General features: G+C 39.6%; 1 protein-coding gene across 9 annotated transcripts; it reads right to left on the reverse strand.

Moving 5' to 3' along the window:
- Positions 1–11465: 11465 nt before the first annotated feature.
- On the reverse strand, positions 11466–121314 carry TNRC6C (trinucleotide repeat containing adaptor 6C). Of its 9 annotated transcripts, none has more exons than XM_052808893.1 (24): positions 121076–121314; positions 100895–100994; positions 99939–99960; positions 70395–70721; positions 50988–53582; positions 43093–43299; positions 41676–41842; positions 40902–41006; positions 40371–40451; positions 39660–39717; positions 39303–39448; positions 32504–32677; positions 31133–31279; positions 30556–30678; positions 28574–28657; positions 27992–28223; positions 26103–26270; positions 24717–24908; positions 24426–24569; positions 21437–21553; positions 18856–19050; positions 17398–17468; positions 16506–16645; positions 11466–13370 (listed from the first exon to the last, which is right to left on the reverse strand). In XM_052808893.1, exons 2-24 carry the CDS (start codon positions 100955–100957, stop codon positions 13010–13012), a joined length of 5919 nt encoding a protein of 1972 aa, XP_052664853.1. In that variant the 5' UTR covers positions 100958–100994; positions 121076–121314; the 3' UTR covers positions 11466–13009. The 9 variants fall into 9 exon arrangements, with proteins under 9 accessions (XP_052664853.1, XP_052664854.1, XP_052664852.1 ...); XM_052808894.1 differs by having other exon boundaries at positions 32504–32653; positions 43093–43302; XM_052808892.1 differs by having other exon boundaries at positions 43093–43302.
- Between the last annotated feature and the right edge of the window lie 582 nt (positions 121315–121896).

A 121896-nucleotide genomic window follows, 5' to 3' on the forward strand; every position in this document is an offset into this window, starting at 1 on the left:
CCTGGTTGCTGCAGCGGGTCCTGCCTCGATGACCCGACCTCTCACTAATTAGCCAGCCCCACGGGAGTTTCACAACTTGCAGAGAGGTTTTTTTTTTTGGTTTAGAGCAGGGTTATGGTAGAATCGGGAGCACCAGGCCTTTTGGTTTACAGTATTATGCTAAAAGCAGAAGAAAACCTCTTTGCAATGTAAAATTAGGAAGCTGGGACAAGCGAGGCTGCCTGCCAGCCCCCTCCTGCGCAGCACACCCTGTGTGTTTTGATCCGTGATATGGACTGGAAACAGCTCCTTACATCTGGGGTGTCCCAGCAGCCTCCCCAGGCTCAGGCTGACGGAACCCCCCGAGCCGCCGTGGGCAGCGGCTCCCCTGTTCCCCGCCGCTGGCCTCCCTGGGCAGACCAATAACCCCCGGGTGCTTCAGGACCCCCACTCCCAGCCAGCCCCGGCCCAAGACCTGTGGGTCACAGCAGCCACTGGTGCAGAGATGCTGAGCTAGATGCTGGAGCTACAACAGATGCAGAGACTGAGCTGCCGGAGGTGCAGAAGACGCAGAAACTGAGATGCTGGAGCTGCAGGAGCTGCAGAAGCTGCAGACCAAGTTGCTGAAGCTGCAGACCGAGCTGGTGGAGCTGCAGATCAAGATGCTAGAGCTGCTGGAGATGCAGACTGAGATGCTGGAGATGCAGACCGAGATGCTGGAGCTGCAGACTGAGTTGCTGGAGCTGCAGACTGGGATGCTGGAGCTGCAGACCGAGTTGCTGGAGCTGCAGGAGCTGCAGACCAAGTTGCTGGAGCTGCAGAAGCTGCAGACTGAGCTGCTGGAGCTGCAGACCAAGATGCTGGAGCTGCTGGAGATGCAGACCGAGATGCTGGAGATGCAGACCAAGTTGCTGGAGCTGCAGGGCCTCTCTCGACGGGCCCACCTCCAGGTGCCCCTGCAGTCCTGGGCTCCAGCAATGAGTGGAGCCATTGGAGGAGCTCAGCCAGCAGCACATGCCACACACCCAATGCCTGGCTGTGTTATACAGCCCCTCCCGCTGGCTCCCGGCTCTCCCAGCAGGCGGGGTCCCGTCCCCATCCCCCTGTCCCCCCGTCCCCGGCCAGCCAGGGGACTCGGGGGTGGCGGGTAGGGATGCTCTTGGGTTGGGGGGCAGCGCTCCCCAGCCCTTCTGCCCCTCACCTGCAGAACCCCGCTCTGCGGCATTGCGGGTTTGGGGGTTTTTTTGCAACGCTCCCGTGAAATCTTGTTGCACAGGGCTGCTTAGCTGGGGTTACAAAGAGCTGCCTCGCTCAGACCTTGGGGTTAGCAAGCTTTGGCCATGCAGGGACTCTGGCAGGACAAGAGGCTTTTAGATGTCTTCTTGCCGTGGCTCTGTGCAGGATGCAGGGCAAGGGAGAGCAGGCAGTAGCCTCAGCCTGTGCCAACCTGCAAGGCACCATGCTTTGCTGCAGGAAGGTTGTAGAATAGCTGTAATATAAAAATGCATATAAAGCAGTGTGGTAAGAACCCCTGGTGTCTGTCCCAGAGGAGCGATTTGTGCAGACACAGCGTTGGCCTCCGAGGCGGTGTGAGCCCTACCCCGGTTTCTGCCTGTGCACATCGGTGTGCTGGGGCTTGAGCAGTGCTTCTCTTGCAACCGAGCAGGGCAAGAAGCGACCCCACTGCAAATGTGCCGAGTGAGGTTAAAAATAGGCAGGTCCTATATCTCACAGCCTGAGATGTGTGTGCGCAACCTGTCTTCAGCCTTTGTTTTAGCAGAAAAATGTAGTTAAAAGGGCACTCTCAGGGCAGCTGGGTCACACAGGCGTGGTAAAGCCCTACTGAGGGCTAGAGCTGGTTTTGGTACCTAGGTGTGTCTCTGTACAATGTGATGTGGTGAAGAACTGAACACCTGCAGCTCATTTCCTTTCAACAAGTGGCAACAGGTGAAATGGCTTTTCTTTCCCAGACACCAGTCACAGCTACTGAACACAGCATATCTGCAGCATGGGAAGCCGAGACCATGGGAACGGCAGGCGAGGGCAGACGGACCGTGTGATAGACCAAGCTGTGCACACAGAGGTTGGCTAGAGCTGTCCCTGCAAACATCCCGCAGGCACACGCCTAATGACAGGAGCAAAATTTGCCCTTCCTTCTGCTTCCCCTCCCAGGAGGAGAGGGCAGCTGGGGCAGACACTTTGTGCCAGGGCTTCAGGAGAAAGCCTGGGGAGAGCAGGGTCCTTCCAAACATCTCTCCGGGTCCCCCCCGGCTCAGCTCTGCCCTGAAGCCCATCTCTGGGACTGGAGAGGTTTCATCATGCTGGTCCTCTTGGTTAATTAGCTGTGGTTTAAGTTTTTTCATAGGTGGGCTATGAAACATTACGTCCACATGTAGAGGGGCCCTGGTGCTGGGGAAGGGAGATGTTCTGCTGGGCATGACAGTGGGACAAGGATGTGGGCGTCCCTGTGGGATGACCGTGGGCAAGTCGCTCTGCCTTCACGGGGCTTCTCTGTAAATCATGACCCCTCAGAAGCAGTGAGGTCTGTGCCAGGACACACACCGCTTCTCAGTGCCTCCCTGGCTGGTGCTGAGGTCTCTAGTGCCGCTTTTCTACAAAAAACATTGCGGCGAACGTTCACGTGCCGAACCAAGGGCTGCTCTTTCCATCCCCAAAATACCAGAAAGATCCTAAACGTTTTTCCATCGCAACTCTTTTCTTTCCCTTCCCTCTGCCTCCCCCTCCCCCCAGCTGGACCATTTTACTCCAGCCTCGCCTCCAGAGCAGCCGCCAGCCCTGTCCCCGCGCTCGCCCACGTCACCCCCCCAGGAGAAGAGCTCCGTGTGATCCCTCCTGTTCTGTTCCACATCATGTAGCACATCCCATCAAACCGCCGCGAGATGCTCCCGCTTAATTTGTGTACACAAACAATCAGGGAGAATCAAGATGCCGCCTGCGAGAGCTGCACACCAGTGACAGCCGCGCTGGCCCGCGGGGGGGGGATCAGCTGCGAGACCGTGATGTGCCTAATTGGTGCTGGCTGCTGCAGTTTGCTCAGGTCTTGATTGATGTAAAGCTGCGGCACAAACACTTAAACCAAGGACACCGAACGAGAGAGCAAAACATTTTAAAACGAAAAGCGGCACTTACTCGTTGAGGATATAATTAGCCGTATTTGTCTTTAGGGCCTTTCGCTAAGCGAGGCTCAGCACCGGGGAAAACAAGCCGACCTGCTAAGTGCTCTGGAAAGAGCAAACCTGCCGCCCTCGCGTCACACGAGCCCCATTAGGGCTCTCCCAGCCCCGTCCCGCAGCGGGGCCGGTTGCGGCAACGCGGCTGGGCTTCGGCTGGCGCCGCGCTGGGGGGCGGCTGGCGGGGGCTGCACCAACATCCTCAGCGTTGCACCCTGGAAGAGCAGCACCCTCCCGCGGTTTTCGGCCTAATAAATGCATATGAAGGACAGGGTGCCTGCCTTCCTCCCTCACCTACGCTTGCGATGAAACCCGTTCCGTCCAGCGTAGACCCTCGCAAACACGACTTGCTCTATGGGTTTGCGCTCGCTACGGCCTAACAGCATTCCAGCCGTGCGGAAAACCTCTTTCACCGGCGCGTAACCCCAACTTAACCTGAAATTGCTTCCAAGCGAGGAACTTTTTAAAATACATGGCTCAATTCAAGCCGGTTTTGGGAGGAGAGCCTCCCCTCGCACACGAGCGTGACCCCACGGTCCCGGGGCACCCACCGAGTCCCTGAGGCGAACAAGGGTGTCCGGGGACGGGGACGGGGACGGGGCTGCTCCCTCTCCCCCCCCCCACCCCGGGGCCGGTGCGTGCTCAGAGCAATTCCCTGCCACCATCTGGTGGGAGAGAGGGGGAATTACAGCCGAGGACATTTTGTAAAAGGAAAGGGCTTTCTCCCATTTCCTACCGCCAGGAAGGCTGTAAACCTTGAAAAGCGATTTAAGCCCCCCCCCCCCCTTTTTTTTTTACGAGGTGGGAAGGGACAGACAGGACGAGCGTTGCTTCTGCTCCTGCCCAAGTAATGCTCTTTATTTTGACCCGATGCACAACACACACAGGGGAACGTGGGCCAGACCAGCTAATACTCATTTTGATTGCTACCCAAGGGACTAAGAATTCCTCATACAAGTGGTTCTGCAAAGAGGACTTGCCTGGGTCTTAGGCGGAATGTCCAGCTTTTTCTGAGAAGAAATTTCAATATATGGAACTGTGTAAATGAGAGAAAAATGTTAGTCTGCAACACTTGGAAAGCACAGCGTTGGTCAGCATCACTATTCCTCTTCCTATGAACTCTTCGGACTGCCCAGTGCTCGCTTGCACCCGGGTAACCACCGACCCACCCTGCAGAACATGCAGGTCTGACGCAGATTTCTTTCCTGGATAGAATAGATTGCAGGAGCTCAGAGATCTGCATGCTGCAGGACTTGAAGCCTTTGCAAAGAGGATTTACGGTACTTTGCCTTTTAATTGCCAGCTCAACAGACAGGGGACAAGCATGCAGAACTTTGCTTGATACAAAAGCTTTTCAAAATCAAAAGCCTCCATTTAGGAGCCTAAACTAGTCTGTAAACACCTAAGTTTGTGCCCTGCTTGTTTCCAGTGCTGAATATCCAGGCGGCCTTCAGGAAAGACAGCGTAAGCTCCGGAATGCTAATACCTTAATAAAACAGGGCTGCTTGTCCAGGTAGGCAAAGAGAGGAAAAGTGGGGTTTGTTCTCCTGACACAGTCATGCCACAAGCAGCGAAAGGGCAATGCCTCTCCCCCTCCGAGCCTCCGAAAAGCAGGCTGGCTTCTGCTGCCAAAGGTGCCGGGCAGAGGCTGGCTGCTGGGGCTAAGGCAGGGCCAGCAGCGTCTCCAGCAAAGCAGGAATCTCCGCTCTATGCAGCATCTTCCCCGCTTTTCATTACAGCTCTGCTCATCCCTGTTAAGGCCTTGGCCCTTAATCACAGGGCAGCAAAATCCAACATTGCCTGAGCTGCTAGAACCCCCGATGTCCCTTGTGTTACAACCTTGTAACCGGTGGGGCGAAGCTGAGAGGCTGATAAGCGATTTCCTTGGTTTGCAGACCATGAACTTCTGGCCTCTGCCATGATGCGCAGTAAAAAACTAGATAAATCCTTTAACTTGGTATTTCTTCTCTCTCAGGTCCCATATAGGACAGAAGTCAGACACACAACTGATGCCTCTGTGGTCCTACCACTGCCTATGAAACAGGAAAGCATTTCTAAGAATGTATCAATCACTTGTTATGCCAGGTGGAATACCGCAATTTAAATGCCCTGCATTGACAAGAATACAAAGAAGAATGCCATTTGGAAAAGGTGATATCTGGCCTCCTAGCCTTGGTGAAGCTCCAAGGGGAAAAGGAGACTTCTTCAACTATTCCCTCCAGGCTCGCTTCAGAAAAGTTCCCCTTTCTTCTCCGCTAGAGATGGTGTCCACAGTGGTAAATCTCCAATGTCTTAAAAATCCTGGATTCTACAAAACAGGTAAAATTGAACTATAAGGTGATAAAGATCACTATCTTCACGTGGAGGCATCTATACCAGAAGACATGATCTCTTACCTACATACTGGATCCCATTATTTTTTGGTACTTCCTCTTCCCTTCCCTCTTCCTCCTGCCCCAGCATCTAGGGACAAAAGCTAAACTTATTTACTTACACTGTGTCTTAAATTTCATATTATGAGGGTTTAGTGCTTTGTGCTTAATCTCCAGTAAATGGTGAACAAATAGTGTTCTGCTGCAGACAAGGCATTAAGCTTTATTCTGCATCAACCCCAGCTTTAGTCTCTAATGGTCTGTGCTTGAAAGCAACACCAAGGGGTGTCCGAGGCCCCGTGCTGGGCTGGAGTCACTGGTTTGCTTTGCTGGTCCCGAGTGCTCAACTTCACGTCTTGCAGCTGTGTTGCAGAAAAGCCCCAGGAAATGGTGTTTTTCAAAGATGCTGAAGCACCCTGGGGAAATAATTTTGAAACTGCTTCCAACTACATTCCCATCTGGGTTATTGTGTGACCCATAATTCACAAACCAAGAGGCAGCAAAAGCTTAAAAAACAGTTCAGGGAGACAGAACCAAAACATGTAGTAACCATGCTAATGAGGAAGAAATAAAGGCTATTAGACTAATACAGTAAGCTGGACATAGCTTTAGAACCACCTTACTACATGCTTATGTTTACATATTGATGCTATAAAGAAAACCATCACTGAGCCAGAGCTATCAGGGAAAACCAGTTTGTTGCCCCCCCCCCCCTTTTTTTTGGTAATCTGAGCAATTTCTAGCTATTTCAGAAATGAAACTCACCTACAAATCAACTAGATCCTTGTACGCTTCCCTCTAGCCCTCTCCCTGGGCCCTCTGCCCTCCTCACCAGCTTGCCTTTTCACCTCCTGCATCCTACCTTTGATGCTGCACGCTCAGACACATTGGGAAAGCGCAGCTCTCCCCATCCTGATAGGTTTTTGGAAACTATTCAGCAATAAAAGCATCCCAAGGTAATCAATCAGAGCTATTTGCCAATTACTGCTCTTCCTACAAGCTGTTCCTTCTGAATGCATGATCATCCCAGAGAAGAGGGAGGCGAGGGCTGCTTAGCTATGGGGACTAATGTCTGTCCCCTCGTATGTATTTCAGATATTTTATGCTTGTGCTGAATCTCCCACTGAGCACAGGGATTGTATTTCTAAGTAGGCAACCTATATACTTCACACTGGTAGGAGCTGCAATTCTTTACCTGCAGCATAATCATCTCCTCTGCCTTTATCGAAGTTTCCTGTCATCTGTAGGGAGAGAAGAGATGGGAAGGAGAGAGACAAGTGCCAAGAAAAGGCAGGAAAAGTGAGTCCCACTTGAAATCAGATAAAATAATGAAAAATCTGGTTTTTTTCCTGCTCCTGTGGGATACGGACAGTGAAACATAATTGTAAACCATGAATACTGTAGTCAAAACAAGGAGACCTACTGCAAAAATGGAGTCTGTTCCTTTCCAACACCACCAGTAACTCAGGTTTTTAGTCTGCTTGAATACATTTTTTCAGTGTAAATTAAGAATAAATTAAGCGGGCAAAGGATCCAGGAGATAAAACTACAGAGAAATTATAGAGGAATCTGCCACAGTTTTGAATATTATCAAGTCCACTCCCCTGAACAAAACAAACATTTAAAACAATGAACTATTTAATTAACTCAGGACAGACTACAGGCAGCTAGCAGATGGGGGGGAGATTTCTCATCAAGAGTCAGCAGCCTCACAGCTAGTTCAAGGCAAGCCACCTTTACTAATAATAATATTTATTGAAAGCAAAGCAATCTTCCAGCTTATTGTGTTTTATAACATTTTAATAACCCTGAAATCATGACTGCACTGGGACCACGTTTTCATCAGAGAAAATTTACAAGCAACTCGTTTCCAATGCATCTGACAGTAAAAAACAAACACCGGGGGCACACACAGGACAAAGTGTCATATTCATTTCTAATGAAACATTTTCATTAGAGAGAAGAAAACGGTGGGAGCGCGAGGGATTTAAAATGGTCAACTTGACTGTCTTTGCACAGGCTGGATTGGCCATTAGAGGATGGAGTCTGGCAACTTGCAGCAAGCAATAGTTAACCTGAGAGATTGGGTGTATCCGCTGGAGGAAGACACCTAGACCCCACTAGAACATGGGCACGTTAGTAGTCCGTCCTCCCTCAGGAAAGCTACAATGTGGATGAGAGTTGGCGGTGCCTCTCCCGAATTCCAAGAGCACACGTGTATTACTGGAAGAGACCCCTTGGGAACGAGGGGGAATGTGAGAGGACAAAAGTTAGGCTGCTCCCGTAGACGTTAAGGTTTCACGGGTACGTTACCGCCTTCGAAGCAACACAAGGACCTGGGTGAAACAGTCCAAGAGACCTGCAGGGAGCTAAAATCGTCCTGTGCGGTCCGTGGACGGGCCCGTGGTCTCCTTCGAATTCCCGCTAAAGATAACATTGTGAATCACAGACATTTCCAGGCATTTACGGAGCTGTCGTTTACCTTGGGGTTTCGCGGGGAACGCCAGGCATCCATACAGTTTACATACAGAGTTCGTTTGAGCTCAATATCCGATTTTTCAGAACTCCCCTTCCCTGAAACTGGCTACGCAGGACTTGAGCAGAGATTGTACATTCAGCATTAATACAGTGATACAATTAGTACACCTGTCATTTGTACAATGCGTGAACTCTAACAGAATTTAGCAGCAGTTCATATACAATGTTAGGAGATGATCCTACAGGTCACCATGGCAATCTTTGATCTGGTATCACAGGTATGCTCCACACTATAGCTGCCCATAACCCAAATCCTAAAGGGTTTTTCAATTCCATTTCCAGACTCTTCCAACTCCAATAATTCTTAACATATACAGATATCCATATACATTTTTTAATTAAAATGCTCCTTCACATACACAATCATATATTGAATTATCAAGAACAATAATATATTTCTGGAGCAGAATAGCAAAATGATCTGCTCTGCCAGTGCCACCCACAAACTAGACAAGTAACTAAGAAGAAGTTTGACAGTTTCAGACCACTTAGGAAACAGTTCTCTTGGCCTAAAGACAGGGGAGCCATGCAGTGAAAGTGCTATGGAGGATACAGTAAATGCAATATACAGAAAACCACAAATTGTTAAAAATGTTTTCTTGTAAAGATTCTGGAGCCATAAGGAGAATCCTTATCATCAGGAGCTATCTTTACCATTTCAGAAATACTGGATAGCATTAAAGCAGAAAAAGAGTATGACACTGAAAAAGAGCTACACAAACACTAGAAGACTGATTTTGGCCAAAAGCTACATTTCCTTTAATATACCAGGGTGGGATACTAAATTTTAAGAGCGCATCTGATTTACAAAAAGCCATCTCTGCCAACCTTATGGAAGACAAAAACTCGTTAGCTAAAACATCCGACTCCGTAACGGACTTTGATGTCTAGGCAAACAAAAGCCAGAGACACTGAAACTGAAAGCCCTCCTTACTAAGGAAAAAAAATGCAAACAAAACACAAACCAAATGAAAAACCAAGGAAGGAAAAGAAAAGAGAAGGCAAGTCTCTAAGAGTTTCGTTACAAACACCTGAAAGAGAAGAAAAAAAACAAAGATGGGAGAGGAAGCAGTTCACAGTAAAAAACAACCGTGGCAAACAGCTGTGCAACTTCAGGGTGGTATCAATAAAAAAATTAGCAGAACAGGCTTCAGACTGGGTACTTTAGCTATTTAGAGAACAGAATTCTGTTATCCCCAAATCTACATTTGATAATTTTTAACTGTATCACATCTGCTAGCAAACTGCAAACTCTCAAGAGTTGCTTGGGTCCCCCCCTGCCCCATGGGTCTGTCTTATTAAATGTACAGTTTATGGCAGATAATCCTAGTGACAGCAAAGATGGGCTACAGCCGCAGCGCAGGTAGTTGTTCAGGGCTGTGAACTGCTTTCCTATTAATCCAGTTCTTCACATTAGGTATTTTCCTTCTCAAATGGATTAGTGGAATGAGTTTTACTGTACAAACTCGTAACCACTGGAGACCTGGGGCCAGACCTGCCGTAAATCACGCTTTCAGTACGTATCACCTCAGTGCCACTAAGAAGTAAAGAACTGGTTTGATGGAGGTGGAAGGAGGACTTAAGCTCATCTTTTGACAAGGGAGATGGAGCAAGTTTGGGTCCCTCCATGAACCTTCTGCAGTTCACCTCCTATGCCTGATGTTAGCCACTGTAAGTATCTTCCTTAATTTCAAAACCTGAAAGGCCAAACATGAAAATATTTTGGCATTTCTACCCTATTTTATTTACGGGCTATTTGCCCACCTCAGAAAATTTAGTGGAACTGGCAATTTAGAGCTAGAGACATCCAGGTCCAGAAAACGGGAGGCTACGGGGTGACTGAGTGGTAGAGCTAGAGAGAAGCCTTCAGCCTCACAATATTCAGTGTTAACAGTTCATCTACTGCATTATATAAAGACACGAACAAATGAGAAAAACATAATTCTACAAAAAAATGATTACTGCTTTTTATGCAGCACTCTTTTGGATGTGATATGCAAAGCGTTCATGGTACAAGCTTATGAGAATGCCATCACCAACAAGCACAGATTCACAGTGTGTGACTACACTTACAGGAGTGATTTGCCTGGCTGTACACTTAATTCTCATTAATACTGAAAGAGTTAAACTTCTTCCATGAAATACCTTAACAGATTTAACTATATGGGTTTTTTTTTAGTATCCCCTGCATAAAAGAAAAATACACATTATTTGAACAGCCAAGAAAAAACTGCAATTTATTAAGTTTCAAAGAATCTTCGTACTCTTGAAAGCAACTTTCGGTGCATGTTCTTTAACAATCACATTCTATGAGGAGAATAAACATTAAAAGCCACAATTGTTTTTTTTTTTAATCTCAGAGTTACAGACATCTTTAATCCAAAAGGAAAGGCAAAAAAAAAAAAAAAAAAAAAGGCCCAAAACAAAAACCCACCCCCCCAACCTTTAAACAGAAATTTTCGTTCCCAATTTTAAAATATCAGGACTTTTTCTACAACTCAATGCTAAACTTCAGCATGGAAAATTGTATGTAAACACGCACATACACACATACATATTTTATATAACTCTGTGTGTGTATATATATATATAAAATATATACGTAGGAGGCGTGTAATGGCAATGAGATGTAATTACTCTGAGGAAAGGTTATTCAGCTAAATACACTACTAAAACTTGAGAAAAAAAACAAGTCTTGAACCCAGTTTGTGCATAGTTCATGATCCTCTATAAAACCAGCTTTTGTTAATTTGCAATCTTGCAGGACCCTTTAAATCTGATAAAACCATTAAAAAGCTAATCTTCAAAAAAAAAAAAAAAAAAAAGTGTAATGCACAAGTTTCCTGATCCAAGCAGGCAGGGAGCACAATGTTCATATAATTTTTAAAACATACTTGAAGTGTATGTTAATCCATTGTCTTTCTTCCTTTCAAAACAATCAAAAACATTGATCTTTTTTTAAACATAAAGCGATTTTTTAATATATAAAGCACTCTTCAAACATCTATTTCTTTTGAGTCCATTATTTGGTAAATATGTAACTGCTACACATTAGATTAGGTATTTTCTTCTTTCTTACTGTCTTTTTTTTATTTTATTTTGTTTTTTAATAATATCTTCAGTGCTAGGAGTTGGGTTTTAAAAATACATGAAATGGTGTGGAGTTGCTCCTCGGGAAACCCGGCTTTCCTGAGACATCTTCCACCATGTGCAAGATAGTGATCACAAAGTTTTCGCCACTTTGACGAAGAGGAGGAAAACAACAACAAAAATAGTACACAGCAATGGCCAAAGAAAAGAATAATACAACAACACTGTTCAATCCCAGAGCTCTGAAGTAGCATATCTTCATTCTGAAAATAGTTTTCTTTACGATGGAAGTCTCTTTTTTTTTTCTTTTTTTTTTTTTTTAATTCCTTTTTTATTTTAAAGTTTGAAGGAGAAAAAAAGGTCTGTAAACAGGTGGGAGCCAAAACTCCTGGCTCCTCCAAAAGCAGTCAAAACCTATGTCCAAGTGCTTGTTTCTGTTCCTGCTTGCAAGGGAACTATCAACTCTTTACAATTATCTATGGCCACAGTTCAACAAGAGTATTTTTTTTAAACTTTATATTCCGAATGGAAAAATGGTGCAATACTCCGGTAATAATTTTCTTGCATTAGTCCACAATAAAAAGCCGCTAAAGGTAGATATACATATTATTCTCCAGAGATACACACTGTAATTTTTAAAATGCGTAAGAGTCCTTGAGTAAACATTTACACGTGAATTGTCGCCGGCCCCTTCTATCAGTTTCTTTCTTTTTTTTCTTTTTTTTTTTTTCTTTTTCTTTTTAACATTATAGGATTAGCTACAAGAAGGGCTGCGGACACTCAGTGCAAAGTTAGAAGCTAATAACAATTAAACATTTGACCAATGAGCAAATAAAAAGCATATACTGAATAAAAGGAAAAAATTCACACTTTTAGCTAAACCACACATGGGCACACACATACACGCACACATACATACACACAAGCACACTCACACACATACATCTGTTCCAACAAAAACATATAGTCTGAACTTTAAAAAAAAAAAAATTCTTAGAGCCTGTTTTTTTGTGTACTGATGCTGACCTGGAAGTGTAATAATTAGACTTAGAAAGTGTTCACATTTTGTTATTGGCCTGCTGGATTCAAGTATTTGCATGTTGATATGTTTTTTTTTTTTGTGGGTTTTTTTGTTGTTTTTTGTTTATTTTTTTATTTTTTTGTTTTTTATTTTTTATATTTTTGGGATTAAAAAAATGACATGAAAAAGTAATGAAACAAGGGTAATGTGCATAGGCAGATCCATGGGAGTAGTGGACACAGAGATACCCCAACCCTGCCCTCCCTCCCCCCCGCTCAACCTGTACAGTCAATAGTTACCATTCAGATTCATTACTTTTCTGTACCAATGGTAAATATCACACTTCACCCTTTTCTGATTATTGGGTCCGCCTCTGGTAATGTGCATAATAGTCACAGGCTCATTTTAAATAGGCTTTCATTTCCCCCTTCCCCACCCCAGTTGATAAAATAACCCTTTCCAGCCCAAATTCTGAAAAGTGCCCTTCATGATAGACCTATTCTAAGCAGCTTTTATACTTTGTTTTGAAAATCACCATACAAACATAAAAAGACAACATAAAACAAAAAGCCATGAAAAAAAATAAAACCTGTCATTAGCATGTGACACTGACCAAAAGTAGCCCATACTGTTTCACGAACAGTTCACAAGGACTTCTGCAGTTTCATATTCGATATTGGACAGAGGTACTAAAAAGGGCTGCCAGTCTGATCTGTTAAAGCTGGATTCTTCATCAAGCCCGGGACTGGAAAGGGTTACAATTTTTATTTTTCCTTTAGTGCTGATGATTGTTATTTCCATTTTGTTTCTCTTGCTTCCTAGATGGACTCCCCACTGAGAAGATCACCCGGAAGAAGAGTATTCAAAGGTGTCGGGCTTCCGATCACTCTGCCGTCGTCGGTGCTCGGGGGTCCCCAAAGGCTGCTGGAGTACTGAGGCACCCCACCCCACAGCAGGTCGCTGCTCCCCTTGCCCCCCAGGCAGGGAGCGTTCCAGTGGCCGGCGTCGTTGCGCACCAAGCCGTGAGAGCTGCTGGAGGAGCCCAGGCGAGTCTGGTTGGTTCCAGTGTTGGACTGCCAGCTGGAGGTGGGCGGCAGTGGCTGGCCTTGTGCTAAGAAACGGTTGACTTCTTCTTCACCAGCAAACTCGGCCAGGATGGTAGTGTTTCCCAGGACACACCTGAGGACGAAAACAAAAGGTGCAGCAACATGAAACAAGGGGTGCAAAGGGTACCTCTGGAAGTATCCGAGATGGATATCAATCCATGTTCCCCCAAGTTGAAGTCGAGGTGAAGAGTTATGCCACATCTGCTCACTTTTAGCAATCCCAGGCTCTTAAACAAAGACTTCTCCGTCCTATTTTCTATCTACCTTTCTACATCCATAGGCAAATGCACAAAGCTGTATGTGTGGACACCACCTCATTTAACTAACATGCATCACAGGAGGCTGTACTCTAGGCATAAAGATACAAGCATACCAGCATTATCAGTAACAAATGATGCCAATAATGACAAATTTATTATAAAACATTTTCAAAAACTATTCTCTTCACATTAATTTCTCATCAAAGAATATATCCTGCAGCAGATTCAATCATTTGCTGCGTATTTTAAAATCAACTAACCAGGAAAAGAAGTCTCTCTTTTTTTCTTTTTTAAATCTGCCAGATATAGGAGCAGAATAAAACTCAGACACCTTCCACCTCAGGATGTCTACAGCCATCACACTCGATGGTAACTTTTTAGTTACAGCAAAGGCTGAAATGCTGTTTCTGAGGCCATGCTCAAGCACCTGATAACACTGCCTCCTTTCCCTACTTTTATTTTTGCATAAATGTTGTAGCTTTTATTAGTTCTGAGCACTGGGACCTGTAGTAATTACAGCATTTTGCTTTACTAAAAAGATAAGATAGAAAATACAGATCCAACAATGCATCATATAATGTAGCAAAGCAAGCTCCAGACCACAAGGTGTGTAATTGCTCCTCCTTTTTTAATATTCTCAGAAGACTTGGAGACTCAGAAAGATTAGAGAATCCTTCTTTTTTCACATGTAACGAACAAGTATGTTTTCATACCTTTAAAGGTCTTAACCCATCACAATGTTTGTAATTAACTCATCAATGTACAGTTCAACTCTTCCGTGTCTAGTGCTTATTCCTGCTTTTATTTAAAGATATACTTGAAACCCACTGGCTGTGTTGGGAACACATATTCAACATCTGTACTCTGACGTCCATCTGACAGACAGACCACTTGGTGAATAAAGAATTGGCTGGATGGTCACACTCAAAGAGTTGCAGTCAATGGCTCGATGTCCAAGTGGAGAGCAGTGACGAGTGGCGTTCCTCAGGGGTCGGTCTTGGGACCGACGCTGTTTAACATCTTTGTCGGCGACATGGGCAGCGGGATTGAGCGCACCCTCAGCAAGTCTGCCGACACAACCAAGCTGTGTGGTGCGGCCAACATGCTGGAGGGAAGGGATGCCATCTAGAGGGACCTTGGGAGGCTTGAGAGGTGGGCCTGTGTGAACCTCATGAAGTTTAACAAGGCCAAGTGCAAGGTCCTGCACATGGGTCGGGGCAATCCCAAGCACAAATACAGGCTGGGCGGAGAATGGATTGAGAGCAGGCCTGAGGGGAAGGACTTGGGGGTGTTGGCTGACGAGAAGCTCAACATGACCTGGCAACGTGCGTTTGCAGCCCAGAAAGCCAACTGTATTCTGGGCTGCATCAAAAGAAGCGTGACCAGCAGGTCGAGGGAGGTGATTCTCCCCCTCTACTCTGCTCTCTTGAGACCCCACCTACAGTACTGCATTCAGCTCTGGGGCCCCCAACATAAGGACATGGACCTGTTGGAGCAAGTCCAGAGGAGGGACACGATGATGATCAGAGGGCTAGAGGACCTCTCCTACGAAGACAGGCTGAGAGAGTTGGGGTTGTTCAGCCTGCAGGAGAGAAGGCTCCAGGGAGACCTTACAGCAGCCTTCCAGTACCTAAAGGGGGCATACAAGAAAGCTGGAGAGGAACTTTTTACAAGGGCATGTAGTGATAAGACAAGGGGTAATGGCTTTAAACTGAAAGGGGGTAGATTTAGATTAGAGGTAAGGAAGAAGTTCTTCACTGTGAGGGTGGTGAGGCACTGGAACAAGCTGCCTGGAGAGGCTGGGGATGCCCCATCCATGGCAGTGTTCAAGGCCAGGTTGGATGGGGCTTTGAGCAACCTGGTCTAGTGGAAGGTGTCCCTGCCCACGGCAGGGGGGTTGGAACTAGATGATCTTTAAGGTCGCTTCCAACCCAAACCATTCCATGATTCTATGATATTTAAAATAAGTGCTTATCTTTAAACTCACATATTAATTTTGCCTTTGGCATTATTTCTTTTACCTGATGCCCACATCTAAACCGATGTAACTAAGATGGGTCAATTTTTCATCTCCAATTGTTCTGAATGCTGCTTCATAATATTTAATTAAGGAGTGGTCAACAGTTAAAAAAGCAACATGGTCATTAATGTAATTATTACTATAATTCCTGTTAATCAGGTTCATAATGGGAAAGTAGTTGCAACTTTACATATGGAGTAACCATTGCTCCTAAATTTCTAAGTATAGGGAAGGTAATCAGGCTGGTAGTACAGCTAGTTCCAAACAATGTTTCTGCTATGATCAGTATTTTTCATTATACTCGCGCTATAACCTGTTGATAAAGAAAACTGCTTTCCAACTCTAAGCACCTAAGTATTCTTTTGAAACATCAGTCTCTATATTCTTAATCCTCCCTGATGTCACTGATTTTATCACTCAAATTCTCCAGCTCTTGCGTAGTATGCCAATTAGTCCCATGGATTTTAAAACACCTAAAAAGCACATTTTGTTGTCGCACATTTCTTTCAATTTCTTTCATAACTCCTTTACAACAGAAGACCACCATGAACACATTCTTTATTTATCATTGTTTTGTCCTTTCTGTTGTTTTCTAAAGCTAAAACCTTGTCTCATGCTCTCTCTGCGCTTCCTTTGGAATTCTTATCACATCTTACGAATTCTTTGCAGCCTTATATATGTGACAAATCCTTACTGAGCACATTATTAACAGTGAATATCTATTACCAAGTTTTGTAAAGACCTCTTATTTGGTAGTATATGAGTATCTAGCCCCCAATTATTTTTTCCCTCTCTCATTAGGTAATTTTCAAAATCAGATTAAACTAACTAGTGATCAGTTCCAAGTCCTAGCAAATAAATGCCTAAGAAAATGGTTTCTGAGATAAAACTGGCTTCATAACAAAGGAAAGAGAGAGCAGAAACGTACATATGCAGAGACTTTTGGGCCTTGGCTGCTTCTTCCTTGGAACTGTATCGGACCACAGCATTCCCTTGCGTCAGGTTCAAGTGGAATGTTATTAGAGGGCCATGTTGCAAACACAGTGTCCGCAGTGTGGAACCATCAATCTGTTAAGACGGAAAGGGGGGAAAAGGTTATCTGTATTTTTGTGATTATACTTTAAATGCTTGTTAACTAAACAAGTTTAAAACCTAAAGAGTAAATACGGGGGGGGGGGGGGGGGGGGCGAAGAAGAGTTTTTCTTCCATAAGAATTTAATTATAGACTTATCACTGTCTTCATTGAGTGAGACATCCTGTCTTTTTAAGATTTCCCTACAGTCCAATGCACAAAATTTCCCAATTTAGGTGATACAAATTATATATATCATAAGAAGTCCACAGAATTCCAGAAATAAGTCAAAGGAAAACCACATTTTTCATAAATATAACTAAATTTTCCCCAAGATTAATTTGGATGTCTACATTCAAGGCTTTGTGGCTTATGTCCTTCCTTGTGAATGACACTACGTGGAGGACTAGAGGATTTGACAGACTTAGGAGAAAACGCAAAACCAAACCCATAGGAAAAGCAGATTTTACATCTCTGTATCTGCTTTAAAACATCATTCACCTCCAAACTTACACATACATAAATGGTGCACACTGAATGACTAATTACAGCCTTAAAAGTTCATACTTGATTTGACAGCACTTTGAAAACTTAACAAATTCCCTGTAGAAAACAGACACTTGTAATAAATGCAGAATAATTATTTTTCCTTCAAATGAACCAAGTGACCAAGGTTGATAAATGTTCTTCTTATCTCTTAAATGTGAGAAGTCTCTTTTCATAACTAGTTATGTACAATTCTATTTACCTGGGGTGTGAGGTTTCGAAGAACCAGCCAGCTGCTTGTTCTCCCTGAGCTGTCAGTACTCCATGCAGAACCTACAATACAAATTCCACAACAAAACATTTTATCATGGTGTGGAGAGCATATTACAAGAAGAAAACTTATCTGGAATCACAACATACTAGCAAGCGTTACTGCTACTGAAAACAAATCCTACAGCAGTTTCCTCATATCTTGATTTATTGTTGTCTTTGGAATGAAGGTTGCTGAATGAAAACCTGTTTTTGTTACATTTAAAAGATCTGTGGCATTTTTCACATTCCCACAATAACTGTTAGAAAACTAGCGGATGCAGATATGACACTGCAACAAACTGTATCTTCAGGTTACATTAAAATTAATCTGGAAGACACATTTTAAAAGCAATTCAGACGTCGAAGCTCAGATTGCTGCTTGCTATTGAAGATTTTTATAGCACTGCAGCATTCTGCTATCTTACCAATGATAGATTAATGTATATGACTTATTCAAAACAGATATTTCTGCACCGACAATGTTCTGATTAAAGATACAAGGACATAACCAACAAAACCTGCTTTCCCAACTTCAGCCTGGTGTTTTACAATGAGAAACTGTACAAGCTTGGTATTCATGAGTGGCATTTGAGAAACCGCAGTACTTCTGTAGTCACATGCGTGACCACACTCAGACTCCAGAGAGAATCCTGGCATCAGCAATATCTGCCCACCAGGTGGGGTTTTGATGAAGAAAATAGATACAATATAAATGGCAAGAAGAGGGAAGAACATTTAACTCCCAACTTAGTGTAAGCAGATTAATTAAAATAGTCAGCTTTATATAAAATAGGTGTAATACTTTTGAAGCTGACAATACTTCACAAACAAACATGATAATATATATATATATATATATATTTATATAGCCAGATCCATGGTTTCTCATATTTGTATTTAGCACAACAACGACATCTAAAAAAAGAGCCTGCATGAAAAAAATTAAGACATTCCCTGAGGGCCCTGCAATGCCATCAGGTCCTAAATGCTTCACATCCATGCTCCAAAAATGTGTTCCATATTAAATTCCGTGGGCTGATTCATTCATCTTGAAGCCTTGTAGGCAGTCATAGATCATACCACAAAACAAGAAACATGTTTAAAAGATATTTTTAGAAATCAAGGAAATGGAAAAAAATCCTAGTTGGAGTTAAGTAATTCAGCAATTCCTATGTAAAATTACTAATATGACCACCTGAAAGATGACAGCTTCATTTACAACTTATCCTAACCAAAATAAACAGACACGAGCTTCATCCCCAAACCAGAAACACTCTACTTGTATTAAACCTCAAGTTTCTGGAGCCTAATACACAGCTATGGGGTGCCTCACTATTGTAACACAGAATAAAAGCAAACAATAAAAAGAAGGCACTGTGGTGTTATAAAACACAGAAGTCATGAGTACCAGAGGAGTAAGAGCTGGTCCAACCCAGGGGACTGGCACCCCATGTAGATGATGGCTTGGTGTTTGTTAAGCCTGGAGGTGGTCTCGTAGGAGCAGTAGTGTTTCTGGGTACCTTCCATAGTTCATGGGATAGAGAGGCTTGTGTGTGAGAGATTGGGCCAGAGGACCACGTAGACTTGATGTCTGACAGTTTACCTGCAATAGAAAAAAAATACACACATTTGTGTATTTTTAGTTAGCAACACCTGTTAAACCAAGTAGGATGGGTAATCATCAAGCTTCTGCACTGACTATATTCTTCCAGCTTTTCAGGAGAGAAAAGAATAGCATTCTGTACCATCCAGTGATGTAAATCCTATATCCTTTGAACGTACTTACACTAGTATTTACATTTTCGAAGAATTTTGTATTTAATGAATGTCCCACCACCTGCTACATATACAGTTCCCTTTTAAAATCTCCTACTATTTCACTTTCTCGTAAAAGACAATACATGAAAAAAAGACCAGAAAATGGACTTAAGTATTTGAAATCTAATTTAATCAAAATTATAATGAAACACTTCAAGATTGTCTCTCTCAAAGGTTTAATAGAACTTAACTACTTTTTCTTACACAACTCATTTTATCTAATATAAAGTAACCAGTATATATCCTTATGTTCTTCTGATATATTATTAAAATTCCAAAGATCAAAGACCAACAAAAACTGTATTTCTGAATATTCAAAGTAATAGCTATTCTTTTTCCCAAGTGTCTTTGAGAAAAATGAAGTCTTCAGAAGATTAGACCGTATCACAACCTGTCACTCTTTTTAACTTTTTACTGTTCATTTTGTTATTTCCCTAATCAGTTTTTAAACTATCTTACTACTGTTCCTGCCAAATCAGAGTTTTGTAAAATAATACAAAAAATAGGAACAACAAATACAGTTTAGCATTCAGAGTGGCAAACAAAACTGATTCAAATTATGGATACCAAAACAAAACCCTGTATTCACCTTTAGACTTACATATCTGTGCCTTTTTTTCCTTGTACCAACATATGTTGTGAAATTACAGTCCAATTTCCTTGTCATAGCACAGTCCCACCATTGCTATCGTTAGCAGCATGTGTTTGACTGGAGTGGACTGAAATGGTCATATCACTGTGTCTTCTGCCACAGCAAATGGTACTGTGATTTTGCTGCCTTAATGCTTTAATGTTGATTGCAGACAGTAAGAAAATACTTGGCCTGACAAAGTCCAAGATGGAAAGTGAATTTTTTCAAAACCAGATTTGAACTGGCAGATTAAGCTTATACTGAATCAATGCTTTGCATCAGGCAGCCACTGAGGCTTTTTTATTAGTCCTAAAGCCAAATTTACCAGTCACCAAATCACAGCCTCAGTTATATACACACACACTTCCCAAATTGCCTCAATTTATCTATATCATTTAACTCAATGATTTTATATGAATTATAACAATTTAAGTGAAAGGGCAACCACTCTCCCATCTTCTTGCAAACTGTAGCAACAAAAATCATTTGACAATGATGATGAAGACATTAACAAGGGTAAAATGGTGGAGAAAAAGGGAGAAGGTCTGAGTTTTAGAACTCAGAGCAGCTCAATCTGTGATGTAGCACATGATACATGCACATTACCACAGATTAGATGTTGCTATGTCACTACTTCTTATGGGGTTAACACAAAGATTAGATGACACTGCAAAAAAATAAAAAGCAAATAAAGCAGAAATGCATGGCAGATAAAAGAAAAGCAAGCCATTCCTTTCTTTTCCTTTCACTGGCGTAAAGCATTTCAAACAAGCCCTTTTTGTTGTGCATTCTGCAGTATGACCTAGAGGTTGCACCCTCCTTTATTCAAAGTGGAGAGTTTTCATTGATTAGATATGAAAATGCTAATACAATCCATACAACAGCCCCAACACATTTTTATAATGGGACAAACTGGATATTTAGGTAGCCAGTTTGCAACCAAAGTTTCCGTGATTTGCAGAGAGAGATGCTCCAGAATTTATAGCTCATTAAAAAGAATGGGGTAATTATTTAGACCATCCACAAGCTCAGCCATATAGGGGAGCATCAGGCTTTGGACTGACTATTAGAAGACATTTAAGAGCCCCAGACCCAACCCCTCCAGAGCCGTGCAGAGTACCTCCTTGAGGTACTAAACTTTTGCCTGAGCTGAAGATGGTTCACGTTTAACAGTGAATTTATTAAAAAAAAATTATCAGCTCTTACTGGAAGGGTCTAGCAGTGGCGTTTCTACTGAGGTCCTAGACAATATTCCTCCTCAAAGTTGCAATGGAAATAGCCATTAAGAGATCTCGATGCCAATACAGAGTGACAGCACATGGCACCAAGTGGAATAAATACATTTTTCCTTAGCACAATTCCAGGCATACCATCCGACGCTCACCACTGAAGAGCTGCCAGGATTGCTGCCTAGCTAACACAGGACAAAAAAACATGTTTCTCTCTATAGTAGCACTACTGTAATAACTGGGAAAGCACTTCCTAGGGCCTTTTCTCAGAATGCAGAAGGATGTGAAAGTAGAAAGGCCATTTTTCGTACCTGCAATGCTAGGTGCGGATGCAATGCTGCTGAAAGAGCTACTGTAGCCGGAGGCACTAAGCGGCCAGGCACTCGATGAAGGCAGCGTGGCATTCTGAGATGATGTTGGGGATGACCCTGCAGAACCAGCAGAGAAGCAACTAAGAAAGATGGCCATAATGATGTCTGGTGTGACATAAGCAAATCTGTTATGTGCAAATACAAACCATGCAAGGCATTTTCCTTAATCAGCCTGGTCTCTGAATTCTAGGAATGAAATGTTATAGAAAGCATGATAAAGTGAAGCAGAAGTCTTTAGTAGAAAAGAAGAGAAAGCTGGCACAGTAGCAGATGTACTCACGCCTATGCAGAAGATAAATTCTGCATTTCCTTTAAGATATGTGACTCTCAGAAAATCAGTGTTACAACTGTTTAGTCTCAAGGAACAGGCTTAATTTATAAAGGTGCTCTGCCAGCTGACTTAAGCAATGCCAACTGTAGATGAGCATATATGTATATGACAAACTAACCTCTTACCATGGGTGATTTGTCCTTAATTACTTGAGGTAAGCACTTCCCCTACATCCTAATGCCCACAAACATCTTTAGATTTTTGTAGACTTTCAGTAAAGCAAGGATGTATTTTAGCAATCTCTTCTCAAACTGATAACATTAAATGAAATAGCCTGAAACCATCTTGGTAAATCATTTACAATCTGAGGAGCTATCTAAGCATATACAGAATTTCCTTACTGGCAGCAAATGAAAGAAACAGAACGTAAAATAAAATCTCTTCATTATAAAAACCAGAAAGGCTGGAAGTATTCTCTCTAGTCACCAACAAAATTAAGTGTGTATATCCTAGGTGACTTATCATTCCTGACATACATAGACGGACTGTGAAACTGTAACATCTTTAACTGACTAATAAAAATCGGTGAGTTCTTTGGAAAAGAGTGCTGTCCTGAGGTAGAAGGGAGGAAGTAAAAGGACAATCTCATCCCTCACAGCTGAATAAAAAACACAGGCCACAATTTCAACTGGAACAGCAACCAACCAAACTTTACCTTATCCAGACTCACTGCCCTCCACAGGATACACCAATACAGACATCAGTCTCAAGCAAAATAATTCTAATCAAGGCCTTCTCTGGAAATAATCTATTCCCCAGGCAGGAGTGAGGGAATTATATCAGATTCAAAGGCCCATATGCCCACAGAGCTGAAACCATTCATTCCTGATTCCATGTGGCTAGGACTTTCAGCTCATAGCAGCTGACCCTGCAAAGCTTCATGAGCAAACAGGGTAAAACAAAAAATAAACCCAAAAGGTTAGGTTTTGTCTGCTTCTATGTATACAGTGCAAGGACAGTATACGCCACAGTCTAGATCTCTAAACAGAGATCAACTCTGTTAATACAATCCGTGTACTTGAAGCTGCATCATTCAAAGATAGTCTCTTCTTGGCAGCATGTCACAAAAGCCCTAATCTCATATGGAGGGGTACTGACAGTAACAGGTAATTTTACCTAGGAGCAAACACCTAGGTTATACGAGCATAAAGAAACAGATTCAGCAACTACATTTTTTATTACAATTGTAATATTAACAAGCTAAAAAGCTAATGAGGAAAGGAAGCATACATGGACCCCAACAGTCACTGCTTTTCAGAAGGTTTTGGCTCTTGAAGGCCTGTTTACTTCTGCAAAGATCATCTATTCTGACCCTCTCCAAGTAGTGTAATTATTTCTTCATTCCACAGGCAAATTATACACCAACAGAGCTAATGTATACTCTCCTTCTATAAAGGAGGAAGACCTGTAGTAGGTATCATCTGACTTACAGGTATAGCTCTGTAGGGCTAGGCTTTTGGCCTAAAGGGAGTATTTCTTGCATGCACCATATCTGAACTGTGACTGAATTATGTCTTTATACTTCTCATTTTATAACTTCAAACCATCCAGGTTGCCTGCCCCTTGAAGTACATTTGGATCATTAGAAATTAATACAATGTTACTCATGCACACAAATACTTCATGTTTCAGCTTAAATAAAGATTGCTTTCTGGTAAGAGACAACTAAAATCATTCAAGGCAATGAAAACTCCTGCCTCCTTTCCCTCACATTTCACATCCCTTCACCTGAGTTAACAAGCCCAGAGCTGGAAACCCATTTCAAGGATAGTTCTGATTTACAATCTACACAGATATCACAGATTAACTACTAGAAAATCCACATTTTTAATCCTGACAGGTCCTTCTCTACAACCTGGTTATACTATTCCTGTCCATATTAGAGTGCTCTAATAGAGTGCAGGTAACTTGCCTATTTCGGCATGTCAATCACAATTAAACCAAGCCACCCTTCCCTTGATCCACTTTCAGTACATGTAGTTAACAAGTAGCACAGTTCCAATGGTTTATTGTTTTAGAGAATATCCTTTTAATTCTGTAGTAAGCACTGCCAAGACAAAAGGAATGGAAATGGCACTGGGAAATACTAGTTTACTAGTCAATTCCCTATTTTTTCTTTTCTTTGATGGTTTTCGGGATAAAAGAGCTCTCATTTAGTTTGCGGATTGATCTTCTAACAAAGCTACAATTAATTAGTGTGACAGAAGCCTGCTGTCTCAGCAACGACTGTGGAACTTTTGTATTGTGTCTTTTGAGTATTTCACAAAGAGTGTGTAAGAGGTTGGTCAGTATGGAGAGCAAACTCTTGTTCAAAACAAAGTGTTACAGGTTACAAAAACTTCAGTGACCACAGAAGTTTGTATTACATCTCACAGCCTTTTCCAATGTAAAAATATTTACATTCCCATGGAAAACCAGAAACTTCTTAGTCCCATATTTAACTCAAGTATTTCTGGATTTTCAGTGAAAGTTCAGAGCAGAAGCATTATTAGATTAGGATTACATGCAAAAATATACTACATCCATAATATATGAAGTCAACGTTTTTGGAAAGAAAAAGAAAGCATACACAGATGTGAAAGTAATTTGTGTGTTTACCTCCACTCTTGAGAAGATAGCGATTAACATCCTGTATCGTGGTGTTTATGGTAGGCCCAGTTGGAACACTTCCAGGAGTAACGTCGGGGTCATTTTCAGGATCAATATTCTGCAGTCCTTTCCATGGCACTCCTGGATGAAACTCTGTTTCAAATATAATAAAAAGAAGAGTATATAAAGTCATAATTCTCCTAAGTTCCTGTGTATCAGAAGGCATGATGATTCAACAAATAAAACCAACGATAGATTTTAAGGACATCAGTTTAACACAAATGCTTTGTATTTTGTTACCTGGTGGCCAGTTTATGCTGGAGCCATTGGAAATTTTATCACTATCGGTTTTGGCACGTGACCAGCTGTGAGGAACAGCTACGGGTGGACTGGCAGGCGATTCACTGTTTTGAATCAGATCATACCGGCCATAAGAGTCATCAATGGAGGACTTTCCCGGAGGACCAATACTTAAACCTCCAGGTATAGCACCTGTAATGAATGAAATGGAAAGGCTTTGTTTAGGAGTGGGACTAATTTTGGGTGTGGAATTTCATCAGTCCCTGTATTTTTTTATTATTGTTATTGCTGTAATTCCTAGTAAGGCTTCAGAGGCTATTAAGCCTTGCTTGCTGCTTTGTTTATATTTTAGTTTTCTTTCTGTATTACAATGATAAAAAAGAAAATTAAAATATAGACACAGTAAGCAAGGCTAACAGTCTCTGAAGCCTTACTAGGAATTACAGCTGTGAGATACACCATTGGTACAATCTAGACACTCAAGTTAAAGAAATTTGCATTACATTACTGCCAAAAAGAGACTAAGTAATTCAAATCATTACACTGATGGTAAACAGGAATTCGCTAAGACAGCATACTAAGGAATATCACTGTATGCAAGCCCTCTTCTCAACCTTCTCTAGGTATTCGCTGCTGACAGGACAGTTGATTTGAAATGGCCATTCTCATGTTCCTACAAACTACCAAACTACAATTTGGCATAAGCAGTACAGCGACTTGCAGAATAAAAAAATATTGTAAAAGAAATAATTCATGCTGCTCATAGTAAAATCCAGGATACAATAAGTTAACAGAGCACCATTTTCTAACAGAATAAACTTGGTACAGGAAATAAAGGAATAAACGACTCAGGATACTGGAGGCGTTAGGGATAAAGGTGTTCAAACAGATTAGCAATCGCTTCTGGAAAAATACGAAGTTTGTGCTCCTAACTCCCAGGGTGGGTAACTATGTAATCCATCATGCCTTTGTACAGGACTGGCTGTAAAAGGTTGACGATATTGGAAAAACTGTGGGAGAAAGCCAATGTAAATTTTTTTTGGATTGAAGGTATGCAGACCTGGAGTAAGGGGAAGCTTGTGGGACTTGTTTTGCCAACACTAATGGCTTGTTTTACTTGAACTCCATGTTCTGAGCAACAAAATTCAGCAAATGAAGAAAACCACCATTCCTACATTGCATGTAGGAAGTGATAGCTGCAAGAACTTCAATGCATTGTTGAATGTGACTGCAGAAATCATCTTAAAAATATCAGTCTCAAAGGGCGCTCTGTACCAACCATTTATGAGCCCTTACCGAAAATAGTAACATGAGAAAAAAATTACAATTGCGATATGACTCAAGTCTCAAAAAGCCAGACTGACACAGACATTAAATGTGACATACCGTGCTTGCTGGAGTTCTGGTCAAGCGAAGAAGCAGCACTAGACAGATTATCCATTGAGTTGGGGTGTGTCCACTGAGGAAGGCGAGACTGGGACTGAGAAGTGTCCTTCACTGACAAACCACCAGTAATGTCCATGTTATTTACATTCATGTTCGGGTTCAGTCCAGCTAAGGGGAAATAGGTCATTAGATACCCATAATACACTGGAGGATTAAAAGACATGTTTAAAAATCCAGTTAAAAAAATTATTAAACATTGATTTTCAGACATCTGTACGTATGTGTAATAATTTACTATGCACATTTTCAACCTGCTGTCATGAACTTTTGCCTTTATGGGAACACCAATAGAACTCCCATGAATTCAGGAAATGTTAAAACTTTGCTAAAAGGAAAAAAGAAAAAAGATGTAGGGATAATATTTTAAAGCTGTTAGTATTTCTACTTGCAGTCTCCTCACTTGTCTCAGAAAAGGCATTCTGGAAGAATGCACTGGAATGCTACGTTTAAACCAGCGAAGAATTTGCAGCATTCCACTGCTACGCCAAAATATTCCTAATGTCTCACTAACACACCCCGATGATGCTTGCCATTTTATTTTGCTAACAACATTTAAAAAAATCCCAAACAAAGCAACTAATTAAAAGGTCATACGAAGAGCTGCTATTCATCATAGCAGGTATTGTACTATTTGGGCATATATTTTGCATAAGCAGAACAAAATCACTCAGAATACATTTAAGGAATAATTTTGACATGCTTCTGTGATGCGAATCTGGGTCCTTTTTGATTTATAATCCTGAACGTTAGCAGATCACAGGAAGCTGAGATATGATAAGAACTTCTTAGACTTAGGCCTTTAATTCATAAATTCTTTTGCCTTCTGATGCTCCCTGCTATAACAGCTCACCATTAGCAGTCAGAATTACCTTCTTAACTGCTGCATAGCAGATAAAGCTTGGCAATTCTATTGTACACAGCATAAAGAGAGTCACAAAGAGATTAAATTAATTCCTTTATGTCATAAATGAAGTCTGTAGCATACATCAAACAATCACAGAAAACAGGTCTGAAAGGTTGTTCTGTTCACCCTGTCTCAAGGCCGAATCGATTATTTTGACATCAATCATATTTGACAGATCTATGTCTAACCTACCACAAAATGACCTGTGAAGATTTCAAAAACTTCCCAGACAATTTATTCCAGTACTCTACTTTGCTTAAAGCAAATAAGCAATCCTTAACATTTAACTAGATCTCCTTCTATGCAACAGAAGTTTATTACTTCTTGCATTAACCACATGCAAGAAAACTTCTTCGAAGCTATCTTTTAAATTTTTGAAGATTCCTGCATGTCTCTTGAGTCTTCTCTTTAGACTAGAGTGCAGAGGATTTCATTTTTTTTTCTTAGCAGTCATGTTTTTGAACCATCTCATCATCTGCACACTTTCTGCATTCCTTCAAACTGATCCATATCTTTCTTGAAATAGATTGACCAAAATTGATGCCTTACCAGTGCTGATGACTTTGCATGACTTCCAGATGATATTCCTGTTTATCAATATGACATTTGTGTATTTTACAACATGACACTATTAATTTATATTTAGTTCATAAATAGCAACATACGTAGATAGTTAATTTAGCAAATCTTCTGTTCTGATATTTGTAGGTAGAGCACAGGAGAGCAAATACAGCCTACCTGAACAGCTACCAGATAGGCATGTAGTGCCATGATTTTGTTTTGGCATCTCACCATTATTTAATAAACATATCTTTTATATTTCTGTATTTGTTATACTATGGAGCAAAACATTTAGATGCTGAATTAATGAAATATACTCCCTCTGTCTTTTTGATGTGGAACTGCTTTAATGAAGGACACTTACCAAGAGGGTAAGGAGCAAAGGTGTTCGGTGAAGACTGTTGCTCTTTGGTCTGCAGGTCAGGTAGGCCGGGAGCCTGGGGATGGGGTGAAAAGCTATCCATGGCTGATTTGCCTGCAGAGGGGTGCAAAGATAGATGTGGAGGGGGAGGCTGCTGCTTCATAAGCAGGGCCTGGGCCAGCTGGCGCTGGTGCTGCTGGATCTGCTGCTGCATGTTATTGATTGTACGTGCAACCTGACAAGGGGAGGTGGGGGGTGGGGAAAAAAAAAAAAAAAAAAATCAATAAATGCTCAATTGAACAAAAAGACACTAGATTTCTTGTGCCTTTCTCTACAGTGAAATAACACAATAGATCTCTTTACAAATAAAAATTGACCGTATTAAGGGTTGAAGAGCTTTCCTCCAATAACTGAATGCTGTGAAATAGCTTTATTACTCTAGCATTTTCCTTTTCAATACTCAAGCCATGCACTATATCATTGTTTCTAAGGATGCTTTAGCTGCTCTGGTATAATGTAGTACAATCTCTTTAAGCTATTGAAACCAAACTGTAATGGAGAGATTGAACTGGCAGGCAAACCTACTTGCTGCTCCTGTTGTCTCATGGGTCCAGAAACATTACGCTGAGCCTGTAACATCTGCTGCTGGATTTGTAAACGTTGGTACGCCTACAAGACAGAAATGAGAGGTCAGAGGTCCTAACATATACAGTAAGCCAAACAAACTTGCTTGAACAGCTCTGGTACATTATAAATTAGAAAAGACAGAAACATTGGAGTTTTCTGAAAACAGTCAATGAAGCAAAAGTAGGAATCTTGTTACAAATGTATTTTATTATAGATATAAGTCCAGTGTTCGTTTTTTTTTTTTAAACTAAACATGTCAATAAACTGATGAGTAAGTTTGTGAGCAGTAAGTGATCATTAAACATAGGAACCTATTTTTTTTCTGAAAAGATTGTTACACAAAGCAGAAATTAAAATAGAAGTTTATAATATTACACAAATAGGATAAATACCAACAGTTATTTTTGTTTTGGCCTTTTTGAGTTCTGACACTTTGTATTTAATCAGTTGTGATGCTTTATTCTAGAAAAATTCCACCAATTTTAATGTGGTTAACTGAGTGTCCTGGTTTCAGCTGGGATAGAGTCAATTGTGTTCTGCGAAGAATGTTGATAACTGATGTTTTCAGTTGTTGCTAAGTAGTGTTTAGTCTAAAGTCAAGGATTTTTCAGCTTCTCAAGCCCAGCCAGCAAGAAAGCTGGAGGGGCACGAGAAGTTGGCACAGGACAGAGCCAGGGCAGCTGACCCAAACTGGCCAACGGGGCATTCCATACCATGTGATGTCACATCTAGCATATAAACTGGGGGGAGTGGGGGCGGGGAATCGCCGCTCGGGGACTAATTGGGTGTCGACCGGCGGGTGGTGAGCAATTGCACTGCGCATCATTTGTACATTCCAATCCTTTCATTATTGCTGTTGTCATTTTATTAGTGTTATCATTATCATTATTAGTTTCTTCCTTTCTGTTCTATTAAACCGTTCTTATCTCAACCCAGGAGTTTTACTTCTTTTCCCGATTTTCTCCCCCATCCCACTGTGGGGGGGGTGGGGGTGTGAGTGAGCGGCTGTGTGGTGCTTAGTTGCTGGCTGGGGTTAAACCACTACACTGGGCAGTAAATTTTTTTTTCCCCAAGGTATTTCTCTGAAACACGTGAATTTAAAATCCAATTCTGTACAGATACTTTTCAAGTAGCTGTGTACTGTTCAGTTATTACCATGGCATGAGATCAGCGCTATGCTCCTCAAAACTAGGAAACATAACCAGAAATGAATAATCATATCAAACACTGTTACTAATAAAAAAGTTTGACTAGCATGTTGAGATCAGCAACCAAGCTAGTTTGTCATCCTCAATTTTATGTTTAACCCTAGAAAATACTGACTTACTGTTAGCAGTATCTCTTTTCAAAATAGTCTTAAAATCCAATTAAATATTTTCATACACACACATATATATATATATACAAAATTTGCAAATATAGCAAAAGTCCACAACTTTTCAAAAACAAGTAGTTCTTATCACATGATGCATTAAATAGACACTCCACTAATAACAGGAACTTTACCCTACACTTTATTATTTAGTGAGGCAACTGAAGAAAGTTCTCCAGGTAACTCGGGTGACCAGCACTGCCGAGTTTTCTCTCTTGTTGCGACACAAATCTCCCAGCTGGTCCATCAGTTGCATACATTCACATGTAATACACAGATTAGTGCTGTTTCAGAATATACTATGTTATTCATACTAGTACAAAGACAACTGACTTTTCAGTTCTACTGATCAGCTGTAAAGGATAATTATTCCACAAATTGCTATTTATAAAGCCTGAAGCAAAAAACACGATTTTGTTTCTTTAAAAAGAAACTCTACCAAAAACATCAGCATCTGATTGTTTTAAAGATGTCACATCCATTTAAAAATTTAGTTAGCCATTCTCTTATTTTATCTTCATGCTTCCAATTCTGATTTAGAGCTTATTTGCCATGTCTTTTAACTTACCAGCTGCAGCTGATAGAGCTGGTTCAACATCGTCATATGCTGAGGATTATTAATTGGCGAGGTTAACTGTGCAGGGCTGAGACCAATGTTTTTTGCTGCAAACTGCAAAAGCTGTGCTTGAACCTAAGAAAAAGCAGTGTATTAAACATTGTACATTTACTTTTAACGCTGGCAACTGTGTAAGCCGTTAATAACAGTCACAAGACATCAGCTGGAAAATATTACAATTACCAGTGGTAGAACCATAAACTATCAAAAATTAACAAGAGGCTCTAATACAAATCTTAATAACCATACTCAAACATCCATTTATAGAAAAAGAGCTGAGAACAAACTCCTCAGCTCTCTAGAAACACGTACTTTTTGCAAAAATGAACACGAGAATGTGTCCACAAAGATAACGTATAGAATATACATGTGAGAACATCTTACCCATGTAACACACTTACTGGCTAGTAAATTAATCAACGCACAGCTGCAAAGCCTCAGGAACATGACAGAATGCATATGGAGAGGAGAGTGCATATGCAAGAGTTCCAGGGAAAGGGAAAACTCATGAGTGGAAGTGTCGTCTAACCTGAGGGGATAGAAACTGAGGCACTTGAGCACGAAGACTAGGCTGGGATGAATTAAGAGGTTGCACTGGCGGTTGCTGCGGCTGTTGCATGGTCCTGGCTTGTGCTGCTCCGCTATTGCCAAACATACCCAGATTGCCACTCGGTATCTACAGCAGGACAAGACAGACATTGGCATTTAAAGACATCACTCAACGTATAACCTGGAAGTTACTTATCTGTGCAGTCTTTATCCTCGGTGATTAATTATGACAGGTGCAGATAAAGAAACCAGTACATACAGACTGTATTGTCAATCAGGTATGGCAAAGATTGCCATGTACTCAACATCCCAAACCTCCAAAACTTTGTGCAGATGCCTGAACAAAAGGTAGCTGAAGTTGAAGATCACTTTTATAAGGATGCATAACCCTAGAGGGTCACAAGATGAACAAAGAAAAGTACTCGCCAGAAAAGTTTATTTGTGCAGCAAGGGACAGGAGAATGGAGTCATTAAACTCACAGCATCCTAATCCTTAAATTATCTAGGCAGTTTTTATACTTAGTCATTTTACAAAGCTACTGATAACTGACATGCTATTAGTGCAGTCTCCGCTTCTGAAAGATATGCTTAATGGGCTGTAAGTGCTGGACAAGTATTGCCTTTAGAAAACTAACTTTGAAAGAATATACATCATAAAAGCCACCATATAACAATACACAGTTTTTCTGTGTTGTTACTTCTTATCTTTGCTGGAACTTCAATTTATATGGCAAAAATAACCTTTTCATAATCAACAGTAGTTCATGGCCTCTCAGTCTTGTGGTGTTTATCAATCTTCCCCTCCATCTCCTTTCCTTTTCTTTCCCTTTCAGCATGTTCTACCCAGGGGCCAGAACATCCCTCTTGCCGCAATGCTCTATTTGACCAGAGGTGCTAGAAGCAGTTTCTTTCTTAGCACCTGTCAAACCTATGAGCTGCCTTGACACTTACAGCAGGAATAAAAAAAGCCCCCATCACTTCTGACCCATCTCATCACTGAATAATTATGCCAGCCAGGAAAAACGAATAAGAGCAATGTCTTTGCCTTAGAGTCTGTGACAATTAGCAACGCCTCAAAAAAAGAAACCTCACGTCATCAAGGCAGAGCTATACCAGGGTTCAATGGTATAAATCCGTAATACCACAGTCTCTTCTCAACGTATGTGTGTATTTAGCAGGCTAATGTGAAACGTTTACACAGCAGGTAGCTTCTCCACTGATACTTCACATGAACAAAGGCATTGCACACACTTTCAGTTTAAACCACAGTTTTCCCCAGGGAAGTGATGGGCATTAGCAGCAAATCCAAGAGAGCTGAAATTCAACTTGGGATCTCCCCCAACAGCCTTACCTGTCTAGAAGAATTCAAGTTTTGCATGCCCAGCCCTGAGGCAATCCCGCCCAGGGTCTGATTAGGGAGTGCACTGTTTGAAAGGGGGAGCTTCAGGCTTGGTGAAGGCAAAAATGGTGAAGTAGTGGGCTCTTCCACTAGGCCGCCATCCTGATTGGAGAAAGAAAGGGTGAGCTGTGTGCGGTGCCCAGGAGCAGACAGCGCACAAAATAGTGTCCCATGGAAATATAAAAGGGCATGGATGAATAAAAATATTTAAAATAAAAAAGGTATGAATAACAGGGAATGAAAAGTATGGAGTGAAGGGAGAAGAAAGAGAGAAATCGATTAAGGTACTGTTTTTCTTTACTTTGTTACACTTAATACCCAAATGCACAATCACCCTCACCCACCTCTCCAGAAGGAAAGGAGGGATTCTAGCAACTGATCGCGGAGCTATCATGCAGCTGTCTCCTCCTCCCCCCTTAGATTTTCTCCTCTCTTCTCCACCAGATTAAAAGGTGAAAAGGGAAGAGACCCCACACACTTCAGGGAAGTCTTCTGCTAGTTTGCTAAACTCTCAGCAGTGGAGCACAGACATAAAACATACTGCTTTTGCTAAGCCAAACTTGGGAAAGGCCAGATCGGCTTATTAGATATCAGTCTGCATTTGGTTCCACATCATAGCTCTGCTCTTAAAAAAGCATTTTTGCATTAATCCCCTTTCCTGAGACACACGAGCCTCTTAATATTCACATAGCACAGAGTTATTATTATCCACTATGAAACATTACACTCCAACACACCCAAGGAACACAAAAATACTTAAAAACAATAATGATAAACTTGTCTGCATAGCCTTCCTGGGAAAGCGATTAAGATACTGCCTGAACATCCCCCAGGAGGCAGCAGATTTTAGCAAGACATAAGGAGCCCCCTCTGATAACCAGGCTGTAAGGAACCAAGGTTGAACATGGATACGATGCACAGAAGGCAGTCCCCGCAGGGGGCAAACAGCAAGTCAGAAAATAAAATAAATCATATAATCCCCAATCAAACAGGTAGGTATCTAGCTAGTATTACAGTGGGGTACTGAGTTCTATCTCAAACTGTGCTTTGATGTCTGGGAAGCCTGCGGCAAGCATGATCAAATAACACTGTGTACAAAGTAGAGCTCCAAAAACAGGCAGAGTGAAAAATCTTTAATTTGCAGTGTGCTGGACTGGTGTTTTTCAGGCAATATATCCACTGCAAAGAAAGGCTTTTAAATAGGTGAGGACCTAGGTTATTTCAACCAGTAAATTCAATGCCCCAGAAGATTGAGAGATACTGATAAGCCTCCTTTGTTAAAAAAGCAGCCCAGTCCACTAACCAGATACCCAAACAAATGACCTAATGCAGCAAGCACGCTCTGTAAATTTTATGTTCTAAGTTAATCCTGAAAAATGCATTTTCAACAGCTCTCCTTTGATGCAAAGAAAAAGTTTCTTTACTATCAGGCAAAGTGACACTTGACATGCTATCTGACTATCCTGAGGGGGACACTGACATTTTCTAATGATATCCCCAAGGCCTTTCAGCTCAAGATATTTCACATTCTGCTGGACATCAGTCACACTCCACAAACAACTGCAGCTTGCATGACAGTAACAGGTTCAAGGATTTCTCCTTAGATCACAGACATATGTTTACAATCCTGCCCTTCCCCCTTTAAAGTGAAAATAATTTCAAGCTTCATGCGTGCTCTCTCCTTCAGATGCCATTGTTTCCTATGTGAACAGACCTATTGACCATGAAAGACCAATGCAATCCCCCCCTGCCCCCAAAATTTATTCAAGTCTTGTCTCATTGACATTATTTTTTCTCATTTTGGAAATAGGCAGTGCCAGGGACGCACTGGTGGTGCACAAGCCACGCAAGAGACCCAGGCATCTAATTTCCAGAACAGGCAGACTCTTGCTGCAAGGCCACCTTCACAAGTGTCTTCCTTGGCTGAACTGCAGCAAAAGTCTTTTGTAGCAAGTTTGTAACACATTTGCTTTGTTCTACTTTGTTAAATTTGAACTTGTCATAAGGTGCCAACTGTGCTGCACAAATCTGTGCTCTGTAAGTGGAACTGAAATCAATTCATTTAACAAAGTATTTTAGTCGGTCAACACAAAGTACTCATAAGTCATTCTCGACCTAGACTAGGTGATACCTTTACTGCTGACAATGGTTGGTGACCCATTATTTTTCAGGCTCCTTTATGTAATAATTGTTTCCTGAAGAGTAATCTTTTCTACCTAACCTTTCCTCTTCAGTGATTTTCTCACAAATTTATGTTACGTTTCTCTGTCAGGCTAATCAAACAAATCGCCTACATCTGAATTGCCAAAATTATGCTCAATCCAGCACTGCTTTTAACTTTTTTGAAGGGACTTGACACAACTGTAAAATCCTACCGGTAGTAGTATTTCCTTCTACAGTTATCCAACACAAAGCACCACACTGGTGCTCAACAATACATTACTTTTAGGACTTTGAAAGTCTCTCACAATAGTCTCATGTACCAAATATGACAATGCAAGTGGCGTTACTCCATGATTTTTTAGCCCTGTGAGATACGGACAATTTAGTAGACGATACCCGGACACTTTGGCAGTCACCTGCCAACAACTGCCACTTCGTGAATCAAAATGTCCCAACAGACAGGTGCAAGACGTACGAATTTGCCAGAGGTCTTTATACAAAGCCAGTTACAGAAGTAGTTAGTAGAAAATACACATTAATAACTTCTTAAAACAGAAAAATAACTTTTCCAAAAGAAGAAGTTAAAGTAATAAAATCTCACCCCAAAATAAGTTCTCTTCAAATCTGACAGGAGTTAGGTACAGGCAAAAGAAACTTGCAGGAAATGCGGTACTCAAAGAAGTACTCGTCATTGGTATTTTTAATTTTGAAAACATGGGAATATGAAAAAGGTTTCAAAATTTGCAAGTTCAATAAACAATCACTGGATCATAGGAAGCAGAGATGGACGAAAGAATAATTTAAAAGTCAACCTTAAAATTCTAATGATCATCATCTAATTGCAAGGCCTACAAAAGTGCTTCTGCATAATGATAAAACATCCCATTCATCTCCCAAAGACAAAAACCAGCCACACTCACCAGAGACAACTGGGATCAGAATGTGAAGGACAGGTTGAAAAAAAACCCAACAAGCAGTATGTTCCAATTAGAAATGGGGAAAAAGTGTAGTCAGAATGTTTCTGGAAGAACCTGATCGCAGCCAACAGGCATAAAGGCTTGTAGACCTGGATTTCTCAGTAGTAGAGAGAAAGAGCTGATCAGTGAATAAGACAGCAGTGAAAAGGAGACTTAATTTGCAAGGCGAGAATTTCTTGGTCTCCTATAGGCTCAAGAATTTGGGAGACAGTTTGGAAGCAGCATTGGGGCAAAAGAAGACAGGAGACTCTGCTGGCAGTATGGGAGAAAGCAAAAAAAACCAAACCAAAACAAAACAAAAAAACCCCAAAAAACAAAGATAGAGGAGAGCAGGAAGGAAAACGAGTCTGCCATGGACTAACAGAAGCCCCACAGAAGGCAAGCTTGAGCTAGTGCCAAAGCAGGCTGATGTTACTTCTCTTCAGAGAGCTGACCTGACTTTTGATCACATACATCTAATACTATGGTCCAGAGTTCAACACTTGCATCTGATTATGCTAAAAAATTGACATCTCTATATGGTTCAACATTTTTAATTATGGGGTGGTCAGTGCAGATCAGCAAACCACATTTTTCTTCTGAGCTTAGAAGAACACTTGATAGGTGCAGTGAGAATACACACCACACTTGAGTCCCGGTACTCAGGAGTGGTACCCAAGCCAAATTCCTACACTTTAAGAAAAGATCCTTTGAAGCACTTGGGGCTTATTTCCAATATTTTTAAGGATGCTTCCAGGAAAATCTTACATGCTTTTATTACAAATTTGATGGCTCCAGAAGACATCAGGTAATGTCTTCAAGCAAACCCGATACCTAAGTACAGCATGCTGACCACCAAGTGTAACATAACATGGTTGAGATCACGTATCAGGGTACTGCTAGGCTGGATCTTTATTTCCTCAAAGCCATTGGGTTTTGTCCCTCCTCCTTTTAGGGTGCTACAGGGCAAGATAACATCCTGAAAAATAATACAATTAACAAAGCACTGAGTGCCAGAGATTGACTCAGTGTGACACAGAATAAAGAGTATCTGCAGCAAGCATTGAGGAACAAGTAAGAGCAAACATTCAGAGGTGATGTTTAGTTGCACGGACCACTACTAATCCAGAGAGAACAGGGAGTTCAATAGGTCCAGAAGCAAATGTCGGGGCTGGAAATTCTCTCTCCTCAAATGCATAATGTTAAAAAAACAAAAGTAAGTGCTGGCTTTACCTGTCAGAGAAAATGCAGGAGAAAAGTCATGGAGTCTCAACTCAGGTGAGCTGAGAGAATCAGCTGAGAAAGAGTGGTCGCAATGAGCATACTAACCCAACTTACAATTTCATTACAAGAAACCTCGCATAACTTATTGTAGACTCAGCAAAGCCAAGCAAAAGGATAACGACTTGATAAGACAATAAGTAAAATAAGGAATGCTGGCTGGAGTGCTTTGTGCAGCTGTGTGGAGAGCTTGTTCACCAACCAAGGATGACCTGAGCAGGAAGCGAGACAGCTCCAGGCTCATGCTCTGAAATAGTACCTCAAAGGGCAAAAAGGTTTTGGAAAAGAGGAGTTGCTCTAGTAGCATGAGCTGTAAATCTGGAAAGAATTTCTTTGGAAAAAATATCTATTCTTAGAGTAGAAACTGTATTTGTTTAATTCACTTAGCAAGTTGCTCAACACTCCAATAGCTAACAAATACAGTTTGGGATTATTTCCTTTGTTATAGTAAAGTCACTGCGACAGATTATGCCTAGACTGACAGATTTTACTTGCTGTATGGATATTAATGATTCTAGTACTCCCTTCTCAATAGTTGTGTTTAACATATGTTTCCGTAATTACGCATCATGCTGCACATAATGCATCTCTCTGGCAATAATTTTACTGCTCAAGATATTGTTACCCTAGAAAAGAAAAGGTTAACTGGCATGCATGCATGAATTTTGTGACCTTCATCAGGAGAGAGAGATCTTTCAATTAACATATTCATTAAAGTTTGCCATAAGCAAACAGATTTGCCATAGTTAAGAATGAACTTTACATGGCAGGAAGAGAAAAAGAAGAAGAAGAGCCAGGTCGAGCTTTACGCTGTAGGAAATACACCATCAGTTTAGCCTGGTTTATGGAACAACAACATAATGGACAACACATCATTCCATAAGTAGGGAGCCCAGAAAGAACAATGTTGTTATTCCCCCAAAAGCAGAAAAGCAGTTTTCTAATATATAATCTTTGGGGGAAAACTGCCATGACACTAGATTACACAGAACTGTGGCAGCATTTAACTAGCACAAAAACTTTTGATATTTAAGGACCCTCTAAAGCAAGTTTTATATAGATGTTAATTTTTTCTTATTAATATAACTAACCTATAATTATGTACAATGCATGTGTTTAATCAAATTAAGTTGTTTACACTTTGCATCATACCAGCACTAAAACTAAGCAAACTGTTTAGACTGTGATGACAGCAGAAATAGTAACAGTCATCATTAAAAGGTCAGTATTTATCAGATGTCCTAGCATAGCGCCATGCTAATTTTCTTAGTGCAACACCTGGGAACCTGTCACAACACAAGCTATAACTTTAAGGATAACACTATAGTTAAGACTATAAAAAAACCACAAGGTGGAGGACTGGAAAGATAATAATTATTCAGGGTCAGTAAATTTTTTAATACAGCCTGTGTTAACAAGACTAGATACCATTACTGCCCCACATCCTGTAAACAGCTTATGTAAAATGAATTGGTTTCAGCACAGTTTGTGAAAAGCACTGATTTCTGCATTCAGAAACCACCACGACCCATCTTTATGAATACTTCAAATAACCTGTAAAATAAAGAATGGCACCAGAGATTGTTCTTTCCTTATTAATAATTTTCAGGGGGATTCTGAGGTGATTTGATGGGTCTCTTTGTAGGACTTTCTATCAGGTTGTAAATCTCATTTCCTATTGAAGATCTGTCTGCACTTTTCCCTACATCCTTTTCTTTAGTCACTTTGAATCTTGGACACCACAAACTTCTGTCTCCTCAGTCATTAAATGGTGCTGGAAAATTTGTCATACGTGATCACAGAAAAGGAAGCTCATCAGAGAAGCTATTTATGACTGTGCGTGTCTGCTCTTTCACTTAAAAATACCTCAGCTCCTCATTCTTATTTAAGTACTGAACTTTCACTGAAATCCATAAGGAGCTCAAAACTAAAACAGGAATTAGGAGCCTAGTTCTTGAAGATTTTGGCCTTGGTCCTGCCTGATCGTTAATTTGGGCAAGGGTCACTGACTCCCTGGACTCTTACAGAATGAAAGGCTTTCTGTGCTCCGTTTCTTCGTCTTTCCTATTTCCAGTTCCATTGCATTACTGATTCCTTAGTAAGTTTTCTTTTCAAGTGTAACACTGGGAATGACCATTGTTTATTTCTATGTGGGAATCAAATCATTGGTCCTTTCCGCAAGGACTAAATTCCCCACAAGATTAAATAAAGAGAAGAAAAAGAATAAAGCAATATGGAATTATCTATCACATTTCTCTCTACAGCTTTCTAAACAGACAGTAGAAATCATCAATATTTCTACACTGTGTACATTTCTGACTTGTATATCACATTCATATTTCTAAACTTACCTTGTCAAGGAAGGTGGGGCGGTCCATGGAAGACTCTTTGGAGATTGGTGGTGGGCGGCAGCCAAGGGGTTTGGTGACCATTCCATTATAGTCGGTCACTCCCATTCCACGCTTGTCCATTTCCACCTTCTTTTCCAGCAGAGCACCTTCAGAGAAAGGGGAAATATATTGAAAAAGGTGACACAAAGACAGTGAATTTGCCAACAGTAGTTCAGAGAAGCAGGTCTTGCTTACAAAAGCAAAAGCTAGAAAATAAATATTATCCAATTGATCTGGATAAGATCAAACTCTCAGAATCATGAATAGTTCCTGTGTTGCTTTAAAGAAAAAAAAAAATTTAGTTACACACATACTTACTCATGGCCTGATCGAGATTCATATTGTTGCTCTTCAAGGCCTCTTCTGCTGGCTCTCTCTGTCAAAAATACAGATTATGTTAAGAGAAAAAGTAAGCATGCTTATATGATTTCAAAGCAAACTGAGACAACAGATACGTCCCTTAAATACTGGATTTAATATTTACTCAGCAGCACAAAAAATGTCTATGCACATTTTTTTCCTGCTTTTAGCAAGTCCCACAACAGTTAGTTGTGTTTCAGTTAGTTTCAGTTTGTCAGGTAAGTACCAGTTCTACAAGGTCAAATCATACTGTTCTGTTTAAATTTCTTCCTGTTTTCTATGGACAACTTAAGTATCACTATGATATGCTTTTCTCTAAAAAATACAGATATACTCTAATTTCACCTGTTTTAATAAGAAAAGGGGAACAGGAGTGGAATTATGACTGAAATTCAAAGTAACACCTGTTGTTATAAAACTCTGAACTTCAAAAGATCTATAAATGTCATCACACAAAGTGTATCATCAAGTAATTTCAGAGAGCACTCTACTAGCTTATTGTAGATTTCTGAAATTAAAGTAAATGTCTAAATGCAGGTAACAGAACTACTTCCTGGCCTGAAGAAGAGGCTGAAGATCTTTTTGTAGCTATGCTCTGAAACATTGAAAGTCAGAACTACAAGCTACAAAAGCTGAGCCACAGATGTGCTAGCTATGAACACTACTCACAGGGAAGCCCATGTCTGTGAGCTGTTTTATCAGACGGTTCATGATCCAGGCCTCATCTTGCTTGCTAGATGTCTTCATGCCCTTGGTAAATAAATGGGAGAGATTCTATTAATGGTCTGGTTCCCATATTCATACTAGTGAGATGCACATAAAATATATGGTAAGTTTTTCTTATTAATAATACATGCTACTGAAAGATATATTAGTACATTAATTTAGAAAGTATTGAAGAACCCTCCGAACAACGTAACTACGATTCTCTTCCCCCACAAAGTGTACAAATTTTAACTCAGCTGAATAGGTGTTCAGTGTACTATTTAGTATTTGATTTGCTGACCACTGAATTAAAGCCACCTTTGAATTTACGTATTTCATTTTAATCCTTGGCAGAAAGACATAACGAAATAAAAGTTTCTGAAATAGTACAACACTTCCTGAAAAACATTCCCAAAAACAAGTTTGCAACCTTGAAGTTAAGAATGTTACTCAGTGTATTTTCTTAAAAACAAACAAGAGCATCTAGATAAACACCTTTAAAAGATCTCTGTGCAGCTTTTCTATCACAAAATCCTTAAGAAGTCTCTTCCTTTCAGTTCTCCAGAAAGTACCAAGGGACAAGCGTGGATTTGTTTTGGGCTGCGGACAGTACAAGAAACAACCATACTTGATCAAATCACCAGCCTAACTGTTGGCTAATGGAATAACAAACAAACTGGCTAAATGCATTCCCAATTCCTTTAAGTTACAGCCTGGCCTTGTCCTGAAATAAAGACTGTGCAATGGAAAACTTCCTAACATAATTGTCTATGTTCTTGGTTGAGTGCGGCATTAATACAAGTTTGCTTTGTTCTCATACCAGTACACACCTTACAATTATCTGTTTGTTCCTCACAAATAGGAAATAGGTATTTTTTTGTTGAACCACTTCATCACAAACTACTGTTTACTTTTCTACCACCATGAAAAGTGTCTGAAAGCCCCCTTAACACCTTTTATGTTTCTGTTCATACATTATAATTTCTTTAGAATACACGGAAGCTTATAAACTTAAGAGAAAACAAAAGCAACAACAACAAAACTCCCGAAGCATCTGACATGCTTAAAGTCAAAGATCTCCCATTTTCCCCTGGAAACAAGGTAGGCTGTACTTGAACCACTGTAGTGGCAAGCTGTGTCTGTGTTCAGGTGTCAGAGGTCTAATTTAAGAGTTCAGGTATAATGCAACAGAAAATTTGTGACAACTTAATCTAGAAATGTTATACTAATTCCACTCTTTTCTAGAGAGTATCTTTATTTTTGTCCTACCTTTTGAAGTCCTTTCTTTGGGGCATTCCCCCAGGAATTACAGGAGGAGCTGCTCTCTTGTGAAGCAGTATTATTCCACATATCTCCTTCTTCATCTTCCCACTGACTAGTACTGAGATTCACTTCATCCCCACCACTGCCCCAGCCTTCTTGCATAGATTTTGAAGCTGGAGGGAAAGGGAAGAGGGAGAAGAAAAATCTTAATTCAATTTTCTGCAAATTTTACAGAAATATCCTTTTATGCCATATCCAGTATGCTAACATTTGAGTATTTTCAAGAGATATAGAGGTTCATCAAGTAACTTAATTGGCATTAAATGATAAGGACGCCTTCTTTGAAGCTAGCAAAAAAAGAAAAGTCCTCTGAATACTTTATAGAAGAGAAAGTCCAGAAACAGCAAGTCTTGCTTTTTCCTGAACAAGATCTGTGGTCATGGTCATTCCAGTCTCCTAGGAACAAGGAACCAAAAGTATGACCACACACTTGTTAATTGCTATTTTGCTTTCAATGAATCTCACAATTTTAGCTGCTACATTCTCCAATGAACAAAACCAAATTTTGAGGTCATTAACGGTCAGAAACTCATTCCCATCTCATAAGAATGGAACCTGAAAGGAGCACGTGGGCTGCAGGGAACACTTCACATTCAGTGACGAGGTTGAGTCACCTCATTCAGTTTTATTCTGTTTAAAGCTGGGATTACTCATCTTAAAACCCTTCACTCCTCTTTTTAGGTTTTCTGGGCCTTCTATCTCTCTCTCAGTATAGTATTTTGCAGGAGTGAAACCTAAAGACTTCCACAGCTGAAACAAAACACAGTCTAAAACAAGCACTGTAGCCTTCAGGGCATTTAGAGATGGAGAATTTTTATCAAATAACATTAGTTAGGAATCGTGAAGCAGCAAGTAGTTCAGCATATTCCTGAACCTGTGAACAGTTTTAATAGCTGAAGAAGATATCCACTCCCTCAGTTTAACCGAATAGTGAGGTTATGACTAGTCATTCTCATGTGTTGCTTTTCCTACCAGAATCAATCCTATCTTGACTGAGCTCAGTTGCTTCTCATACCAATACAGGTTTCTTTTAGGCACCCAGGGATAAGTACTATTCACATTCTTCTGCAGTTTCAGCTTCCTGCATCTCTACTACACTGCTTTCAAAGTATACAAAAATACCCTAAGGAATACCTTTAAATTTACTGGATCGATGCACTGTATTCATATTTTTTTATGAATTTGGTATCTGGAATATCAATATTTTGAGACAGCTAATGTAGTTTGGGGAATGAAATTACTAAGACAGTCTCTGATTTATATGCACAGAAAACCAGAAGTGCTGTTTAAAAATACCAGCAGAAACAAACACACTTTGCCTTTTTTCCCCAGTCTCTTATGACAGTGACACTGACGCACGTACCTGGTTTGCACAGTGCTGGGGCAGCAGCTGGAGCATTTGTTCTTCCATATGTCCCTGCCGACTCGGCAGGATTATCTCCCCACCCTGTACCACTGCTGGGGGGTTTCCCCCATGCTGAAGTGCCATTATCAACTGCAGCAGAAGGGGATGACGGCTCTCCCCAAGAAGCTTCGGTCTTTGAGTGGACAGTAGGCATTTCTCCCCAGCCTGCTGAAGCAAGGGGAAAGAGAGAAGAACAGTGACGAGAGGAAAAGTTTCTTTTGTCAATAATTTCAAAGATGGACATTTTATTTAAGTGTTTTTCTGGAAAGAGCATGAACCAGTAAGTAGACACAGTGATTCTAATTAAGCATATTAAAAAAACCCCAAAGCCTTTGATTTGGTCTCAAAAGTTTTTTTCTTAATTGAATACTAATGCCTAGTTGTCAAGACAGAAAGAGTATTTTTTAACATAGCCAGAAGCAGCCAGGCTGCCACATGAGCACCAGATGTGGTCCCCAGGGAGCAGTTGCTTACAATGTGACTTCTCAGAGCAGACCAAACAGGGCTTGGGGAGCACACGCAGCAGTGGGAGCATTCAGGAGACCACAACCCAAATTTGAGTTGGGTCTTGCTTCACTGAAAGATTTTAAGCTATTTAAATTCCTTTTAACTATTTACAGATTATCAAATCTCTTTTCTGATGCCCTACGAGTAAGATGGTATTTGTTTGTTACCACTTTCAACGTAGATCATATATGTTGTATGCATTCCTTAAAGCTTTTATTACAGCTCGTGGTTGACTGTGTCCCTATATACCCCTTCATCACTGAGCCCCTACATTATAATAAGTAGGATTTTTAAGGAGAACTAGACAAGACTGCAATTAGAATCTATAGTCAAATCATGAGGAACAGCAGGTAGAAGTCATTGTTTTCCTACAGAGTATTATTTTAACTCATTGAAAGACGTAAGCTACCATAAAGAAACAGCCTTAGTCTGGCTTGGCTTGAAGGTAATGCGCTTAAATCCATATGACACCGATTTCAGCACTGAAGTTGAATGTGCCAGGAACAGCCATATAGCCTCTAGTCCTAAAGAGCAACACTGATCAACACAGCTAAAATGTAAATTGAATTTAAAACGACCATTACCGCTTAAAAAAAGTTTTTTCTGAAGAGACAGACTTGGATCATAGATGGAGTTCAAGGTACTTTTAAAAAATATACAGGAGAGACGGATACGTAACAGGCAAGAAAACAAAGTTTTTACATATACCTAATATTAACCTATTTTTCTACAATTATCACAAAAAGCATTCCATTGCATGACAACCGAGATCTCAACAAGTATTGCAGAATTCAGTCTGCTTAAAACTTCCACTGTTAATGAGGCTGCTAATTCAGAAACTCGTTCTCTTTTCATTGGAGATTAATATTATTAAGTCCAGGTATTTTATTTTGATCAACTACTGCCCTGCCAAATCTGTAACTTCTGGCAGCTCACAATATGGAACCGGATCTGGTAAGAAAGAAACTTGGGTTTTGCTACTACCCAGAAAAGAGTGTAGTTTCTGTTTTCAGCTGATTTTTATAATTAAAGGACTAGATGCCTACTTTGCTGCAGCACTATTCCTTTTATGCTCCCCAATGCTATCTGCAGAAATACTCTGGGAAGGTTTCAAAGAGCAGAAACATAACATTTTCTACACAAACTGACACCTAGAGTCGGTAGACAATGGCAAGGAAGTTGCCACAACAAGAAATTTATTTAAGAGTACCTTGAAATACAGTAAACTAACTAAGCAATAGTGTTTCACTGAACAACAAGTCTTTGCAGAACTTACTGATTTCAACAGAATTTCTGTTACTAGAAACTGCAGGCAACAACATACATTGCCAATAATAACTGAAACCCTGGCTAGCAGAGAAAAAAATTCCTTTCAAATAGATGGGCTCTTATCTGTCCACTGCTCCAGTGCTACCATATTACATATTTATTTTAGGCTCTATTTCTTAAAGCAACTACATTTCTCTCAGATACTAATAAAAGCGCATATGACATAAAACATATCCAAACTAAGCCTACATGTTCAGGAACACGTAGCTTAATGAAGCTCCTTCACTACCAGCAAGATTCATTGTGTTTTAAAACATACTCCTGAAACAACCCAAATTTTCATTGTTTCATTACATTGATTTCCATTTGAAACAAAAATACTGTGTTCTAAGCTCTATCAACATATCTTAAATTTCTGGTTATTTTAAAGTGTGTACAGAAGACAAACTCGCAAACACACACATGTATACAAATGAACCTCTACTTAACAAGACAACTTCCTTGGTGGTGCACCTAAAATACTTATTCAAGCTTTCTGCTTCTATCTTTAAGCCAACTTTATTTAGGGAACGCTTTATTTGAATTTCTGCCTCACTACTCAGGAGGCAACCTTGTCAGACAACTGCGTGTATTTAATCATATTGGCATCTGAAAAAGATTAACTGCAGGCAAATGAAACAGAAAACAAAACATCTCTAAAGCACCAACTAGAATACAAATACAAATAGAGGTGTGCAGAATACTAATATTTCCCTGAGTCTGTGCAACCTATACTGGAAACTCATAATTCAATTTATGAAATCAACCTTAAAACACAATTCATATATTGAAAAGGCAAAGTGTGCTAACATTGTATAATAAAACCTCAAAAGAACTGGTCCTTCAATGCTCCCTACTATAAATTCAACAACATTGATTAAAGACCACAGATGTGTAACGTCCAAGTTATTTTGAGTTAAGTGCTTTAAATGCGCTGAGCAGTAAATAATACGGGATTACAAATAATGAGGGAGCCAGTCTTTACTAAAAGAGAATACTTGCAAGTACATAAAAGCAAACAAAATGCATCAACTAAAAGTTTTCAAAACTATCTTAACAGATCAAATTAAGTGCAGGAAATTAGTAAATAAAACCTGAAGGCTGCTGGAGAAATAACTTGTGCACTGCAAAAATTAACCTGTATGTAAATTCCAGGGTACTTCTCAATCACAAACCTGTTTTCACCTCTGTGTTAAGTACCTGCTGTCTTAACGTTACTATCTCTCTGCTACCTTTTTATGACTTCATATGACTCTATTTTAGAAACTTAAAAAGGTGAATAAAGTTACATTTTTGAATGAATGATGCAAAATTCTACAGGTGGAAGAAGAAATTTACTTTGTATTCTCCAAAGGACTCTTTTTTAAACCAGCTTTTTCCTCAATTTTTAAAATAACCTAGTATGCTGGTGGACACAGGTGGAATATTAGTTCAAAGAGTTTATAGTCCCAACAGCTTGTCTCTGGCAGCGTGACTCTTTCCAGTACTATCATATACCTCGCAATAAACACAGCTCACAGTGGCATTACAGTGGGTTGAATGAACACAAGAAGTTAGTTTTACGTTCCTTTACACAGCTGTTTGGAAGGAAAATGCCTTCACAGTGGCCTCAAAATCTGAACCTGCCTAATGTTTTCAAAAATTCTGCTCCAAGAAAACTTGTTTTACTTTATGAAAATAATATGCATTTAGGCTTTCCTGAGAAAAAGCTCTATGCCTTAAAAACCACCCAGATCTGCATGAATGTTGTTTTGCAGTAGAATGAGCTCCATTAAGGGGTTCTTTGGCAAGAAAGTGAGGTTTTAATACTGAAGTTTTTAACCACTGTTAGAACTGCAAGAAACGAAAAGATCACAGTGAGTAATAAACATGGACACATTGGCAGAGCTTTGTTTTATAGAAATAAAAACATAATTAACATTGGGCCACAGCCAACAGGAAATCCTCAAGGGAAAGTGAAATGTTAACTAAGCTGTGGCAGGATGCAGTTGTTTTCCCTCAAAACAACCCTATAGCCATTTGGATGGCAGAAATTGTTTTCCTTGAAGTTGTTTGGTCTGTGATAAATACCAGAGCATATGACTACAATAGAGGCAAACCAAAATATTAGAACCTTATGTAGATGAAAAAGGAAGAAATTAGATAGAAAAGAGATTGTTTACTGAATAGTCGCTAGTTAGTCTGCTAATAATAGAAATGTTATCTGTGTGTAAAAGGGAGGTTTTTTTATATATATGAGTCACCTGTAACCCTTAACCTTTCCAAGTCTTCATTTTCTGAAAGGTATTCCAGTTCATGCAGTGGAGCTCCATGCCTCCTTATATCACTCAGCATTAGGGAAGCTCTTATTTCGCTTTCAGCAATGAGATCAACCTTGTGTGAAAATAGAGGGCAGGTTTCTCAGTACCACCTGGCTGTCCCCCAGAACTTGGCTGTTAGAGGGCTGAGCACCCACAACAGGATTTTATGTTTTCACATGAGCATCCTAAAGGAGCTCAATGCTGATCTGGTTTCACACCCATTCCGATGAAAGTTCAAAGGAAAACGTATCACTTGCATTCTCTGTTTCACATGAATTACACGCTATGAATGACACATAAGTTGCCACTGAGACAATGGCTCAGGATTATAAAAGGAACAGAGAGATGTTCAGAGATGTAAAAATTTAGACCTGGTTCAGTTTTTTAAGCCTTAAGCTCCTTGCTCTCTGGGAACCACAAAGACCTTAATTTTCAACCTAAAATCTCCATAGGGAAGCCTACATTATCTTTTGTTGTTTCTTTTCTCAGCTGGAGGACGGGTGGTTGGAACCCTGCCAGGCTCTACCTACCTAATGGGAACAGGAGAGCATCAAGCCCACTCCTCAGCATTTGGAGGAAGGATCTGGTGCCGTTTGGGATCCAAAAATCTCTTTTTTAATCATCCCTGTTTGCAAGCAAGACCTTTTCTCACTTCTTATTCCCCTTGTATCAAAGTTGCAAGTGCTAGTAAGAATTATACACATGTAATTTAGATAAAAATTGAATCTAAATCAAAGCCACTAGCTTTCTGCTTGTCTTTCTAAATAACTCACCAGTGGTTTGGGAGCAGGCTCCTATAACCAGAAAGGACTACATTTATCACATTATCTATACCCCCTGCCTTTTTTTTTTTCCTCCAATAGAAAAAGAAACTCCTTAGGGCATTATGCATTTTAATCCAGTGTGTACCAACATCTGCTTCCCATCAATAGCTTTTAAGTTCTGTATTCAAAGAATTTTGAGAACGTCTGGGGATGGGTGACAACTTGAATAACCAGACTATAACTTGGCCTCCATTTCTAAATTAATATAGTAAAAACTTAAAACCCAAAAGGGACGGCTACTCCTTTGTGAACAGCTAACTAGTGCTGTACAGCAAAATTAAAATCCACTTCCTTGCTTTCAGGATGTGTGACTGTGCCATCTTACAGCTACGCCACCCATCCCTACTTATACAGGAACAGAATCCATGATTCCTTATTCAGGATATTCCCGGAATAACAGGGAATCATAAAAATGATTGGCAAAGCACGTCAGGACCCATGCAGAAGACAAAATGCTAATGGTAACTACTTAGTTCAAGCGTTGTAAGATTTTAGATGAGCACTTAACCTTTACCCTTTGGCACAGCCTTTAATTACACAATCATGCTGTGCATGGAAATATTGTACACGGAAAAGAACTGTTGTTGGATGAAATTTGGTTGTGGATTACAGAAGTCTCCTGGCTACAGGATTCTTGTCCCCCTTACTGTAGAGGTTGGAAATGCATAGCCAACGGGACAGAGAATTGGAGTAAGAAAAAAATAAGGTTAAACAGCACGTCAACAAACTGCAAGCCCACGTCTGTGTTGTAGGAAAGCTGCTTATTACTTGCTTCTCATCTTTTAGCTGTCCCAGATGGGACACGATTTGTAGATGTTTTAAGTCTGTGTAAATTTCCACAAAGACCAACAGGATATTGCTCTATAGATGCTATGTGCTACATGCAATGTTAAAAATAGGTCTCCTGCACTTTGAATGGGGAAGCTAATAGGATCACTTTAAATTACATTTTTTGCTCTCTCTGTGTAAGATAAGCACAAGACTAGCCCCTCTTAGGCACAGTCAAAAGTAAAGATGGGCATAATACAAAGACACAGGGGACTGCTCCTAGCTTCCATTTGCAGATTAGACAATAATCCTTCAAAATATTCCATGTATGGTCTTTATATCTGTACCTATGTACACAACTGTAAGCATATGTAAGCAAAAATACACAACAAAAGGCCTAACTTATATCCTCAACAACTTGATCTAAATTTTAATATCAGAACTGTATTTTATATTGTCTTCACTATTATTCAGTTTATTGTCTTTCTTGCCGTCTTAAGTATATTCTGAGAGTTGTTTTTGCTTTAGTGTCTTAGGATCTAATTAACATTTTTGCAAGATGCACAATACTGTCTTTTTAACCTTGTCATGTGGTAGCTTGAGTAGATGGTTACAAATTAATAAGCAGTTCTCTGACTGCATAAACATATTACTTCAAAGAAACCCTCCTTTGCTACCATCTATTCTCCAGAGGAATCACTGTAGATTAATACCAGTTTTTAAATTCCATTTTCAAAATCAGAAGGACTCAGAACAGTAAGTTTTGCTGTGCAAGGTATTACGATTCTTTGAATAGCATTAACAATACATTGCTGTATATGAGCAGTTCTACAAGCACCAATGTAATCATCCAAAAATCAGCTTAATGAAAAAGAAAAAGAAAACAAAACACCCAAAACCCCAACCAAAACAGAAATATGAATTGTCAGTTTCATGGGCAACATTTTAAATAAGTTTAAGGTAAACGAATTACAGATCATGTATGTTGGATTGACCAAGTACAAACCTATTTATAGATCTCTCCTTCTGGAGCACATCTTATTTTATTAAAATAGATAGTCTCAACTATTAAACTACTTGACCAGAGTAGAGAATATAAGACTATTTTTACACAGACATTACAGTAAGTTAGAATTATTTCAAAACATCAGAGAGAAAAATGATAGAAATAAGAGAAGTAGAACAAATTCCACTTGGTGAAAAACATGGTTAAAAAGTCAATATTTAGCCACGACCAAGACAAAACAAAAACTTGAATCAGATGAAGAATTTCAAAGAGCATTGCAAGATTAGATTTATTCTGAGAAGTCTGTGGTCATGATATAGAGCAGGGCCTGCTAGTAACTTTTATTTAAATACCTCTCCCCTAAGCATTTTTCTCATTTTTTCCCCATTTTTTATTCCTTGCTGCTTGTCTCCAACAGTACCTTGTCTTTGATTATAAAAATTCCTAGATGCCTAAAAACTTCTCTTTGGAACGCAGCTGAAGTTAGAATAACTTTTCCCAGCCACCCTCAATATTAACATCTTTAACCAATCCAGCTTTATGATAATCACATAAAAGTCCAGGATACTACGCAGGCTTGAGACCTGCAGTATAGAAGAGAACCATTTCTTCATAAAAGACAACAAACAGAAGGCAGAGAAACAGCAACAGCGGAGATTCAGGCAACTGTTAAAAAACATCTGTTGCCAAGAGATACAGTTTGCAGAAAAGAAACAGATGCATACTGTCTAAACAAGAACAAAGACTGAGCAATGGTAACAGGAGACAAATAAGAAAAAAAAGATTAGCAAAAAGACCCCAAACTCTCAAATGGTTGAATTAAGAGAAGGTGCTAAGTAACTGTGGAAGAGCTGACAAAATAAATACAGATCAACAATTTAAGGACCCAGTGCGTTATTGACCAGATATTGTTTCAAGCCTTTCTTACTTTCACTTGGACTATGTGAGCTTGTGTGTCAGGTTCTATGGGTTCTGTCCTCAAGACAAGAAGTTAATACTGCTTCAGAATAAACAAATAAACTTATTCTGTGACATAAATACAGGATTTCTATCTTTAATGTGTAACTACACACTGATTAAGTCAGACAGCATTCAGTGACCAGTACTGGTATAAAGTATCTTATAAAACTATTTTCATACCTGGACCAAGCAGCGGGGACCGGTTCGGCTGGGCACTTGACTGGTGCGATGGCTGAGGTTCAACCATATTTGTATTGATAATGGTGCTAGTGGTGGTGGTATTGGTTGTGGTACTGCTCTGAATTATAGGATTATTTCTATCCCACATGTTTACAGTCTTGTTGTTGTTGTAATTTGGGTCGCCCCAAGCTGAGGTACCATCATCGATTTCCATCTTGCGGCGAATGGATGGTGGAGATGGCTCCTCCCAGCCAGTTGCCTCACAGTTCTCTTTTTGTTTGGCTGGCACTGGCCCACCAACCCACCCTGACCCCGTCTGTTTTACAGAAGCAGCTCCTCCCCAGTTACTCACATTGTTGTCCTGGGGTTTATTAGCCCAATTTTGTTGAGGGCCTGGCTTTAAAGATTCCCCCCAACTTGTACCTGTATTAGCCTTGCTGTTTGTGCCATTTCCCCACCCACTGGTCCCAGACCTTGTGGAATCATTCCAACCAGACCCTGATCTATTGTCAGAATCCCATCCAGATCCATTCTTCTTCCCATCACCCAAGTGTCCAGGAACAGATGATGAATCTGTCCAATCTCCACCTCCTGAAGTCCAGCTTGGATTTGATTTCTGTCCATCTCCCCAGTTTTGAGATTTGGGTTTCTGAGGTTCACCCCAGGTAGGTGATTTGTCCTCCTGATTTGCGGTCCCACTCCATGCGTGGCCGCTTTTGGCAGCAGCAGCATTATTAACAGTAGTAGAGCTTGCTGACTCTCCCCATCCCCCTGGGCCATTTGGTGCTTTGTTGTTGTTGTTGTCTCCCCAACCTGTATTTGTTGGAACAGCTGCCGGTGGAGAGCTGACCCACCCAGATACTGAAGAGGTATTTGTACTGTTCATGATGGACCCATCGTTCTTCCCCCCTGAGTTTGAAGACTGAGTAGCTGCACAACCCCAGGCCTCTGTTCCATTGTCATTCTTTCGTTCAGACCTTGGGGACTCTTCAAATTCCCAGGCAGTGTTTTGCTTTACAGGGGTCTGTCCCCACCCCGTATTGGACAGGACTCTGGGGTCAAGGTCATTTCTTGGCAACTGAACTTGCCCTTGGTCTATCATCCCTTTGTCTCTCCTCCTGCCCTCTCCAGCCCCCTCCCTCCCAGTACTGCCTTCATTTTGACTCCCACTGCTGTCATTACTTCCTTCACTAGCTGTGGTGCCAGATGCTGCAGCTTTGGCCCAAGAGTTTATTTGTTCATTGCCCTGCTGCATGGCAGGATTCGGACTGGTAACACTAGAGCTATCCCACCCTGTTGATCCTTTCCCATTGATGTCACTATTGGAATGCTGGTTTGGGGGCTTGCCCCATTCACCGTTCACACCGTTACTGGTGTTACGGTTGGGGTGGCCCCAAGCTCCAGAATGCATACTACCAACACCGCTGTTGCCACTACCCCTGCCCCACGCTAGTACCCCAGGACCAGAGGGAGGCCCCGAATCCCAGGCGCTCGCTCCGGTTCCTTCCTTTTGCACAGCACTGCTGGATCCATTTTGTTTAGCACTTAATGCTGAGTTCACAGTGTCTCCATTCCCCTGACTGAACCCAGAATTGCTGTTTCCTGTGGCAGGATTACCTGGGGACATCCCCCACACTGAACTGCCCATTCCTTCACCACTGCCCCCGCTGACTTGAGAAACTGATGTTCCATTAGCACCAGGAAGGCCTTGCAGGTGGGGCGGGATGATGGCCCCCATACCAACAGCCATCCCCCAGTTCGGCAGTCCATTTGTCTGCATTGCATTGATAGGGTTTGGTGAAGAGTTCATGGGGTTAGTGTTATTTGGTCCATCAGTGTTAAGGTTCTGAGGTTGTACGCTGAAAGACACATTCTGAGAAGTGGACGTTTGTGGTTCTGTGCTCTCTTGCGGCAGCAAGTTTCCCCAAGCACCTAAGGTGCCTGTTGGGTTCCCATTCTGGTTGCCCATGTTCTGACCTATGGCACTGACTGGACTGCAAATACTGGAAGGGTTGCCTGCTCCCACAGTTCCTTCATGTCCAAGTACAGGCCAGGCAGCTGGATTGGCATTAGGGTTAAGGTTAAGATTAATGCCAGCATTCGAGTTGGAAGCACCCCAGCAGTTCTGACTTCTACCATCTCCCATCATGTTGTCCATCTTTCCATCCCCACCACTGGCAGAGCAGTGAGCTAGGCCAGAGCTGGAGCCCGCAGCCACACCCCACACTCTGGCCGAGTTGCCGTTACCGTTTGCTCCACCAGCTCCAAGGGCACTCTGGTTAGAAGTGCTTTGGACGAGTGCTCCGTTGGCGCCATTATTGCCATTAGTTTTCTTTGTATGTCCAGTGAAGTTGCCTTGGGCACTCCCTGTAGCCATGCTACTGTTCTCTGAGCCACAGTTGGAGGCAGAGTCAGTGTCTGTAGTACATTCTGAGGCAGACTCAGTCTCAGCTCCGGTAATGGAAGGCCACGCTTCCTTGTCAGTCCTGTCTATTATCACTTTATCCCAGCTGCAGTTGCCTTCACTCCTGAAAGCGGGCTGCTGTCCCCAGTGGGAATTCTCATAATGGTCTCCCAATCCACTGTGGCTGAGATCTGAAAGGATCCAACAAGGTTAAAAATGAGTCCACTGTTCAAGCACTGCAAAAGCCCTCTATTGAGTACTATTTTACATTGCTAGTTACAACACGGCATTCTGTTAAAATGTAGAGTACATTCTCTAACATAATGCTGCAATTTTCCTCACTACAATAAAGCACGTTGCTCATATTTAGGGTTTTTTTTTTAAATCTGGCAAAACTCTCCATTAAAATAATGGAACAATTCAGTTTTAGAACAGAGCAACAAAAGCGTTTTGTATCACTTAGTATACTAGTAAAAATAATAAGCAGGAAGTAAATAAGGATAGCAAATACACTAATCTATGTGAAAAATCTAAAAAGCAAATTTGGAAAAAACACATTAGAGTATCTAGCAGAGTCTTACCATTTATTTTGACTCAATTCTCATTCTTCAGAGAAACACAAAGAAAGAGCATCCAATCAAAAATATAAAATGTCTGCCTGCCATTAGATATTACATACACACCCACATCACACTCACACTACATTCATACTGCATTTAGATTTTCAACTCTTCCTGTAAATAAGGGAACAAATACAGACAGCCACCTTTACTATTCAGTGTCAATCATACATTTAAACACCAACACTGTAACTTACATTTTAGCAGAGAACCTGGGCATTTCTAAACAACAGACAGTTGTGTCAAGAAACTTATCTCTTAAAGGATTTACACGCAGTTTAAACATTCTTTTGCGCTTCCACATACAGTCCAATTTCCACCCCAAACCAACGAAAACCAATGTTATGGCGTACAGAACTGTAGTTCTGTACGAGACTGTACTCAGAAGACAGTCTTTTTGGAAACCGCTCACATCCTCAAACATAGATGTTAATCCAAAAAATTAAAACAAAAGCTCTTGAGCATCTAATTGCTTGCTAGGGTACAAAGTTAAACTGGAAGACTCAACACTTCTCATGCTAAGAACTCAAGCTTAGTTCAAGTTTTTGCATTTACTTGCCATCCTGATTGCTCTCTACAAGTTTTCTAGTACAGATTACTCTTTTTGGTTTCCTTTGATGGGAATTTTATAGCAAGTAATTCAGTCCGATCTTAGGGATACGTACCAGTGACAATCTGCATAACAGTTCCTCTTAACTGGTTGTCTAAAGTGAGAAAACTGCATATACCTAATTTACAAATTTTGGATATAAATTATTTTTACTTGCTGTAAATCTGCAGAAACATGACTTTTATTTTTTTTATTATTTGAATGAGAAGAATATTTTGTGGCAAAGATGGATGCAACAAATCTCCCAAATAAGCTGTTAACAGTGGAGGCCCAATATGCATTAATTTAAATCACAAATATTTTGGTGTGATTAGCTCCTCTAACTGCCTCCAATTACAGGTGTTCTAATACTGAAAAAAAATTGTTCCAAGAACAAAAAAAGCTCTCGCTTTGACAAAGTCTTCTTATTCACACATTTCACCTGTAGCTTTTCAATAAAGGGAGGTGATTACTTGGTTGCCTCATGAAGATTTATCAAAATGAAGAAAGAACACACTAAACCAGGATGGAATGCGTCCTTTTTTTTTTTTTTTTTTTTAAATTTAAATTAATTGAAGCCAAAGTACGAATGTTAGAGAAAGGAAGGGAAAACAATCTTAGCTCATCACCTGTCTTCTCATGATGCCAGAAAAGCCTAGTGTTTCACAGAAAGAGCTAAATAATTGACATGTGTATGACAAATCCAAAAGAGAATATGAAAGGAGCCACTTGGATTTACCTAAAATCTCTCCCCTATGTGCAATGGCTAGAAAGAAAGAAAGCATCACATTATTCCTGGATAAAGCCAACTGGTTACATTACAGAGCTAAGGAAGAAGGTTCGAAATTTACCTGATTATCTAGGTTTGCTACACAGGTGTTAAATTGAGACCAGAATCCCAGATAAGACATGGCGGGGAAAGGAAGCCTGTGAAGTGACTTAAAAAGGGTCAACAGGGTCAGGAAAATGAGCCAAGCAGCATTCTTAGAGTGGCAATGAACAAAGGAAAAAAAGCAGTGGCAGTCCAGGCCAGAAGATAAGAAGTTGAGGCAACCAAGGAATCAGATAAGAGGAGTTATGTGAGATTTTTTTCAACACTGTGGGTGGTGAGATTCAGCACTGCATTTCAGACATGACAGAAAGATTTAAAAGTGGCTTGAAATGCATTGTTCCAATAAAAAGGTCTTGTCAAAGCCAAAACCTAAGCTACATGTGTGAGTGCCTGGGAGAACGATGGCACTGTCCAAGGCAAGCGAGAGTGTCTGTGCAGGGCAGGTTTGTGAAGAAGGATCAAGAGCACAGTGCAAGATGTCTCAATATTAACAAAAATGGCACCAAGACTGATGAGATGAAAGGGAGCTGTTTGTTTAATCATTTCTTTTTCTTTCTCCTCTCCCCCAAAGATGGTAGTTAAAGCAGTGCACAAGTTTGAGAGCACCGAGGAGACAGAAAGTAAAGGGAAGGGGTGGGAATGTAAGAGGAAGATGACAAAACAGCTTAGAAAGATTCCTGAAAGTAGGGAGCAAAATGGTTCATTAAGTAAGATACCAGAATTTTGAAAAGCAGACAGATAAACGGGGTGTGTGTGTGTGTGTGTGTGTGTGTGTGTGGAGATTATGAGGGGGAAGAACAATAAAGACCAAGAGATATTCCTATTAAACACAGAAAATGGCCATGTGCCTTGCCTCAGTTTGGATAAGCACATCTAGTCTAGACCATATCACACCAAGTATGTTTGGCTTGGAAGCAGCACACACAGCTCAACCCCCTTTGCCTTTCAAGGGTTTGCAACTCCATAGTTACTCCCTTTCATGTACTATCAGCATAGTTCCTCTTAATGAGGTTCAGATTATGCCCTCAGCAAGAACAACTGACTAATCTGAGAGTGGTTACTTTGATAGGGATTACAATAATTTTTTAGGTAACATAAAATAAGGAAGCCCTCTCTTGAGCAGCAGTATACCTGTGCTGCGCCTTCCCTGCTCTGGAGTTAGAGGGACCACACTGGTACCTTTCACAAGTCATAGATTCAAAAAAAAGAGCAAAAGAGGTGTGCAATAACTTTTATAGTGTCCAAACAGTTACTGGAACAACGCGTTCTAACACCAAAGGCTGCTGCTACAAAACTTATAAAAAACAGGTCAGATAAAATAAAGACAATAAAAAAAAAATATTTCACAATATAAACAGAAGCTGCAAAAACTGTGACTTCGCTGCTGGACAAACATAACGGAGTTTGAGGACAGAACTGATCCTGAAGAGAAGACTTCTATATTCTTGTCTCTAGAAGAAAATAACCAAAAGACATTTTTCCATTTTCTCTAGACTAAAGGGAGTTTATTCCTATAAATTAAATACCTAGTAGCACAGTCCTACTTAATCCATAAGGACTTTAAACATTTGGGAAAAATAATGAAAGCAAAATATTGTATATAATTAAATCTAGAGATTTTGTTTGTTTGTTTGGGTTTTGTTTTTTTTTTTTTTTTGAACACATACATTTCCTCCGACTTTCTAGGAAACCAACTCTTCATAGAAATTGCCAATATTTTCTTTTATTTTCAAAGCTGTTAAGACTGAAATGGAAAACCCATTTAAAAAATTCTTAAGAATCAGTTCCTCTTTATTTATGCAACGATCAGAAATAAAAGCACTGCAGTCCAGCAGAAGCATTTCTATTCTTCCTCTGTGATCTGAGCAAAGATTTTAAACAAAGCATGATGTACAGGAACCACAGGTATTTTGTGTTAGTAAATCCTAGTGCTGGTACACCGCAAAGTAAAATTGATTTTTAAATTAATACTTTGTTTTTGAAAAATCTTAATTACGCATCTTTTATAAAATATGGTTCCTGTTAAATGATTAACAACATTTCTTTGGCAATCAGGAAGGAAAAATTAATCTGAGGATGTTTTAAACAAGCATACAATTTCTGTCAAATTGCAATCATACATGCTACCTGAAAAATGCACGACTTTGATCAGTATTACCAATAAGCATGAGGGACAAATTGGGGTTTGTTTTGTTTTGTTTGTTTGTTTTTTTAAATAATACCTTAATGGGGTGGGAGGAGATTACAGGTGTTATTACATACTGTACCCAACACACTTTACCAACTTCAATTTAGTACTTATTAAAAACAGAAAACATTTTTTGCCATGTTTGATAATGAATATGAATAATTAATTGCAAAATAATTTTAATGTTTACATAGATTACAAATGTAAAGTATGAGTAGAGTGAAATGGAAAAAGCTGTTGCATGCATTTCTTAGAAAAGCAAAATACTTTGCCTGCACAACCAATTTACCCAAAACTTCAATCCTCCTCTGAAAATGTCACTTACAATAATATTTCTTTTCATTTTTGTTCAGCCAAGTTAAAAGTAACTCTATCTTCATAACTTCCACTACAGTAATTAGTTCAAATGCTGCACAGTAAAATTAAGCATCCTCAACTGTAATACAACATTCAGCTGATTTAGGAACCTAAGTATGGAGAGGGTGTGAAATGGCAAAGCCTGGGATAAACTTTTAATGAGAACCACATTATTAATAGTTTTGCTCATCCAATTTTAAATCAGACCTAATAGTGATCCCTTCTCTTATTACTAGTTTTATTTTTCAATTCATGTTAGTCAGCGTAACACCAACCAGATTCATTGGCTCATCCTGTCCTGCCCAAAGGACAGATTACAGACGATGTTGTTCTCTGCTTTGACATGCAGAATAGAGAAAAATCCCAAAGGCCAGTGACAGTCCTACTGGGGATTTTACTTGGCACACAAAGGTTAGTGATTCTGAGTAGGAAGTTGAGAAAAAAGGGCAAATTACTTTCTCCCCCCAAAAGAAATATTTTCAATTCAACATGAGCAGATATTTAAAAGACTACACTGGAATTTTTCTAAATCTAAAATAAACAGGAATTGCCAGAAACATTTTAAGTGCTAGATCAAATGTAGCTTAATTTCATAAAAGAAAAGATGACACAAGCATCTATTCTGAAGAGCGAAATATAATAAAGTACAAAATCTGGGAATTGTAGTGCTAATATTTCAGGTTACCTGCTACATCCAGCTCTATGCATACGCTGAGAGAGAGGACGAATTTGAAAACTGTCATCTATTTGAAGCCACTTACAAAGCTAACTTACAACAAGCCTCATAGATGTGAGGAAGCTGAAATCTTGAATAGAGTCCTTAACATGGAAAGACAGAAAAGAGATGGAAGCATTGAATAAAGCAGCTTTATTTATTTTAAAACTAAACCATAGTTAGGTACACAAGTGGGAAAGCCTGTTACCCTGTTTTAATTTTCTGCACTACGACATTAAAATGTAGTTCCTTTCCTCTGATGCTGAAAGCTTTTAAATGCATTAAGAAAACAAGCAAAAATAAACAACATTTTTCATTATTAGTAGCGATTCCACTAAATGCTACCTCTCCAAAACAAAAGCAGCAGTAGAAAACACCAAATAATTGCATTTTTCTGCTCACTGCAACATATCTTTAGCAAGCAGCTCACTGCGAAGACGCCATTTTATCAAACCTGAAATGCAGCCAAAAGCTTAGGACGCTGAGCTGCTGCTCTCTCTCTGAAATGTTATGTAATAAATTGATTTAGCAGAAGCAGATGCTATTTTCTCAGGGTTAGGGTTACTTTCTCTTTTTTTTTTGGCTCTAAAAAGGGCTGATGGGTAATAAAATACCTGAAGAAAGGAGCCGCCCAACCATCCTAGGAGACGCTACATTGTGTGCAGAGCTGTTTCTACTCCTGCATCTACGTTCTCCAGGGCTCTCGGCTTCAATATGTCGGCTGTGTACAGTGTGAGCCTCATCCTGTAGAGCTGCCAAGAAAATCTCTCTGTGCAAGCGTGCGCCCAGACAACCTGCAAGCTCGGTCGGGCCTCGGTTGCACTGGCTATGGAAATGCCCTTTCCACGCACAGCCCTCCTCCCCCTTCCCCTCGCTCCGCTCCTTAACTCTAGGTGAAGGTATCAACAGAGTGGGATTTTTAAGCTTTGATTATCTAATTGCAGCTGACACTAAACCGATCTTCCTTCCTCTTTAAATTCTTTCAACTGTCACAAAACATTTTCACTTCAGGACCCAGCTACAATTAGCACCCTAGCTGCTTTTCTCCCGCTTTTGAAAGTCAGCCAAGAGAAGACGCGGGCGCTGCCGACCGCCTGCACGGGCAGCAGCTCCTGCCTCCTGCCCGCCGTCCTCCCCCCCTGCCCCAACAACCCACGGCAGCTCCTGCCTGGCATCTTCCCCCCCAGCCCCAACAGCAGCTCCCACCGCTTGGCAAGGGAGAGCCGCACCAAGTCCCAGACGTATATTGGCACGCTGCCAAGCCCTTAATGACTTCCCTGCCTCTATCTCAAAAAGATCTAAGTGGCAAACGCGAGAGCGTATTAATCAAAGGCGCTGCTGTTTATAAAGGCAGGGAACAACTGCCGTAGACAATGCAGCGGCACGGATCGGGGTGCTTTCTGCCTCCTGCAGAAGGGTGGACCGACCGACCATCTTTTAACAACCACAGGCTGGAGAGCACTGCTCCTCTTTGAGACATGAACAGACAGAGCATGGACAGAGGCAGGGGGCAGCTTATCATTTTCAGGACCTAAATATCATCACAAATTCTGACAACACACCTAGAGGACTTTTATCAATGCCTATATACAAATCCCAAAGGATTATTTACACACAAACTTCCAGTGTGTCTAATACACTCCTTTACAATTATTTCTCCTTCTCACTTCTTTGCTCTTCCTCCTCCCTCCTATCTGCCCCAAATACATATTAATTACACAGTAAATGGAGCACGTTTTAAATTTGCTGTTTCAATTCTTGTCAGGTGTTTGTTTGAGCAGTTTCGCCCTTTTGCACTGGATCGCACACAACTGATGTCTCTTTAAAGGTTTGGCTGCATTCTCAGAATTGCTGCCACTTCACTACCAAAGCACAATCGCTGCTGCTATTCTTGGCTCAAGAACTGTTCCACTGAAGTACTCCTGAAAATAGTTGGTTTCCTTCTGAAGACATTTATTCTCTGTTTCTTTGCAATAGTCTCTGAATACTGGACGGGTTTAACCTCATTTTAAAAACAACAGATGAATGAGAATCAAATCAGTTCGGTTTTATTTCCATTCAGAAAACTATTTCAAATGCAATTAGAAAGTAAGCTTGAGAGTCAATTTTGCAATAACTTTAAAGTCAAAATATTGTTATGGATTATTATATTCCTTTAATACCAGCTATACATGATTGAAATTTTCATTAGTTAAAATGATATGTCAAAACTGGAAGAGAACATAAGATACATTCCCATGTTCCTTGTATTCTTCTTATTAATAACATAAACTCCCTGTAATCAACTTCAACTTACAGATGCAGGTGCTTACAAAGGGCACCAAATCAAAGGGACTGTGTTTACCAGACAAGGGTCCATAGAAGGAAATGCAGAACCCCAAGGAAAAGTCAGAGCCCACACCAAAGTTTGGGGCACAATAAAGTACAGCTTCCACTCCAGCCCGTGCTGGCAGAGAGCGTCTGTTCCCTTCCGTGTGCCCCGTCTTGTGGCAGCCTCAACAGGGCATGTGTCTGATAAATTTGAAATCCTTATAGTTACCTGAAGACTAAAAAGGGGGATTTGAGAGGTTATGCAGACAACTTACCCAATCTCAGCAACTATTCCTGATACGCACCAAGTGACATTTACCCAACCCACCAAGGAAGCCCTCCAGCAACAGAGACTGCACATTACCAAGTGCTCTCTCTCACTTCTTAAGATAGCTTTCATACGGGCACGTTTTTCCTAATGTCTAACCTTAATCTTCCGTGTTGAAATTTAAGCCCATTATTTCCTATCTGATCCATCACAGGCATATAGAACATATCATTTTCTTCCTTGCAGCAGTCATTTGGGTATTTCTGCATTTCTAATTCCAGTCTTCCTTCAACTCAGCAGCTCCAATTCCTTCACTCTTTGCAAGGCTTGTTTTCAAGATCTCTACTGTTGCATTCTTCTGCGCTTCTTCCACCTGGTCACTTCCTTCTGAAGGCACAGTACCCCAAACTGGACTCAATATTCAGAGGCCTTATCAGAAGTGCCTCATGGGAAGCCATACTGTTTATATCCATCAGTATGTCTGTCATCTTTTCAACAGCGTGACACCATTAATCTGGTTTACCCCATGACCAACTCCAGATCCATTCTTGCAGCACGATACTCACGTAACTGTATTTGTGTACAGAGCTGCTCTGGCCGAAATAAAGAACCTATCCCTTTTCTTTATTTCTTATTCAATTACACGGTTTTGTCACCACTATTCCATATTGTAATTTTGTCTTCCAGTTGCCTTGCACTCTTCTCTAGTTTGGTATCATTCAAAAATTTAATGAAGGCTGTTGCTTATAGACAAAAGACTGATGCATGTATCAGAGGACAAATTTGTACTCTCACTCAAAATGTTCTCATTTTGCCAGTAAGGACTGATAGCCGCTCCCTGTCTACAGCTTCCTGAGCAGCTATGACTCTTCTTAACATAGTTTCATCTTATACTTCCCACTTATTTACACCACCACACATCCATCACAAGAAAGTCTTCTGAAGCACTGTCAAAGGCTATACCAAGTTGACTTCTAGGACATGATTTTCCCTCTCATTTTGCAGTGCCTGTCGCACTGCTGACAGGGAATTACTCTCCTTTGGCACGACCTGCTCTCTACAAACCCACATTGGCTCTGTACTTCTCTCTTGAAAAGTTCTAAATGCACAGAAATAGCTGCTTTGGTTATTTTTTCTAGTATCGTTCTAGCAGATTACTGACTGATCTGTAATTCCTCAGTTTCTCCTTTCTCGCCTTTTAACATCAGGTGTTTTATTTTCTGTTTTCTATTTCTCACACTCTGAAAGAATGCCGTCACGCCAGATTGCTCCAACCCATCTTCAACGTAGTCTACTATGAATTTCATCACTTCCAGATAACTGGAAGCATTTTATTTCCTTAAGTACTCTAACTCACTCTAGTCTTAGTTCTAAGTCAATCATTAGTTTAGAGATGAAGGAAAAAAGGCATTTAAAGTATTCCTGATGCCATCTATCAATGGTTCTCCCTGTTGAACATCAGACCAGTTCCACTGGCCTTCCTTTTACTACTAATGGACTTATGAAAGTATTATCTGTTTGTTCTTTGTGGGTTTTTTTTTCCTAACAGCTACAAACTTCTTTGTTTTTTATTTATTTCTTGTAGTACCATCCCTGTTTCCTGAGCTGTACAAATTCAGCTTTCCGGTATTTTCACATGATGTTACGCCCTTTCTGCTCTTCCCAAGGACCAAACTCTTATTTCCTGGTCACTTTGACCATAGTTAGTTGCTTTCTACCTTTTACTTCTCCACCGTCAGAGACAGGTCCTGCTACTCGGTCTTTTCACATGCTTTGTCAGAAAATTGCCATCTGCACATTTTAACAACTTGCCAGACTCTTTGTCTCCTGACCTTTTTTCCCCCCAGACACCTGCGCAGTTCATATATCTGGCTATCACCAGAGCAGAGCCATCGACAGTGAACCTGGAGGCAGGATGCAGGTCTACTGATTCTAAAGCAAAAGCAGTGGCCTTTGAGGAGTCATGCTTTTGCACAGCCCCACCCTTTGAAAGTGAGGACAACAAAACTATAAAGGCATCTCAGTCATTTATCCTTTTACAGATTTCTATTTTTCCTTCTCCCGGTGAAAAATTCTAATCACTGTCAAATAGATTTGAAGCAGCAGATTTATTTTTCACACTCTGCTGCCTGATGTCAGATAACATACACAATACAGAAAAATTCATTCCAAAGATTAGTTTACTGATGAGTTTTTAGCATCATTTTTCATTCATAATGCCTGTATTTGTGCTACACAGAGCTTGCTACTTCTCTATCTATATTCAAAGCATTATATGGGTTTTTTGAAAATTTACATGGGAGACAAAACCCTTTACTAGCTGACACTCACTTCCCACAGACTTTCCTATTACTGTATTTCAGAAAACACTCATCACTCAGGAGTACATCCAGATAGTACCTACTGGCTAAATCCCATCTCCATCTTAACTGCTACATTTTTGTCCTTGTATGATGTTTTTTTAACTTCCTTTTGTCTAAACATATACCTGTCACTAGAGACCTTTGGTAACACTGCCTGATTTCCAGGGACGTGTACCAGACAACAAGCACTACCAAATGCTAAACAAAGCCCTGAGGAACACAATGAGAAGAAATAAACATAATCACCACTCATGCAACCTCTGGTGGTACCTGAACATCCCTTTACAATGCTAATTTGATTAGACTATTGGCAAAAGAGTCATAAAAACAAATTCTGGTAATTTCCTTTTTTTTTTTTTTTTTTTAAGCAAATGGTATAACATCAAATTTGATCCCACTAGTCGGAAAACTTTTACATAGCCACATTGCAGAAACACTGTGTATAGTGACGAGCTGTACAGTGAACTGCTGTACAGAGAACACCTAATCAAGTGATGCAAAAATTGAAAGCTGTTAGGAGTTTTCTTGCAGATAAACATTATGTTTGCTATATAGTTACCTTTCACAGAAGCAGTATCAATAGCCAATTCTTGTGTTTACAAAGAAACATCACCATGCTAGTTCCTTCATTCAACATCAACAGCCATGATACAATAAAGCACATCTTCCAGGTATTATGTAGCACACTTTTTAAAAAGTGTATTGGCTATATAAAGTGTGAAATGATATACATAGGAAGTGTGCAAACAAGATGAATAAATATACTATCCAATCCCCGATTTCTACTTCATAGCATTTAGTGTTTTAACTATTACATATGAAAAACACTGCTTACAGAAGATCCAGAATAAATCAATTTCTAAAGTTTCTGGTTTTAATTCTGTAACTTTCCAACTAAAAGCAAAACACAGTAATGTTTTGGCAACAAAGATACTCTGCTAATGGAATTACAGACGATAGGCCCAAAGAGATAAAGTTCAGCAAATCATTTCCATAAAGGCAGTTTTCACATGTGCTTTATTTGTCAAAAATCACCCTGTCATGCCTCCAGGAAGTCAAGCTAAATCTTATTTCAAACTTTTGAAATGAGACTGTATGCTTTGCAACTACTTTTGCATATACATGCCTTACCTGCAGTCATCACAAAACACAATAAGCTAAACTGGTCAATTGCTCAAACATGCGTTTGGCATGAAGGTCACTACTACTTTGCTAGATCTGGTGAAACAACTGTATGTCAAAGCTTATCTGTGTTTTCCAACTATACTGACTGGTTTTAGAAGAGGTATTATCTCTCCCTAAAACTTTTCTCCAAATATGACTTCACAACCATATACAATTGCCCTATTAGAAGGAACTCTAAAGTAACCCACAGTTAAAGGATTGGGTTTGAAACAAGTACTGACAGACATGATTTTAACAATAAGCAGGGGGTTTTTTTATCTTGCTTCCTAAAAAAATTATCAAAAACAAAGTTAATACAAACAGATTTATAGGAAGAGTTAACCTGCCACACGACAGCACTCAGCAACTTCCAACTGCCCACAACATTTACTTCAACATGCACATGCCACACCACAAGCATGAATATGTAAACTGCCACTAAGGAAATCTTGAAACGTGAAATAATACTTCCAGCTTCATAGAAAAAGAAGAAGAAAGTTCAGCACAGAATCTGGCATCAGCCCACAGTAGGAAAATAAATCTCTGTAACTGCTGTCAAATTCTCACTTCCCAGAAAACAGCAGACAGAACAAATTAAAAGTGTAACTCTTCAGTTTCCACAATGCTTGGGTGTTTTCTCATTTTGACTACTGCACAAATTACTTGCTTTCATTTCTTTTTAGACTTCGGAAACATATGTTACTGATCCGTTCCACAAAATACTCTACTTGCCAATACAAAAGAAGTGCAGAAGTTTCATCATGACTCCTGCAGGACATGGTACATTTCTTTTGAGTTGATGGATGCTGCATTCACATTGCTGAATTGCAGAAAAGTGAAAGGCATCTTCAAGAAAAACTGATTACTTCTTTTGATCTTTGTTCTTATAATCATCAAACACACAGTGGTTGCCTGGAGACTCCTATACAAACTTCATAATTTGTAAAGAAACAAAGAAGGATATTGTTATTTTTAATCTCCCATGGTAGCTTCCAGAAATTACCTTAATTCTTTTAGATCATATGGCAAAAGGACCATTCCATTAATGCCTCACACCTTAATGAGGGAAGTTAACTATTCACCACATTTATTGGAGTTAGTTGACAAAGTGGGTAGGGAAGAGATGAAAAGCTCCATCTTTAAGTAAAAATAACAAACTAGACTAGATAATAGAATACTGCCCATAGATTACAAATACAGCTTTCCTTCAGTGTAATCCTAAAAAGGATTACAGAAGGGGCATGTCAAGAACAAACTTTGTAGCTCAAGGTAAAAGTTCCAGAAAAATAACTATTCTATGGAAAATGCTCTGAAGTACTACAGAAGATAGTTTCATAATAGTTAACAATAAATAAAAGACTGTTTTCAAGGGATAAGATTTCTAAAATATTCTATGCAGTTTGAAACGTTTTAATTTTGTCTCTTAACAGTTTGTCTAGTTAATGTTTTAGAGGTTATCTTAAAAGAGAAAACAAAAAATCACTACTCTCATCCACTTCACAGATATTTCCAGATGATAAACCTGACAAAGAATATATTAGTGGTCATTAATTCCAACTTGCCTTACATTGGCAGAACACCCTTCTTAATTCATGACATTGCAGTTAAGAGTTCTGATAAGTGTTTTGGATAGGCCAAGGCAGTAGATAACAGAGACTGCTGATAAGAGAATAAAGAGATAAAATAGTGTGATTATTACAGTGAGAGGTTGCCAATGCCTCTCTAACAGCCTTCCTTGTATCCAGGTAGTTATAAATAGGGCCTGGAAGGAATGTGGTTGCATAATTTCAAGTTAACTATGAAGGAATATGACCCTATAAAAAGAAAAGCTACAGGCACGAATTTACATTAAGCATCTTCTGGATACAAGATGCTAGCTTACAACGATCCTGGCTCTTTGATTAGTACCAGGTCATCCATCAAAGGAAAGTTACTATTGTTCATCGTAAGTATAAAGAAGCCACATATGGAGACTTGCTTGGGCAGAATCCAGCACGGGTCTAATAAGCTCTGGTTAGGCAATCAGGTTACCAGAGAGCGAGAAAGCCCTAAGCACTGATGCATTATTGACTGCCTCTAGACTTTGAAGACATCTAATAATATTCATTAAGTGATCACTCTTCTACGATGCAGGTGCTGTTCAGACAGACAAAACTCCAGCTTAGACATGGATCAGGTACCTACACTGATTCTCTTCTGGCCAACTCTGATTATTTTGTTCCTTCCCTTCACTTCCCTAGAGGAGTTTTATTTGCAAAGACTCTAGTAAATGAATGTGCTGGTTTTGGCTGGGATAGAGTTAATTTTCTTCACAGTAGCTGGTATGGGGCTATGTTTTGGATTTGTGCTGGAAACAGTGTTGATGACACAGGGATGTTTTCACTGTTGCTGAGCGGTGCTTACACAGAGCCAAGGCTTTTAATGCCTCTCACCGCACCCCACCAGCGAGCAGGCTGGGGGTGCGCAAGGAGTTGGGAGGGGACACAGCTGGGACAGCTGACCCCGACTGATTAGGGGATATTCCAGACCATATGACATCATGCTCAGCATATAAAGCTGGGGGAAGAAGAAGGAAAGGGGGACATTCGTAGTGATGGCGTTCATCTTCCCAAGTAACGGTTATGCGTGCTGGAGCCCTGCTTTCCTGGAGATGGCTGACCACCTGCCTGCCCATGGGAAGTGGTGGAGGAATTCCTTGTTTTGCTTTGCTTGCGTGTGTGGCTTTTGCTTTACCTATTAAACTGTATTTATCTCAACCCACGAGTTTTCTCACTTTTACTTTTCTGATTCTCTCCCCCATCCCACTGTGAGGAAGGTGAGTGAGCAGCTGTGTGGTGCTTAGTTGCCAGCTGGGGTTAAACCACAACAATGAATTACTCAGGGAACCAGAGACAGACATTTAAAGGAATACAGTTCCTACTGATAAGTGGAGGAAGGCGAGAAGTTTCCTTCTGATGTTGTATTGCTTAGTCAGAATCCTCATGTTTAAAATTCTTTATTTTCATATTCACAAAAATATGACCCAGTTTGAATTACATTTTATGGAAAATTTGTAACTTAAGTGCTGAAGGTTTTCAGGATATAGAATCCCCAAATTTTTTCTAAAGCTAGTAGTTACTCAAATCCTAACAGTTGAGATGAAAAAGTTTTGGCCTTCCCTGGATACTCTTCTTACTTCTTTGGTCTTTATGCTCGTCAATGTGAAGACGAAGCCAGGATGAGAGACCAAGACTGTCAATATTCATACGTCATGGCTGCAAAGGTCCCTCAGGAGTGAGATATGCTATACTCCTCTCTCAGCCTCACAAAGCAGCCAGGCACACAGCTGTTGTCATTATAAAGTGAGCTAGATAGATTTTTTTTTTTTTTCTTCTGTAACTGTTTGTAGTTAGTAAATGAACTGATGCTCCACCTGCTGGAAAGACAACTACATGAGCTCTAGTATTCAGCAATTTCTTTCTACAAGGAAGATGCAACCTTGTCTAAGATTCTTTTCCCTGCTCCAAGAACTGTGCACAGATTTTCCTCGTGCCTTTGAAAGTTTTTGTTTTGACTTTACATAGTAAACAACCACCTGACAATTTTGACTCTGTGCACTAATTGCTTTCAAGTAATACTGTTGCTAAGAGTTTGATATGGGTTAACTTGTTTTGTGCAATATGGCATATAATATAAAGCTGAAAAGCTGCTGCACTCTTCCTCTCATTTGTACTAGCTTTTACTGTATTCTGAATTTTTCCAACGGTAACAGAAACGTAGCAAAAGAATAAAAAAGCAAACTAATTCAACAGTGTAAAACCCTCTGCTGATACTTGCCAGGCTGACAAACTACAGAAACAAGTGCTTATTTTATACAGCAAGTTAAAATAGGAACCAGGAAAAGAAGTCTAAAACCTCGAGGTACAAATGCACCTGGCAAGATCACAGTCAGACAGCTAGTACAAGCTAAGTTATTTTATGGATTATGTTACGATTTACAGTGGAGTTTGTTTCATGATTTACAGTATGTTTCTTAAACATCAAAGATGTTTCAGATACATCTATAATGATGCTTGGAAGAAGTCTAATACTGAGCCACTTGACTTGGTCAATCTGTTTCTACCATATAAATAATTACTAGATTTCTGAAAAAAACAAACATACATACATATATATATGTATGTATATTTTATATATATCTAAACCAGAACATTAGTCTGACAGTTAACAAACAACTCCAAATCAAAGAGAAGCCATAATGTCAGCCACCACCCCTGCTGAACTGTGATTTGCAAAGACGACAAGAATGCTGCTCTAACTGGTGGGAACTTACTACTTTCCATGTCACTAAAGCCAAATAGTCAAGAACACAGAAGCAGAACCTCTTCCTGCCCTAGAAACCCCCAACATTTTAAGTAAATAAACAATTGTTTTATTTTGTGTTTTCAGATTTGTGTTTCTGTGGAGTAGCTGAATAGTATTTTCAAATGCATCTTGATAACCATAAAAGCTATAATTTCTGAGAGGGATGATTTTCATATCTAACTAAAACTTGTAAGGACAACACCAAATAACTTCCTCTGCTGGAGTTCAGTTCAGCAGCAAGTACAGCAAAAATAGTGAAAGATTCACTAATGCCCAAAGGGAAAACTGCAAGCAGTTCAGATCCAAATTTTGTAATGTTTGACAGCGTTAATGAGTGATAATGAGCAACACTTGAGATCATACAGAAATTACTAATATTCAAGATATCAAAACGCCCCTTGTGACTTAGTCCAGATAACTTTTTCTAAGCCATAGATAACTGTATCTTAGAACACGCCCTGCTTTGCCTAACATGACATTCATATATAGCGGTGATGAAAAAGGTGATATATACCAATTACTGACTAAGCTCATCTCCACTGTAGAAGTTACACAATCTCTAGCACAGAAGGGCAAATAAGAGAGCTGCTTCTTGTTTTCTCATTAGCAGCTTCAGGAAAAAAAGGTAGCTGAGAGACTTATTTCTCAATATGCTATTTCCAATAGCCAAAGGAAGGTCAGTGTGTCTATCTGCAAAGGATGGAATGAAGTGGTAGAAAGGACTAAGATACTCAACTACTTTTCCCAAAGTATTATTTTCCTAATGTGAAAATAACAATTGAGAGCATAAGCAAATAAAGGCATAAAAGTGTCACAATGCAACATAAGCAAACTTCCTATTTTTTATTTACATGTAATTATATGCAAAACTCTCTTTAAAATTGCCAAAATGACAGTAAAAAAACTTGGAAGTACCCAAATTAACAATGCTTCTGTGAGAATGATCACTGAAGAAATATTTACATTTCCTGAAGATCATATCCATTCTAACTACCAAAGAAACAGAAAAAGAACTAGAAAAAGACCCCACAGGTCTGAGCATCTAAGTAAGAAAACCTTTTAGAACTGGATCCTAAAAATTACATAATATATTCTGTAAGAAAAAGAGCAACAGCATACACTTCACTTTAAATCCTATTATTTTAAGACAATTCTTAACATTCCTTAAGTTTTTGCAGCATCTCTGCTAACAGTGGAGGGCATAACTACATAAAAAAAAAAGAGTTGGTATCTCACTGGGTTCCGATTCTTACCTGTTTGGGTCTTACTGGGATGATGCTGTCCACCTGCTCCTTGCTGTGGAGGAGGACTCGCCCCTGCTTGTCCAGTACCTTGTGCTGGGCTGGTGCCAGTCAGAGTCCCAGTAGGCAGTGGCTGACCCCGCTTTAGGAGCTGCTTCTGTTCTTGCTGGCGGAAGCGTGGAGGCACCTCACGAGGCAGGTAACGGGACGCAGCTGGCTGCTGCCCATTAGCAGACGCACGCTTGCCATTGCTGCTGTTGGTAATAGTGCTGGTGGAAGTACTGGTACCGGTACCGGCAGGTTGGGGCTGGCTTAAACTGGTCTTAATAGGTTCTGGCACTACATTTTAAAAAAAAAAAAAAAAAAAATTTGCTTTAGTATCAGAAAAGTTGTGGGGTTTTTTTCCTGTAACTGAGCAAATGGATAATGTTTTCCAGTCTCCCAAACAACAGCTGGCAAAACATGGACTATAAAATACCTAAAATACATTCTAAATAAAAAAGTGTTACGACCAGAACTCAGGGCTAGTCTACTATGTATGTAGCCTCCTAAATTGTTATATAACATTTTTGAAATCTACGTCTAAAAAACCTGTTTTTATATAGCTGTAAAATTTATGTACCAGAATACAGCTGATAAAGGCTTCACACCCAACTCTTTGTGAGAGCCTACATGTCTGTTTTTAACTGTACAACCCCCCCGGCCTTATCTCGCACACTTCCCGCTTCCCAGGCTGCATTGGCAGTCAGCAGCACACAACAGAGAAGTTGGTTACTATAAATATCTGGTACCCACTGCGTGAGGAGAGAGCATATCGGCTGAAGACTGAACAGTTTGTATATACACAACCAAGATCACATCAATACTCAAATGGCTCGCAAATGTATATGTCTATGTATGTATCTGGGTGTTTATACTAAATATGATTTAGGATAGTACAAGACTTAAGAAGAAAAACACTAATTTGCTATCAACTCTACAACAGAGCAAGTGAAAAAACTTCTTAGATGTTTTCACTTCCAGCATTTCTAAGACATCTTAGATTGTTCTCAAAACAAGATGTCTAAGAACACTTACCCTAAAACAGTAAATAAAAGCCCAATAAATAAAAGGATGGCTAGAAATAATTTTTGTTACGGTCAAATAATGTGCAGAAAAAACATTAAATAAGAAATAGTGGCATGGAGTAACTAGCATGCTGTGAAATTTGCATTTCAGAGAATTAATTCAACTGAAAGTGTGTATATTAGAGTGAAAAGTTTTCAAGTAAAGATTAATTTATGTTACTCCTGCTTTATCCAATCTGTAGACACATGTGCAAATGCTTTGTACCTCCAATGAGGCACAAATATGTTCTATGTATTGGGAATTTAAAAAAAAAAAGTTATGCTTGCAGGCAATTTAGTCAATAAATTATTTTTAAGGACTTCAAAAATATGGGGCTTATGTTTTCAAAATTATGATTAAAACTCTGATCGTAATTAGTTCCTTTCTCTGGAAACAGTGGATGACTTACACAACTCTTTTGCCATTACAAGTCTATTTTGGGGGGATATTTTTTTTTTTAATTCAGTGTCTTAAAAAAACACCAAGTTTTTGTATCCCACTGAAGAGCACAAGAACCATTGCTGGGGTTTGCAAAGTTACATAGCAATGTTTCTCTGCAGAGCACTTCTCATTTCTTAACTGACACTGAAATGGAGTAACTGAAGAAAGTAAATCACATTTCAGTTTTGCACTAAGCTACACATTTGCAAGAACACAAGTGAACGGGCACGAGGACAAACAAGCCCATACCATTCTTTTTCCACGTCTCACAAGTGACTAAAGGAAAACTCTTTCTCATCTGTAGTAAGAAGCACTCAACTTCAGCTGCAAAATGGATTCCAACGTGTAAAGCATGAAGATTATTTTAATCAACATTAGCACTACTTTTAATGATACAAAAGGTTTTGTCTTTCACGGAGAGATACTAATTCCCCAGTATATGCAGAGCACATCCACCACAGGTACCAAACTGGCCAACCAGTTCACACTAGGACAGAAAGAACACCTCAACATATCTTATTTTCTCTCTGATTTAATAAATGTATTGACCAGTCTGTAGGATAGGCTGAAGACATAAATTTGTGACTGTTTACATTGCAGAGAAATAAATTTTTACAGTTATTTGTACATCAGTATTTCCTCACAAGAGTAACACAAGCTTTTCTTGAATCTTTAAAGTCTAAAACCTTTAAAACATACTAAATAGCATCTCAACTGCTTCTTTTCCATAGTTTTAGCCTCTTCCTTACTACCAGGACAAAATACAACGTCCTATAAACACTATTGGAACTAAAACAGCATTAAGTTTTAAAAGTAAGGATAAATTCTGGTTATTCTCTGCTTAGGCAAAACACATTGCCTGTTACAGTATTTGAACCTTTTATTCCTTACTGTAACAAATCTTCTGCATGGTTTAGAACAGGAGGGAGGAGAAGAGAGAGGAGATGTGACAATTTAGTATTGAATAGAGTGCTCATTTAAACTGCACAGTAAGCTACTGCACCCATCTAGAGCACCCACTGCCTTTTTAGTTCAGCAGTTTTTCAGTTTGGGATGTGAGATTGCTAATATTAAATATCACACTGCCTATAGCCATGAAAACATAGATTTTCAGGCTTCTAATGATCTCCCAAAAAACAAGTTTAAAGACCCAATCCACCAGCTTATTCAGCACTCACACAAAGCTTTTGTTTTCTCGTGGTCTTTCCTAAACCTTTTTATTAAGCATTTCAGGACACCCCAGTCTTCTACGTTTGCACTCCAGGCATACATTTGATATGCCCCATACTAACCTTGCCTGAAATAAGCAGGCCAGACCCACCCTGGTCTGTAGTGGAATTTGCCCGCCCAGCTCGGCATGGAGAGGTCAGCGGTGCCGGGTCCCTTCGGGAACAGCCAGGAGGGAGTCAGGGTGGGGGTACCGGGAGCAGAGTGGCACAGCACTGGCCAGGGATGGCAGCGCCTGGCGGGAACCGCACCAGTTTGTTCTGCTCACTTGGCAGCGTCTACCAGAGCTGCTCGGCCACCCAGAAGGAACCCTTTGGGCTTCCTAGATGCACAGAACTAAGTTCTCCTCCAGCTCATCATAAGCCTGTCCAACAAGGGCAAAACTGGATCTCATCTTGTTATATATATGGTGTAAAACCAGTACTCAGCCTCTCTGCAGGCTTTGACACACCTGAAAACTGATCATCTTCCACAGCAGAAGCAGTGAACAGGCATCAAGGTAGTGTCAAGGGTAGTTTCAAAGCAAGCAGGCACTTGGACAAGCAAAAATATGGCAAGTTTGACAGCAACCATCAGCGCTTTGCTTCTCCAAGACTTTTATTTTGGAAGCCTAAACAATTTCACCTGTGCTTATTTCTATAACAAAAAAGGAACTTTGAATATAAAAAAATTTAAAAGTACCAGTAACATCTGAAGAGCCGAGAATAACACCTTCTTTGCCTTTTCAAAATATACCACCAGCTTTGGAAATGAACAGTTTATCCTAACTCTGACAATTAAAAAAGTAGACTAAAAATGTCACGAAGTGCAGAATAATTAATTTCAAGTATCAAATTTGCATATTCAACATGTATCTGAGAATTATTTTGTTTCCACAATATAAATAAATCTATCTCCCACATGACTGAAAATATTACTTAGTTTTAATGGGTCTTTTCTTAAGTTCTGTTGACTTTAACATTCCACCTGGCCTTTAAAAAAAAATAAAAAGTAGTATAACCTATGAATTAAGCTGATCCTCTCATTGAACAGCAGTCCCTCCAGAGATGAATCTCTCTCCAGCTCTCTCTGGACAGCCTGCCACGGGAGGGCACACACAGCTTCTGTGGGTCACCACCACCGCCTGTCCGGCAGGTACCAACCTGCTGCACAGAAAACACAGGCTCAGGCTCTCACCACCCGTCACCCTGGCTTTGGGAAGGCTACACCACCTTAGACTTGTGTATGTGCATATCAGAGTGCCTGCTATCCAAACTTGAAATTGTATCAAAATCCAACTCCTCAGTTTTGCTTGCTTTGACAAATTGAAAAGACAATTAAAACAGTATCACTTTTTATGTTTTTGAGCAAAAGTGCGTATTTCCATTTTGTTTGGGAGATGGGGAGCAGAAATGAGAAAATTAGAGATCTTGGGGTATTATTACTACGGCTACTGCTGCTACTATTACAGAAATGTAAACATTTTTTACTACTACTACTACTACTACTACTATTATTACAAAGATGTAAGCATTTACAATCATTGAAATTTCAAAGGATGAAGCTAGATGTGATTTGCTCGCAACCACAAGATTCAGAAAGAGCACTCCAGACATAGTCTGATCCACCAAAAATAATAAACCATTTCAGCCAGGAAGTTTCTCCAACTCAGATAACAGGACTAGCCACACAAACCCTCGTGCAGGCAGATCAGAGGGAACACCAGGGAAGAGGAGGAAAAGAGGACAGGCAGGAGGCGGCAGCTGGGTGGGGATGAGGACTGCTCCCCCACATCGCCACCCAACATCTCTCACCCAGCCAGCTCAGCTCCGGCCATCAAACTCTGAAGTACTCCAAGGTCCTGACGATCAGCTAGTAAAAAAGGTTGGAAGGGACAACCGCATGGCAAAGCAAGAAACTACAGCCTTCTTTGATTTGCTTGTTTTTAAACTAAGAAATTATTTTTCCATGGAGTTAAATAAGTATACAAGAGAATTAAAACTATTAACCAGCACAATGCCAACAGAGTCGGTATTTGTCTGGCCCTGAGACTTTCTTAAGGAATACTAATTCATTGGAAATGTCTTTGAGAGAGCAAGGCAGGCTAGGCTGCTTTTTAGAAAGCATTATGTTCTCATTTTATTTTTTTATATATATACACACGCGCGCGCGCATCTGGTACTTCCAAATATGCGTATGCGTGCATACATACATATATATATGTATTTTTTTATTTTATATATATATATAAAAATCACTGACCTAAGGTCATAAAGTACATAATTTTTGCTTTAGTGTGAATTAACAAAGCAGCTTCATCACAAAGGTGTGGCCTGAGAAACCCAATTTCAGTGTTAGAAACAATGTTTCCATCTAAATATCTGAATCATAGATGAGAAAAAAAGAACAAAAGATCAAAATATCAACCCCATTGTACTTTAGAATAAAAATATTTCTGCATATTAATAATACTGTTTTTTCTCTAATCAACGTAGCAACGTGGAGTTTTTTTGTATATGAAAATCTCTTTTAAGACGAGTTAAATGGAAGCTCTTGCAAGAACACTGTGTATACAATCATGGTAGCTGGAAAATAACTATTTAATAGCACCACTGACAGGAAATAAAGCAAAAAAGTGAGCAACATCATAGGAATGGGCTTGATTCCCAAATTCCAGCTTCTTATCAGGCTAGAATTTAGCCTTCAAATACAGCAATAATATTTGGAGAATGTATGTTACAACGACAATACAACTGTATTCTTCGAAAAAACTCAACACCTATTTATTAAAGTCATCTTCAGCAATGTTTAAGCAGCAATTTTCATTTGATACGCACTGTGAGAAACACCTACCGTTCAAAGTGTCTACATTAGATTTCCTAATTATTAATTGTCATACGATACTTGCTTTAAGAGCATCTTTATACACCATTTAGACATTCTCCTTCCTACAATGTGTGTATTTTGAGATGATGGCTATGCTTTGCAGAACATACAACGTACAAAGACATAATATTTTAGCAAACTGCAGGCTAAAAGCAAACCAGACAGCAACCTTTTGCATACAGCATGGCAGTGCCTGTGGTCAGCAGGGGTTGCCTAGAACACTGATGCTCTGTGCCCTATACATTTAATCAGCCCCAAGGGCCAACCTGCCAATCTATAGAGAGACCTTGCCAGTCCCTGAAGGAGCAGCCTGTCTACCCTTTCACCTGAAAGTAATACACTGCCACAGCTAATGTTATGTGGGCAGCTGTCTGAAATCCAGGAATTAAAATGTAGCCTTTATGGCTAAATTTGCTTTAATGATAAAAATGTTATTTAAAATGTATGGGAGAAAGGTTTTAATACAAAGTGATTTTCACAGCTAGCACATGATTAAAGAGCTAAAGCAAAAACATTTAAGTGGAAAGCCTCTTGCAAAAATACAATTAAAGGCATAAAATAAAAGCCTTGAGATTGCTTGCTCTTGAGATGTTTGTGATGGGTATCTGCTTATTCTACATGCTAAGAACTGTACATATACTAAACAATGAGCTTTCTTGTAACAATTATCAGTACTTAAAGGTATCTAAACTTCTTAATCCAATTTTACCCAAACAAATCCAATAATTACCCCATATGCTTTTTGATGATTACAATCTCGGGAATCCCAACTGCATAAAAAAGTGTTACGAGCAATTGTAGGTGGATTTTATTAATATAATGAATAGGATCAGTCTAACAGATTTCAATTACAACAATAGCTTTTAAGTACATTTCTATGACATAAGGAAAGAACATGCATAAATGAAAGAAACTGGTTAAGCCACATAATACTGATTTATGGCAGCTTTTTCCTTTCATTCACCTCATTAACATTTCTCTATATTTCAGAATCCCCCACTCCAGCTCTATAAAACTTGCATTTCTAAAGCCTTGAAGGAGCAGGCGTTCCAGAAGAGAAACAGTTAAACCCAGAAATGCATTCTTGGCTGCTACTGTGACAGGATTTATTTACAGCTTCTATTAAACACAGCAGCTCCATTACAAAGTGCTGGATGTGAGAAGAATTTTTGATTATACAATGCCAATGCCTCACTGCGTTAAACATATCATGCCAGTGTATTATTTTTTTCCTTCAGCAATTCGTTCAGGTCATTGTTTGATGGGTTTATGAATTCATTACAGGAAACAGATGGATCCCATAATTCAGAGCTATTCTCCCAGCCAATCATATGGGCAATTTTATTTCTCATCTTGCTCCCCCCTCCAAATCAACCTTAATGAAGCCACTTCCTCCATGTCCAATTCCCCACACACACAAACTGTAGCGACAACTGGTGCTTATTAAAGCAACCTCCAAACACTAAATGCTTTCAAAATAAAGCTGAACTGGAGCACGCTCATACACAGACACCCCCTATGAAGTCAGACAGAAAGCCATGAACTTACCCAAGTCAGGCGAAGAAAAGCAAAAAATACAGGATTGTAGTGGGCAAAAATAGATGTCCTGATTAGTAAGAAATCCATTTTTATATGCTTAAAAAAGTCTTTCCTTAGGAAAAAAATGTTGCCCCCCCAATCTACTTTCAAAGGATGAATTTTCTTTTAGCAAATTACCTCCTTTGTCTACTAAGCACTGGTATTTTTTATCCACAGTGACATCTACTGGCAAAAGTAAAAGTATTTCAGTAAACTATTGCATAAAAACCTACTTCCTAATGTTTTTATACAAAAGTGGTAATTTTCTGTCTGGATCTTCCCTTCCCCTGAGCACACAGACTTCTCCTGAAAGAAACTGCAGAAAAGTTACAGTCTAAAGCCAAGAGAATCCAAAAATTACTTTTCAATAGTACTCATAATGGCTTTAAAAATGTAACCAGAAGCTGCAGTTTGACATCAAAGCCCACATTCAGGGTTAAAAGTAAAAACATATGCATTATTATGGCCTTAGAACTTTAACACCATTTATTTTAAAAAAATGCTTCGATTTTGTACTAATTCCTGAATATATCATTCATCTAATACTCAGAATAAATAAAAGTCTTTTTCCTGGTTTTACTTTATTTTCCCCCTCTGTTTGACCTAACTGACCACAGTGCATCTTCTCCTGCTTCCTCTTCCAGACGTTTCCTCTCCACTTCCTCCTCTTGACTTTTGCAAAGTTTCCTGCCTCCTTCCTTAGTCTGTCAACATCCCACTTCTAAAACCTCTCATCATAACCTACTTTTCCCGACAGTCTCTACAGACTTCTCTCACTTCTACCAGTGAGACCAACTCAGACCTTTTACACAGAACTTGAATTTTTTTGCCAGGAAATTTGAAGTCAGGATAGGAATTAACAGGAACCTGCAAAGTTCATGGAAAACCTCTAAATCAATTTTCAGTATTTCTCGACCACCTTCAACAACTCAATTTTGTGTATTTTAGTGGCAGGAGATAACCAAGGAAGTTCCTCAAAAAGATACTTTGACTATCTAATCCCTCATCCCTGCTCCAGTCTCCTCTCTGCTTTAGGAGGAGTGATGGTACATGGTGTGGTCATATAGCCAGCCTCAGCATTATGCTCCAGAAACCAGCTTTAGTTCTTAATAATTTCTATTGCTTATACATTACCTAAACTGCAACTGATTAAAACTGTTTTAATGCACTGTTATACACCGCATAATTAATTAGAACAGCCAGAGCTTCCAACTCCAGAAAAGAAGAAGAAATCAAAGCTCTGAATACACATCTACCCATCTAGAACAGCACCAGCTTATACCCACATTACATTCGGAAAGTCTTTTTACAAAAACAGGAGAAAGAACAGTTTTTAAAAATTGATTCTGTGTAAGACAGACATTTTATTCAGGAAATACCTACACAAGTGAGGGCTATCCTGTTTGGTTTGGAGTAGTTTTAAAGTCATGTTTACCCATATGTTCATGGTTCTGGTTTTGTGTGAGAAGGTATCTATGCTAGAATGAATTCAAACCCCACTCTGCAGCTCCCAGTCCGACCTGCTCATCTGAACACATTTCACAGGCTTCATCAAGATATAAGCATAATTTATTCTAAAACTATATTCAGACATATGATCATTGCATGAAGTTAGCAGGTAACTACCCACCATAAATTGATAGATATTAAATGCTGAAATTTATTTGTTACCTACTCAGTGGACTGCAGTTCAGTCAAAAATTAATTCCTAATTTTGATGCTGGGAGACCTTCTTTGAAAATATGTCATCCAGGAAGATTTTACAACCATCTGTGGGAAACCAGTATTTTATGTGGAAATCATAATAATTTATAGGGCCCACAGTGACAACCCAGTCGCAAATCATCTTCCCAAGAGTGAAAGTTCCATATTACCTCTTAGAAATTAAAGGTTTTATTTTAATCTTCATTCCTGGATCTGCTAGAACCATATAAATATTAAAGCAAGCTGGAAAGTGTATTCCATTTGGTTGCATTTCACATTTTTTGAAGTACTAAACATTCTTTTCTTAAACAGACACTGGTTATCAGTACCGTGGCTTGTTCAAAGCTCCCCACCGGTTGACTGGCCAGCTGGCAGGCTAACCAGAATAGATAACCATTGAATTCACATTGAAGAGTTTCCGTAAGACCTGAGCATATAGGTGGGAAAGGGAAGTAATGGCACTAAGACACTGTCCTGCACCCAGCTGCACATCTCAAGGAACCTCTGTGGACCTCCAACCAAATTTGGTCAGGATCAGCCAGGTATTTCTAAAGCTAAATGGGGAGACCGAGACAGGAATACAACGCACCCTCACAAGCCTCATTTCCTTAGGAAACTAGGTCAAAAACATACCGAGAAAGTTTATTTACTAGAGCATTTTTCCACAGTTTTATACAAAGTGTCTCTAAAACTATGAGTCCGCACTATTTTTGCAGAATTAATATTGACAAATTCTGTATCAATGAAGAAAAGAGAGTAGAAATCTTTTGGGGAAAATTAACAGGAAAAACAAACTATAGCTTCATAAATCATGGAATAATGGAGGAATTTAAATATTTGACTTAATACATTTTAAACAGATAGCGCCTGAGTTACTTATGGAAAAACATACAATAACCCTATAATGTAAGGGCCTCCTATCTTTCTGCATGCATTAGGAGGCCATGCAAACAAAACCTGTCCGAATCACTAGCACAGAAGTTTGGGACCTGCTTTCTATTAGTCCTTGTGCCTTCTCAGGTAATTCCACATTCTTTCCACATACTACCCTACCCATACTCACACTGTTTACTCTTACTCTTCTTTTTCTCTTATCTCCACATCCTAGGGTCCTCCTGACAGCATATGCATGTTTCAAGCTTGTCTTAATAAACCCACCGTTGCCCCCACTTGTCTTTGTAACTCTGCCCCTCTCCACAGCACCTCTCAGCCTAACCTCTGTCTGTGTAAACTGAGCTGTAAGAGCTTCTGAGGTTTCTAATGGTATTTCCTTGGCTAGAACTTGGTGTCTCAATACACCCGCTTTATCAGAAATGTTTGATAGCCATGCCTTCCTTAAATCTGTCCCTTGTTAGCTCTTACAATCTTTTTCTCATCATCTTCTGTTTTTCTTCCCAATTCATTTAATTACAGGTGTTACCTTCTTAACTGTTGGCTTTATGCGAAGGTCTGAAATAGAGAAACATATATCCAAAAATCCAGCTGACCCCTAACTCCTACCCTGACACTCATTTGTTTCTCCCCCCACTCTGACCCAGTCATCTGCTGCAGTTCAAACAAATTCTACCTGTTTTCTCACATTTTCCATCTGTGTCCCACCATCCAAAGCTCCCTCTATACATCTTAACTTCGTAATGGTTTCTCACATGAAATTCTTACTTGATATTGTCATAAGCAAATTGGGGAGATGTGAGTTAAATGTAAAATTGGTTGAAATATTCTCCGGGAGAATCAATGGTTTGCTGTCAAAACAGAAGCATGTTTCAGAATAGATTCCACAGGGACTTGATCCGAGCCTATGCTGTTCAATATTTTTGTTAACAACTGGATGATGGACTAGAGAATATCCTTATTAAATCTGCAAATGACACCAAGCTAAGGAGAAAAAAGATGGGGGTGATCAGATTGCTGTGTGATAGGATCAGAACGCAGCAATGATAAACTGGAGACGTGGTGTGAAAAAAGCAACGGCAACTCAATAAGGAAGTCATGTTATTAGGCATGAAGAATTAAATGCAGAACAGCAAACAACTTACCCCATAGCAGTTCTGCAGAAAAAGATGCAATGTTTTAGCAGATCACAAACCAAAGAGAAGTAAAAAGATCAGGCTACTGTAAGAAGACAAGTGTTCTAATGGAATAAATACCCAGCTATGAGGCTCAAAGTAACCCTTCTACTTCAGTCTGGCATCTTAAAGCCTTCACTAAAGCACTGCCTGTACCCACGGTTGACCATCTCTCTTCAAGAAAGAGCTGGAAAGAGTACAAAGGAAACAGGAATCTGGAAACATGAACTACCACAGCAGACGGCAGGCAAAGAAGTAGTTGTCTGGAAGATGCTGGGTGCACAAAGAAAAAACCAACCAACCAACCAAACCAACCCCAACCAAACCAACCAAAAAGAACCGGGGGGGGGGGGGGGGGGGGGAGGGGGGAAGAAATACAAAGGAAGAAAGAAAGAAAAATACAAAGGAAGAGGAGGAAATAATTTGCTCCATCCCACAGTAAGACAAGACTTGCTGCATTTAAATAGCAGCCAGGGAGATTAAGATTTATATTTCTAACAATAAGAATGATTCAGGATTATCTGCAAACATGATATAGATTTGGTGATCTTGTCTCAGGGCAAGAGGACGGAATAGATGACTTCTCAAGAACTTTCCAGCATTATTTTCTACAATCCTACATGTAAAATGGGGCTCCAAATCCATCTTATTCAGCTCTCCCACTTCCTTAGCCATGACAAAGAAATTATTTTTCTCTCATGTTGATAGTCACAGGACTCTCTCCAGCTTCTACTGTTTTTTTAAATAAGTTTAAGATGTGGTCTTTCTTCATCAGCCCCACTTGTCCGGACCCTCTCCATTTTGTTCTTGATTAACATTAACTTGAAATTGTATCAAGACCAAATGACATTTTACCCCTCCACCACGAATGGGCCTGCATTCTCTTTGTAAGCCCACCACAGCCCACCCTGCTGCAGAACTTCTGTGCAGCTAACAGTCCTAGCCCAACTCTATTGATATAACCCTATAATCACAAATTTAACTTTTCTCTTAAGAACTGGAGAAGCTTCTAATAAAAACATAGATCCTTGCATACTTCAGAGCTCAGATACTAGATTTTGTTTCCCTTTCTGGAACAGCATATACATTTTTTTTTTTCAGATCTGTCAGCAGAGAGGGTGCCAAATACTTCTTTTGAAAGATACAAAACCTGTTTTGTGTGATTCAACATGTATTTTTAAAAGTTTTCTTCAATCCCATTCTACATTACTCAGGTTGGTTTCACGTACAGCAGTCTTGTGAAGAATACTTATAACAGCTTTAATATTTTCCTCATTGCTTTCCTCCATGTTAGCACTGATTATAATTTTAATTTTAAATTCACAATTAATTAGTTGTGCCATTAAAAATGGTACAGTTAATTAGGTTGATGGGTTGTCATCAACAATAGATTGATAATCCAAAGCAAATATGATGCTCTTTCACTGCAAGCCAAACTCTCTCATGTTTATTGAAGGCTCTGAGTGCACACACATGGGTTTACCATAGCCTAATTGATGAATAGAAATGGGACCATGTACATAAAGCCTCAAACTTAAAAGTCCAAGCTATGAATCAAGATTCTGGGTAATGGAACAGCTAAATTGTCATAGCTACATTTCTTCAGGACATGAACTGATAACAGATGGTAACTTTCAAGACCTAACAATTCGTCTGTTTCCTTTCAAGCGATAGTTCTCCAATTTACAGGCAACGTGAAGACACATTTATGAATTCATGTAACTGAAATACCAGTATTAATCAAGTACATATCTCTACACACACACTTGTCCACATATGCACCCACTGTAAAGCAGCGACAGATAAATAAATAAATATATCTTGCTAGAAGCTGGTCTCTAGACTACATTTGTCCTGAAGCCTCTGATGTTTGAGCACAGGCATATTTCGTTTAACATGTCATCATACAGTTAACTCTGAATTCAGACTCCTGTAAACTCAATTCCCACCTCCAGAGCAGGACAATGCACTGACATTAGAAAGCCAACTTGCCTATTAAGAAAGGAGAACAATGAAGCTATTAGAAGTTTTTAAGCACTCGTGTTAATAACATTAAGAAACAAGAGCATTAAGACCTGCCTAAAAAGGACAGGAGGTAAGAGTCATTGCTGAGATGAATCAGCTTGCGCAATAAAGTACTACTCTACAATGAAGTGAGAGGGCAGCTCTGAACAAAGAGAGGGATTGCTCAGCTGGTGTTTAGAAACATTAGCAGTTTTTTCAGGTTTGTGATACAAGACGACTTTCCTATAAAGCAAGTTCAGCCCTCTTCACAGCTACAGAATTCACATCTTTTATTCCCTCCCAGGCTATTTAGAAACATCTAAACTCCACCAATTAATTTTAAAAAGACCCACTAGGCAAACACACATTAAGTTCTAGCCCATCAACAGGATATGAGTCTCACAAACACACAGTCTCAACAATTCAGTAACACAGTAAAGGATTATACCATTTCATGTATCAAGAACAAGTCACAGGCATGTGCTCCCTCCTTCACCTCTGCTCTCACCCTCCAAACCCTTCCTAAGTGTTGCTCAAGGCAATGCAACCCCATCAGTAACTAGACAGTAAAAGAGTCAGAAAAGACAGGAAACAGCTTAGAGTGAAATTACACAATGCTAACACTATCACTACCGCAGGTACTGGTGGGAAAATCCAAGAATATAATAACAGATCAAATCACTTCATACAGTCACATAAGAAGTCTGGGCAGAATCAGGAATTGAGTCCTTTAATTTTAAGCTGACTGTATGAATTTAATCTTATTAGACAATGTTTTACACACAGTTTTCATATTCAAAAGAATTTTTTAAAAAACAAATTTACAAATGGTGCTAAGTCATCACACTGGCAGTATTCTTTTTTCTTCATTCAACAGGCCACTTCCAAGCACAGACTGAACAGTAAATATTCTTTACAGCAGAAATCCAATCATTGTTAAACCATTCTCACAAACAGATAAATATGAAAACTCACAGTAATTAGTATGTTCATAAGTAATTGACAATTAGAATAATCTCAGTGTTGATCAGTTTACTGTACACAAGAGCCTAAAATTTCATTCGCACTTTAAACAGTGATGCACGTACAGGTTACAGTTCATGTGAACAAGCCTTGAGACTTGTTTAAAACAATACAGAAAGCAGGGCAATCTAGTAGATCACCATCCTACAGATCAACGTGTGGTTTTTATATTTAAGTAAGCAGAGGCAAAAATACTATCATAAACAAACCTGTGCCTTAGGCAGTGATTAATTAATGCCTATACTGCGTCAAACAACTGCTGTTAGAATCAGCTCTTTTGAAGCAGAATCTGCTCAGAGTCCGAAGGACGCAGCTCAGCCCATACAGCTGCTGAGGTCTGAAGAGACGCTGAAGGCACCTCTTCAGTTGGGGCTTGAAGAGAAGAGAGCGAATCATAGCGTAAATGCTTCCAGTTTCAAATACATACGTGGTTGAGCACTGTAAAGAGACACCTCATATATCCATCATTTCTATCTTGGATTGCTTCTACAGAAATCTGTTCAGCTGCGGTACGTAGCGCTCAGATTATATCACACTTAGAACGTATGTGCTGCACCCATCATCTGTGCATGCAAGGTAGATGTTCCTGGAGTTTCAGGGTGTCCCAGTCAGCGCTAGCAGCCCAGCCAGGACAACTGGAAATACTAAGCATTCATGCTATGTCAGGTACAACCTCTGTCTTTTTCCACTTTGAAATTGGAGCTGGAAAGAAGGTAAGGACTCTGGCTATTTTTCTGGCATGTCTGGAAATTGCCAGGATGTATTTATGGATCAGGATCTTTACATGGGGATAGTGAGATCAATGTGTCCAGGACACATCAGACATACTGGGTATGCAGGCAGCCTGCACGTGTGCCTAAGATCAATACCCTAGGGACGCCTTAGGCCTATGAAGCATGCATACATAACAATTTGTATCAAATACACACTGGGTCTAACATAGCCTGGACACATCAGATTCACTATTACATATGCACACATTTTTGTTCTGGAAACCAGAAATACAGCTTCTCCAATTATTTTATCTATGTTTTTGGAGGTGGATGCAGGGGGAGCAGGTTGCATTGTTATTTAACTCCTTTTAGACATTTTTATGAAAGCATGGTGTCGACTGCTTGCAGATTACAAGTCGGCTGGTGAGATATTAAGTATAATTTTTACTGACACTGGCTGTGCTGCTGAAATCATGGGACTAGGCATACATGTCAAATTGACTAGAGCCCCATGTAAACACAAAGCCTTGGCTCCACTGTCATGTACATTTATGGTACCAAATGAATATTTTATGTGCAATACTAAAATAGTAACAATTTTGTGAGCAACGAGTAAAAGGCCTCTGTAATTTTGGCATAACCCTTCCAGTTCACAATCTATCTCAAAAGAAGGCTTAAGAGTATGTTTATACTACAGTCCTAAAGATAGCATAGAGATATCTGAGCTATCATTTTAAATCAGTCAGCACAAATAACTGAAGTAGTGCCAACAAAGAGATCAGCATGGACCAGCTTCCCCTCCTCCCCAGCAGTGTGCACATATTCCAAGCCTTAGGTAGCATCATCCAGAGAAACTGTGTATGTAGCCAACTCAATAAAAGCTAAATCTGAAATATTTTTGCCTTAGATTTCAAAGTCTGAATCCTTATTGGGCTAACTGAAGATGTGTTCATTTATATTTTACAAAATTATTTTGAGAATCAATGCTTTGAGCAAGTAGGTTCCTAAAAACATACAAAAACCACAGTGACATTGTTACCACTTTAGGAGACTGTACCTACAAAATTTCACAGATTTTATATCTACAAAAATGTTTGGGGTTCTACATCCTATTTTGGATGCAGTTCCTAGTATTAGAAAGAGAAGCAGTCCTATGGAAATGTCACTCTCTTGCCTTCAGAAATGAGCAGCTGAGAAAAATTTGAAGCCCAAAAATAAGAATGATCCCTTACTCAGATAAACCCAATTAAAGTCATGCTCTAAGAAAAAACAAACTACTGCTTAAGTCTGCGTACTGATCTAGAAGGGGGGAAAAAAGAAAATATACTAAACTTAGAATTTATATTTCAGTTCTTTTGAGACCTCCTCTTAAACATGACATTTAATATGCAGATAGTATTTTCCTGAATGAGTTTCCCAAAGACAGCCTCTTCACTGGAAGTTTTTGTTTTGAACCAAGAGTTCATCCACCTGATAGCAAAGCCTGGAGAATCTGAAACAAGCTCTTCATTAATTCAGTTTAGGCTGAACAAATTTTTTGTGTCTCCAGTGCCATCGTGCATTAATGCCACATATGAAAAACAGGATTTAAATTATTCAGAAACATGAAGAAAGCAGTTCCCAGCAGCTTTCAGACCTCCTTCTTTTCACATTCTTCAGGAAAATTTCCTAAATAAAAGCAAACTAAAATCTGACTGGGATTCTGCAATCATTTCACTGCAGCTGAGATGAAGCCAAAATAAAAAGCTCGGTTCAATTTGTTGAACACAGCCTGACAGAAAACCCCTTTTGTGAGAAGGGTGCAGCCGCAGCAGGTCTATTAATGACCGAGCATTCCTTAGGAAGCTTTTCACTACTCCTTGCAATGCAACCTTGGCATCGCTGAAGATGTAAGCAACCAAGTTCACGAAAAAGACCATGACCAGAAAAAAACATGGAGCAGAGAGGATCCATCTGTCAGCATTTATAGCCTAGCAGCAGTGGTGTCACTGTGCAAAGCGGGGCTAGTGTATTTGTTGTTTTAGATGACAGCTCTGGTTGATCAGGCTGTCACCATAGCAACTTTCACTAAGAACTCACAATGCACCCAAACGAACTCCGAGCTAAATTAACTTATTGCATGTCACCAGTGAGAAATGACTGTTCAGAGGTAATTTTCTGTACTAATATGTAATAGAGTTAACTCTCTAAATTGAATTAAATTAATTAAATGCCACTCCCAGTAAATCAGATTCTATTACATGAATGTTAAAAGAAATTAAAGATGTTTTAATAAAGATTACTAATAATAACTTAATATTATTACTTCATTTTAATTCAAAAATTCTGCTCAGTTTATTTTAGACACATGTCTTCCCCTTACTAGGAAGGAATACCTAATTACTCTACATACATTACACATTTATTTCACATAGATATGCTTAGACTTATCCAAAAGAAATAACACCAGCCTTTTAAGGGCTGTTCACCTGTGAAATACAGCTTGGTTTAATATGTGACACCCTAAGATTTTTCTTCCACACACATGCTTAAGCTTTTGGTAAATTCCCACAACTTCAGTGATTATGTCCAGTTTCCAAAGAGCTTTATTTCTGCTTTTTGCAGAAAAAAACCCCAACTTTTTGCAATAAGTCCAAGGGCAAAAAAAGAGGAAAATACCATGCCTGTCTAGGCAGGCTACAAAAATAACAGCTCTTTAATGGCTTTACAGATCTACCTAACGATATATTATTAACTTTGGTTTCTTAACGTAGTTTCTTGCACGTTAGAGTAGGATAGTCAGCTGGGAGGCAAATCTAACCTGCCCCCAGTTCCCAGTGTAAATAAAGGGCAAGTTATAATTGCCAACTGACAGTATTAATGCTGTTCCAATGACCCTGACTTTATCTTTAACTCATATTAAAGACTCACCAAGATACTTCAGGCAAAAATGGGCCCTATCTAACATTAATCATCTTTCAGAATTACAAAGCACATTATTACTTTACTTTTCAAAAACAAACTCCATTTACGCACTAGAAGGCAGCTATTAACAGCAGGGGGAGCACACGGTATTTTCATATCTGCCACTGGCTGCACTGATGACAAATGACGTCAGCCCAAGCACACGATTCAGTTCAAGTTCTGTTAAACACCCATAGGGAAGTCAATACTTCCATTAAAAGAATATGGTAAATAAGTATTTTAAAACATTTTCTGAATCTCAGTTGAAAAACAGGGATAAAAGCAAAGGTGAAAAGCAAGGGTGCATTAACGCAGCGAGAATCCAATGGAGCGGAACACCGTAAACTGTACAACACCCTGCCTACGTTCCAGGTATCAGTAAAATGGGATTATGGATTTAAGTGTTCATTGTTACTATGTATCTAAGTTATTATCTAGAAATTTTAAGTTAGAATTAGATTTTTTTAAAGTCTTAGTAACTATAATAAGGCACCAAATCGCAAAGTCTTCCTATTCAAAACTGTATTTAGTATTCAAGGACCAAACTGGAGACATACTGTGCATGCTCATGGAATGGACTTAGTTATCCTAACATTGCACAAAAACATATTTGAACAGACAGGAGGCTATAAACCATCCAGAGATAGTGAGAACCTTATCTATTATATAAGAAAGTAATTTAGTATTTTAGAATCTTTAAAACATTTTCAACCTGAACTTTCAGCTTGATAAAGGCATTGCTACTATACCTTCAAAACCCTCCAAGAGTTTTAGTTCTGTGTCAATAAACAAAACCGTCTTTATTCTCTACTCGCCTTCTCTTTACTGCTTTTCTTTTTAGAGGAATATAAGCAAGCCATACATCTGCAGGTGAAATTCTGATGTGATTTCACTTTTTTGTTTGATGCTCTCCCCACCACCACAGCCAATCATGACAGAAGCTCTTCTTCAAGGTGGAGTGACTTTCATGGCAGAAGTCTCTTGCAGTAGGAATGACTTACAGAGCTTCCCAGTAAGATCTATGCAGTTATCAACACAGTCCTTGTAACTACTCAAACAGAGAAAGGGTAATGATCACAAACTCTGCAACAGAGTTTAGGAAGGATCTCTTCCCAGGTACCAAGAAAAGGCACCCGAAGTTGTAATATTAGAAGTCAAAAGGCAAGCTTTTTGAAAAATCTATTCCAAATAAGCCAGAAAGTGATCTCAAATGACCACAGTGAGAAAGTATGTTTTCCAATGCAAGCCTCATTCACCTACAGTAAGAGAACAGAAACCTGACCTGGCTGAAAGATCAGCTGTCTTTTGTACTGGAAAACTGGAGGCTACAGCAGCAAGCAGTAGTGAGGCACTAAAGCGTCACCTTAGCAAATTTAGTGGGTTTTGTATATTTATTGTACAATATAGCGGAAATTTCACAAAGGGAAGCATTGGACAGAGCTACAGACAGGCTCTGCACGCTAAAAAGTACATCATAACAACAAGGCAAAACAGGTTTTTGAGAAGTACAGTGAAGGAAAAGTGAGGCAGAGGCACGGGTTCCAGAGTTTGCTAGTTGGAACGGGACAAAAAAGATGAAGAACATGGACCCACAGGCTAGTTAATCTTTTCTGGGAAGGAAGAGCTAAACAACTGAGGCGGCTGAATAAGACCTCCCATTTGATTTCCTGCAGTGACTGTTGGACAAGATTAGAAATAACTATATGACAAAGAAAAAAATTAAATCATTACTCTTGGAGGATGGCAGATACCAAGATATGAATTATGATGGAGCCTATGTCAGAAACATAGCATTGAATACATTATCTTCTTCCTACTTCACTCTGAAGACTTTCTCCTGTTGAGGAGAGAGTCACTACGCAGATGCCAGAGCGAACGGAAGGGAAGGGCCTCCCTCATACGTACATCAAAAAAGAATTGAAATCCACCTCCAGCACAGTCAGGAAGTTTTCTCATCGTTTGTCAATCAGGCCTAAACAACTGCAGCAGAAACTGTTGGGAAATTAAAGCAAATAATACATTTAAATGTATACTTCAGAGGACTACCTGCAGAGAGAAAATGGTTAGCGATGAAAAAGGAGAAAGGGGGATAGTTGGAAGAAGAAACTCCACATTATCAATTCAAGATCCTTACGGAATTAAAGAAGAGGGCATCTGAAATCTAGGAGCTTCTTAAAGCAAGCTGAGTTCAGAGACAGCTAACTGAACGAGAACAATCAGCGGCAGCACTGCTATGAAACAGCTTGGATTACAGAGCTGTACAATGGAGTGAGCCTGAAAGGCATTAAAAAATAAGCCTTAGATTTTACTTGTAAACAGCAGTAGTAAGGTTATAGTTACACAGGTTAACTCAAAGGTTACTTAATAATCCTCCAATTACAGATATTGCATTTAAAAAATAATTCTGGACTAACTGGAAGGCCTTCCAAAGAGGAGAAACATAAATTATGGTTTGAAAAACAGCTTGAAAACACTACCATGAGGAAAAACTGAATGGGCTGTTAAGTAAAAAAGAGGATACACAAAAAGGCCCCCACAGAGGAGGGGAAAGATTTGCTCTCCACATACTGGGCAGATCAGCTGAGAAAGAATGGGCTTAAGTTTCAGGAAAGACTGTTCAGGCCAAGTATGAAGATGACCTTCCAACAATAAACAAAACGTCTTTCAAGAACATCTGCTGGGCCTGTCTGACAGTGGGGAGATAGATAAGACAATCCCTTCTTGCTCATCTAAAGGGATATATCTAGTCCTGCGATTCTAAGACTTCAGTGTGGCATTTGAATTTTTAATGGAGTTGAGGACTCATCAGTTCTGGAGCTTAGTAATACATGTGCTTCAAAACAAAAGTTCATGAGAGCCTGTCTGGCCTTGGAAAGGTGAAAGGTCTGGCTCCATAAAGACTGCTGAAAAAAAGGACAGCAGAAGCAGCCAAATCGGAAATTACGTCAGAAACATTAAGAGCATCCTGAAAACAGGAGGTTGGATCTTCAGGAAACTCTGTGATAAGACAGAGGAGAACTACTTCTGTTAACATGGGAAGAGGCAATCAAGAGCTTGAATCATGCCTCAAGTTCAGCTGTTGCCCTTGGGCAAACAGTACTAATAGTTGCTGACATGCTCAGGGCAGCTGAGGAGTGTCCAAAGCATTTAGTGGTGCTATTAAACGCAGGTCCCACAAGACTGCTTAGTATGAGCCACTGCTGCCATGCCACAAAGCTAGGGCAGGATGCTTAAAGAGAAAATCACCTCCTCTCATGGTGATCTTGGACCTACAATCAGCCTCATGCCTAACCACCTCTTGGGATGCTAATGCACACTACACTGCCTAAACCAGTTCAGGAATAACCTGAAAGATGAGATGCACCATGCAAACCCGACCAGAATGCTTCAGAGCATTTACCAGAGCATGAGCTGGTTAAACAGACATTTTAAGTAGTCCTGTAGGATTTGTAAAGTATGGGCTATCACCTTTTAACAATTCAGGAAAAACATTAAAATAATCCAGCAAAACACAGGGAAGTCAAGAGGCAGCCTAGGTTCTCAGAGTAGAGGAATGTCAACACCAGATAGTTAACAGGAGAACAACAAGGTCCCTCAGGCCAAAAGCTTCATACACAGTGTAAAAGAATCAAATCAAAACATGTTTTCATTTTCCCAAGATAACCCTCTTCAGCATTTGTAGAGTAACTACCCCAAGAGCATGTATTAGTGTTACAGTTCAAAGCTGGTTTCCTCCTTCCCAAGGAAGGGATCAAGAAACATTAGAAAACTGGCATGTATCTCAAAACAATAGTACCAAACAGAGCTAATACATTTCCTGATGAACCTCTCTTCAAGCTTATGGTTTGCAGATCTTATAGATATTATATTTATATGTGATACAAGCCTCCTCCAGGTAGTAAGATGATAATCTAATAACAGAAAGTGGTCAGCACACTGCAGGTAAATCAAAGCTGATAGGTTTTCACGGAAAAGGCATCACGGCAGCCAACACAGTTTCCCATGAAAGACTGACCTGAGACAGTCAAGACAGACAAGAAACCGCCTTCATGTACATGTTTCTTTAAAAGAAGAGTAAAAGCAAATGACAGACTTTAGTTCAGAAAGTAAAGGAGGACCACACTGATAAAATAGGTGAGCTGTGCTATATAGCCACTTCCAAGAAAACAAACCTCAGACTCTGCTGGGTGGGTAAAAAAAGGTAAGAGATGCAGTGTGGGTGTTCCCTGTCCGTTATTATCAGTAGATACAGAACATAGTGGTGGCATGTTAAAATGGAAAAATGCATCTGGTCTCTAATACTGGGGCATACATGCTCTGACAGACAACAAGTATGAGACAACATTCGATTTATAATTGGAAAATAGTTATTTGATAAGCGGACCGATAGAAGAACAGAATATACACTATTGTCTGAACTGTCGTGATGCCAGAAAGGGTAGCAGTTTGACTGTTTCACAGTCTACATGCTTAAATATACCGCATTAGGCAATGCCCATTACTGAAAAAGCGGTCTATCGCAGAGTATGAAAGCACACACTGTGGGCAGATAAATAGCCATAAAACAGCATGCAGTTTGATGATAACTACCACTATTATCATTGTGTAGCTGTGTTAAAATTTATACTCTAGAATATACAGTTGTCAACAACTGTATTGGCAGTAGTTTTGTTTTTCAGAAAGCAAGCCAGGGATTTGTCTGAGCGGCATTACCACCAAGGGGCACCCTGACAATTAGGTCTAGATGAGAAAAGCCAAACTGGTGTTATCTAATTTGTTCTTATTCTCTCTTCATGGAGTACTCTTGTAGAGATAATGTCCCAGGCTTTAAATTTATTCGACAATGGACAATGTAAAGAGAAATCTGATGAAAGCATGTAGTCCTGCTGCCTTCAAGCAAGGTATCAACCCTTACAACATTTAGAGCATTTGAAAAATACTTTCAATTAACTATGTCTAGTGTTTGAAATCTCCCATTTTCACCCGGTTTTAAAACTACATATATACAGGTCAGGCTGTTACCATCCTCAATCTGATAAGCCCAGATCATTTCCTAATGGAGGAACCTGAGAAAAGGCAAACCACATGGAAGACTAGAGCAATTCTGTCTGCATTTATATTATAAGCACATGCCTAAATTTGCATGATGGCAAACTACAACAAACTGTCTCTAAGGAGAATAAAAACCACCTCTGAGGAGTACTAAGAATATCAAAGATCTCTGACTTGAGCTCTTAACTACTTTTCTATTCCCAGACAAGGAATCTGCAAAGCTTACAAGGCAGCCACTGAAGGGGACTGGAGGTGCTTACTTGAGCAATAAGACAAAGAAGCAACTCCAGGCAAAGAAGTCGACGTGCTCTGCATCTCTTCAGGGGGCAGCTGTCCTCTCAATCCAGCTCATGACAGGAGCACATTAGGAAGAATATCTCATGGTTTCTGTTTTATTTTCAAATAACCCTGGAGTTTTGTGTGTGTTTGTTTTTAAGAGAGAAATGTTTTTGCCAAAAACCTGTACTAATTGCTTTGGTGTCTCATTGTCCGAAAAGGGTGTTTATGTGAAAGCTAAAGAGCCTACAGCTTCACAAGAGCTACAGAAGACTTAAACCTTAAGAACTGTCAATCCTTGGTTGCAGGGCTCAGGGTGTCCAGCCTTGACAAACCCTCTTTCCTGCAAAAAGACACCAATTCTCAATGCCACAACTAATCTCTAGTTGGACACCTTTGACTAGCAAACCAGCAAGACCAACACAGAACGTGGTCAGAAAGCCAAATATAGCTTCTAAGTTTAGTAAAGATTATCCATACACTTACTTGTTACCTTAAATTTTCCTTCTTCACTTCATAACGTCAATGTTGATTTGAAGATACCCATAATGTTGCTTACACTTGTGAGAGCTAAAAGCACATTAAATAGCACTGAAGTACTGCCACCAGAAACTCAAGATGGCTTGTCACAGCCATCCCACCTGAAATGATAAGCAGGAAACCAAAGTTTTTTTCTGCAGTGGTTAACTCCAAGCCTCACAGCTCATTCTTCTTGCTTGTCTCTGTGACTATGCAAATTTCTCCTCCTGTCTGCTCTAATCTTTTTGTATTTTCTACTCCTTTTCACCCAGTATTATGGCAGGGACTCTATGAATTATCTTCATACTCTATTCTTTGCAGATTGTAAAATAGTAATTACTTCTCTATCAGAGAAGCGATATCTCAGCCAGTTATAAGAACAAATTCATGTTTGTTTAAAGATGCTTATAATAGCAAAACACCACCATGATAAAGTTTATCAAAAAGAAAACATTTTTGTGGTATAAAGCCTTAACGTATGGCAATAGGTTATCATTAGGTTATCAAATGACTGCATATTAAGATCTAATTGAAGAACTTATTACAGTGCTCCCCCTCCTTCTGCAATGATGATTTATGGCACATTTTGTCACTACAATGTTCAGCAGTTCCGTACAAACACAGCACTTAACTAACAAGATGGCAGAGGCAGATATTCAAGCATAAGCTATAAATACTCAAATGAGTCAGAGGTTGTAAGTCTGTTGTAAATCATACCTGATTTGTAGGCTGAAACATTTCCTAGTCTTATGTAAAAACCTCTGCTGGTTCCTACAACAATATGACACAAACTAGAAAAACTCAAAACTTTTTTTTTTTAAAGACTGATTTTGTTACACACTGTCATAATTCTACTTAATACTGATGAGATGCTCTAAAAAGTTTAGTTTTCCTTATTTCCTATGGAACTACCATTAAACATCAGTAACAACTGCCACAGCCAGAAAGAGCACATTATCAATGTACATAAAACTGCACTTCTGTATGAGCAGAATTGAGTATAGGTTACAGGAAGGTAATTCACATCCAAATGAGTACAAGCAGAGAACATTATAACAGCCCATTTGGGCAGGGTAAGTAAAGAACCAATTTAAAACTATGCAATAATCTACATGGCTGATTTGGAAATCAAAATACCTGGCTTTGAAGAAAGGTATGCCACTACTTCTGTCATCCAAATAGAAATGCCAGAGCAGGAGACAGGATCTCAGATCTTTTCATGCACTCTTTTTTCCTTTTAACTCCCGTTTACAATACAGTTGACCACGTTCCTCCAGACAAAATATACAGTACTGCTTGTAGTATAAAAAACGCTATGCAAATTTTAAAAGAATCTGAAGAAAGTATGCCAACATTTGTGACACCACAAATGGTTTATCAAGCAACCACATAAATGCTTTCTGTTCTTCTAAGTCCCCCGAAATGAAATGTATTAAAGCGTCTACCTTGGTAGAATAATCTCTCAGTCTGCAGACAACCTTCCTGACTCTGCAAGTTGCATATTAAGATCATCATACAGTGAAGAGTCCCAAGACACGCGGCACAGACAGCCTGGAGGAGGGGAAAGCTCCAGAAACAGACCATAAGCAGAAGGGAATGATGCTCGGCTCAGGATCCATCGTACCACTTTAACAGAGGATGGGCAGTGCTGGACAGGCTTCTGAATCCCGGGATTATTGCAGCTATTCCAGCTTCTGCAATCCTGCTTCACCCCATAAGCAGTGAGCTGAAGTTTCCATTTTCCCCTTGGAAAGCCCCCATCTCTCCTCCTTGTCCCATGCCATGAAAATGCTAAAGACAGACCTACCAGGATCATGAAGTTCAAAGTGGCAGAGACTGGCCATCTCTGCTTTAGACTAAAGAGAAAAAAATATTTTCCAGACTAACATTGCAAATCAAATATTTACCAAAATATTTTCTATGTTAGACTAAAAATGGTATAGACTCAACTCTTTTTACTTCTGCGTTTGCAGATTGAACACTTACCTTCATTGTAGATAATGCTGGAGAACTGGACAGATACTTTGCCTTTCAATCACCGTGCTGGATGTTTGAGTAACAAACCACTTAAGCTATTTTATAACAGCACTTTAATTTCATTTTAGACAAAGTGCATAGCATTCAGCTGGGATGGAAGTAAAGCAGTCAAGGAATTGACCACCTGTGTGCTGACTAAACCTACAGCAAGGTGGCTAGAAGAAAAGTAGGCAGCAAAATGCGTTGACCTCATAGTATTTATCACAAGCATAGCTCTCTTAGAAGTCCCCTGTAGTTATTAAATAACAGCCATTTACCATACTAGTGACTATTTACCATACAGCACAAAACTCTTACTGGTAGTTACAGCTGAGTGTTTTCATTACAAAAGCCTTTATATACAAAGTTTCTTTATCAAGTGCATATAAACTGGCAAGAGTTTACACATTTAAAATAAACTCTAATAGGCTGTGCTCAATAGCCCTGTTCTCAAAAAATTAACATAAAAGAACAGTAACATGGAAGTACAATGCACAGCGCGCAATAAAAACATGTTCATTTCCCACCTCATCTAATTTCGCAGCGCTCCTCTCCAGCTGAACAGGAAGACAACTTTCATTTGTTTTCAAGTAATTGAGAAACATTTCAGCTACTTATCAGCTCTTCAATCTTTTTTCCTTTCACACATTCCCTAGAATTGTTGCCAACAGGGTATTTATAAAAGATTCGGCCTAACAAAAATACTCTGGCAAACAATGTTGCAGAAAGAAATTAGAAACTGAAGAAGCTTTTATGTAGAGAAGACTTAAATAAGAGTTGGATCCTTGTTTAAACAGAAAAAATAATTTAAGTTGTTTAAATAGACACAAGAGCTGTGTAAGGGAGCACTTCCCACCCCTGGACCAGTAACTCCAGAAGCAACCACATACCTTTCCTCTATTGGTGGAAATGTGTGTTTATTTTGGAAGGGTTTTGTGCTCCACATCACAAATGGAAACATTCAGCTCTGTCTAGAGGCCTCAGAGCAATATTTAACTGACAACACACCATATACACACACCCACAGGAAACCTCTTTCCTCCTTACTAGTTTCTCTTTCCTGAGGCCTCACCAGCAACTGAACATGCAACAGCCAGTATCATCTTACAGCGAATTATAACTACATATACAAAGCGTACAAGTTAATTATTAGATAGGACAGTATCTCCACATTTTCCATTGTTCTAGAGAAATAAATGAAAATCTTAATATTAATTAAAAAATTAAAAAGCACCTTGATCACAGCATTTCTGTTTTCTGGTACAGAATAAGCCAACTGAAAGGGCTAGCCTTTCCTACTGCTTATCAAGTCCCACTGTTTGTCCCATCCTAGCAACTTCAAGAAAGTGCCTTCTTCAAAAATACAGCTGAGAGCAAACAAGAAATGGTATAAACATATTGTCTCAAATCAGCTGAAAGCCAGAAACTGACAAATCCTTCCATATCCCATCTCCAGTTGTATAATTTACTTTTCTCCAATGTGACCCAAACAGTGTAAGCATCTCTCATTGCCATAGCAACTCAGTTGCAGAACTGAATGACACATACATAAAATGAAGTAATTTTTTTTCTAAGTTACCACAAGCAGCTACATTAAGTCACTATAAAGATCTTGCCTACCAAAATCTAGGTATAGGAACATTTTGCAAAAGGTTCAGTTCCAGCCCAGTTTTAATCTTTGATTTAATACATCCCGTACATTGGCATGCAGTACCTGCTGCAGTCAATTCACCCAGTTTTACTGTGTCATCCTGTTTTTACAATGAATTTAATTGCTGTGTCCCAGATATGAAATAAATGAACTAAATTCAACGATAATCCGTGTTGCCTTTTAGTTCTAGTAGCATTTGTCACTCAACCTTGAAAATGTATCAAAATAAAATACTTGATGCGGTACTGCGTTAAAGTTTACAGTCAACTTTGAATATTCTATGAAAAAAGTTCAGCCAATTTTTTCCTCATTAATTTAGAATTAGTATTTTCTACATTTTAAGAAATTCCTGCTACCTATCATAAGCTTGTGTACATCCCTCCCAAAGAGAAATGTACGAGAACATTACCATAAAATGGAAATAAAACATTCCCACAGACCAACCTTAAAAGCACCTAGTAGTTGCCTGCCAAAGCAAACTAGAAGGGTCATCCATATGACTGTAAATAATCACTACCCCTTGTACTAAACATGAACAGGAGAGGTTTGGTTTCTCTACAGGCCAGGTCAACTCTTCCCAATGAAGCCTAACTACAAAAAGGTGCATTACTGCTTCTGATAGATGAAACTATAAAAGCCAGAACTGCTTAATCTTTAACATAACTACCTTTATGTACTGTTGTGGTCTTCCCAATTCATATTTCATAGCAGTAGCATAGGACACTTAAATACAAAGATAACGGACCTGACCCCCCCCCCCCCAAAACCCCAAACAGATGGAGAAACACAGTCCCTAAATTTGAAAGAAACAAACTCACAAGCATACCAGAAAAACCAGAGTTATTATCATGCTACTTTTTAAAAACTTAAACTTGACATTTTCAAGCAATTAAAAACAAAGCTGTCACAACAAAGACAGAAATAATAATATCCCACAGACGAAAGCAGAAGGCACCATGTTTCAATATTAACAGAAACGAAGAGCCACTGTATTAACAGGTGAAAATGAACTTAGTTACTTTGACAGCAAAAACATCTGCCATTGAATTATGGTATTAAAAAGGCATTATAACACATTACAGAACACTGAAACCTTTTCACACAGAAACCAGCTGATACAGAGAACAAAACATGTAATACTGTGGAAACAGAAATATTCCATTTAGATAGAAATCGCTCTGATGTATCTTAATTCTGATTCTTTTCATGTACTTAAGATTTCAAGGGGCTTAGCTACTTCTGCTACCTTCTCCTCCTGAAAGCAAAATTCACTGTTACAAACTAGGTAAGATGTTAGTGGGTGGGTGCAACAGAATTCAGACTAAAATTTTCTGATTTCACACTTTCTACGTAAGAAAAATTTGGAAAGGACAGAATTTCAATAAATTACTTGTTACGGTTTCTTCATCATGTAGTTGGACTCTATTTTTCTGACTTCAGTATTACTGAAGAAGTAATTTCTGCTGTATAAATACATAAAAAGTGTTTAAAACATGAGTTGTTTTGTCAAACCCATATGTTAGGCTTGGCTCTTCTCTAACTCTCAGGCTTTGGGAAGCTCTACTTGCCTGTCTGTCACCTAATTACCCAGCAATAAATGACAGTGCAGATTAACTCGTTCAGAACTGTTCCACAGCCCTCAGTTCTGTGTGGTGCCATGTAAATCAAAGGACAGACTAGATAAAATAACTGTAAGCCAACAGTTACAGGAGAGAGGCATTACCTTGACTCTCCTCCTCGCCTTTTTTAAGGCCATAGCTTCATTAATGTTTCTCCTAGGGCACCTAGGAGTTCACTGCCCCAAAAAGGAGAATGCCTTGCTTATCTCTGCCCCTTCCTGGACCATGCTGCAAACCAGTTCAATTCACTTGTCAAGCAGAAAACCCACACAGAAAGAAAAAAAGGCAGAGGTGGCGGTGGGGGAAATAGCTTTCTCGTAAGTTCAATGAATTTACTTTACTCACTAAATTGAGGTGAATCGTGCATGCAGGGGGAAAGGTTTACCCTTTTTGGTGGCAATTAGTTGTCTTTGAAATAGATAAATAACTACTAACAACTAAATGGAAAACTACATCTGTCTTGACATTAGGTAAAAAGAGATGACATATGTTGGGTTATGTTTCACAGAAATTTAATCCATATATTCTTGTCAAAAAGGTGCCATGCGATACCCAGCAAGATAAGCAAAGAAAAAGCTTATGCTGAGAATCCCAACATATAGTCAGCTCCTCCAACAAAACTTTAAGAACAGAACTATCCTAGTAGTTAATCTCCCCATTAAAAACACACAAAGAATAAAAAGTACAAGCACATTTTTTAAACAAACTTACAAAAATATCAAATGGTTCACACAGAATAAACGTGAATTTACCTTTGGTTTTTTGTTCAGCAGCCTGAAAGAAGAAAAGAACAAAACACATCAACTACTAGTCAATGTCCAAAATGATACCTAATAATTATAGGGCTGCAGGTCTAACTTATTGCAGAAACTGCTTACATAAATCAGACATTAGTTCCAGTTAAGGACTGGAGAATGTTAGTTTAACTCCATGTATTAGGAATGTAAGAATGGCTACCCTTGTCTGACTGAAGCCAAAAGTAGATACCAAAGAGACAGTATAAAACATGGCAAGCAGTATGATAGTACCCCCATCTACCTAGCCAGCCTTCTGTCACTTGAGGTTCATAGGCTTCCTGAACCAAACAGTATGTGTATGAACTTTTTAACACTCAACAGAATTAACTTCCCTGAATTTGTGCAGTATCCCTTGGAATCCATACATACTATTAGCTTACACAGATTAACCGCACATTTTATGAAGACCTGTCTTTTTTTTTTTTATCTGTTTGGAATCTACCCACTTTTTTTTTTTTTTATGATACCTAATTTTTATACTGGAAAAGACAGTGATCAATTCCTATCCACACCCTAAGGGCTGTTTAAGGTTAAAACTAACCATGTAATCCAGAAAATGAGGCAGGAAAATGCACACCACAGAAAATGCGCAATGGCCTTGGAATCCACAGTCACTTCAGTATCAGTTGAGACTAATCCAGTTAACTTTGCATTGACATTGATGAGGAACATTCACGTGACACAGCTGTGGGAGCAGTAACTTAACATCAAGGGACGGTAAGCAGCTTGGGGAGTGCTAATGAACTGTCACAACTGCTTTTGCAGAGATTTTCTGACCGCAGCCTCACTCAAAGTCGACAGGACTGCTCACTTGCGTCAGAATTATTCACAGAAGTAAAGGCTGCAGAATCAGTATCGGTATGTTCCACATAAAAGGGAATATATCATTTAAAACAGAAACATGAACAAACCTTTTTCTGAGCACCTTCCTTCTTTTTCTTTTCTTCCTGCTTTTTCTTTTTCTTTTCTTCCATCAAATGTTCCTCTTCTTGTGTTTCTTGTTCTTTCTCCCTGATAAGAATAAAGGTTGGGAAAAGCATTTCAGTAAGATGAAGTTTATCTAGGAAGGTAAATAATCCATAATTATATTGCTAACTTTACACGTCTCATGTTTAAAAAAGGCTGTTTCTAATGCTGTAATAAAGGCATTAAAAAAAGCTGTTTCAAAATTGAAACCAATGACAAATACAATAGTAGACAATGAAAATTCAGAAAGAATAGATTTTATTTGGAACCTCTTTCCACAATCACTCAAAAGTACTAATTAATATTAGCACATTCTACGGAAAGAGAGTTTAAAAGTGAAAAAAAGAACAAAGCCCAGGTAATTAATGCAAGTTCTGCTGGCTTTCAACAGCCATGATTCACAATATACCTTAAAGATCACGAGCGAGTACATTATTTTCCAACTATTTTTCTTTTTTTGATCAAACACGTACCCTATTAATTTCTCATATGCATCAATTTTGTTCTCAAGGAGTTGTAAACTAAGGCCCAGATGAATTCAAATCATCATATTTTGTGTTAATCCTGTAAATTCTAGCTGAAGAATTTGCAGGAATACAACGCAAGGCTGTTCCAGTAGCATCTTGGTTAAAATTTAACCTAAGTTATCCCAAATCAAGAAGAAAATCTATTTGAAACCTCACTATCTACGCTTTCTTTGTCCATCACCATAATAAATGGCTGTTACAATGAACCTCTCCAACATCCTTCCAAATAAATACCAATGCAAATAATTAATTTACTTCTCTATAACTGTTTTATCTTCCTTGACAGCTCTTTAGGTCCCAATCATTTATCAGCCTTACAGATCTTCTGAGAATACTCTGTTTCTGATGGGCTGAAACCATTACTATTATTATTATTAGATTGGATGTCTTCCAATTATTCACTGAGATCACTTTTAGCCTAAGTTATTATTGCTTTACATTTAACTTGCCAAAGCCTACAGACTCCCGCTGCCTTTTTTTTTGTTGTTGTTTGGATTTTTTTTTTTAAAAGATCTTTTTAGTTACAAAACTCTTTGCTCAATTGTTTTATCACAACAGGTCTGCGGGGGGTGGGGTGGGGTGGTGCTGGCTGCTCTTTACCTAAAGGAGAAACAGATACTCTTCAGATTTTGCACAGTGTCTTCAAACATTCCCCATGCCTTTGTTTCTTTTATTTTCCTTTTAACAAGTTTGCACATTCTTACATAGCTTCCCTTTTTATAAAAAAGGAATACTGTAGTCCATTTTTTGAGGTTTTGGCTGTTGAAGGGTGTTCTGGTTTTTGGCTTTTTCACTTGCCTGAAAATATTGATTTTGCCCACTGTACATGCTTTAATGCTTACAGACATCCTGCACAGTGCTCCAGACTAAACCAAAAGCAGCTTCCCTTTCCTTGTGTTACCCAAAACAACAAAACATTACAGTAAGCAATTCAGAGGTCTAAACATAGGTGTTAGTGCCCCTTTAGACACTTTATAGCACTCAAACTATTTACAGAAGTGACAGATATGGCAAGACCCAGAGTCTGGAATAGCAGCTGGAGGTCAGGCACATCTGGAAGTGCTTGGTGCACAACTGGAGATCAGGACATCTAAAGTGGCATTAGATATCTGTATATTAAATACCTGAATCACTTTCTGTCATGACCAAAAATTCATCATCTGCATGACTGCTCCATTTTATGCCAATTTCAAAGGGCCACCTTTCAAATATTGTACTGTAAATCAGTGTTTGAGAAACATTTGCTCTTAAGAGTTGCAGATGGGTATTGGCATCACATACTTAATATTGCACTTAAGAAAAGGGTACTTAAAATTGTACTTTTAAATAAATTGTTCTAGGACTTTGGAAAAAGTGATGACTTACATTGCTAAAAGAAACTGAGTTGAAACCATAATAGATTTGACTTTATTCCCGTTAGCTCCAGAGAAGAACAGAAGCCCCCAGGATTTCAGTAACTACAAAGTAACAACATCCAGTCCCTTCATTTTTAGTGCTCCCTACTCTAGTCACATCAGACTGTACAAAACCCATGTCTTCAAGTGAACTCTCCCAAACTGTCAGACTATTGCCAAGGGAAGCTCTAGCCTTTTTTGTTTTTTAAAGCAGGTGAATGAAACAAGTCAGTGGAAAATGAGAAACTTTTTGGTTTCCTCTTGCTAGTACTTAAGAAAATCCAGGACATGACAGCCATTCCAGAACATCATAATTACATTTAAAACCCTTTCAACAGTAACTACAGTATTTAAAACAAAACAAAAACAAAACACAAAAAAAACCCCACAAACATCACCAGCACTTTGCTTAATTTGCAGAGTTTTCTTTAAGCTATGAAAGTACATATTTCTCAACTTTCTTGTTAGGCCTTTGTTTATTTTATATCAAGTTACTTTCACAGAATATAGAATATCAGGTTGGAAGGGACCTCAAGGATCATCTGGTCCAACCTTTCTTGGCAAAAGCACAGTCTAGACAAAGATGGCTCAGCACCCTGTCCAGCCAAATCATAAGTATCCAATGTTGGGGATCAACTTTCATCACTGCCAAAGTCTCATTACTGAGACTGGACTCCACTACGAACTTCTCTATTTCCAGCCTTTCTATCCTCTAAAGGTGGTTCTGTTTTGACATTTCCCAGGCACTGTTATATGTTATTCCCTCCCTTATGCAGGTAATACACCATGTCAGAGGATTTTCCAAATCAAAGAAGTGCAAACATTTTGTTCCATTAAAAATACAATGTATTTTATTACCATATTATCACATCAATTACAACATAAGAGGTAGAAGTGCCACTCCTAGCGGAAACCTGTTTGTTTGGTTTGGTTTTTTTTTTTTTTATTTCTGAGATTAAAATAGCCTCAGATTAACTCAGAAAATGACACTATAATTTTTAATGGAGTTCAATTTTCAAAACTGATTTACATAATGACACTTCTGAATACATGTGCTTTAAATGTGCTTAAAATAGAAATAAAGCTCCAAGTGGCCTCTCAGATGGCAACTCTTGCTGTCACTTCTAGGCAGAAATTAGTCATCTAAGAGCAAAACAAAAGGAAAACAATAAAAACATTGCTATATAAAGTTTGATTACATTGTCAAAGGCATGTGTTGCAGTTTTACTTCCTGAGCAACATTTTAATCTTTATTACAGGAAACATGCTAAAAAATGTATGAATACAAAGCTCATATGATTTAAACCAGAAGTGTCTTAGAATATACTTGTAGGACTTTGCCTTTTTCATATATATGGATCTGATGTATCAGAATCATGGGGGATTTTTATGAGCAGAGTGCAAAGAGTTTTACCATAGCATCAAGTGTTTTTTTTACAGATTGCAATTAGCTTATTAAATCCGAACCTAAACCAAGGTTATCTTTATAGTACACACACTTAAGAGCGCTCTCTGAATAGGAAAGCAAGACAAAATGCAGGTCCTGGTCAGAACAACTTGAGAACTATGGCTATGTTCTGTCAATGCCTGTTGCAGAAAGGCTTACTAATCCCTTTTAAAAAATTAACAAATCTAGGCTGATTTTATTTTTTAAGGTAAGTGAGAACTTCCGTTTTCTAGCTGGTATCAGACACTGGATTGCTTTCACATCTGAAGCCACAACTGGTTATTTTGAATTAGCACTGATGTGACATTCTAACAAGATTTTACAATACGTCTTCTGAGAATATAGTGTTCTTAAACAAACTTCAAGTAGAGGCTATGTGTGTTATTACATGCAAGGTTATTACCCACACAGTGTTCTATATAGTTCAGAAGTTCCTGCAATAGCTGAGGACTAAACAGGTACCTGTTTCTCTTGTCCCTCCATGTGACATAGCTCCAAACTTAGCAGCCTAATGAATTTTGTTTGCATGTATTTAAGATGCTGAAGGTTTATTTATTTACATAGGAAGACTGCTTGGAATACCGCTTCAGAATAGCATTCTTAATCTTGGTCTACAGATGCCTTTGCCTGGTTTAGCCCAATAAGAGAACAGCTCCCATACCTTAATTCTGGAATACCTCCTGTACCTTCAATTCATATCCTACTTCATGCTGGAAAGAAGCTCCCTTGATAGTTGTGAAAGTTGCTGTTACTGACAGAAATCTTGCAAATTTCATACCATTGCTTAAGTATTGCTCTGATTTTTACTTCCCCCGCCATATAACAGGGCATCATGTATTTCTGCACACACATTTTTCCCAAAAATAATGATGAGAGGTGGGGAGGAGCAAAAAAAATAAATCTTTAAATGAGAATTGTAATGAACTGACAAATAATGCAGGCCACCAAAGCATGCTGAGTAGGCTTTTTGGAAGGAACTAAGAGCCATGCATCCGTACAAGTGGTAACAGAGGGTCTGGACAGCACAGACATGAAACACAAAGTAACCATCTACCAAGTTCTCAAAATCTAGTTATCATACAGTTTCAAATAGAAATGAAGAAAATTACTATTTAGAAAGTTCTTCAAAATCTGATTCTAAATGGTAAGAAAGAAGTGGTTGAGATCATGAAAGCAGAGCGCAGCTTGAAGGGTGGCAATGAAATGGAATGAAAAAATTAACAAAAAGGCAGGCTTCAATTAATTCAGGACAACTGAAAAATACTGTCACATAGGAAGAGGCAGGCATTGCTTCGTGGAAATCGCCAAGAATCTAAATGACAATGCAGATACCCTAAAGTATAAGGGGAATACTACATAAAGCAAGAAGTCACCATATCATCAGCAGTCCCTGTTTTCATGACTACTAGAATGGATAAACTAAACCTCCACATCTGCCTATTGCTAATTTTGTTTCCTGCTTCATCTTTCTCCGGCCCAGCTCTTTGTGACCTTTCCAGAGTAAATACCGGTGAAGGCATGGAGCTGGTGTGACTTCAAAAGTGCCAGCTTTTTTCCCTTGATATCTAGGCTCAGTCATTAATCAAGAAGAGTCAAGCTGGTCCCTAATTACAAGCTCTCCAATCACCTCAAAAAAGAAAGAAGCACACAAAACTAGGTCAAATAAATAAGAAGGAATATGAAAAAACAGCACAAACACATGGGGACAAAAATGAGGAAGGCCAACAGTGTATTAGCATTGTGCATATAAAAAGTAACAATAAATCAACCTTTAAGAGCTTCATTAATAAGCAAGAGGAAACATTAGTTTTGATACTCGGTGGGAAAGGGGGACTATTGACAGATGACCCTATGAGGGTTAAAGTGACAGTACTTTTCTTTCTGCTTTAGCCTTCACTGAAGACGTCAGCTGGGAACAGATGGCCAACAACCATCTGAACTGGTGCTGAGCCCGCAGATGACAACAGCTTCACAGAGGGATTTTGCAGTGCTCTTCCCTACGTAGGGAGGCTTTGCTCCAAGCTGGTGGCAGGGGCAGCAAAGAGCCAACAACCAAGCTGCTCCCGCCCTAGGATCTCTGCCACCACCACTGCAATGTTTCATTCTGGCTTCCTCGCCCAAAAGGGCTGGTGAACACAGCTCTAAGCCAGAATCCTGAGATGTGTTTAAGTCTCTTTTCCCCAAATTTGGGAAGATTAAATCATCCAACTTCTCAGGAAAACTTCCATGAACTGGCAGGGGGGAGGGAAGGGGAGGGGGGGGGGGGGAGGAGATGGAACTAAACATTTTGCTACCACTCCCAATAGGAAATCAGGCCAGCAAAAGTAAGAACAGCTTAAAAAGTCTCTAGAGAAATTGGATGTTTTTCCACTGGCTGGGCCTGATGTAGTTTACTATAAGAACAACTGTGTCTAAGTCATTACAGATTACCTTAAAGAATCAGCAGAAAATGGATGGCGCTCCAGAATACTAGCAAATGGCAAAGACTATGCATGTTAACTTAAAAGGGGAAGGGATAAAAACATCAGTAACAGCTAACAAGAATTTGGGGGGGGGGAAAGAAAGCCTGATTTTTTTCCTACGGCATAGTTGCAGGTGTTTTTGAAAAGGACAAAAGGGAGGCAACAGAAGTAATTTACTGACTTTTCAAGCAATTTGCACAGTTTTGTTAGTAAGAACGAGGTTGGTTTGGGTTTTTTTTCCTCCTAAGAAGGTAAGGAACATAAGCTAAATGAAATTACAATAAAATGCCCACAAAACAAGTAAGCTCAGCACTTCCGCTTCCCACAAGGCAGAAAACCAATGGATTTTTGTTGCAGTATGCCACGCATCCAGCAGCAAAATTTTTATTAACAACTTTGCTGCTGGAAACACGTGTGCACTTACTATGTTTCCAGAGTATGTCAAGTCATGGGGCTGCAAAACAATTAAGGACTGACAGTATTCAGAACAAGCTGATAAACTCAAGATGTACAAACAAAGCAGAGTGCAAGTTACCATGTTCGGTAGGAGCAATCATATATATCAATACAGCATAGGGAACAACTGGCTAAACACCAGTTTGGGGGAGGAAAAAAACCCAGGCGTTACAGGGGATCTCAATTCAAAGGCAAAGCAACAATGTCACAAATGGTCAGAAGCTCATCAGCTGCTGTACTGTGTCCAGTTTAGGACTATCTACAGCAACAGAGATACAGATCAGCTGAAGAGTCTCCAGAAAACAGCAAGAAGAAGGATCAGAGATCAAAAAAGCATGGGCCCTTGGAAAAAACTTCAGACTTGGATTCACTTAATCTAAAAGACATGGCAACCTCCTTATTCAAATAGGTGTTAAAGACAGAGGTAGAGAAGAATGGAGTAAAATCTTTCTACTTTAGCTGTGCTAAGTAGTACTGAATTTAAATTGCAACAAAGGAGATTTGGATTAGGCATAAAGTCTTCCACACTGTAGCATTTAAAAAAAAACCAAACCCAACATTAAAAGACATACCAAATCTTTATAAATAGACATTTGGGCGAGAGAAGAGGAAAAATACCTAAAGAAAGGAAGACTTGTTATGAAGAAGTAACACTGATACAAGGCCACACCGCCTCCCCATTCACAAAGTAAAATCCTACAATATCCTTTCAAGGGAATTAATGGAGGAAAAGCCCTCAGCCAGGGCTGTAAGTTTATGGATGAGTTGCATGTATAGGTGTGATCACACAGCCTGAAACTAAATGCTGTAATTTTAAAGTATGGGTGCAAGATTTGCTCCTACAGGGAGTCATAAACAACACTTGATGAGTGGTTTTGTTTGACCTCAATTTATAATTTATTAATCCCATGCTTTGGGGTTTCTCACTGTCAAATTATGCCCCTGTCCTGCACTTGTCACTCCTTAATACATTATTTGCCTTGACAGGGGATTCCTCCCTTCCTCTGAAACATCAAAATATCATCCACTGCTAACAACTGTGGACCTGGTACTTTGATGCTCCCAGTATCTGGTCAACTTATCTTAAAGTATGTAACACAAAACTGATCTCCTAACAGAAACAGCAGTCTGTTTTCTGAAGTCACTTAGAAATGCCACCAAAGTTCCTGCACAGAAACAGAGCACTAGTACTGCCCTTGATGTTTCCTTTTACTGAAGAATATAGTTTTGGCTCCAAGTCTTCTTTCTGTGTTTTTATTTGATTTGTTACAGAGTATTGGTAGGTGTCTTTAGGTCTATGATGCTCTGTGGACCCTCTTCCACTGCTGCCTGTAATGGTGAGGGATTAGACTTGATCCCTATGTACTCCCTTCCAGGCTTTCTTTAAACCACAGCACACTTGCCTGAGGTGCAAGACATGCACAGACAACTTCATTCACAACTGAAATTTCTGCAGAAGCAGAATGTAGCTGCCATTTAAAGACACCCAAGAACACTACAGCATTAGCTGAGAACGGGGTGTGAAAAGCAACATATTCAATTAAAATATCTTATTGAAGCTACAAGGAGATTTTAGGTTGCCCAAGAGACAAAATTAATAATCCTGCTCTTACAATCTGTACAACAGAAATTCCATGATCAGAAGAAAGATGAGCACCTGTATTGCACACCTTGCCTCAAGGCTGCATCTCCAGCAGTAGTACCTGGCGTTCCTAACATGCCATTTTGGATTATTGGTTACAGAGCAATAAAATACTGCAGGACCTAGGCTCTCGCTCTAAGTTTTCAATTCACCCAGTGTTAACTTACGGTGATCCTACTTTACGTACACATAAGGCAAACAACCACTGAAGTAAATTAGATTAGAACAAAAATAAAGCAGACTAGATAGTTACTATTGTTTAATTCAAGGTATTTTTTAAAAGCGCACTGACCCGGCCTTGGTTTAGCGTCTACTAGTTGATTACCAGCCACTAGAAGTGGGGAAAAATCCCAGAGAACAAAAAGCCTTTATAAAACTAAGGATGCAGATTAACTATAAGTGGTAAGTCAGACATCAGAAGTTTGATGAGTCCACATCTGAGCACTGCCCAAGTTGCAGTGAATGTTTGTAGGGTTTGGGGTTTTTGTTTTTCATCTACAGACTTACTTTTGTTCGGTTTCTCCTGGATTGTTACCAGAGACGGCATGCTAATGAGAGTACTGGAGTACAAACAGGAATGTTTCAGGAGATGTACGTTACATCTTCATTACTAAGTAGTGCAGACCAATAGGAGTGGATTTGCAGAGCAAAACTGTTGGTGCAGAGGACTTGATAGCCACACTATCCCCGTTTCAGGTGACTTTATTACTTGAAACTAGCTCCAGTCTGCTCCCGTGTCCTGAACGCTCACTTGCAGCAGGAAAGCATTAACACCACCCTTGGAGCACATCATCCAGTGAAGTTTTATTTAAAAGGAGTCCAATTGTACTCGAAGACCACTCCATGATGACAATCAAAGCACAACAAGTGAGGACAATCAAAAGGTTTGCTTAAACATGAAACCCCCAATCCAAATTCACACACTAGTGTAGGTGATGCTATAGGGTATGAAGCTGGTGTCACACAGGTACGCCACCTCTTCTGAGAAGGTGTTGGTCTCCACAATGCAGGCTTATTAATGTATACACAAACTCCACTCTAGGGCAACTTAAGTGGTTAGTAAGGAAATCTGGACATGGACTAGAACACTGTACGCAAAACCTCACCCTTGTATACATTTCAGGCACGAATAATATCGGAATTTGCTCCCTCAGTCTGCTGACAACATCCCAGCAGTCCTCAAGTATCCCATCATGTGCACCACTTGGGCTACGCAAGGACCAAGGAAAAAAAAAAAACCAACCCCCCCCCCCCCAAAAGCACGCATTACATTAACCACTCAAAGCAGGCTATGAACAACAAGAAACATGCTATGAACAACATCTCTCCTCCCCCAGCAAACATGGACCGCCTCCTCTCTTGGAAAAATTAAGCTACAAACTGTGAACAGTGCAGATAACTAGATTTACTTTCACAGTGCTACCTTCCTCCCAGGCCTGATGATATTTACCAGCAGTTGATGTAGCATCTGGTCCAGAGCTGTTCCCCAGTCTTCCTGGGACATAATGCACAAAGTAAAAAAGCTTTGGAATCCAGTAGCTCAGCAAGAGCACAGCGTGTTTGCCTCTCTCCAGATCCTATGTTTACTATTTTGGTTTCTGCAAATACTTCAGAAGATGAGAGCCCTGTGCCAACAGAGGCAAAGCCCCACACTGACAAATTGTTTAACTAAATATTGCCCATTAACTGACCTAGAAGCAACCTATGGACAAGTTTCTGGCTCAAATTATTTAGCTGGACTTGAAGAACGTGTCAGAGGAACACTGCTTCCTGAGGCAGCTGCACAGGGATACAGCAAAGTAGGAGGCCAGGAAACAGGAACAGGAGCAACAACTCCACAGGATGTTTTGCCACACACCACAGCCCTGGGCTCTCTGTGAGAGCTGACCACTCCCAGGGACAGAGGCTGGAGAAGCCGGTCAGCGCGTCACCTGTCCAACAGTAACAGGGTCAGGAGGGACAACACGTGCTGCGGGACAGACAGCTAGGAACACTGCTTCTGTGTAGCATACCTTTGCACCCTTCAAGCAAGCACAGCTAAACCTTTATGCTGCTTTTTTAAAAACAATGAAAAGCAAGTTTGCATAACTAAAATGTACCATTTTGCCGGTAGGGATTTCAAACACCCCTAGTCCTCCTTTCCCCCCTTCCATCACAGTAACATGCCAGCACTCAACTATTTCTGAGTCCAATCACTTTGTTATCAGCAGGTGAAAGCATATTCAACTCACTCACTCCAGGAGCTGAAGACCAGGCTGGTACTCTCACACAGGTCAAGCTAGACGACACAACCTAAAGTATCAAAAAGTAGGCAGCAGAATTTATGCTGAATATGTTTATGATGCTGCTCTTGTGCTTATTCTGGGGAAAAGGTCGTGCCAACACATCTTCAACAAAAGACACCCAGCTTACAGCAGCCATGGCCACATGCGTCCATTGCCACATTCGTGAGTGGCTCCAGTGTGATTAAAAAGGCCCGGGAAGGTGAGGTCTGGAAGAAATACCTCTCCTTTAGGTAGAGTTCCTACCACAGGCACAGCAGAAAAATGCGTATGCACTTCCCTCGCTCCTACCCACAGGCAGGAAAACTGTACCAGACAAGTCCAACACCAACACATACCAGCAACATAGCGAACAGCAGCAGACATGTTACCAGAAATGCACATCACTCAACTTTAAAATACAGACCTATCTGAGATGACCTCATGAAGTCCCTTCCAGCTTGCATTTTCCTACGGTATTAAAATTGTTTCACAGATGTGTGGCAGAAGCCTGCAGAAACCAGCCTCTAGGAAGATGGCATCCTACACAGGGAATGGGCCTCTGCCATCTCACTACTGACATCTCCAAGTGTCGCCTCAGAACGCACAAGGAGCAGGGAGGTGCCGGACACTGCTGCAGCCCCAACTCCGGGAGGCTCACAGAGAGAGACCTGGATGGGGGAGTAAAAGGACAGTGGCCTCACAGGGAGGATGCGTCTCAAGATCTAGACTTCGGAAAAAAAATAATGACACTGTTCCTCATGTTGCAGAGCTCAGAATGGTACTCCTCAGCACGAGCCTGGCCAGCACCACCAGCAACAGTAAGGGGATACACAGCAAAAGTGAGTGAATGGCATAAGGTATCTATGAGATGCGCATAAGCTAGGCTAGGCTACACTAGATGTAAAGAACAAGATGCTCTCTACACTGCACACATGCTGCCTTGGAAAGCTGAAGTTCCACTATATGGACGTATACCACCTTATTATACTTGCTCCCAGATACAGATTTAAGTTAGGTGAATGCATGGCTCCTGACGTAACAAGGCAAGATAGATAAGATGAAAAAGGGAAAACAGATGTCAGCAGAACTCCTTGTTGTAGAAACCAGAAGGGAAATAAACTTAAAGAGAATATGAAGACGGAGACCTCATGTTTTTGTAAAATGTTTATTCTTTTAAAAGATTCCAGAATACACAAACCCATAATTTCCTTCTGCATTTTTAAATTTGCTGGGTGAGCTCATTGAACATTCAAGTTGTTGTCTTCAAGTTTTCCAAATACCATTCTATTTAAAGGCACTGTGAATAGGGAATTCAAATTATCAAATGAATGAAAGAAGAATTCTTAGCAGGAACCCTGGTGAGCTAATCAAGAGTCACAATAAAATGTCAGGGGTCCGGGAACTCTCTGCAGGAGGTTAACACCAAATTTGATCGAGTCAAGGAAGACAAAACGTACTACAGACTAATAAACTGTACTAAAAAGTTGTGCACCGCAAATATGTGGAAGTTTAAACACAAATGAAGAAAATCTACTTAATTGTTTTGTGCACTTTTTATACATTCTCAGTGTTTAACTAGAAAAATCAAAACACCATGATCATTTCATTCAACTTAAAAGATAATACAATTTGAAGCAATTCAGTTTTTGTTCCATTGCATCTTCAGCTGCAATGCTGTTTTGCAAATTAATATAGCAACAAAACTCAAGTGAGGTAAGAAACCCTTACGTTACTCTGTACCTATCTTCAGGCTGGAAACTGAATCCACAAAATTCAAAACAAGACTTACTCTATCATCCAAAATTAAGGAAGCAAAAAGGTCCAAGCTAGCACCTTTCCCTCCACAAATCTACCAGAGTTTAAAAGATTAACTCTGCATTGCTGAAAAGGTAACCCTTATTTCCATTAAGTTCATCAAGTTCCAAAGTTCTCTGTTCCTCCACTTCACTTTCCATAGTAAAAGCATCTGGATGCCAATTCCTGCCAGTAATAAATTAGAATATCAGAGCCACCATCAGAATGGGCCATCATCCATTTTTCAATTTAGCAAATGAATAGCTTCTCCATGGGGGGAGGAGAGACAGGGTTGGGGAGAGATGGGGAAAGTAAATAGCCATAAACGATCTTCCGGGACAGGAAAACCAGTTGCAGTAAATACCACTTTGGAAATCAATTTACGGTCAATTATGATCTTAGTAATAACTATTTTATGCCTTCAGTTAGTCCACGAAACGCCCAGGGGAGCAAATATTCTCAGAAAGATATCCAAAATGTCTCCAAGTGTGTTATCTGATCAGTAGATGCAGACAGAATTCCAGAAAGATGAGCTCTTGCTTGTCTGGGTGCTGATAGAGGGATGGGTGATGGACAGGGGTGGGGGGGGGAAATCACAATTTCAACGCAGTTGGACTGTCAGAGTGTTGCAATATCATCCAGATAAAACCGATGATATCTATCAGTCCCAGTTATTTGCTTCAAAAGCATGGGGTTTTGTTGTCACTGCAATATTTCACCTAGAGATCTGTGAAGAACATTTAATCTTCACAGATACAAGAAAAAAAAAAGTTGAGGGTCTTTTTTAAGCAAATCATTATGTAAGCATCCATCCAATAACATAACCATTGTTTTAGTCAATTATTACACGTAAGTGTGGTAGCACAGTATGAAGACTGACATCACTAGATATTGTACTGTTGGTACCCAATGAAACTTACTTAACTTGGATCATTACCTTCAAAAGTGAAGGACTTCTAAAAGTTTGATTAGAAGAATAGAAATAGTAAAAATTATACAGTCACCAAGCTCCACTAAGTCCCATATAACAACATCTTTCACCTGAAACAGTGCTGTTTATACAGAGACTCTCCTCAATAGCAGCAATTCTATTACTGTGACAGACCAAATTTAGTTCCACACCTGGATCAGACAGCTATATTTTATGATGATTATACTAGAAAATATTAAATAGCATTTAGATTGCTACCACCACGTGCTCTTCTCCTTCCTTATCAGAAGATGCTGCATTTTCCATATTATTTTTAAAAGGCTTAAAAAGATAAAAATATACCTCTTTATAGTTTACATCAGCTAATGTTATGCAAAGAGAAACCAAATAGTTTTATAAGCAGGAAAATGAAGAGGTATGTTACGCACAGATGTGATCAGCACTCTTATGCCAACAGGTTATTTTTAAGTAACAGCAATTTTTTGCAGCATCACAAAACAAGAATGAGGTACAATACTGTGCTCTTACAGCATTACAGCCACAACATCATAAAGAGACAAGAATGATTAGATTTGCCGAGATGTTTAACACCTTTCGTTACACAGCCAGGGAGTAAGAGACAAACTTTCAAGTGCAGCATCCATTTCAAAGCTGAAAATGAGGAAAAAATTCAAACACTAACATTGGAAGCAATTCCCCCATGTTAAGTAAGCTTGTGTAATTGATTAAAAACATTCAGAGAAGAGGAAAGTTGAGACCTACAGATAGAAAGAATGGTGTTAGCAGAGGGATATTGAGGAACCCTACTCCAGACTGGCTTTGATAATACACTGTGTAGAGTCTTACTTGATATACGCACATGCTATTAGGCTATGCTTGCAGTGCTAGTAAAGTTTTTAACTTCATATTTCATATGAAATGTCATTTTCAAGGCTATTATGAACATACATTGAGTTCAAGCGAAAACATTACAAGCAATGCCAAAGACCACCTCTATGGTCTTCTATTAATGACCTTCTAAGAAAATATAGTAAAATGGCAGTCAGGACATTATGCATCCATACAGTTGATTTTTTTGGTTTGTTTTGTTTTGCATTCTCACTGAACTGCTTCTTTTTTCTAGAATGGTTTGTGTTAAAAGCACTGGGCTGATGCTCTTTTGTTTACCAGTAACCAGCTACTGTTTAAAAACAAGCATCTCCATTGTCAGCACCAATGACGTTAGCATCAGCCATGAAAACATTTTGGAATTCTGAAGAACTAAAAGACCTGAGAGTCCGAGACTAGAGTATGACTGAAAAGCAGACTGACAGAACACAGGTATCTGGCTAAGCTTAAAATAGACTTGGCAGAAGTCAGTTTGAACTAACAATTGATATGTGTACATACTGACCACCCAGAACTGTATCCAAGCCACTGTGAGTACTCTGTATCCCACAAACAAAACAAAAAGCTCTTCCATTTCTCATCAGGAAGTCTTGCAAATGCAGTACAAGAGAGGAAACCATAAACTTCAAGCAGACAGCATACAGACAGAACACAGGAAGGGAAAAAAGGAATAGGAAGAAAAACAGCACATTAAAAAAAAAACCAAAAAACAAAAAACCCAGATATGCTACTCTAGGAGATTGTTCTTGACCAAGATAGTAACAAAGGCACTACCCATCACTTCAGAAAGTCATCACGGGAAAACATACATAGACCCCATTAACAAGAAGCTGGGGGTGTGGGGGGAAGAACGTATCTACCTCAGGAAAAAGCCCATGGGCAGACACTAAACACTTCATAGCCCAGGGTGGTTTTTTTTCCTTGCGGTAGAAGGGGAGTGGGTGTTATCTTTTCCTAAATGAGCTTATAGCTGGTAGTTGCATGATAACTATTTTGAGACCTATAAACATATTTTTCTCTGGGGCTTAATTACCACAAAGGATGCCAATCGATTTGACAAGTCAATTTTTCTCTCAAATAAAAACAAAAAAAGAATTTAAAAAAATCTCATTCTCTAGCAATTCACAGCTTACTGCTAAAAAAGCCCAAACAGCCAAGGGATAAATATTAGCTATTTTTAATACAAAGCAATTGTTAACATTTCTCATAAGCGAGCTTCTAAAACATAGAATTTCCTGATTGAAATCTAAGTAAGTGTGCATCTAGCTTGTAATTTTTTAAATGGATGTACATTTCAAAACACAGAAAAAGCAAGCTGCAGATAGCTGTTTATTACAAATGACTTCCACCTCCATAGCCCTCAAAGGCAAACTATAAAGCTGTGTGCAAAGCTAGACAATCTGGGCATCCAGCCATAAAACATCACTGCTGCAGCACAGATAACTGTTCTCACTCTCAAGCCATCCTTGGCTGTAAACCCACAGGGAAGAGCTCCAGAAAGCAGACCTCACTACTGTCAAAGCTTCTAATATTTTATGAGCTTGAATTACAACTACATTCGAGACCTCAACACTGAAAAATTATAGTACTGGTTCACATCCAGGGCTAAGACCAAAACTCAGATTTTGATGCTTGGTACCCTGAACCATGAGACTTAAGAACAGCTAGTTATTTTACAGATGTCTTCAGTGAAAGAAGCCTTTTTATGGGGATGAAGAGAGAGATACGTTACATTTAAAGAAAGACAAAAGAATCAGATGCATATTTTAAAGTAGGGCTGCATTTTCCACAAGTGATACAATCTTTGATACAATCTTAAAGAGTACTGTAACTATTCTGTGCAAGAAGGGACAGTTTGTTATTATGATCAAATTCAGACATTTTTATCTTGTGCAGGAGATTTTAAAACATATTAGTGACAAGGTAGGAAGCTGCACAAATAAAGTTTCAGAAAATACAGTTATAACTGTGTATGGGAATCCACAGCAAGGTTAATCATGATTAAGTCATGACAAAATAAGCATAAGTACATCTATATCTGGTAATTAAGATGTAAAACTAAGCCATGCTTTTGGTAGACAATTTTCATAAATAGCTCAGATTCCTAAAGGAAGATCAAATAAAACTTTGATTCCTCTGCTTTCATACATTAAGAATAACCATCTTTCACTTTACCACTAGCATTTACCAGTGAAGAGACTGTGCAGACCGCATAGATCATTTAGTAATGTAATTTACTGTCACTTCTAGATCATCTCCCCATTCAATAAAGTACACTTCTCTTCTAAATACTATTTGCCCTGGCTGATATCTTCATAATACAGCTGAAAACCTCAAGCCATTATCACTAGAAGGCATCAGCTGATCCTAAATTGGCTAGACTGCAGCATCACAGGCATTTAAGAGGTTTCCTTATCATTCATCTTTAATACTAAGGGATCGACAGGCTCCTACCTGCAGCTTCTAGGCCAAAGGGAAACCTTCTAATGGTATTACCATTATCTTGTAATCTGAATTTTAAACAATTAAAACAATAGCACTTTTGTGTTGCACATCTCTACTGTAACCAAAGATGATAAATTTTTCATCAGTTCTTATGTTCAGTGTCTTATATAAAGCACTGATTTTTTGAAAAGAAGCAATACACATTCTACATTTAAGTTGCTGTACCTTCAAAGAGAAGCAGCACAGTAACAGGCGCTGAGATACAACTAATCAACAATGGTTATTTTGTTTACTTAGGAAAGGTCTGGCCATTTTATTTTTAAATCTGCAGTTCTCGTAGTCAATACTATCTAGCAATTCTTTCCAAATGAAAGCCTCTTTTTACTAAAGCAAAGGATGGCTCCACCCCTGACCTCCTCCTTCAGCTTGTTTTGGAAAGGGGCCAGATGACAGCATTTGGAAAAGCGCATGTTTATCTCTGCAAGGCCAGCTGCTAAGTTAACATATTACCCCTTCCCACATACACCCGTCTTGGTTAAGTCTTAACAGCTAAAACTGAAAGTAAACGCTGTTATGGGGCTTTTTAATAACAAACTTAACACGAAAGAGGAAGAAGAGGTGTCTCCATCGCATATATTATCTGAATGGATTGTAAAAGCATAGGTCATTTTGACTTAACAGCAGGCAGTAAATCCCTTACACGAATAAAGTTTCCTGGCCTTTCTGAATGAAAAACAGAAAAATAAGACGTTTTATTTCTAGACTAATTTGAAGCGATACTTTCTATAAGGTTACCATTCAGCAACAGTTTGCTTCTAGACACAGAGAGATTATAGCCCCTGCTTGACAAAACCTTTAACTTTACCCTGTTTTATTGTCACTCCAGCTCGGCAAGGTATGCAACTTGGGAGCTCTGAGAACTTCAACAAAGAATCTTCAGGTTAAAAGTACTGTTATGCTCAATTATGTTATTTCTCATATTAAGGAAATTTCATCCTATCATTTTTCCAAGTCTTAAAAAGCTCCTTCAAAAAGGACAGAGTTACCTTCCTTCCTTTAAACATCAGCAAAAGATCATAAAAGTCATCAAAAGCATAGCTTGTTATTTTAATAGGAAAGACAAACACCAGAAAAAAGAAATTAAGCCAGAGGTGTGGATTTTTCATTCACCCCAGCAAGCTTCAGCAGGCTTTGCAATAGCAGATGAGGTAAACCTCATCCCATTCACAGGTGATCAGAGGCAGATTTTGAAAGATGCAAAGATGCCAGGTCAAGAGGGTGAACTTTTAAGTTACCAAATGCTTCTCAATACCGCATCAAGACCCAAGGGCAGCCTCCCAGAGTAAATTCCACTATGCTTTGTACTAGCACAGAAATGGCACGGACCTAAGCTCTCCACAAGTACCTTCCTACCTAGTAAGTGGGACTAACGCTCTGCACCAATGACAACCTAATTACAAAATAATCCATGTACTGTAACAGATGTAACAGCATACACAAACCAACCGTCCATAACACAGTTCAAGTCAGCTTTCAGTCCGATGCATACCGATAAATTTGTCAATATGAGAATCCACACATACAGAGAACAAAACATGAGTAAATCCTAAGTATTTTATACTGCAATCCAGAAGAGCTCTAAATCAAAAGAGATTAGTCTGCCCTGTTTTTTGCATTACTAGAAACAAAATGTTTTGTCAAAAGTACAGAATATTGCCTAAAATACAGCCCCTATGAAGAGGCATCACTCCTGCCCTGAAACAAGTCCCGCTCCCAGGCTGCAGCCGTTTTCCTGATGGCAGCACCTGTTCACCAAGGGCTGAACCGAGACCACCTTCATTTCACAAGCTCTGTGCCAGTCAGGTAACTTCGAGTCAGAAGAGATAGGTTCTCCTTTGAAGATAAGGACAAAGCGACGCAAGGCATTATTACACTACTGCTGGTCCCCTTTAACAGTCATGTCCACTACAAAAAGTTCAAATGAATCTGATTTACTATGGCTTTCTTCATAAACTCAGTAGTCACAGATCCAGAAGCAGCAAGGTTACCCCATACCCGTGCATAACACGGCCTCTGTAATCTCACCCCCAAAAAGGAACGTTAGTCCTACAAATTAAAGAACAAGCCTCCCACAGGCTAAAGCAGTTTTTCTCACTAGTTGTATACTAAGTCTGACATTGATGCTTTAACGTTCTGGAAATAATTTCAGAAGCCGGAGCAGAAACAACAGTGCATGCGGGGGCAGGTGCCTCAGCACACCATTCTGAGCTCACAAATAACACACTGAAGTAGACAGACAGATATCCGAGGGCTTTCCGATTTTGAGGAACCGCAATTACGGGAAACTATGTGATTTGCTAAGCACAGGTTGCACGCACTGCAAATCACCTACTACTTCCTTGGAAAACGTTGGGGGGAAGCAGTGAGAATCAGTGTGTACCTTTCCACTACTTTCTCGAAACGATAAAAAAAAGTAATATCCGATAGGAAACTGCATTTTAATTCTCAGGCGTCGGTGAATTCAAAAAACCCACCCACCGTATGTAATGAGGGCAAGATTTTAAAGACACTACTTTCTTCCGAAGTAAAACCCAAGAGCAGTGCAGATATTCTCCTGCTCCTACACTTGCATTGTCCTCAGGTCCACAGAGCGCTACCGACATCCACCTGATTTAAAGCTCTGCATCATCAGGCAGCCCACCAACAGCGGGATTTATTGGATTTTTAATTACCTTAACTGGCCTAATGTCCAGAGCAAATTTCAGTATATATATTAGCGTAAATTCCTCAGATACATACATATGCATACGAGAGGAAAAGTACACAACAGACATGTGTATGACGTACTAAAGATTATTTCTAAATTTAAACTGGCTGTTATATTAATTGAATGAATATCTTCCCACAGATACACTCGAGTTGTAGCAGAAAATAAAGCAGCCACAAAGTAAGACTAGCAGTACCATATTTAATGGAAAAAGGCGGGGGGGGAACAATTGAGTTCAATAAATCCCATAATTGGACCTTCAACTAATTACATATTAAGAAGATTAACCTTTGACACAAACTTGTGATACAAACAAAGACGATTCAAACAATTAATAAACTTCCAGTGTTTCAAGACTTCTCAGGTTAACAACTGAACCCTCCCCATTTTCTTCCCCTTCAGCGTCGCAGTTAAAAGCATAAACTCTGTTTAAAATTCTCTCTCCCACTGGACGACATTTCAGGTTTACACGAAGATATCACTCGCTGAACACTCAGGAGAAAATTACAGTAGATTCCCATAATCTCATTACGTGAGGGGAGAGAGGAGAAAAAAACGGATATAGAGATCTTAACTTTTAACAGAAAGCAGCCATAAAGGACAAAACTGGAGCCTCATCTGCTCAGCCACCAGAGCAGCACTGCTGACCATACCCACACTGCTCACTTTCCAGACTTAGGATCATTTCCAACACGCTCTGCAATAATTTTCACACGTGTAAGTTATAAAGCAAGTGCACACGGTCATGTCTGCAACAGAAGCGGTCTTAATGTCCAAGTGGCACAACACACCCACAAATGGCACTTCTGTTCGCTATTTTGCACACAACATCTATTTGAGCTGGGAAAAGGTACAGAGAAAAATACTGAATTAACTCTAGCACGTAAAAAAGCATTTCTGCAAGTTGTTTTAAGCAAAAAGAGGTATCTGATAAAAATAAACGGCTTTTGAAATGTTTTGGGGTGTTACTTGCTTCACTAATAAGCAGTTAAAAAAAAAAATCTTGTTTAGAACTTGTGAGAAAAAGAGGTATGCACTGGCTTAGCAGGTCTCTTCCACTGCTAACTTCCACCATGCCGAGATTAAGAGAGGCTACTACCCCTTCTTACCTTTTAGTCTTTTCTTTATGGGGCTCTTTGGCAGCTTTCGATTCAGTCTTGCTGTAAGGAAACAAGTGAGTATTTTGTCTACCGTGTAGGGGTCTTTCTGACGTGTTCCTCTCTTATTTTAATGCTTTTTTTTTTTTTGTAAATGTACCCGTAATTTCACGAATCTGAATAGGAAAAAATCTCACACGGCCAAAAAAATTAAGTTTTTTGTTGTTGTTGTCGTTTGTTTACCCCCCTCAAAAAAAAGAAAAAAAGTCTGCCACACAGGAGAAGAAAAAAACAACAGATCAACAGGAAAACACTATCCAAGTAGAAAAGCAAAGAGCTTCAGTGTTATCCAGCCCAGAGAAGTGCAGCAAAAGCAGGTCCAATTCCAAAACAAGCTTTTGATTTCCAGTGAAGCAAAAAAAAAAACCCCACAAAAAAAACCAAACCCAAAAAACAAGACCAAGAAACCAAGACAAAATACACCTTAAAGTCCCCAGCTAAATTTTTGCACGAGTGTGTCTTAAATACAAGTTTGCTTTTATGTGTTGCAGCAAAACCCACGAAAGCCAGGATTTGGAGTTGACCGGGATGAGTTCTCGTGTGTGTGTCTTGATGGGTTCTCAGTCCACATGGAGGAGCATCTGAGGGTGTTTTAAAAAGTGCAAATTAAAGAGAAACTGGGACCCAGAAAATAGTTTTAAGATGGATCCCCCCTTCAAAAAAAAAAAGAAAAAAAGAAAAAAAAAAAGGAAAAAAATAACCCCAAACACCACGGAGCCACGGGGGGATCCGGAGTCTCACATGGGGCTCCGGGCAGGAGGAGGATCCCGCTG

The sequence above is a fragment of the Harpia harpyja genome, chromosome 14 (assembly GCF_026419915.1).
Source record: "Harpia harpyja isolate bHarHar1 chromosome 14, bHarHar1 primary haplotype, whole genome shotgun sequence".
In the NCBI taxonomy this organism is placed as follows: domain Eukaryota; kingdom Metazoa; phylum Chordata; class Aves; order Accipitriformes; family Accipitridae; genus Harpia; species Harpia harpyja.

Coding starts and splice junctions, on each gene's coding strand:
- TNRC6C (XM_052808892.1), bottom strand. CDS start 100,957: ATGGAAGAAAAGAAAAAGAAAAAGCAGGAAGAAAAGAAAAAGAAGGAA. Junction 26,271..27,991: donor CTTTGCTCCTTACCCTCTTG/GTAAGTGTCCTT, acceptor ATTTCCCCTTAG/CTGGACTGAACCCGAACATG. Junction 24,909..26,102: donor CCAGAACTCCAGCAAGCACG/GTATGTCACATT, acceptor CATTCATTACAG/GTGCTATACCTGGAGGTTTA.